We start from the raw sequence: 144,179 nt of genomic DNA, 5'->3' as shown, positions 1-144,179 counted from the left end.
TTCTGGAAAGAAGACCTGCAGTCGACTTTATTAGATGGACACAGAGCTGGCCGTCCAGAACTGGACCTTTCTGTAATTAATGGTATGTTTCAGGATTGTACCAATTCAATTCCAGCAGTGATATTTCCCTTTATCCATACTGCAAAATGAGACAAGACGATAAACACTTTGCTAAGAGACCGTATTTCTTACTTTTAGTGCTTGAGCATAGCTGCCCCCACCAGTGTTGTACCCACTTTGACCACCCTGCTTACTTTGGTCCGTTATGCCTATAGCCATGCCCATTAGATTTTAAACTTTGGAAAACCAGCACCCCCTATAAGTTCCAGCAATGTAAATTTGATTTCCTAAACTTCGCCTGTGGTGTTAGGATAATCAGAAAATGGTCCAACCAGTGTGACCTGAAACCATTAGTTATCTTATGGTATGGGTTTTGTCATATGCCTTGTTACAATGCTACCTCGGAATGTCATAAAAAAAGAGAAAACTCTGAGGCTTAAGTGTTTGTAAAATGCATACCCGAGTCAAGTTTCCTTCAACTCCAATGTTTTTTGGAGTGTTTTGCAGGCAAATTGTTCTTTTACTATTGGTGTCAGAAAACTAGATCTCTTACTGTCCCCCTCCCAGCTTTTGCTACTGAAAGTGAGATGGTTTTTACCAAAAGAGTATTGGTGGCAAAACATTAATATTAATAGCTTTGGGGGACTAGACTATGCATTTGATAATGTACTTGGTTATGTCAGGGCTCGACAAATCCCAGGTCGCCATGGCGACAGAGAATTTTGTCCTGGCGCCTAGGTTTTGTCAGCCTCTTACATCCAGAAAAAATTGTGGATGTAAGAGGCTGAGTCACCACACGGGGGCGCTGCTGCTGCTGTCTACCCAGGAGTCTGGGCAGACAGCACAGCCACTCCGAGCCCGCCCCCGAGCCTGAGATCACTCCCACGGAGTGAGCCTGTAGGCTGAAAACGCGGTTGCTGCAAAACCAGCAATCGCGTTTTCAGCTGCCACAGGCAACTTCAGGGAAGGGGGTTGTGTGTTGATGGGGCCCCCACACAAGTATGGGGACCTGACCCAACACCCCCCTGCTGCCTGATCGCTCCATGAGAGCGACAGTGCAGCGTTAACCCTTTCAATGCCGCGATCGCGGCATTTAGGTGTTAATTCCCGTTTTGTATTGTACGGGGCTCTGCTGCTGGTGGTCTGCCTGGTTCCAGGCAGACCAGCAACAGCAAAAACGAGCCCCCACAAGCCCTGTGATGACTCCTGTAGGCATGGAAGCCTACAGCAGTCACCAGAGACTCCCCCTGCAATGGCTGGTCTATAGACCAGCAATTTGAGTGCCAGCTGCCAGAGGCAGCTTCAGGGACAGGGGAGAGGGTTCTTAGGTCTCCCCGTGAGTCACCCCCTTGCTGCCTGATCGCTCCCTGAGAGCGACAGTGCAGCGTTAACCCCTTCAATGCCACAATTGTGTATGGCACATTCGTGGCATTGCAGGGGTTAGCATTTGTCCCCACAAGCTTTTGGGGACTAAATATCAGTCAATGTTGTGCTCCAATGGAACATCAGCATTGAAAGGGTTAAAAAAAAAACCAGCACTGACCTGAAAGTCCAGGGTGCTTCCAGGTCAAATGCTGTGAGTTTAGTAAGTGGGGTGATGATGATCAGATCACTCCTGACCAACTGTTAGTTTAAAAAAATCCTGGCTCCTAACTTTTTTACCTGGCGCCTAGATTCACAACAAATTTGTCAAGCCCTGGGTTATGTTGTGGATCAGTTTGTTTTTACTTTGTTTCTATAAAACAGGATTTGCAGATCCTGACCAAACCTTAGGGGTAAGCACCCCACCTACCACACAAGTGTCTCATTAATGGTGTCTATAGATGGATTTAAATTGAATAAGAGTCTCAGTGGGTTAAAATGCAGTGCAGTCCCAATAATTGAAGTCCTTGGTAAGCAATATAGCCAATAGCTCAAAATTGTGGTTTGTTGACGCAGCGACGGTCTAAGCAATATATGGCCTTATAGTGTGACGGATTCCCAAATATTTATGTCTCAGGTGCTTTTAACCCCCTTCAGTCCCCTAAAGACTACTGGCACGTCCATAAAACGCATCTAAAGAAACCCTGGACCCCCCTGTCAGCAGAATCCAGCATCGCTGGCTTTTTCGCTGCCCGATCTCCTGTAACAGCTTCCAGCGCAAGCGCCGGAAAACTGTTACACTTTTAAACTGCTGACGTCACCCGGTAGGCCATCGGAGGACAGGATATCCCCTGCAGGGTCTGTCCAGACCCTGCTGAGTTATCTGATCACTCCGATGAGGCACTGATCAGACACTGATCTCTATGCAAGTCTGTGGGGAATTGCATAGAGATCACAGTGTGATCGGTGCAGGGAGGAGAGTGAGAAACCTTCTCCCATGCTGGCAAAAATTGTTAGTGATAAAAAAAATAAAAAATCAGTGTCTGCTGATCTCTTGCTTTGTCGCGTATTCATTACTAGGAGGCCGACAATTCTATGTACGGCTGCCATGGACTTGTTCATGGGATATCTAAGCATATAATACTTTGCCAAGTGTAGAGATTTATATTACAACTTAACGGATATGAAATGTTTTAAATATAGTGAATAGTATGTTTTTGCCCCATTGCCTCAACAGTTTTACATATTTTCTGTTAGATAAAACCATGCAGAGATCAACTCCTAAGTCAGTGTCTGCTTCGGAACAGAAAAAAGCGAAAAAAGACACCTCTTCTGTAAGTTGATTTGCTCTAACCACACAGGGAGTTCAATCATCACTGTGTCTATTTTTTACGCACACACACTGTATATACACCCATACATACACACTAAAATTATTTTTTTAGGTTAAATTTAATGTTTTGTAACAAAAAACCTATCCAAAAAATAAACGCTCATAGGCTTTTTTTTTTCTTTTCTGCATGATGCTATTGCTTTATAGAAATTAGTAATACTATTCTCCACTGACAACAGCTATGTTATTTTTTTGTGGAATCTGATCTCCTTAGGACAGCCTATAGGACAGCTCAGAACAGGGAAGTAATATAAGGGCTTTAACACACATGCTACAAAACTCTATTTACTTTAGGGTAACCTGGTTCTTTTAACTGATTCATATTGACTAAAAACCACAAGTTATAGGCAACTTACAATTTTTAAATGGAAATATGGTAAGGGATCAGTAAAAAGTTATGTTTTCCTTACAACCAACAGAGTAGTACCTGACTGCCCTATAAGTAGCATAAACAGTGGTGGAAAAGGTCTATACAGCGTTCATATAAACATAGATTCAGTCTTCATTATTTTTTGTTCACAGGTAAACGCTTTTCCTGACGACATGGTAGAGATGTTGGAATCCCAAACCTTATTGTTAACATATCTTGCGATGAAGGTAAGTGTATTTTCCAGTAAACATTTGTTTGTTTATACCTACTGTCCTGGACCTTTTTACATTTTGTGGACCCGGTTTGCAAGACATTTTGAACATCTTGTTATATTTAATGCAAATATATCAACTGTTCTTCACATTATTAACACCTTAACAGCGTCAGAATAAAACCGCTTAGGAATCGCTTCCTAAGCATAACGGTGTTGGTGACGTGCCTTGATATTGAGGCATGTAGCAACACAACCCTCCTACCCCAATAGTCTTGTGATTGCTCTGAAGAGCAACCACAAGTGCCATCATGTAAATGATGTTGCCGCCATTCACAAGATGGCTTCGTGACAGAATGACCTGTCATACAGGGCCCCAAGGTACTCAGAGATGGCTCCAGCCTGGCTGTCCAACAAAGATAGCACAGACAGGAACTCCATTGTTTAATTAATCCCATCAATAGGATTGCTGCCTGGATTAAAGGTTGGGTTGTCTACATGCACCTATTTATCAATGTTAATTTATGTTAATGCAGTTCACTGGATATATGAGTCTATGTTTTACCTCAATAAACTGTTCATTCCTGCTGTACTCAGTTCATGGTAGTTGTCTACTTATTGGGTACACATAGCAGGGTGCGCGTGCTGGCTGGTGCTGGAAGTGATTCCGGGGACAACAGGAGGATACGTCTGGGTGATCTCTGGGAGTTACTACAGCTCTCTTGGTGAACCCGTTACATTGGTGGCAAGCGGTGGGATTGCTTCCTAGTCTGAGGGACACTTCCTTTGCACCGGGATCTGAATGGAAGTCACCTACGCAGAGCTGATCCAGAGGAATTGTACCTGCCTGAAGCTCTGGAGGGAGGTTCTCCACTTGTAAATTAAGTACAAGGGGAAAAGCCTCCCAACCTTTGAGGAAAGGTTTTGGCTCCAGCGGAAGTTGCGGATGCCGTTCTTGGGGAAGCAGCCCAAAGAGGAATGGGTGGCTGAGCTGGAGGTGCTGGTCCAGACAGAGCTGAGGTTGGACGATGGATATCGGGCTCTGTGGTTTTACGCAGCACAGCTGTGCCTGGGGCTGGAGGATAAAGGTCCCACAGAGGGCTATGGCTTCGGAGGCCCGGGATTATTATTGGCAATTATAGAAAAGGATCCCGACTTCGGTAGTGCATCGGAGTGTCGGGAGGAAGACGTCCAGGAGCGAAGGGCAGAGGATATTCCATACGTGCCTGAGCTGTGGGCTGACCTGGATTGTTTGGTCACACAAGAATGGGAACTGGAACAGGCATATCAAGAGTTGTTTGACCATGTGCGACAGTATGCCCCAGTGACCATGGATTTTACTGAGTGGTCACCTGAGGATGTTGACCCAGGAGGGGTGGATGGGACTGCGGTCTCTGCCCCTGAGTCACAGGGATACTGGACAGCTAACCCAGATCCGATAGCGGAACTATGTGACTGTACACCACAACCGGATCCAGAGATTGTGGATTTAATTGATTTTACATCTGAGGATGTTGGTCCAGGAGGGATTGCAATTGATTTCCCTTCCCAGAGAAGGGAAGAAAGTTTTCTGGGTGTAGTAGATGGCACTGCGGTCTCCACAAGCACCCACCAAACAGAAGAGCTGCCATCGGGGCAGAGTACCGCTGGCATCTGCCTGCTCCTTTCCCTGTTTCCCGAGCCTGACCACAGCAACCTTGTAGGGTCCAGTCAGGCAGCCCCAGAGACTATTATAGTTGATTGGACTGCGGTCTCCACACCTGGGTCCCCAGAATGTTGGGCAGTTGGCCCAGATCCACACTCCCCAGCAGAAGCACTGACAACAGGGCAGAGTGATGCGGGTCTCTGCCCACCCCTCCCCCTTGTTCCTGAGTCTAACCGTGACGCTCCCGCAGAGCTCGCTCAGACCACCCCAGCCGAAATACTGGCAACAGGAGAGAGGCAGGACGGCCCCTCTCTACCAGCACTGGAGGTGCCCGCAAACCCTATAGAAGAGCTTTCTCCAGGTCAGAGTGCAGCTGGCCTCTGCCCTCCCTCATCAGACGTTCCTCCACCAGAGGATGGTACAAAACCAGCACTGGGGGACGTGTATCCCATACAGGTGGATGAGACAGTGGTTGCCACCTGTGGTCCCCAGAATTGCTGGACAGCTGGCTCAGATCCCCAACCCTGGATTGAAGGGGCCCCCGCCCCCCTGTCATCTCCCCAGCGGCTGAGAAGACTCCAGAGAGAAGGTGCAATTGTCAATTCTCTCCAGCAGCAGTTATATTTTTCGGGAGAGGCAGAGGGCAGGCGGGTGAGCACTGCCCTTTTGTTAAATTGTTTTGGGGAGTACCAATTTGTGGCTGGCAGTGGTGGTCCAGATATACAGACTGATTTCGGAGTCAAACCGTGTGTGGTCTTATCAGACGTCAGTCTCCCCCAGAAAAAGGAGATATGTGATGGAGTGTGTGGCGGAACTGTCCATCATTGGGGCCCCTGGAGAGGACTGAAAGCAAGCCTGCTACCCACAGATTATGGACCCTGTCTCCCTGCTCTGGCGAGTGGGACTGTTGTCCTCGTCTGGGACCCGAACTACCCAGTCTCTAATTGCACCCCAGTACTGGTTAGTGGGACAGCTGCCTCTTGCCAGCCCCCTGCATCCACAACTCTAGGAGCGACGGAGCTGTGCTCTCCGACTGAACTGGATGCAGACCTGGTTGGGGTCTGGCCCCAGTTCAGTCTTCTTTTTAAAAGGGGAGATATGTGACAGAATGACCTGTCATACAGGGCCCCAAGGTACTCAGAGATGGCTCCAGCCTGGCTGTCCAACAAAGATAGCACAGACAGGAACTCCATTATTTAATTAATCCCATCAATAGGATTGCTGCCTGGGGATTAAAGGTTGGGTTGTCTACATGCACCTATTTATCAAAGTTAATTTATGAGGCACTTTCACTGCAGCTTCATAGAAGCCTCAGCGAAAGTGAAGGGCAGTAACGGAGGCTGTCTGTGGGCATCGCGCAGACCCCCACCGGCTGACAGAGAATCATCCTCTCTGTCAGCCGGTGGGGGTCTGCATCGCACAGACAGCCTCCGTTACTGCCCTTCACTTACGCTGAGGCTTCTATGAAGCTACAGTGAAAGTGTCTGTCAGTAACGGAGCCGGGTAGAGAGGCAGAGTGGTGTATGGGAGGGGGGAGGAGTCAGAGGGGTGTATGGGAGCCACCCTCCCATACACCACTCTGGCTCCTCCCCCTCCCATTCGCCACTCTGCCTCTCTACCCGGCTCCCTGGTGTCTTGTGAACCTCCGTTGCTGACAGGAGGCAGAGTGGAGTATGGGAGGGGGGAGGAGGCAGAGTGGAGTATGGGAGGGGGGAGGAGGCAGAGTGGAGTATGGGAGGGGGGAGGAGGCAGAGTGATGTATGGGAGGGGGGAGGAGGCAAAGTGATGTATGGGAGGGAGGGAGTCAGAGTGGAGTATGGGAGGGGCCAGAGTGAAGTATGGGAGGGGGAGGAGCCAGAGTGGTGTATGGGAGGGAGGAGGAGCCAGGGTGGTGTATGGGTGAGTTATAGTGGTGTATGGGGGGTATTATGAATTTCAGGGCATATAGGGGGTATAAGGCATATCGATATTAGGCATATCAGGAGGGCATGAAACATATCTGGGGGTAAAAGGTATATCAGGGTGCTCAGTTGCATATCACTGGCATATAAGGAGTATAAGGCATATCAGGGGGCACAGTGGAATCTGGCATATATGGGGGCAGAGTGGCAAGCTGGGGGTCAGATGTGCATAACTGGGGGGCAGTTTGGTAAATAAGAAAATATAAACAAGGCTTTTTTTCTCAGTTTTTATTAAATATGAAAAATAGTTAACATATGAATTAATATTTACTAATAACTTTGTATTAAAACCTAGTTTGAGAAACACCATGTGTGGGTTCTTGTAGCTTTTATTATTATGTCAGTAAAATAAGAAGGTGAATAGAGAGAGGCCATTGCAATAAAGAGATGAAAGTGTAAATTGTACGTTTTTTTATTACATTATTTTAAATTTTAAAAAATTGCATTTTTTTTATCCGATTAATCGAAAAAATAATCGGCCAACTAATCGATTATTAAAATAATCGTTAGTTGCAGCCCTAAATGCATATAATTTTGAATTTCTTAATGTATAATGATTATTGTTGGCAATATTTGCATGTGCCTACCCAAAAGAAAACAGAAGAGCAGGAAGTTAAACAAAGTCCCAATTTATTACATAAAAAACATCCATTGCTTCCGCGTAGTAAAAAAAAAAAAAAAAAAAAAAAACTTGCTCCATAAGGTGGGACCAGTACAGACCATTTTTTTGTGACGTAATGATACATGTGCGTTGAGCCTATTTATGAAACCAAGGTTGCTGCGGTTGCCATTGTTTTATTAGTAGTTTTGTAATTTTAGATGCAGAAGAATCTTGGTCGTCTCGAAGAGAAGGCTGAAAGGAGTCTGTTAATAGTTAGTGACGAGAAGGATCACTTGCAGGAAATGGTGCACAAACTCAGACGGGAGAAAATGCTTTTTCAGAGAGAAGAGGAACTCAAAGATTTGTTAGAGAAGCAGGTAAGCACCACAACCATGAACACACTACACTGTGCCATGGAGCTTGCTTTGTTTTTACTAGTTATAAAATCATTTATAGGGAGGGGGGTTTAAACATGCAAACAAATGTATTAATTGGATGCATGGTATTTAACAGTCCTAAAATACACAAATAATGCTAGACGGTTAGAAGCTGGGGAAGACTGTGGGCACCAAGACAATCTGTGATACCCTCACCTTGTCGGAAGACTTGAAACACTTAATTTTTTCTCATTAGTCCAACCTAAGTAATCTTGGTTTAGCTCTCTCTAAACAAATGTAGTTTTGTTTTTCTTCTATTGTGTGAAATGGAAAAACTTCTATTTTCCCATGCAGCTAGTGCTAGGGGACTGCAACAAAAATGTTTGCTGAGATCCAGACAGACAAGTGTAGCACTACATGTAGTGGCGTATTCAGATAGTGAATATTTGCTTACAACTACCTTTCCGACAACGTGTAAACTCCCCCATCTTGAAATAACAAAATATTTCTCAGCCACTGTCAGTTTACATTTTAGAAGTAGCCGTTAACGCACTATAACATTTCACCATTAGAGGGTGATATTGACTAATTTAGATACTGTGTTGAGCTCATAGCCCTGGAGATACATAGCATTCCTATATTTCACAAGCTAGGTGTAGTAAAGTCTAGATTTTATGAATGACACTGAGTCAAGTATTATGCATACATCTTACTCCACAGCAGCAAAGTTAAACATACAATGTATCTAACCTTTTCAGTCCCAATGGTTTTCATAACCAAAGTAGGGCTTCAACAACTTATCGATAACCAATTATGAAAATCGTTGTCAACGATTTTCATTCTTTGTTGAATTCGATTTTATCGAATATTAGAGGAGTGTGTTTTTTTTTTTTTTTTGAGCAAATTCTCTGAAGTGACTAACACTAACATCCAGATCCCCCGCAGTGCTGCAGGGGACCTTCATCCTCCTCTCTGGCAGCTGTTGGGCGCCTGTGCGATGCGCGCAGAAAACCTCCGCTACTATCCTCCACTTCCGCTGGGGCTTCTATGACAGAGCGCTGGCATTACATGACCTTCCGGTGCTCAGTCATAGAAGCTCCAGCGGAAGTGCCAGGCAGCAGTGAAGGTTGTCTATGCGCATAGCAAAGATGTTCACCGACTGCCCCACTAGACACCAAGGAGTCTGGAGCATGGGGGGCCAAGTCTTGGGGGGGGGAGTGGCGTATAGGGGGCTATAAGGCATATCGGGGGGGACAGTGGCATGTAGGGGTATAAGGCATATCTGGGAGTGGCAAGCCTGGGGTCAGATATGCATAACTGGGGGGGGCAGGTTGGCAAATAAAAAGATACAAAAACAATTAAATATGAAAAAATAGTTTTACATGTGAATTAATATTTACTAGCAACTTTTTGTAGGTATTAAAACCAAGTTTGAGAAATATTGTTTGGTTTCTTGTACCTTAAAATACCACTTTTATTATAATAAGAAGTAATAAATAAAAAGGCGATTAGAGAAATGCCATTGTTGTAAAGAGATAACATTTTGTTTTATTCTGCTGTTTGTTTTAAAACCCGGTTTGTTCATTAAATTATTTTAAACCAATGAAACATTTGCATATTGGTTTTTTAATCGATTAATCGAAAAAAATAATCGGCCAACTAATTGATTATGAAAACAATCGTTAGATGCAGCCCTAAACCAAATGACTGAAATCATTTTTGTCATATGTTTGTTGTTCATTCGATTTTTCCATATTTTACAAACCTGCAGAATTTCTTTTTTTTTTTTTTTCAGGAAAAGTATTAATGCCTTTTACAACGATAGAAATTCATAAGAATATTTATTGAGTTTAAATGTATTAAATTTGTATATTCCAGAGGCCCACATCCATGCTTTACATATTACTCTATATTACATTTTAAAAACTATTGACTTTGGCTTTGGGGGGTAGTGACTTTTTTATTTTTACGATCTTTTATTTATATAGCGCCAACAATTTACGCAGTGCTTTTTACATAGTGGAAGTACTACTGAAAGGGAATGCCCAATCACGTGTTCGGACATTCTTTGAATCACAGTGTATCGGTGTTCGCAGCAAGCAACGTTACACAGAATCGGTCATCGCAAAACCAGTTATGGTGGCTTCTGCCAACAGGAGAGAGTCCAGGCTGTCTGATATACTTGACTGTCCTAATGGGCTTCTTGCCACAAGTTGTAAGCATTTACAGGTACATCATAAGGGGACTGAAAGGGTTAAAATGATCAGGATAAAAATAACACCCATATGCATACACTGCCCCTCAGCCAATCAGGGTGCACTCAGTTCTATAAAGCCTGTGATCCAGTCACCATCTTCCTCTTTCTTTGGAACCGAGAACTTTCCAACTGCAACTTCCAACGAGAAAGGCAAACAACAATTGCAAGGTCTGACTCAGGTTGAAGCGAAGAGAACAAAAGCAATTCCTTTGGAACCGACTCTGGGCCTCAAGCTGAAAAGAGCAGGGAAACAATGATCACAAACACGACAGACGGTGAGCAGAAAGGATAATACTTGCTTCTGTGTCCTTCAGAAAATCTAACCTTTATTGCACCTAGCTTGTAAAATCTAGGGATTTTATATCTGCAATTGAGGATCAATGATTATGCAAGTTCAAAGCTAATGAATAACAACCTCTGACAGATCTTGAACAGATTTAAAGTAGGTAATAAAATTTAAAATACCTAGACCAATCTGTGGCGGGAAATTGAAATAGCGGTGGGGTTCGTCTACTTTAACAGATATTTAATAAGAGACAAAAACACAGTAACATACAATAAATGAGTGACAGCCCAACATACAATGCAACCCTTTCCAAGACTAACCTGCAACCTAAAGGGGTCCAACATAACCCAGCAAACCACCGGTTGCCCCATCCATGCAGAATGGTGGGCAGAGAGACTGAACTAAGATTTTGCATTCAACAGGCATATCGAATCACTGTAGGTGTGCCCTTGTTAACATATCAAGACTCGTGTGATACAGGAAGAGTTCAACTGGCAAAAACAATGTCACCGCACAGAGCTCTATGTAAAGCCGTTGTAGAGACAATGTCGTTATTCCGCCTGTATCTCAACATACAAAGGACCAGAGTGACATCCCACAAGGTTTCGTACTTGGGTTTTGGCGTCCTGGGCAGCCTGATACCCTTCAGTAGTTTGCAGATCAGAGGATGTTGTCCCAATTGACGTAACGCATTCTTTAGAGCTTACACTATTTGGACAAAGGTATTGGGGCACCCTCCGATTGAAATTTAGGCGTTTCCGCCATACCCATTGCTAACAAGTGTACAAAATCAAGCACATAGGTATGCCATCTCCATAGACAAACTTTGGCAGTGGAATGGATTGTACTGAAGAGCTCAGTGACTTTAAACATGACACTGTTAAATATGATGCCACCTTCGCCACAAGTCAGGTAATGCACCTGTTGGTATAGTGCCCAGGTGTCTCAATATTTTTGTCCATATAGTGTATCTTTACCATACAGTCATTGGTATTAATATATTAATAAATTAAAAACCCTTCTTTAGGGAAGTTAAAGTGGTAATGGACATCCCAAATTCTTTGATAAATTGATCCCCAAATAGCATGCCTTTTGGCTGCTGCCCCTCATTCTGGCAAGGCCATATCCAGTAATTTTGGGTCTTTTTTAAGGAGTATTGACCTGTGCCTCTACACCACTAAAGTGGCAATAGCATTGCAGAACAGGCACATATATAGCTTTCTGGATCTACAGGGGAACAAACGGGCACAATGCTACTCGAAAGTTACGCAACCAAGGTGAAACTTTAATGGTGGAGTATACAATATACACCAAAAATGAAAACCCCATGTCTAACGAGTTTCACACTAAATTAGTATATAAACCTCACAGCCACAGAGGTGCCTGTCCAAGCCCATTTTTGTGTCCTACCCATATTTTGTTAGCAGTTCAACTATTCTGGAGGTTTAATTCAGAGGTCTCACAAACCTGCATTGGTGATACATGGCCTGCAACATTTGGCCCAAGCTAACCTCAACCATGAAGCAGTGGAATCAGAGAAATCATTCAGGGGTGCCTAGTCAGCACACCTGGGATATGTCATCTGAGGGTCAGCACACACCCAGCAAATACTGTTAAAGTGCTTTGCTCCCAAAAGGCTTCCATAAGGATTTTCGCAAGGTACACAGTTTGCTAGGCTCTAGGCCGCTTCAGAACACTCCAGAATTGCGTTCTGCATCGTTGGGACAGAAGCTTTTTTTCCTTCGACTATCTCATTGCCCTTATTCCTCATGTCTGAGCCTCTCTTACCTGGTGGACTTAGACACTATATCAGTAGAAAGAAGGTGGTTCATTCCAGACAACGAGATTCTGACTACCGAAACAAGTATCTAGCGATGGGGAGACACTTTTCTAGAGAAGTTTGTGCAAGGCTGCCGGTCTTCTCTAAAAAATATCCGGAGCTTTTCGCTGTGGAGAGCGCTCCTCATCATTGGGGGACCAAAGAATCGTGCAAGAACGTATTGGTACACTCAGACAATGGATCCGCAGTAGCCTATGTCAACAAGCAGGGTGGCACCAGAAGTCCGCTCCTGCTCTGGATTTCTTTCAGGCTGTTCCTTTGGGCAGAAGCACATTACACCACATTGACCTCGGTCCATGTGAAATGTGCCTTGAACACTCCAAGCAGATTTTTGGAGCGTAGCTCTAGTCTTGGCAGGAGAACTGTCTCTGAATCTCCGGATTTATAGTCCAGAAGTGGGGACTTCCATAGATTGACTTAATTGCCTCCAGATGCAATGCTCAAGTCAGAACGTTTCTTCCCTCAACCTGGGAGATCAGCCTCTGGCGGTGGATGCCTTTTCCCAGACCTGGAATTTCCAGCTCACTTATGCGCTTCCACCATTTCCTGTAATCTCTAGGGTCTCAAGATTGTAAGCTTGCGAGCAGGGCCCTCTCTTCCTAATGTATCTGTTTGTCTTAGTCTGTCAATTTTCATCTTGTCATACCCCTTGAATATATGTATTAAGCGCTGCGTAAATTGTTGGCAGGATAAAAATAATAATAATAATAATAATAATGGTGGTTCTGCAAAATATCAAACAAGATCAAACTTCAGGTATCCTCATAGCTCCAGACTGGCGGATTTGACCTCCCTTAGTCCCAGACCACCTCTGTGCTTTCTGGTCATAAGGAACCTTCTTTAGCAAGGACCAATTTTACATCCGAAGCCAGAAATATTTCACCTGATGGGTTGGATGTTGAGCGGAAACTTTTAAGAACTGAAGGGTTGTTCGCTTCAATTACAGAGACCCTTTGGTTAAACCGCAAACGTGTCACATCTCTGAGGTATGTTAAAATCTGGAAGAGATTCCTTTCTTTGTGCAGCTACAAGTTTTTGCCAGTACTTCATGTCCTACTAATTTGATTTTAGACTCTTTAGGAAGGTTTCAATTCCCCATTACAACGTTCTACCATTAAAGATCCAGATTTCAGCCATCAGTGCCTTTTTGGGGGATGATCTAGTCGCCTTATCTGCAGTCAGATGGTTTTCTAGTTCGGATTAGGCCTTGTCCTATTTCCAAGATGATTCCCTGGGACCTTAATTGGGTGCTTCGCAGTTTCGTGTTCACACTGCTTGAGCCTCTTCAATCAGTGTTTCTACACCATCTGTCCCTGAAGAGAGCATTTCTGGTAGCCATCACCTCCCCTACAGGCCCTATTCATTCAGCTTTCCACAGGCATCAGAAAAATTTACCTACATTCTTTTCATCTCAGAGGAGACTGTTCTGCATTTCTTGGATTTGAAAAGCTGTCTTCCAATTTATCTAGAGCCAACCCAGTCCTTCAAATAGTGTTTGTAGCCTTTTCTGATAGGAACGTGGATGTGAAAAGGATAACCTTTCTAGAGGTGTGACTAAAGTGAAGGCCAATGTGAAAAGGAGCAGCAGAAGAAGTACCGTATTTGCTCGAATATAAGACAAGGTTTTTTCAAATGGTCTGAAAAATACCTCTCGTCTTATAATCAAGGTCGTCTTGTAATCAGACCTCAAATACAGCGCTGCAGGGGACCTGGATCCTCCTTTCTGGTAACCTCAGCTGCTGCCTGCACTTACACCGGGCGTCTATCACTGAGTGCCGGCAGAAGTGCCAATAGCAACGGAGGTTGTCTACGTGCATTGCGCATACCTTCCCCGGCTGTCAGAGGAGAATTCCCCGCGGCACTCGCACTAGCTGCCCCCACTAGACACCAGGGAGTCAGAAGCACTGGTAAGTCAGGGGGGAGTGTTAAATGGGGGGCATAAGGCATTTCTGTATTCAGAGTGCCCCATGATATGCCTTTTAACCCCCTTAATGCCACTCTACCTCCAGAAATGCCTTATACGCCCTATATGCCACTCTGCCTCCAGAATGCCTTTTAACCCTCTATATGCCACTCTGCCTCCTGAAATGCCTTATCCTCCCTATATGCCACCCTGCCCCATGATATGGGCATATGGGCTTAGTCCTATGTATGACACTGCATAAAGTATCATATAGGCAGCCAATAGGAATAAATTAACTAATTTGACTAATGACCTAGCTTGAGAAATAGGCCAACTATACAAAATGGCTAGTTGGGCCAAGCTGACAAAAATGCAATAACTACTGTGAAGTGCCCCTTTAGCATTTTCTTACAGAAAAAAAACTCTCCAGTGTTTCTTGCACACACAGTTCCGTTGCTGAGCAATTTCATGAAGCCTTAAAAAAAAATTAAATAAATAAATTGGTGAGAATTGTTGACTTCAATATGTGATAGACCTACAATTCGCTTGGACCATAGATCAAGGCTTAAGGAGAAAATGTCAGGCCAGGAAATGTATTAATTACTCTAGGTCTGCTGCACATTTATGGATCTTGTTGTGTTAGAGGTAAAATAATCCCATTCAAATGTATAACAATTACAGCTATGCATTTCACATGAATAGATTATAATTCTATAATTGTTTTAAAATGTTGTTCTGCTAGCTGCTGAAGATCATAGTAGCTCTTTCAAATTGCTTTGGTTAATGATTTTCGGTTACTTACATATTAACCCAGGGGACCAAATAATTATCTAGCTCTAGCTGAGCATGTTAATCAGGACATATAGAAAAAAACAAGCTCTTTGGGCCATTCTTACTGCTTTTACCGTTTCCATGTGTGCCATACTTCATCTTTACTTTCACTAACATGTAGCATGTTTCACTGTTTTGTGGTAATATTACACCAGGCTTGCTAGATGGCTGGCCAGCTCATCTTCAGTGTCCTCAACTTTCCCTTGATTTTAGATGAACAGATTGTAAAAAGCCTTGTGTGTGAGCCCCCTGATTCAACTGGTCCTATGGGTATTGTGCTACTTTTTTTGTGGCATTAGACTTTATATAAAAAGACTTTACAGCAACACACGAAATTGTACCCGTAGAATGTGAACCTAAATTAAGTGTTGTAAATTTGTGCCAGAAAAAATACAATATTGGTAATTTCCTTTACAATGAGTTACTGTATGTATATTATTCTTAATAGCAACCTTACAATAAATTGAAAAAATCTATATTGCATGTGTATTTCACATTAGGCAAAGCAGCAAGATATTGTTTGATTTCAAAACAAATCAAAAGACCTTTTTTTTTTTTTTTTTTTTTTTTTATTGGTCAAATTATCCGCTTTTTACTAACAGCTATTTACTTGTTTCAGACTGAAGCTTTGGCGCCCTCTGTCGAAGCCAAAGAAACTTTCAAGGACAATTACCGAACATTTGCCTTGGCTCTTGACTGTACCAGACACCAACTGCCCATAAAGGATATTCATATTGCTGGCACCCGGCAGAGATACCTTGGTATGCAAATTTCATACATTATTCCAGTTTCTGCCATATCTTTTTCCTTGCTGTTTGCCACCTCTTCCACAATGACTATCGGAGAGGCTAAAAATGTTGATCTAGCCGTGGCTTCTTTCAGGGCATAGTTTTTCTGGCTGAAAAATAAAGCAAGGATCTTTGCGTCTCTCGGTTGCAATTAGTCCCTTCACAATAAGATTTTCAAACCGTTTCTTGGACGGGAAACAAAAAGGCAGTGTGTACATTAATTTGTTGCCTTTCTGCCTGAACGGAGCTGTTAGAAGTTTTGAAATTCTGAGCATAACTCTGCACAGCCCTGTCTCCCACACTTTGTAGACAACTCAGAGAATTTCTGTTCATGCAGAAGTATTGCTCTGCCCCCACACACACACACACACACACACACACACACACACACACACACACACACACACACACACACACACACACACACACACACACACACACACACACACACACACACACACACACACACACACACACATACATACATACATACATACACACACTCCATATCCAGTGAAGTATTCACTTACACACTTGGAAGGAAAGTACAGATACTGTTCACTTATTATTGCGTATGGCTGTCCAACTTAAGGTCCAATTAAAAAAGTAGTGCATTGAGGGTAATTTTATTTTCTATATCACTGAATTGATTAGGAAGCTCTAGAGCCCACGTCCATGAAGAATTGTATTATCTAGGTTAAGCTTCTCGGCGTGCTTCGCATAACCAGAATTACAGTGAAGTTGATAGTTATCTGATCATTCCTACATACAAAACGAGCAGTCTGGGTTAACTCAGATTTTGTGTCTGCCTGGGGGCTGCACTGCATCAAGTTACGGTGGCAGGGATTTACCCTCCTGAAAGACCCTCCTGAAGGCAATGGACAAACAGAAGTCGGGCTGTATGCCAAACAATAATAACAACATTGTGGCCACGCAATGATGACTATTCCTTTTATTAGGTTTCGGAAGTTGACTTTTTGTACCTGGAACCCAATGTTTACAAATTGTAGTTTATTTAAACCGTCAAACTAGAATCAATTCTGAAACTCTGGCAAAAAGATGGAATTGTATAGACATGACCAAGGAACATTGCCATTTGACACATTACAGAGAGGGATATGTGAGCAATGAAATGCGTGGGGGTCACCACCCACTTAGCCACTTTCATTTTATTTCAAGTATGACTTAAACACACCCCACACTTAGCATTTGGAATGAGTAATCAGGGCTTTCCCATTTGGGATGTTTGGCACACCTATTTTAATTTATGGTATGACTTAATGAATAGCAGATGCTTTATACCATTTTTCTGCACTGCTGCTCAGCCCCGGCCATCTAGTAACTGTTAAATCGGTAAATATTGCTGTTATCTGCAGCCATATACAATGTAGTTTTATTTGCATTAATTTGAAAAAAACTTTTAAGAAATAGATTACTCCAAAGGATTTCTGTTTAGCCCCTGTACTGTACCTTATTGCTTTGAAAACACTTAAACACTGGAGCATATTAGGGTTGTGGCTTTGGCAGCAGGGGCTTATGTTACCTCTGTCAGATGTGCCTGCACTTTGACCTGGTGATCTGCATGGCTTACATACACAGATCTTTTTACAAGAACACGTCTTAAACCATGCATATAGTGCTTGAATCAACTAAAGCATTCGGCAGATCAATACCCTGGTGGAATAACTGTATGGCCTTATTACCAGACTATTCTTAAGCATTACTCTTTAAAACCCCTTAAGGCTTAATGTTCCATTCCTTCGTACAAATGAGTGCCAAAAATCCTATCATGACAAAACTGAATGTCGTGAATTTAGTAGCTGTTTGCCCATTTGTGCACACCACTACCCTGTCAAAGGTTGAGTGCATATGCATAAGGATCTGTGTTAGCGTGAGTGTATATAATATACATGTTTGTTAGAGGGTGTGTGTGGTGGTTTAATTGTTTGTAGCATGAGTATGTATGAGTCCGATGGGGCCACTAGGCTTTACTTGGTCCCCCTGGGCCAGAAGGTGCCAGCCCTGCCCCGGTTAGATCAGCTGACTGGCACTCTCACCCTTGCTGTCATGAGCCCCAATAAGAGGAAAAAATAATAAAATATATACTGCGTGGGTTATTTTGTGTGTGTGGGGGGGGGGTTACTGTCATGCCTTATTTTTAGAGAGAGTATAACGCTTTAATGTATACCTTCTTATGTGTGCCCTATAATTGCCGTAAAGATAATGTTATGGTTGATTGGTGTATAATTCCATTATGACCACTGACAGGTGAAGTGAATAACGCTGATAAACTTGGTTTTATGGCACCTGTCAGTGCTTGGGATATATTTGGCAGCAGGTGAACATTTTGTCTTTAAATGTGTTAAAAGCAGGAAAAATGGGCAGGCGTAAGGATCTGAGCGACTTTGAGAAGGGCTAAATTGTGATGTTAGACGACTGGGTCAGAGCATCTCCAAAACTGCAGCTCTTGTGGGTTGTTTCCAGTTTGCAGTGGTCAGAACCTATTAAAAGTGGTCCAAGGAAGGAAAAGCGATCAACCGCTCAGGGTCATGGGGACAGCCAAGGCTCATTGAAGCATGCTGGTGGGGGGGGGGTGAGGCTGGCCCGTGTGGTCAAATCCAACAGATGAGCGACTTTAGCTCAAATTGCTGAAAAAGTTAATGCTGGTTCTGATAGAAAGGTGTCAGAACACACAGTGCATCACAGTTTGTCGTGTATGGAGCTGGGTAGCAGTGGAGCAGTCAGGGGGCCCATGATAACCCCTGTCCACTGCCGACAGCGCCTACAATGGGCACATAAGCAAAAGAACTGCACCACGGAGCAATGGAAGAAGACAGCCTGTTCACTCATATTTTATTGGGGACACTTACTGGTCACATGATTAAATAGCAGTCCTAGAAACTGAAAAAAATTAACATTCGTTTTTCCAATGTTGCGTAAGTTATTCGCACGAATAGACAAAACTGTAAAATTCTGCTCTACTAAATAGAATTATATGTTTAAGTAGCCCCCTTAGCTCATGACAATGTAACCTTTTTGTTTTTGTTAGCATTCATTTGGTGGCAGTATTAAGAAATGTAGATCCAGTACTACTGGCAACACAAGGTGAAACATTGCATAAATATTGTCAGTAGCTCATTTTGCTCTTGTGTATGTGTTTAACAGAGGAGCTGCAGAAACACTTGGAAATCTCCAAATCACTCCTGGACGAGACTGTATCATCCTCATCTGGGGAAAATGCAGAATTATTTGGCACAATCAAGGACCTGGAAGATACTGTGCGCAAGACTGATGCAGAACTTTCACGGTACTGATTTTTTTTTTTTTTTTTTGCAGAGGTTCTACAGAGCGTCCGCAGCTCCAACCATCTCTAATCATTCTTGTTAAATTATTTGAATGACTTGTGTACCTCTAGACATTTTGTGTTTGGTTTGTGGGCCAACACAAATTTCAAGTACCGTATTTGCTCGATTATAAGACGAGGTTTTTTCCAGAGCAAATGCTCTGAAAAATACCCCTCGTCTTATAATCGGGGTCGTCTTCTCAGACCCCCCAAAAAATGTCTGCTGGGGCCATGCTGCTTACCGGTCGCGAGCAGCGTCTCTTCTGTTAGAAGCAGGAGGACAGGAAGCTTGCAGCGTCCTCACAGAGCTCTATCTCCCCCTCCCTCCTCTGGGGGCGGGGCCAGAGAAGTTGCTCTACAGCCGGTCCCCTGCAGAAGTCTTCGAGTGAGAGATCTGCAGTTCAGGTAAGGGGGTGGGGGAGGGTTTTTGGGTAAGTATGTGTGATTAATGTGTGTTTAATGTGTGAAGTATGTGTGATTAATGGAATGAATGAGTATTTAAATGTGTTTGTGTGTGATAGCATGGATGTGTAAGGGGGGTGGGGGTTGTAGCATGGCATAGGGAGGCTGTAATCCCACTACTATCATCCCCAGGTTCCAGCATGTACTGGCTGCCTTGGCTTGATAGGAGTGTGATTGCTGTTAGCAGTTTGATATATATATATCAAACTGCTAACAGCAATCACACTCCTATCAAGCCAAGGCAGCCAGTACATGCTGGGTTAAAAGGCATATCATGGGGCTGAGTGGCATATAGGGGGTTAAAATGCATTTCTGGACCTCCAGAAATGCATTTTAACCCCCTATATGCCACTCAGCCCCATGATATGCCTATATACCTCCAGAAATGCATTTTAACCCCCTATATGCCACTCAGCCCCATGATATGCCTTTTAACCCCCTATATGCCAGAGTGGCATATAGGGGTATAAGGCATATCATGGGGCAGAGTGGCAAATAGGGGGGTATAAAGCATTTCTGGGGGCAGAGTGGCATAACTGGGGGGGGCAGGTTGGCAAATAAAAGGAAATTTAAAAAAATATGTTTTTCTCAATCATAGCTTTTATTAAACATGAAAAAATAATTTACATGAATTAATATTTACTGGTAAAACTTTTTTCCTATAGGGTCGTCTTATATTCAGGCTTTTTGTTTTTTTCCTAAATTAATATTTTGATTTTGGGGGGTCGTCTTATAATCGGGGTCGTCTTATAATCGAGCAAATACGGTACTACTAAAATAAAATACAATGGACTGTTCTTACAGAAATTCTGACCTTCCTAAAAGCACTTGTTGACCAAACATTGCCTAGTTTTGTGCTGCATAAGGACCAGGATCTGCTGTAGACCAGAATCTAGATTTTGTTAGCTTCGACCTACAAACTGCCCCCCACAGCACCTCTCCTAAATGCAACTTACCCCCACTAATTTCCTGGAAAGAATGAAATACTGCCTTTTATAGCCTCCCCTAACACGTCACATTTTCTTTACTGTTATTCAGGCCTTATTTGGCCATCATTGCCTACCAGATGAGAGATAATTGCAACAGATAATTGCTCCCACAGAAAACCATCGGACACAGCACAATAAATTGGTTTGTAGTGGGAATCCTGACATGATGGGATGTAATAAGATTCATCAGCCATCCAACAGAGATCCTGGATAACTATGCTAATCCTGGACTGTTGGAATGAGTGGAATGCATGGCAGCTCACTCGGCATGGGGTGCTATGAGTTAAAGCAAAAGTAGCCTGTGGTTTACAGGTGACATGCCGCTGATTCATTAATTAGAAATCTTTCAACGTTGTAGAGACATACTTTGTAAAATATTTTCCTCTCTTTGCAGGACTTTCCACCAGGTTTTGGACTTATCATTCAAAGTCAACAAAGAAATCTCTTTACAGAACCAGAAGGCTGTGGAGGAAAGCTGTGAGCTGGATGTGGTGAAGCAGTGGTATTTTGACCAGGCCATTCCTTAACCCTACAAAAATCCCTCAAAATAGGTTGTTCATTGCAGTTGCGAACACGGTCTACACTATACAGAGCACTGGTTTTTTATATTTTTTTCTTTAAACTGTGGAAACAAGTTTTCCAAGCTTTCTGAATATATTTAGTAAATTATATTAAACATTGTGTAATTATTATATATCAATATTAAATGTTGCCCCCAAAATAAGATTTATGTTCATACCGACCTTAATTCATACTTTTACTAAATCAGGCTTGGGGGTTAACTGTTTTGTTTTCGCTATACATTACAAATATGTTGAATGGAACAATGTTTCTAATCATGAACAGCCCTGAATGAACATCTTAACATCCATCTAGTTTCTCCCATGCACAGAGAGGAAATTCTGCCCCTGCGGTATGTTCACACCACAAGCTGTTCTTCTACGATCCTGTATTGTTCTAGAGAAAGACTGACATTGAGGAAAGAGAAATCAAGGGCAGTTGTAATCTGGAGTTCATTAAAACCTTCATGACAAAAAGGGTATTTTGCCCCTGTAAACCCTAATGCATTAGGACAGTGATCTTGAATCAATTGTTTGCCTGTACATACCAGGTGAAGCTGTCCATGTTCCGTTCTGTGTCACTTGCCTTGTATATCAAATGTGGTTTTGTCTATGATTAAACTCATTCAAATCATTTTTTGTTGTGACTTCATTTTTCAGGTAATAACTGTACATCTGTTGGTGTATCAAGTGTTTAACCCCTTCGTGACAGGCTGATTTTATTTTTTGTACCCTTCGTGACAATGGCCGTTTTAACATTTCTGCGCTGCTCGTGTTTAGCTGTAATTTTCGTCTTTCCTGTTTACTGAATCCACACAAGTTATATATTGTTTTTTTTCCAGGACAAGAAGGGCTTTCTTTAGATGACGTTGTTTTGATTGTATCATATTATTTACTATTAAAAAAGTATAAAATATGGTGAAAGATTTAGAAAAAAAATTACTAACTTTTAGTTGAAAAAATCTTTTACTCATCTATAAAAGGTAATGAAAAAATCTGCTAAATAGATTCTACTATTCGTCCTGAGTTTAGAAATACCCAATGTTTTTATGTTTTTTTGCTTATTTACTACACGTTTATGGGGCAATAAGTACATTTTGCTATTTCAAAGCCATTTTTTCCAAATCTGGTAATTCTTCCCCCATGTGCCATTTCGGGTATCTTTGAAGCCGGCCAATGCAATTTACCCCATCAAATCGTATATTTTTGAAAACTAGACACCCCAGAGTATTTCAAATGCTAGTATTTTAAATATTTCCATGCACCATATCTACCACCAGTCAAACTTTGTGGTAGTCATTTTTTTGCCACACACATTTTACTTCAGGTATGAATAAACAGGTTCTGGTATACGTCTCTTAAAACACCCCAATATGTGTTCAGCGACATCTCCTGAGTACAGCGATACCTCACATGAATGATTTTGCCTGGCTGTTTGGGGAGAAAAAGAGCCACATTTGGGGCATGCACATTTTTCAATGTTGAACCTTGGCATTTGGGGAACCACTGCCCATGCCCTATTTGGTACATCTTTGAGCTGGGCCATTTCAGTGTGCCCAATAAAACCATATATTTTTGAAAACTAGACACCCCAGAGTATTTTAAATGCTGGTATTTTAACTCTTTGCATGCACACATTTTACCACCAGCATTTTTTCAAAGTTCGCAGTGGTATTTTTTGTGTGTATTTCCCCCCACACACCTACTTCATGTATGAATTTACAGCTCCTGGTATATGCCGCTGTCACAAGACACCCCAATATGTGTTCAGCAACATCTCCTGGGGACATTGTTGAACCCGGCCAATTCAATTTACCCCATCAAATCATAGATTTTTTAAAAGTAGACACCCCATGGGCATTTCATATACCAGTATTTTAACTCTTTCCATGCGAGAATTGTTTTAAGCTAATTTTAGGACTTGCTCACAAAATTTTTATATATATATTTTGATATTTTTTTTTGCCTTTTTTGAATTTTTTACATTTTTTTGGAACTTGAAGGTTCCCCTTATAGTGACATCAGTGGGAAATTATTTTTACATTTTACTGGGTTTTTTTTAAACTATTTTTTTCTAATTTATTTATTTTTTACTAATCACACTGTGATTAGAAAGCTGGGCTCCATTGACTTGCATGGTTGAATGCAGTACCTGTATTCAACCTGAAAGTGGAGCCGGAGATCTCTAGAGGGTCTGGAGACCGTCTATCGAACCTTTCAACTTTATTTTTTTTTTTTTTTTTTACAGGGCGGCCGCCATCTTGCGGCTGGCGAAGTCACACACGCAGTGGCAGTTGTGACCGCTCTCCGGTGTCCTGGGGTAAGTGTTTGGTGTCGCTGAATGCCTCCTGATCGACACCATTTTAAAACGGGCGTCCGGGGAGGGGCCAGACATGGCCCCTAGTGCCGGTCGTGGTGCTGCTGAATGCCTCGAGGTCGAGGCATTACAGCAACACTGTAGATCGCTTTCTGTACCCGTTTAAAGTCATGACGGTCCTGGCACGTCAATTGTCGTTAACCCTTCGCTTTCGGGTGACGTGCCTGGACCGTCAATTGTCATCAAGGGGTTATGGACCATATAAACTTTGATTCCTTAAACAGGGTTAATGTTGTGTTACCTGTGCAAAAGCATTTTTTCAGGGATCTACAAGGAGCTGATCATCAAATCAAAAGTTATTTTGTCTCCCATTGGTTAAATAAAATCTTACTGTTTTACCTGCTCAACACAATAAAAATGTAACAATCGCTTTGTTTTATTTCATGAAGTTATGGATGGATTCTAATCCTTGAAAAAGGTAACCTGGTTACTAAAATCTCCGTCACCTTCTTGCTAATATTCTTCATTAAATTTGAGAGCTGCGTACATTTTGTTTCCAAATTGAAAGGAAGCTAATATTTTGTGTGTTTTAATATTCCTTTTTTGGTACATGAATGTCTGCTAGACCCATGCTGCCGAACTTTGGTTCAACGAAGACACATAAGTGCAATGTTTTTTGTAATTTTTTTTTTATATCCTAACGTTTTTATCACATGCAAACTGTCCAAATGTTGAGGTAGGTACCTTAAATTCAGAGCTTTGCTGTATTTGTTTAGGGCCTGTTGCAGACAAAGCTAGATGATCAGAAATAATCACTGGTTTTATAACAGTCCAATGTCATCCTGCAGTTCAGTTTTCACTGTGTGGCCTCGTAGTATTCACTTATGTAATTCTTATTTGGTTAAATAGAAAAATATCAGGTTCGATAAAACTATTGGCTTGAGTTTGTTGCAGCATTATGCAGGACTGTTTGTCCATCATGTTATCGTGACAACACTGGGAATTCTATGATTTCCTCTTTGTGATCATGTGCCAGTCATGTGGTGCCTGCTCTACAGGGCACTCTTTTACCTATGAGGCTAATAAGAAGCAGTAGGATCAGCTGCCTCGCTACAGTATCCGGAAACTCTCAGCAAGTTGAGTGCACAATTCTAATCCATCGCTGTGCTCAAATCCTGCGTCCCTTTTCACTCATCGGCCATACTAATTAACAAATTGCTGCCAGTATCGTTTATTTTTAAAAGCTGTGCAAATTTTTAAGAGCCCCTTCATCTTACAGAGGCTTGCCTAATGAACAGACATTTTGTGCTCTAAACATGTACTGCTCTTTAGGGTAAATCAATGCTTATTAATCATTTTTCAGATAAATATCCAACAAAGGGGGGGGTACAGAAATAAAAAGAAGGGGGGGAGGGAACATGGATTAGGGTACAGTCCAAGGCCATCACGGCATATGTAGTATGGAGGGAGCGCAAGTGAGGAGGTATTCAGCATGGTGGGCATTCATTTGTGAATCAAACGTCTGGGACGACATAATGACAATGGAATCGCAATGGACCAAACAAAATAGTTAAACGACATTGTCGCGGCCCGTTACACAACAGGATGCGGTATGTGTGGAGGACTCTGAGTGGATCAGGACCGGCAAGTCCGGGAAACAGTGGAGGTGGGGACAGCAAGGGCCCACCTCAATATGGAAGGTGAAAATCGGAGCTTGGCCACATTGCAGCGGATGAGGCACCCCCAACAACATGTAAAGAGAATCAGGTAAGCGCCCACGAAGCGGTAGAACGCGGTACCGTGACGGACCAGGAAGGGGACGTTAATACAAAGGATCCACGGAGGGGAAAGGGAAACAAGAAGTAGAGGGTAGAAACGGATGAGAATGGGGAGAAAGAAAGAAAAAAAAGGAGGGGTAGGGGTGGGAGGTGGGAGGGATGGGGGAAACAAGGTGGGCTTACGGAGCGGGTGTAGCCGCCAGGTGAGGGCGGATCTCGGGGCCAGAGAGGCATTGCACCCAGTGAAACCAAAGACTAAGATGTTTGTCAGGCCTGTCGTCCACCGAGCACATCAGCTCCTCAAGGACACATCTCCGCTCCACCCACAGGATCCACTCCCGAATCGAGGGCGGGGCAGGATCACCCCAGTGTAGTGGGATTATAGATTTGGCTGCTACCAAGAGATGGCGGAGTATCGTAGATTTGTACCAGGAGACAGGATAGGGCATATGCAGCAACAGGAAGAACTCAGGGGTAAACGGTAGTCGTTTGTCAGTAAGAGCTTGAGCAGTGGAATGGACAGTAGTCCAAAAAGTGAGCATCCGAAGGCAAGACCACCATAAGTGAAGGATCGAGCACGGGGATGCCCCACATCTCCAGCATTCATCCCGCATTTCGGGATTGTATCGGGCTAATGTGGATGGAGAATGGAACCAACCGGCTAAGAGCTTATAGGACATCTCCTGGTTCCTGTTATTGATAGAGCAAGAGCAGGTGAGTTAGGATCGATATCTTACGCCATTGCTCCTCCATAAGGGTCAGATTCAATGAGCCCTCCCATCTCCCTACATGGGGTAGGGTAGTGGGGTAAATAGCGGGCAGAAGAAGTCCGTAAAGCAAGGACACACCGTGAGCCGGGATTTCGTCCCGGACGCAAAGATTCTCGAAGATGGTAAGGTCCCGAAAAATCTCGTGTTTACGGACCAAAGTCCGAAAGAAGTTGCCCAGTTGGGCATGGTGGAACCTATCAAGAGGGGCCGGCGGATCAGCAATCACCAGGTCCACCAATGGCTTCAAGCCACGGGAGGACAAGAAGGCTCGAATCCCGGTCACCCCCCCAGCTGCCACCTCCGGGGGGAAGTCAGGGTTATCGCGGACTGGCGTAAGGGGAGAAGGAACGGTGGAGATGGTGGTAGTGCGGAGCAAGAAGTGCCAGACTCCAAGCGTCGACTAAACAAAAGGGTGAGAAGCAGCTACGCGACGAGCACAGGCAATGGCGAGCCAAGGTAACGAACTCGTCGGAACAGTAAGTGTAGCACTCTCAGCTCCCACCCATAGTTTACGCCGCACCCCACATGACCATTCAAGCACACGCAGAAGGTGACAGGCCCGATAGTATCTGCGGGGGCAGGGCAGAGCCAGGCCACCCTTCGGCAGGACGAGCACACTATATTTAATCCGTGGGGAGCCACGGCCCCAAACGAACCAAAGGAAGAAAGTGCGAAGCGTAGAGAAAAAGGAAGGTGGTATGCGAATGGGAAGGGTCTGAAACAAGTAAAGGAGCCGAGGCATAGCATTCATTGTGATCGAGTTAATCCTTCCAACCCAGGAGAGAGTGAGCCAAGACCATCTAGTAAGGTCAGTGTGCAACGCAGAAAGAATAGGCAGGAAGTTTATAGGAAAGAGTTGGGAGAAGTCCGCTGATAACCAGACGCCGAGATTTCGCGTCACACCATCGGAATGGGAAAGCGGCCGCGAGTCAAGTGCTCTCTGCAGCGGGAATATCCACCCCCGGTATTTCAGATTTGGCCATATTAATTTTGAAATTAGATAGGGAACCATAGAGATCTAGTTCCCTCAAGATGGAGGGCAGAGACAACCGGGGCCGAGAGATGGAGAAAAGAAGATCGTCGACGTAGCCTAGGATCTTATGTTGAGTGTTGCCCACCGGTATGTCAGCAGTACTGCTCTTTAATCTTGTGGGCTCTAACCTTTCTTGTCTTACTGTTGAGGTGGTTCAGGATCTCTTGGCAAAAGATGAGTCCTTTGTCTGTTTCATAGTAGTCCTGGAGATGCTTGGGTATGCACCCTGACTCCAGCTCGGCCACTGCAAGCAACATCACCACAAGAACTAGCTTCATGAGTTGGTTTCTACAGGCCCAAAGGGCAATATGCCAGGCTTGGAGTGGTCTCTGGAACAGCGGAAATGTGTTCTATGTGATGAAGCATGCTTTGCTTTCTGGAAGCACAAGAAAACGCTCCCTACCTTAATGCATAGCGCCTACTGTAGAGTTTGGCGGAGGCATAATGGTCTGGGCTGTTGTTCAGGTTTTAGGCTAGATTCCTTAGTTCCAGCAAAAGGCATTTTAATACTACAGCATACAATTGTCTAAAATGTTTTTGTATGTTTCGAACGTTGTGGCACCTGTTTAGAGAAGGGCCTTTCCTGGTCCTGTTGAAAAAGAAAAGTAAAAGAGATATGAAAAAAGAGCGAAGCGAGAAAAGTAAGATGGATAGAGAAAAGAGGGATGGTTAGGAAAGGAAAAGGGGGGAAGAGAGATCAATAAAGAAAAAGCCACATTATTATCTGCGTCTGTTGTTTAAGATGTTATGAGGCAGAAACTCTGTTCTAAAGAGTGGGGGCCCCTATCACAGTCGGCATCCTTAATACATTAAAAGGTTTTTAGCATTCCGCAAAAGCCTCTTGAATTCCCCCAGCTAAAAGCCGAGTGTGTCTCCCTGCATGTGATATACTCACCTACAGTCAGATCCAGGCCTGACTCTCCTTAATGCTGCATGCAGGGGGCTGTTTAGACCACAGTTGCATGTGTAAAGTCTTCCTGTTGAGTTCAGGAGAGGAAAGGTGAGTTGGGGATAATAATTAAAAGTATGTAGGTAAGGAGATTATAAAGGGGTTTCAGGGATAGAGGAACAAGGCAAGGGGAGAGGAGAAAAGGGAAACAAAAAAAGAATGAGGAGGAAAACAGGAAAAAGAATTTTGGCAATGTCATTTCAATGAGGGGCTAGTATTATAGTAGCTGGATCCACTGCATTAAGGAAGCTCCAAATGTAAACTGCTCCACTCTAATACATTTTAATGATTTCTGTTCTGCTTAAAAGTTTGTTTTTGTTGGATGTTTTTTATTCTCCCTTTTTACTTTACCTAGTCAGTATTGTGTAGTCTTACACACTTACCATCGGGTTCAATTCCTGAACTTGTCCATCAAAGGAAATGTATGGGAAAGGGCGAGTACAATACACTCACATCCCCACGGCTGTTCTTTGACTCTGCTACATTAGAAGAGGTTGGGTGATAAGCCCTGTCACCTAGTTTCCTGTGAAAACCATGTCAAGTTAAAATGAATAAAAAGGGAAACTATCATTTTTTTTCATTTCTCAGTTCAGTATCCTAAATTCATATAGTGGAGGTCACATAAACTGTATATTAACTATGTATTTTAGGTGATTGTTTGGGATAATAAAAAAGAAATCGATCAGATTACATAAGCTCCTTTTGCAACAGACCTGCAGTCCCCTGGAATATCATAGTCCCTTTTTTTTCATAAAATAAGTAAATCACACACAATTACACTGCATGAGAAAACAGTATGTCATTTTTAAAATTAATTTAGTTGTCTTGTGAAGATGACATTAACATTTAAAAAGTAAATCTCTAGGACAGAAAATGCATTTAAATGCTCCATAGGATGTCCAGCACGTCGATTGAGTACACATGTTTGCTTTAATATTTTGTCATCTCCTGGTGAGTTTAAAAAAAATGACCAAGTTGATTATATTCACCCCCTCTCAATTATGCCTTTCATTGATGGAAAAAAAGGCCTTCCAGATAACTCATTTTGCTTAAAGGAGGGAAGGGAACTCTTAAGCTCTGAAAGTTTTACGTATTTTAATGAGCAGAGAACTGTATAATACTCTATGGGGTTAGGGAATGTGTTAATAGTTATTGATCTTTGAGATAAGACAAGTGATTTGCGTTAAGGATGATTATTGGGTGCATACATACTTTTCTGTCCGTGTAACAGACCTATTTCATATAACAGCTGCCTTTTATCTGTGTTGATTACATGTGTTTGCACAACTCTCTGATCCTCTTCTTTTTAATTATCTGTTAAAATACCTTTATGTTTTACTTGCAGGACCAGTCTTGTTTCCCTTGTCTACTTTGTTTTCCATGACTCTTGTTACTGCTTACTGGTTTTCATTTTGCAGTCTTCACAAAGTTTGAAATATTTCACTGTTGATCGTAAAAGTGCTGCTCCATTTACTCTGCAAAATGTAACACTTAAATCTAACTGCAGCATTACGTACATCAGTCGTAGTACTATTGAATGTTTCAGCCATTCCCAGAAAGGATTATTTATTCATGTAAACATTTGCCTTTTACAGAACTTTTAAAGAATGCTTAATTGTTATGTAACACTAAATCTCTCAATGATAGGCTGTTGCCTATATGTAATAGTAAGAGCACAAACAATATAGTGAAACTGAGCAATCATATAATAAAAGAATGGTTTTCTTTAGATCCTGAAATGGTAGATTCTGATATGCATGTCCTTCTGGACCTGCATAGAGGCTGCAGGGTTTATTCGCTAAAGGCAGTAAAGAGTAAAGAGTAAATAGAAAGACTTGTACTATCAACTCATCATTTATGACAGTCCAACCCTAGTGAGCTTTTACTGCAAGAAGAACTTGAGTGGCCTTGTATGATGTATAGTTAAACAAGTGAGATTTTGTCTTCTCACCCGTTGAACTATGCATCATGCAGTGCCAGCTTGGCAATTATAGCAAGAGAAACCTGCCAGTATTGGCCCTCCTTAATGAATAGTGAAGTAAGGGAGTTGACACCCAAACTCTCCTGCCTACTATCCCTCTGGCAAATAAACCACTGCACTTTTAGACTCTATAGGTTTAATGTATACCTAAATATTACACAGACTTTTTTGTGGGTTGAAAAAGAGCGGTTTTATTTGAGGATGATTTAGAATCTGCGTTCTTTGTAAAAATTGTAAGGATCATTTTTACCTAATGTTTTGATTAGTCTAAATCTGCCAGTTTTGGTTATGTCATACCCTTTAAATGTGTATATTGAAAGTAGTGCTGCATACTTTTTCAGCTCTATATAAATAAAAGATGATAATAAATAAAAACACATTGCATAGCTTGGGAGGCTCTGGGTTTGACCCAGAGTATCCGGGTGAAGCGCTACCTCCCAATGTCTCTGGGTTACTTTCCTCTTTCTCCAGACAGGGGGAGCAATGTTTATCCATGATCACTCTCCACCCTCTTTCATTCCAACTCAAGACGGCCTAGGGCTAACGCTACCTCCATCCATCTCCTGGCAACTGCAGGTTAAAGAGAAAATTCTAAATCGTTCTTAGAAAAGAATACACAAAAGTAAGGGAAAATATTGCTGGCTTGGCATATAGTAAAAAGATGAAAATATATAAATGTCCATTTAGAAATGTAAAGGGGAAAACAAGCATAAAGTATACAAGCATGGCCATACTAGGAAATAAAAAGCAGCCTTGACTGGTCAGCAGCTGCTAAATTCCATACATGATAAAAAAATGGTTTGCACTCAACTCCCAGGAAGCTGGGTGCTAGCAGCAAAAAGGGACAGCAAAAACCCTCTTGAAGCACACGAACAAAGAAAAGGAATCCCAGCACTCCAAACAGCTTCCTATCTTTAGGATTCTTTATTTAGAGAAAGCAAAAAAAAAGCAATGTTTCGGCCAAACAGGTTACCCCCACTGAAGGTCTGAATCTGCCGCATGAGCAACAGTAAAGGTATGCGTATGGTGCTGTTGGCCACCAGCCCACCTGGCATTTGCCCAGTGTGCCAAATGGCAAGTCTTAGAATCTCACACAAAATTGGAAATTAAAGAACTCTAGGAACTGTGAAATGTAAAGGATGATGTGTAAAAATAATAGTCGTCCTCAGGGAAATCTTTGAGGGTAATATACAGTAATCAAGCATGGGAAGCATTTTTTATAACTCTAGGGAAGTCAACGGTATTACTAGTTTTTAGCAATATGCGATTCAATTCCTTTAATTAGTGCCGTTATTGCCATATTACCACCGATTCTATGTACTTTGAATGTAGCCATCTTGCTTTTTTCCAGTTTCCAATTTGGTATAAGCTGCATTACCATTAGTTTGTCTATATGCAAGTCGGTCTGGGGACAATGAGGCAGTGCTGGCGGCCGCCAATTACGTAAGTACGTCTGATGACTAAATACATGAGGCTGCGCGCTACATTTTATTCTCACACAGCGTGCGGTTGAACACACCCAGTATGACGAGAACTTTTATTACAGTAGACCAGGGCTTGACAAATTTGTTGTGAATCTAGGCGCCAGGTAAAAAAGTTAGGAGCCAGGATTTTTTTAAACTAACAGTTGGTCAGGAGTGATCTGATCATCATCAGCCCACTTACTAAAATCACAGCGTTTGACCTGGAAGCACCCTGGACTTTCAGGTCAGTGCTGTTTTTTATTTTATTTTATTTTTTAACTCTTTCGATGCTGATGTTCCATTGGAGCATTGACTGATATTTAGTTCCCACGAGCTTGTGGGGACAAATGTTAACCCCTGCAATGCCACGAATGTGTCACACAATTGTGGCATTGAAGGGGTTAACGCTGCACTGTCGCTCCCATGGAGCGATCAGGCAGCAGGGGGGTGTTGTGTCAGGTCCCCACACTCATGGGGAGACCAAAGAACCCTCTCCCCCTCTCCCCTGTCCCTGAAGCTGCCTCTGGCAGCTGGGAAGCAATTGCTGCTCTATAGACCAGCCATTGCAGGGGGGAGTCTCTGATGACTGCTGTAGGCAGGGGCTTCCAGGCAGACCACCAGCAGCAGAGCCCCTTACAAAACGGGAATTAACCCCTAAATGCCGCGGCATTGAAGGGGTTAACGCTGCACTGTCGCTCTCATGGAGCGATCAGGCAGCAGGGGGGTGTTGGGTCAGGTCCCCACACTTGTGTGGGAGCCCAATCAACACACAACCCCCTTCCCTGAAGCTGCCTGTGGCAGCTGAAAACACGATTGCTGGTTTTCCAGCAACCGTGTTTTCAGCCTACAGGCTCACTCCGTTGGAGTGATCTCAGGCTCGGGAGCGGGCTCTGTGTGGCTGTGCTGTCTGCCCAGACTCCTGGGCAGACAGCAGCAGCGCCCCCGTGTGGTGACTCAGCCTCTTACATCCACAATTTTTTCTGGATGTAAGAGGCTGACAAAACCTAGGCGCCAGGACAAAATTCTCTGTCGCCATGGCGACCTGGTGCCTGGGATTTGTCGAGCCCTGCAGTAGACAAAGGCATTTTTCATTCTAGTGATTGGGCAAATGTGACTCTAGTGATTGGGCAAATGTGGACCTTCCATGTTGCTTTAGGAATATATATATATATATATTTAACAATTTGAGTTACGGAAACAAGAATTGTGGAGGGCCTTGCTCAAAGCAGCTACACAATCTAGAGGGAGTTAGGGTGTATTACACAAGAGGTAAAAGTGCCGCTGTTAGGGATAGACCAGCAAATATGGGAGGAAGGGTGTTAATGGGTAAGTTTGTAGGTGTCCTTAAAAAAGTGGGTTTTGAGAGATTTTTTTTTGAAAGACAGGCAGGCCAGGGAGAGCATTTTAGAGTATAGGGGCAGCCCCCAAAGCCTTGCAAGCATGCATGAGAAGACTAGAAATCAAAATAGAGGACTGTCGGCGATCACAGGAAGCCACTGAAGAGAATTACAGAGGAGAGAAGTGCTAGTAAACCGTGGGGAGAAAAAGATAAGTCTGGCAGCGTTCATGATGGATTGTAGAGGGGAGAGACGGGTATGAGGGAGACCAGATAAGAGAGTTACAATAGTCAAGGTAGGAGACATCCAGTTAGAGACAGGAGCAAGGCAGTTAAATACACATTCTAAGACAGAGGGAGAGAGATCAATTGAGCGTAAATATGGGTGTCATCTGCACACTGGTATTGAAAGCCAAAACTTGAGATTAGTAAGCTAAGTGAGGTAGAGTAAAGTGAGAACAGGAGGGGTCCCAGAACCTTGATGTTCCCCAACTGAGAGGGGAAGGGGGTGTTACTGAAGAGAGAGGCTGAATCAGAAATGTAGGATGTGAATTAGGAGAGAGCATATAGTCATGGAGACCAAGATTGTGAAGATTTTAAAAGAGAAAAGGTCCACAGTGTCAAAGGCAGCAGAAAGGTCCAGTAGGAGCAGTATGAAGTAGTGTACCTTGGATTTATCAGTGAGTGGGTTATTAGATTGTTAACTATGGAATCAAGGTTGAAGAGGGTCAAGTTTGGAGGCGAGAGGAAGTAGAGAGATGGAACAGTAGTTGGACAGATCAGGGTGGGCTTTTCAAGATAGAAGTTATGGTAACATGCTTGAAGGAGGATGGGGCAGATATGAAAATATGAGTTAGTGTAGGGACAAAAGCTCAGTGAGGGAGACTGAGGGATCACATAGTTTGAGTTTAGTCTTGAAAACGACATCAGATATGTGCAGCAGAGGGCGACATGCTACTTTTTTCTTAACAACATACAATCTAGGAAGGTATTCCTTGGTGGTCTGGTATAAGGGAGCAAACAGACATGCGAGGTGGTCTCTGTGCACCCCTTAGCTAGACCACCTGGAAATATCATGCAACAGTTATGACAAACATATTGTAAATAATGGGTGGATGAGATATTTTCCCTACACTATGTAGCCATTTGAAAAACAGAAGGGGATCTTAATTTGTGCCCTTAGTTTAATTTCTAAAAACAAAATAACTTGTAGAGCAAAAGGTTTTTTTTAGTGTGAATTTTGGTTTAAACTTATGCCCTTTTGGTTTGGGAGGAGGTGGAACAGCGTTCAAAATCAATTCACATTTCTGAAGGTTAAAATCTACCATTGCCGCTGCCCTAGGCCTGACCCACGGCTGTGTCTCCAGCCGCCCCCCTCCGCGGTCGGCATAGTCAGTGCATTAAAAGGCAATTGTTTTGCCAATTTCAAACATAAAGGTTTTAATGTTAACACAAATGGCTGAATCCCTCAAGATTAGTGCCTGTATAAAAGCATTAATGTAATGTATGTATGTATGTGTTAGCCAAACCATTAAATCTTTTTTCATGTTATTATTCACCCATTTTGCACCGCCCCCATCCAAAACTGCAAGAAAACAGTGCTTTTTCAGAAAAAGAGTTGCAATACCCCCAACACACTGGCCAGTGCAACAGTACAAATATCCTTTCAATTCTTGTGAGGACGCAAAAGTAACTCAGGTAACATGAGGAAACATTGCAATAATAATAAATTATAATATTTAATATTATAATAAATAAACAGGGTTTATCCTGTTTATGCTCTAAATAAACTCATAGATATTTATTTATTTATATAGCGCCATCATATTCAGCAGTGGAGTACAATGGGTAAAAGGGACATAATAAGTAGCGGACAACATAATAATTTCCACATTAGGAGGGCCCAGCTCAGATGAGCTTCCAATTTAGATATTGCTTTTTTATTTTTTTTGCTACTACATTTTATACTTAAATTTTACCTTTTTGTTTATTTAGGATTACATGATGGCAGGCAGTGGAAGTACAACTCCATTGTAACCATATGTAGAGTATTTTTTTCCATTTTTTTTTTTTACTAGACCTTAGCCTGAAGGATGCTTGGAGAATAGAGAGAAATACCAGGGGGGATGAAAGAGCAACATTCCCCTGGAGGGGCTGTTTAAGTATCCACCCCACCCTACCTCTTTCCAGCTTAAGGTCATTCATTGAGCACAGCAGTCAGGGAGGAGGGAGAGAAGCGAGCCTGCCAAATATCTGGTGTTAAAGGGTCTGTTACTATTGATTTATGGCGCGGAGCCCCCTCCTTCTCTCCCCACCTAGCACATTCAGCCCTCCCCTGGTAAATCCCACCCTCTCCTCTGTGTGCCCAAGCAGGGTCTTCACACATTTATAAGAAGCTTGTTGCGCTCTTCATACTAGCAGAGCTCGGTTAAAGAAGTCCGTCTCAGGCAAAGCTTAAGAATGGCAAACAGGAGAGGGGGGCTGAAGCGAGGTGGTGCATAGGTGGTTAAACAAAACAAAACAAAAGGTAGGGAACGCATTGAGGACAGGAAGGGGACATTTTCGGCACAGATACAGAGGAAGAAATGAAAAAGCAAAGCGCGCGTAGAAGCCGAAGGGTACAGGTACAGCGAAGCTGAGGGGAGGAGGCAAAGCCTGACAGAATATTTCAAGTTCTTAGCGCCACAGGACAAGTTGAAACAAGGGTTAAATCCCTTCACACCGAGGAAGGGGGGGGAGAGAGCAGAGCACACACTGCTCCTTCCACCCCCAGGGCGCACTCCCCCCTCCTGTGCTGTGTGCTTTGGAGAGGAAGACAGTTACCCCTGTAGGGGCACTGGGTGAAGCACTGTGTATTCAGTTGTGCTGGGTGAACATGCCTTTCCTTTGGCTTTTATGGATCCTTTGCAGTTACAGCTGTGCTCAGGACAGACCGTAAGTCCATTTTTCATTTTATCAATCATAGAAGAAAAAAAAACCCCTCCTTTTGTATAGTTTGTTAAATGTGATACTCCTTGTCTAAACAGTGTGTGTAGACAATAAACAGAGGGATAACACACTACATATAAGTGGAATGTAGAGATACAATGACCAGGATGTATACAGCAAGGTACTAAAAAGCATACGCTCGACACACCGGCGGCCAGAAGATCTATATCTCTGAGTGATGGAGCAACATGCAAGAAGACATGCTCACGGTTACAGTTACTGTGTAACAGGGCTATAGGAACAATTTAACACATACTTAAAAAACAAACATGAGCCGCAGATATCGAAAATATAATAACTATCAATTAACGTCACTAACCTCCCTCTGATTGTCTCCGCACTCCTAGACTGTAAGCTCTTTGAAAAACTATTACCTTTCCTAACCCTAGCTAAGCACCCCAATTAATAAGTTCTGTTTGACTACTGTACATATCATACGATGTACCTCCTCTTAATTATACTGTAAAGCGCTAAGTATATCTTTTAACGTAAAATAAAGATGTACCGGTAGTTGCATACATACAGCATGCAGTGGTGAGTGGAGTGTTACAGCTGACTATGCATTATGAAGGGTCAACCCTAGCGAGAAGTACCAAGTTCATAAATGCATAGTTCATGTGGGATGTTTTGCTTTATACAGGGCTGGCATGATTATTCATAATGCAGGGAAGTCTAGGAGGTAAAATGTTTAACTTTCAACTGCCAAATACATATTAATACTGAATATTCTGTGCGGATTTCATTCAGAAAAACAAAGACAACATTCAGTAGGCAACAGCATTTACATACAGGTAGAAAAGACATACATCTCATAATACTGATATTATTGCACGAATAAAGAGCACTGTAATAACACTGTAGCTACTGGAACAGCATCCAGGCCAACATGACAATGCAGAGATAAGGCCACAGGATAACTAATACCATCATCGTAACCCACTCTGTAATGTTTGACACGCAGCATCCCGGACAGGGTAATTGCACTCAGATAGATAACATCCTGTTAAAGGAAATGGCGATAACATCAATGTAGTAAAACACAACTTTCAGGACAATGTTATTACGCCAGTAACTTGCTGGATGCAGTAATGGCAAGCAGCTGGATTTAATAAGTCAAATGTACCACCACACAGAGCGGCGTAATAGCAAGGGCAGTTGGATTCATGTGGATCTCATGTGCCCCTAAGGCACAGGATTTTTGGCGCCATTTGCGTCCATGTACTCCAGTAATATATTCAGAGGTCCTGGCCAATTGTTATTTTGGATATAGAATACGTGAGGATAGACGTTTGCTATGAAATGTACCTATTAACAAAACTTTATCCCAGAACACACATGGATACGGCTCCAAGTCGTAGAATTACATTCAGTAAGATTAAAAGGAGAGTTTCCTCCTAGTGAACAAGATCATTATTCGTCTGCTGATTATTCCCACCACACTGGTATAAATCATTGTATTGAAACAGTTAATATTGCTGTACATACATGGCCAACAAGATGCCGGGATTTGACCGGCAGATTTTATTTTAGTCAAAATTTGTTCCAGTGGCCAGTTGGGTTTTCTAGGAAACCTGTGTGTAAAATCAGCATGTTATTATTATTAGTTATTGTTATTATGTGTGTCTCTATATCCTACCCATTTTCCAGGAAAAGCTCTGTGTTTTTGTCGACAGGTGTCTTATCTGCCAGCGACTAATGTAACTGATGTTATCCATCCTTGTTAAATGCCATCCAAGTTTTTGATTTGAAAGCATAACTCTGCAAGATCTTTATTCGGCTCGATGTAAAATTTACTTTCCCCAAATTTTAGTGGCCTATATAGCTTTTGGCAAATATAGATAGCAAGAAAGTCGTTGGTATTGAACCATGGATACAACTGCATGTCATTCTATGTTCCCTCCTACACTGTCCTATTTGAATGTAAAAATGTCCAACCTTTGCAGTATTTCTAATTAGCTCAGGTTACCCGTTGACTGTACTCATTTTATTACCCATCACCGTTCTTTTTCATGAAGAGAAGCTTTTTGTGCCTGCGCCATCAGGTCATGTGCCAATAAACATATAACTCTTCAAAAACAGATACCCCCAAAACCTGTAGAAAAAAAACATGTGGCTTTAACAACTAAACATTCATGTAAATAGTTCTTTACCCATTACACATTATAATTAGTATTAGCGTGCTATATAAAGAGAGCGACATGGAATGGCAAAGTTATGGGTAGCAGATATCTGACCGTGCACAAAGAAGATCATAGGAAGTCTATGTATGATAGACAAACTGAAATGATATCTGTGTAAATCTACTGTACATCATGTTTCCTTTCTCTGAGAATTCAAATGATTATTACAATCCAGGTCGTATAACACCTTGGCAACGTAATACAATTACATTGCATTATGTACATAATAAAGTAATGGGTTTAACTTTAATGCCCGCAATAATGCAGCTATGCATCTAATCCTTCTTCTCCAAATACATTTATTTATTTATTTATGCTACATTCAGAGTGTTACTGAGAGCTAATTTGTTTGTAGACGTTCATTTTTACGTACAATGTCTGTATTCCAGGATCGCAATCATTTTATTTGCACTGTCCTTGTAGTCTATAATATTTTTAACTTAAACTATGCACTCTTAAGAATCATTAATTCTAACTCGGAAAGAACACATTTATCGATATGTCAGTGGTGGTAATGTAACAAGAAATGCGAGGAATTCATATGAATATGAGATATTACACTCACATTATATGCGATAGTTTTTTTTTTATTATACTAGATGGAACACAGCCATTTACACCCTAGATTCTCTGAGTTTATTTTGCTCAGTTGTCATCATAAGCAATAGCAGCAATGATTTAAGCATATTTCTTCTAATACAGATTATTGTATTGTCATAAGATTGCAATCTCACTAGTTCTGGACCCTCGTCTCCTTTATGTATCAGTATGTCTCAATGTTGTGTTAATCTTATTGTCTAATTGTATATTTGTAATTTGCTGAGGCTTTATAAATAAATAGAATGTATCCCACCCAGGTGGAGGCTAGTTTTATTATTGTGTTGCTGCAGGCCACTGAGATGAGATTATGCACAATGGGTTCATTTGGAGATTGAAAAGTGCTAAATTAAGTCCACCCCCTAAGTAGTAGGCATCCTGAATGCATTAAAAGGCCTTGAGTGCCTTTAAGACACGGCACACCGGGATATGATGTCCATAAAGTAAGTAGGCCAGTTTACGAGATCAAAGATCTCCTCTCTAACTGGCCCATTGTGCAGCGGCACGTCGAGGGGTTTCATTGCCCAAAGGGGTGATCTTGCCCCCGCCAGTGCTCCAGGACATCATTTCCACATATTGCTGACCAGTACTGGTGAAATACTAATCTGCTCCTTGTGCGATGTAGAACAGAGTAAGTGATACCTTTCTATGAGTTTATACACAGTTAGGGAGTGAAGTTGGTTGGTATGGCCAAGTAGCACTACCCTGTCAAGTGAAAAAAGGTGACCTGTTGAAACAGGAGGCTGTGGGTCAAACCCAGAAAGTGTCCAGGAAAAAATGGCCAAAATGGCAACCCTAGTAGAGACCTAAGCAACCGTGATGCAAATCTAATATAGATTAACTACTGGGTGAAATAAAATATTGTTAGTCTATTAATTGCTTGTGGTTCCAATCAGAGATGAAATGGCCTAATAACATGGAGGCATTTTGTTAATTGTGTGTCCATACCTTAAATGCTTAAAAAAAAACATGAAAATGATGGTCTACCTTTAAGAAAACATAAATCCAAAAGTAACATGGATATTATGAGGTGGATACCTTGAATCACGTGGAAAGCTGCTGTCAACATGGAGATTATGGAAGGCACAAACATTTTGAAAGAATATCATTCAGAGAAAAATGTTTAATAATAACACAGAGTTGTTTTAATGAAAAAATAGTAGCACTGTCATGACCCGTTTTTGGAATTTTTGATTGATGTCAATGGCTCAGTAAAACCAGTACAGACAATACATTACACATGGCTTTTATAATCTATTTAAAGTCCAACCGCACACAGAAAATATGTATTTATGCAATTAAAGAAAATCGAATTAAAGTATACACAAAGAAAGATATACCCATACAAACTCTGGATTTTTTTAACCCCCTGACATCACTGTGCAACATGAAATGCCAACCCCATTGAGTCTCTTGCAAGTTAGACTGATGCTCACTGGGGTCAGTCCTTCACAATCCAAACAAAGTCAAGAAACTGAAATGTTCAAATGTCCTTAAAACCGTGTGGTTAGTGAATATACTCCATCAGCTTGACTTGTCTCCTAAATAGCAACATTAGAGAAATGGGATGCAGAAGAGGACTGAAAAGGCAAAAAACATAATGTGTAAGGCGACACAAGAAGGAACTTCTCCAAATAAAGGTGGTGTGTGGACAGTCGTTGCTTCAAATACGAATGCATGGAGCGTGGCTTTTCTGTGTGCCTTGTAGAGCTAGTACTAATTTGTGTTATACGTATGCTTTTTATTTGCTGTCTTGACAACCAAAAGTTTAACATTGTTTTCTTGGCTTTGAAAACAAGCCTGTCCCATTCACCCATGTGTATTCATGTAATTAGACACGTGCCAAACAAAATAGTCTCAAAATAGCACTAATGTTTTAATGATTTCTGGAAATTCTACTTAACACAAGTTGGCCATAATTATCCCATGAGGAAGTTATAATGCGTGTTTAATCAGATGGATGTGATTTCCAGGAGTGATGTCAGGAGTATTAACCTTAGTCATAGGCCTTTCTGGAGTTTGTTCCTGTCCCACGATTCCATTGTTCCCATATTTACCTCAGATTATGTGTTATGTTCATATCTTCTTATATTACATTCCAAAGGTGGCAACTATAGAACAATTTTAAGATGAAACTCTACAAAACAATTACATTTATTCCAATCTCTAATTTCAGCGGCTATTTGATAGTGGCCCCGTCAGTTTTCCGCTCTGGTGTGGAGGAAGCGGTCAGCATCACCATCTTTAATGCAGCTGCAGAGACCAAAGTGCAGTTGCAGCTGGTGGTCAAAGGAGAAACAGTGGCTCACAGTCATGGGTCTGTGTTTGGTGAGTACAACTTTCAGAGATATAATGCATTGCTGCATGGGGTGGTACAGAACAGCCACCTATGTGAATTGGGAGTAAATGAAATGATCTTAGGTCTCCTGGTTTCTGTGGGAATGCTAGTAAAATATCAGTGTCCAGATAGCCTACATGTGATTGTTGTTACTGAGCATGTGCAAGAAGTATACTGCAGTATGGTCCCTTGTTTCAGTAGTGGCAGCTGGAGATAAAAGAAATCTAATTTCATCACTCCTATACACATGCCAACTTCTATGTGGTGGAATGCACTGGGGTTCATGCAGAATTGGCTCCACGTGCACTCAACTTGACAACAGGGCTGAAGTGATCCATAAGTCAATGAGATGAGATTCAAGAAATCTCAATTACTTGACTGTGTATTATGCAGAGCAGGTTTGGTCTATCTTATAAAATAATATTATGTCTTTGTGTGCAGTCTTTGTGTGCAATTTTGCCATCTAGTGAATAAACACCATATCCTGACATAACAAAATGGAAGATGTATGTCAACTATTGCAGTTTTAGACTACTTGGCACCACCTTTTATTTAGTACTGTGGTTATTACTTAATTGTGATATAGTATATTAAATATTGTCTACTGTAAGTTGGCTGGCTTTCTGTACTTCATCTTTCATTGTAGTTAATAAGAAAACCCTGTTGTCTGCTTTGTCATAACACACTCGGTTATTAGTCCAAGTTGGTCTTTCAAAGTGTTTGAAAGTCTTTGGATTAAATTATTCCAAACCATATAATTTCAATTAATCTTTTTCTCTTTCCTTTCAGATAAAGGGACCATTAAGATTCAGGTGAGTCTATAAATCTATCCAAATCGACATGGTTTATGTGTATCACCTGCTTTAAGTGAACAGTTAAGTGAATAATTGAATAATTGGGTCATAGTCGGTAACTAGGAGGAAACCTAATATAAGTATGTGTAACTTTGTACCTTTATTTTCTTAGTTGGCCCAATAAAATGTATCAACTTTGACCAAAAACTAAATGGAAAGACCTGTGCAACTAATATGATATTTTATAGACTCTGTGTACTGAATATGTACATACCAAAATGATTTTCGCACCCACTCTGGAGTGCGGTCACTAATGCCGCTACGAGAGATTTTGCCTTTCGCAATATGGCGACACCCTTTAAAAACTAAACAGGTTCTCAAGAGGATCTCTCCAGACCCCAGACTCTCCAGATATATATATATAAGCAAGTCATGAAATTAGCGCTACATCTTCAAAAAAATTCTTGCAAATGTATGATTTGATGGTGTAAATCGAATTGTCTGGGTTCAAAGATGTCCCAAATATAAGTGATAGGGTACAAAAAATAAAATCAGCCATTGTCACGAAGTGGCTTAAGAAACTATACCATTTTTGTTAAAAGCTAAACATTTGTTTTACAGCAACTAGAATGATTTCTCTTTCTGACACATACAGCCATAGTTAGTAAGATCAAACTTTTTATTTGAAATGTGTATCTACAGTTTAATGTAGAATTTTCCTTTACTCCTACCCTTCACATAGCTCACGACAGTAGAAATTTCTTGGCTAAAATGTGCTCTTATCTTTTAGGGTTGGGTGGGGTATATACCTAGTAGTTGCTTACATGTGTAGTTGTACATCTTGTACAAGTAGTGAAACCACGAAAGCAAACAATAGAATGACTCTGCTCATTGCTACACTTTTACTACTTCACATCAGATTTGTTCTCTCTCTATATATATAACCCCCAATGGTATTTGCTCATTAATTATTTTCTTATGTCAAGCTGTCTCTCTTCATCTGTATCTAATGTGTGTGGTCATACTTTGCATGGTATGTTAACTTTATAAACAAACAATGTATGAAAACATATTGTCAGATTTTCCATTTCATTTTCATGGTGGAGTGTCCCCCAAGGAGAGAGGCACAGGGAGAGGCACTCTTTACATGTGACATGAGTGTATATATTTGGCAGGAAGTGAGCAATAGGGGACCAAATGTAAAAGGAGGACGCCTTTCACACATTAGTCATGTTAGGAGTGGGAGTGCGGTGTCAGCCTCATGAGATGGACTATGGATATCCATTCACAAATCACATTAGCTCATTAAAAACCCCAAAGAAAGTTTATTTGTCCATCAATTCAGTGTAATGAGTTCTAAAAATAAACAATGCTGTAATAACCATAAGAAATCAATAACATCACATCCAAGAAGATGACATACAGCACAGAGGGAGATGATATAAAGCTCTATAAAGTCAAGAGAGCCTGTTGCTGGGTGGAGCTGCATGAGTCTTTGTGCATTATGAGGAACTTACCCTATAACAAAGTATGCACATGGAGACTCAAAGGTATTAAGTAAAATAAAAGAAGACATTCCTCCAGTAGAATACCACATCCCAATCTCTTTCCCAGATGCACAGTGCCCTGTTTGGGCATAAACTGTAGCATATCATGGTTGCCAATGACAGCAATCAAGACACCCAGATAGCCCATGTTATTGGGACAATCCTGGCTGTGACATTCAGATTGAAAATTCCATTAGTTACTATGGTGATAACACTTCTTCTGAAACTGCGTGAGTTTTTTAATATACCTTACTTTTTCAGGGCTCTTTTGAAGCAGAAAAGTATGCTTCACTGTCCATGTCTCCTTGCAGACGGAATAGAGTTTCGTCTTCTGCCATTATATTTCACCTTTATTTCCTTCTAATACATGCAGGTTCCTCATGGAATTCGAGGTCAAGCTCATCTAAAAGTTTGGGGAAACCGGCATCTGACTGACAATGGATTTATATTCCATAACTCTACCACAGTTACTGTGGATAGCAAAGGATCATCTGTATTCATACAAACTGACAAACCTGTATATAAACCCAAGCAGAAAGGTAAGCTGCAAATGTGCAAACATGTGGAAATACCTACTATTTAAGCAATTTAAACCATAGGGTTTTCGAAAAGGGAAGTGTCATTGACCAAAGTTTCATGGCTTTATGAAAGCTGCTGTATTGAAATATGTAATCACGCAGCTAGAAGGTGATGGAAAATGTGGTGACCTCACTCTCCTCCATAAGAAGTAGTAAGGAGCCACATGGCCAAGGACAGAAAGACATGCAAATGAGATGAGAGAAACTATGAGCGTGAGGCAGAGGAGCAGATAAAATAAACAAAAAATAAAGTTTTAGGTGGGATTCACCTCCCAGCATTATCTGTATATTATGAAGGGCCAATGCAGGAGAGATTCTCCTGTGAAATGGGATGAGCTGGGTCTGTATAATTCATGGTTAATTTCACTGCAAGTAAGTAACAGTTCCACCCTTCCCAAAAGGCCAAGTGACCCTCCAGGGCTATTCTGGGTTTGGTAACTGATAATGTCGATTCAAGAAATAACTGTGTCTGAAATACTGTTGTGTTGAAGTAATGGTGTGTGAGCAAAAGAAATAAAGAGGAAAATAAGTGAGGATTTTGCCTCCCCCATCCTTGAGCGGGAAAAGTCTTCCAAAGTCGTCTCTTCAAAATAGGAATGTCCTAACTGGGTTAGTTAGGATCTATCTTTTTTTCCGGTCAATTGCTTTTTCTAAACCATTTTCTGGTACTGAGCACTGCCATCAAATAGCCACAGACATGTGTGGTTCAAGGAAGTAAAGACAACCATCTATTCAACAAACACGTTGAGGGTTATGTTAGGAGTCTAGGGGGAAAAAGGGTACCTTCACCACTGGAATGTCCTTGTTGGTGGCTTTACTTTATATTAGAATTATATGTTGTATATCACACCTCCCGATATATCAGATAAACAAAGAGAGGCACTTTTGTTTTAGGGAGACTAGTTAGGGGCTTGGGCCGGGGGAGTCTGTATATTTCTTCTTCGCAATATGGCATTTAGAAGAAGAATTTTGTTCACACAGGCAAATGTTTAATTACATTTTGTGCTATTTACATATACGTTACTGTGACTTTTTTAAAGAAATGAAATACTGTAAAACAATCATACCCACCAAACTGAGATCCAAAAATGGCCATCAGGGGAGGAAAGAGGAATTTGGGTTCCAAAAAGAGGCTGTCCTTCCTAAAGTGAGACACTTGGGCGATATGACACTTGGTCCCTCTTTTCTTTACAGAAAATGCCTCTCGACATAATGTTTGCTTTTAACAGGGTATTTATAAAATTTCTATCAAGTATGTTTTAATTGTGAGAATTCATCTTTTTCCTGTGATATAAATCTTTGCGCACCACATTGCTGACCCAGTTCTCAGCTCAGGATTTCCAGATATCAATGCCCAATCACAAGTGCATCTGTTAATAGCACAGGTGTTGTGGAAAAAGAATGAGCCAGTGAATAGTGCAGCACAGCAGAACACTGATACGGCCATCTTCAAAGGCAGTCTATTATCAGCATTTTATATGATCCTATTAATGATTCAAGTATACGAAAAGCCTAGCTTTTCAAATGTATTATAAAACTAGCATATAAAACTAGCTGATATAGTGTCTGTGACATAATACTAATAATAATTCATTTTACTTTACCTCTTGCAGTATTTTTGATTTAGAATGCATTATAATATGAATACAATGAATTAGAAAACAATATGGAAATATTTTTGTCCAGTGTGTTTTTAGAACAATTATACACTTGGCAATAATTGTATTTTCTCTAGTACATGTCAATAGAACGGTCATCATTATAGGTTTCCTGTGCAGCAGACCATGAAATGTATTCAGTCAAATAATACTTCAATTCAGTGACGGTCCAACATGGACGTGATAATTGTATTACACCTCCAGTAAACCTTAGCCAGCCAAACAAAGCATTTTATTCCTTTTGTTTTTTAGGCTATGATATTTTCAGGTATGCAAATTTAACCAATAAGTTTAGTTGCACAAAAACACTTGTGAACTTTGTTTAGAGACACAAACATGATTTTCAGATGGACAGTCTTTTAGAAGAAGATTTCACTTGAGCTTTATTTTCAGTGTATGACAGTACTGTTCAATTAAAGGCACCAAAAAGAAAAACATATTTTCCACGAGTCAGGCTATATTTACAATTATAATACAAAACAAATGAGACCAAAATAGACAAAGACACAAGATTTAAGGGATTGGAAGGCTTGGGGGTTCTTCTGCTTGTATAGTAAGAAATCACAAGTACAGATATCATAATACAAAGTAGTTGTCACCCCTCAACTCAGAAATGGGTGCCATAGGCCACCTTAACTCAGTCCGGGTTCTCATCCAAACCCCTCATGACTTCCAACTATCCTCTTCAAATCCAGTGAATGGCAGGTCCTGATCTCCAGAATTAAGTATGGTCAAGGTAAATATGGTGCTAGTATAGGCTGGGGGAGCTGAAGAGATAACATGCACTAAACTTAGTTTAGAACCCATTTAGAGTTGGTGGGAAAGTGATGTCCACTCCTCCAACCAACTGGCAAACCCTAAAAGTCTCCCTGTCAGGGGAGCATCCCCTTAAGGTTTTATATCACAAAGCGGTACTCACTCTACAAGTAAATAATATATAATGGCCATATTATAAAATAATTGAAATCTCTGTATAGTATACTAAGCGAAAAAAAAGTTATTGCCATACATCTAATGCATCTAATTTTGTTCCTTGTTATGAGTTGATGGCAACTAGAAAAGCAATTAAGTGGTCAGGTACCATGGTATCTTTGAACATTGTGAGAGCATATTAAACGCCTTACCACAAATTGGACGAAGAAGGTCACAGGCCTGCAGGGTGTGAGTCAGGTCTCTCTTTTGCCCACACCCTTGCCCACCTGGCCTGCAGAAAAATTCTAGCTAGTTGGGTGAGGGAGGAGGATACCACCTCATAAGTACTTTACTGTGTAAGTACTGTGTTCTGTTTCAGAGACAGGCTAAGGATGATCTTATGACTTACCTGTAAGATTCTAGAATGTGTATTAATTTAAACAAAATAAATGTTTCGTCCTTCTAGAAAGGAATTTTGTTTTTATTAAGTTTTGTCACATGTATTTTATCTCCACAGTTCTTATCAATATGTATACGGTGACTCCTGATCTTCGTCCAGCCAGGGAAAAGGTACAGTTCCCATTGCATTACTTCCAATTACCATTTATTTATATAGCACCAGCAGATTATATAGCGCTTTACAATCAGAGTTGATAGGATAAATTTAAAATCACAAACAATAACAAACTGGTAAAAAAGAGATGAGGACCCTGCTCTTGCAAGCTTACAGTCTAGACTGTTGAGGGGAAAGTGAAACAGTAGGAGAGGACTGCTTGGATGAAGATGAGTCAAGTCAGGATGAGCTGTCGATGATGTTGGTGGTTCAGGTGGCTAAGACAGGATGCTGGCTGTTATGAGCTGGCTGGCTGCTAGAGTGTTATGAGGAAAGGTTGTATGTGTCTCAAAAGAGGTGGGTTTTCAGAGAGCTTTTGAAATTTGCATACAAGGGAGAAAATTGGAACGGGGAAGGGAATTTCACAGATGGGGTGGAATCCTAGATGCGTGAGTGGGAAGAGGTAATGATGGTAGAAGAGAGAGACAAAGGTCAATAAAGGAATGAAGAGGTATATTTGGATAGCAGGGTAGATATATATACGGGGGTGCAGAGTTGTTAGGGCTCTGTAGGTCAATGGGCAGGAGTTTGATTTTGTAGTTAGTAGGGAGTTGCAATAATCCATGGGATATCACAAGGTAGTGGATTAGTATTTTGGTAATTTCTTGTGTGAGGAGTGGGCGGATTCAGGAGACGTTTTTTAGGCGAAGGTGGCAGGATTTGGTGAGTAACTGGATGTGAGGGATGAAGGAGAAAGCAGAGTCACATGAGAAACCAAGGGAGTGAACTTGGTCTGTTGGGAGAGGAACAAGTTCCATGAAGACACTAAAAGTACAGTCAGAGAGTTGGATTTGAACTAGGAAAGAACTGTGTCACAGATGTCATGAACATGAAGGGTTTGTAGAAGTCAACTGTGCCAAAGGCTGCACAGAGGTAGCGAGACATGGGCATCAGTGAGGAGGTTGTTGGTGATTTAAGTGAGTGTGGTCTCAGTGGAATACTGTAGGCAGGAACTAGATTGAAGACGGTCAAGCAGAGAGTTTGGAAAGAGAAATTTAGTTAGTTGTTTATAAGTTAATCATTACATTAGTTTTGATGCCAAGGGGAGAAGGGAAACTGGACGGATGGGGATATGGGATCAAGCAAGGTTTTTTTTAGGATAAGTGAGATGATAGCATGTTTAAATTAGGATGAGAATATACCAGAGGAAAGGGAGATTAAAGGTAATAGTTAGGGTTAGGACTTCAGAAAGGCGTTATAGGAGATCTGAAGGATCGAGGTAGGTGATGAGGTGGGAGAGAACCTCAGAAACTTCAGTAAGAGTGACTGGACTGAAGCAGTTGAAGGTGGCTTGAGGTGAAGAGGGGGGTCAGGGCGCTATATGATTGACACCATAGAGCACAGTGTTATTCCTGATGGTATCAATATTGTTTTTAAAATAGGTGGTGAGATCTTGGGCAGAGAATTTGGAACATGAGGGAGGTACTGAAGTACAGAGGAGAGTGTTGTGGAGAACAGACATTTAGGGTTATGGGAAAGGAAGGAGATTAATGAAATAAAATAGGTTTGTTTGGCAAGATGGAGGGCCTAAGGTTGTAATGTGGAAAGTCTTCAGGTGAGCGAGACCTCCTCCATAGGCGCTCAGAAGTACGTGAACACTTTTGGAGGAGACAGAGTGGGGTGGCGCACAGTTACATAACTAGGACTGAGCCTAGCATATGGTTATACTGAGCTGTGTCAACATTAGGACAGGAGGAGGTTGGGGAAGTGGCTGAAGTGTATTTGTGTATATGTATTTGTTAGCTGGTGTGTAAGGGCAATGTACATGTATGTGTGTGTGTAAGGGCAGTGTACGTGTATGTGTGTGTAAAGGCAGTGTACATGTATATGTGTGTAAGGACAGTGTACATGTATGTGTGTGTGTAAGGGCAGTGTAAGTGTATATGTGTGTGTGTAAGGGCAGTGAACATGTATATATGTGTGTGTAAGAGCAGTGTATGTGTGTGTGTAAGGGCAGTGTACGTGTATGTGTGTGTAAAGGCAGTGTACATGTATATGTGTGTGTAAGGGCAGTGTAAGTGTATATGTGTGTGTGTAAGGGCAGTGAACATGTATATATGTGTGTGTAAGAGCAGTGTATATGTGTGTGTTTATGGGCAGGTGTGTGTAAGGGTCCTCTCTGCTGCTGTGGACTACTCTTCCAATGATTATGGTGGACACCTGGATGGCTGCGAATCATGGGAATTTTTGTTCACAGCTAGCATCTGCAGTTTTACTGTTGCTGCACTTCCCATGATGCTCAGCCAGCATCATGGAAGCAGTATGTCTGGCTGAGCCTCATGGGAATTCAATTCAATGTTTTGGTTATTTTTAATATGCATGACTGCTGACAAAAAGGAAGTGTGTTTTAAGTGGCTATGCAAGCGCAACATTGTAAAGTACAAGTGCCTGTATCGGTGAGTTCCACGAGATTAAAAAAAAAAAAGTTGAAATCCATAGCGAAACATGTTTCAAAAGACAGCTTCTTTTAGAAAAAAGTGTCAAGATAATAAACTGGAAATAGTGCAGTTTCTAATAAACTCTCATCATTCTTTTTCATTATATTGCTCATTTACATAAAACAGAGCATATTGGCAGGGAGGGCATAAGCAAAAAATGGGTTAGGCTTTCTCTCACATAAGCATGTTCTTTCATTAATACTTACTTTGTTTTGTTTTCTTATAGATTAATGCTTATATCCTGGTAAGTTTGCTTTTTTTTTTTTTTTAAATTGATTAATAAACTATAGTTTGCAGATACTATACTTCAATTTCAGGTGTATCTATTAGAGAAAATTCACTATTCTAAGGCTAGTCTCTGAACCCAACTGAGCTGAGTCCCGAATTGATTTCCACAGGATCTGGACCCTGCAGCAAATCCTGCAGGGTCCCAGGAACAAATGATGCTGCTAGGTTAAACTGGCAAGTAATGCATGTACCTGAATTGATAATCTAAGAGTTATTTTACCCTTACCCTCAGTGAGTAGATCAAGACATAATATTTTACAAGAATGAAGGATTTCAGATTCAGGGATATTTAGGCATCTGATCTGAAAGAGACAATTAGCATTCTTAAACGTACAAATAACATTTATGTTTAATTGATCTTTTCGATAACAATTGTTTTCTGGTCAATTCTCAGCAGACAAGTAAAATTATGTGTCCTTTTGTGTAATAAGGGGACCTGAGAAACTGCAAAGGTGCAAAATGTACTAGCAGGTGGATCTGAGATACTGCTACGAAATAGCTGACTGTCTTTCTCATTACATATCATGCCTTTGAGCAAGTATAACATTTTAATATTTTATGTTGTTCTTTCCAGGACCCTCGAGGCTCTAGGATTATTCAGTGGAATGATTTGAAACCAATCTGTTGTGGTGAGTCGAATTAGTACAAATTATTTAGTCTGAGGTTTAACTTTGTGGAAAAATAAGACATAAAGTAAACTTAATTATAAAAAAAAAGTTAAAATCTCACTTTAAAGTTAAAATCTAATCTGGTATTTTAATCGGCAAACCTGGGCACAGTTTTAAATCATAGTCTACTCACATGGTAGGGAGAGCTCTCACCATTAATTACAGACAGTAATTCCAACCAAACATTCTCAATTTATATAGTGTCCTATCCAAAACATATTTCCGCAAAGAAAAAGGATAGAAAAAATCTGGGCTTTGTAGACTGGTATTGTAATTCTATAATTTTGCTTTGTTGATTTTGGTCCTACCAAGGGAACATTACTGATTCCAATACACATTGAGAACCACCAGTTCAAGTTATTAGTAGGAATAATACAAAGTGAGAGAAACATGCTTTTGTCTGACTTTCCACAGACTTTCATCCCAATAAGCATCTGTCACTATAACTCTCATCTTTGTCACCCAGGTGTTGTTAACATGAGTTTCCCTCTGTCCGACCAACCTGTCTATGGGGATTGGTTAATATTTGCAGAGACACAAGGTCACATCTACAACAAGTCATTTGCAGTGCAGAAATATGGTAAGTGAATTAAAACATATATTATTATATGCTTTCCGAAATTGCCAAAAAAAGAATGTCATGTGTATACAATAGGAAAAGGGATATTTCCTGAAATTCAGGTTAAAATAATTACTTATTACTTTATTTTCAGTGTTACCAAAATTTGAGCTGGTCATCTCCCCACCACCATACATTCGGGATATTGGCACCTGTGAGAAGGGTTTTGTTACAGCAAGGTGAATACATTCTGCCGACTGAATGCCTTTACTGCCTTCCTTTTGCTAAACACCATATCTTTCTTGTTTACATTTTACACTAATTATCGTTAAGCTGTATATCATTAAAGTAGCACAAATACTTCTATAGTCCACACGCCGTCTCTCATGTTCTATCATCCTCAGTCTGTCACTTCTTGTTCCAGGTACACATTTGGCAAGCCTGTGGGTGGCATGTTGATAATCAATATGACCGTTACCGGAGTTGGGTACTATAGACATGAGATTGGACACCAAGTTCTCAAGACATTGGAGGTAAGTTTGTTACATTTTATATTTGTCTCATGCACTGTGCATCAGAAAGCCTAAGTGGATGGTTGGAAAGGGTATGCTGGAAGGAGAGTATTCTGCTGTCACAATATTACATTTTGGAACGTATGTATTTATCATAATTGATATCACTTTACAGAACATTTAGGGCATGTTGCATTTAGCATGTTATTCCATAGATACATATTAATTTGCAAATATTTGTGTTACTTATTACATACACTGCTCTTTCTGTTGGAACCTGGAGAAAACATTTTGCTTGATAAAGAGGCAGAGGCTCAGTAAAATACAGCTGCTCCAATTTGTGTAATGCATACACTTTTTTTATCAAGGCATTTAACATTGTCCTTGATAAAAAAAAAATATATATATATTTTATCATACTCTTTAAAGAAGCTTCTGACCAAATGTATCTGACATTGCATTATTCCACCAATTTTAGATTTATGGCTCAGCTGAGTTTGATATCTGCGCCAAGGACATGATGCCAGTAGATTTTCCTGAACATTTTAGAGGGGCTGTGAATATTTGGGCTACAGTAACTTCAGTGGATGGCAGCAAACAAGTTACCTTTGATGACACCACCCTGGTTCAGAAGCAACTGATTGACATCAAATATACCAAGGACACGCGCAGACAATTCAAACCAGGCTTGCCCTACCAAGGGAAGGTAGGCATTGGGGTGTGAGCCTGATGGGAAATTGAGTATGTGTACTTCTCGGGGGGACTGAATTAGTGTCTCCTACTACTAAATTTATAATTGAGATTTTCTAGATTATGCGTATAACGTAATAAATCTTGTCACTGGGAGTTTTAAATTATAATTTAATCTCTTTCCTACCATAAGAAGCTTAAAGCAGATCTGTGACTTTATCCAAGTCATTGGTGGCTCAGGCAGCCACTGTATGGGTGGAGGGGTTGAGAACAGAAAGAGCTTAAGGGCAGGGAATTGATTTTGTAGTGCAGTCCCTTCTACAGGCTGCCACCTACACCTGCTTCCATGAAATTAACATTTGAATTTTTTCTATTATATAACTCTATAACAATGGCATTAATCGACAAACAAAAATCACAAGCAGTATATATAGTTTTGGTTGAGAAATTAAAAAAACACTGTAATGCTGGCTAGGGCTGCAACTAACGATTATTTTAATAATCGATTAATCGGCCGATTATTTTTTCGATTAATCGATTAATCGGATAAAAAAAAACAATATGCAAATTTTTCGTTTATTTAAAAGAATTTAATGAACTGGATGTTAAAAAACAACTTAAAATTTACATTAACATTCTTATTTTGTTATGATGTAATAAAAAACAATATTTTCAAAGTACAAGAACCCAAACACAATATTTATGAAACAAAATAACCCCAAACATTCTGAAAAGAGGTGGACTATTACTGTTCAAGAAACTTTGCCCCAGCACTTTGCACTTTGCACCCAGCACTTTGCACCCAGCACTTTGCACCCAGCACTTTGCACCCAGCACTTTGCACCCAGCCCTGGCACTTTGCACCCAGCACTTTGCACCCAGCACTTTGCCCCAGCCCTGGCACTTTGCACCCAGCACTGGCACTTTGCACCCAGCACTTTGCACCCAGCACTTTGCCCCAGCCCTGGCACTTTGCATCCAGCACTTTGCACCCAGCATTCAGCACTTTGCACCAGCACTTTGCACTTTGCACCCAGCCCTGGCACTTTGCACCCAGCACTTTGCACCCAGCCCTGGCACTTTGCACCCAGCACTGGCACTTTGCACCCAGCACTTTGCACTGTGCCCCTGCACCCAGTCTCTAACTCTGCCCTGCACCCAGCCCTGCCCCCACATTCTGCCCTGCCCCCACACTCACACTCTGCCCTGCACCCACTCTGCCCTGCACCCACACTCACACCCTGCCCTGCATCCCCACCCCCACTCTGCCCTGCACCCAGTCTCCCACTCTGCTCTGCACCCACACTCACACCCTGCATCCCCACCCCCACTCTGCCCTGCACCCAGTCTCCTGCCCTGCACCCCCCACCCCCACTCTGCCCTGCACCCCCACCCCCACTCTGCCCTGCACCCCCACCCCCACTCTGCCCTGCACCCACACTCACGAACCGCTCTGTGCGAATGGAGCCACTCGCACAGAGCGAACCGCTCTGTGCGAATGGAGCCACTCGCACAGAGCGAACCGCTCTGTGCGAATGGAGCCACTCGCACAGAGCGAACCGCTCTGTGCGAATGGAGCCACTCGCACAGAGCGAACCGCTCTGTGCGAGTGGAGCCACTCGCACAGAGCGAACCGCTCTGTGCGAGTGGAGCCACTCGCACAGAGCGAACCGCTCTGTGCGAGTGGCTCCATTCGCACAGAGCGATTCGCTCTGTGCGAGTGGCTCTGTGCGATCCGTGCACATAGACATGAAGAATACTTACCTCCGGAACGCGTCACATCCGTCACGTAGCTAAAAGAAGGCGGAGACTGCAGAGCGTGTAGCAGAAGCGGGGAACGCTCGCGGAGGTAAGTAAAAGGAGCCGAGTGCTCCAACAACGAATTGATCACTCGATTAATCGATAACGGAAATCGTTATCGATGATTTCCGTTATCGATTATTATCGATTTTATCGATTCGTTGTTTCAGCTCTAATGCTGGCAGTTCCCCTTAAAATCATGCTATTTAAATTGCCTAAATAAGCTCATTTCAATACACCAAGCTTAACTAATACTGGAATTGTCTGTGGTGATTCTTAGGTGGAAGTAATATATCCTGACGGTAGCCCTGCAGATGGTGTCAGTGTGCGTATCAAAGCTGAACTCACCCCAAAGGACAATGTCTACATCAGTGAGCTTGTGTCCAAAAATGGCTTAGTGGAGTTCCAGATTCCATCTATCCCCACGGGAGCCCACTATGTGTGGCTGGAGGTAGGTCAGTAGAGATTGTTTATCTGGTTTAAAGAGTAAAGCTTGTGCAAAGTCGTACAGTCAAAGTGACACAATCACCATAGTAACTAATGGAATAGTCCTGCTGACCTGGACACACTAGATCTTCTGGGAATTATGTCTAAAAAGAAAAGCATTCTTCTTACCATATCAGCCAACTAAATGTTGCTGCTGCTAGGACCATCCTATTGTTTACCAAAGCAAAAAGATCACTTTTCAAACTCTATGGTAGTGTTGGCAAATGACCAGTTTCTGTATTATAAATAAATGTGATTCAACTTTACATCTGAAATAGAGTTTTAAATCCCAGTTTCTGAACTGTACATAAACCACATGTCAGTAGAGATTCTGGAATGTTTTGAGGTTTTTGAAAGAAGAGACAAAATGGCTACTTATGTAAAAATTACCCTATGACTAAATTACCTATAGCCAGCAATAAAGTAGCCTCTTTTAAGAGTAAACATTGTCAATAGAAAGTTCTGATAAAAATGGGCAAAGATAAATGTTTGATTAAGATGTGAATTTTGTTGCCTTGTTCTTTGCAAGTCTAAAGTAACAGCCATCGATGGTAAACCAGTAGGTGACCAGTATCTGCCCAACTATTTGTCCATAAGCAGCTGGTACTCTCCAAGCAAATGCCACCTTCTACTACAGCCTCCAGAGAATCCATTGCTGGTGAGTACAGTGAGACAACATATGAAATCATTAATCTTGGTAAATATGTATAATGGACATTGGAGTTTTCTGGATACTCCTTATTATGTGTTATCGGTAAAAACATAAGTAGCCATCCCCGTGAACAAATATTGGCAGGAAACTGGATCATACTGAAGAGCTTGACTGTATACATGGGCAATATACTATAAACCAGACTTGTTAAAAAAATAAAACAAAAAAATGAAAATAAAAACTCTCTCCTTATAAAATAAAACTCTGCAAGGACTCCTCCAATCCCAAAGGCATAAATACAGTGTAACGACACAGAGATTGTGATCTTCTGCTCCCAGGATCTCCCCAGGAATCAGAATTAATATTTAGAAGGAAAGGAATAAAGAACAATAGCGCAGCACTGTATAATAAACCACTCAAAGAGTGGTGGAGGACAGGAGGGATAAACCACTTGGGCTGTTTTTCTGAATTTGGGCTAGGCCTTTAGTTCCAGATATGTTTGTCAAGTAAATAGTTTGATATGGTATGGATCTGCAAAGAGCCCTGATCTTAACCCAACTGAACACCTGTAGGAAGAATTGGAACAATTGCAAGCCAGGCCTTCTCGCCCAAAAGGGCATGACCTTACAAATGCAGTTTTGGCTGAATAGGCACAAATTCACACACGCATTATAAAATCATGTGGAAGGAGGCTTTTATAGCCACACTGTGAGGAAGACAGCTACATCTTAATATTCAAGGTTTTGTAATGGCCAGCAAGCTCATATTGGAATGATGGTCAGGTGTACACATACTTTTAATCATAGAGTGCATTCAGACTTACCAGGAATTATAGACTGCCCATTTATCGTCAGACTTGCAGAAGGCATTGTAGTACTGATACCAGGTCTTCTTCTCCCTCTGCTAGGTTGGAGATGAGGCTTGGATTGCTTTGAAATCCACCTGTCCGTGCAATTTCACTCTGCACTACGAGGTGGCATCTCGTGGAAACATTGTGCTCTCAGGGCATCAGCCTGGTAACCTCACTCAGCACAGGAGCAGGAGATCAATGCCGGTGACATTTAACAAGGATGTCCATGGAACAGCTGCATCAGGGTCAGGTGAGTTGTCAGTAAGAACTAGGAAGAGTCTATTGCTCCTTTCTAGTATGAGCCTCCACAAGCGTTTTTTCATTAGATGCAAGTGGGATTCTAGATAGCCTTTCAACACCAATGTGATCTTTTTTTTTTGTCTGGCTGAGTGGCAATGAATACAGTCTATTTTAGTATGTGGCAGTGACAAGGCTAACTGAACTTTTTTGGAAAATCAGATTATGCCTAATGCATTCCTAACTGCAATATTTTGGGGTAATTTGGTCAGGGTCCTAGAGGGATGATGCTGGTCTGCCCTTGTTGTAGGACATCATGTGACATGCCAAAGCAGGCATATTAAATCTATTTACATAAAACACATGGCTTCAATTAAACATGCTGTTTTCCCAATTACCTGATAGAAAAAGATTACAATTCAACCATTGTAGAGTTCTGTTGCACGCCCCTAGGTAATCAGCAATACCTGCGGCGTTGTACTACATGTTGGGTTTGGTGTAATTTTTGCTTTTTTTAATCCATTTACATGTTTCTTAGAGTAAAGTTATGTACCAGCAGACTTAACTGTATTGTTATTTTTCCAGCTTCCACACAGCCCGCGCCTGAAGACCCAGAGGCTTGGGTGACATATGTACACTTTCAAATTACTCACAATATGGCCCCTTTAAGCCGGCTTCTTATTTACTATGTGCGTGAGAATGGAGAGGGGGTAACTGACAGTGCTCAGATACTAGTTAAGCCAGCTTTTGAGAATCAGGTAACACTTTGGACAGTTTGCTTAATTATCACCCTCTTACTGCTACTAAACCCAATGGCCGAGCATGTTTATTTTTTAATTTTCACTTAAGTATCAATATAAATACATATCATATTTTCATATTATGGCATCACATAATATGAATTGCAGTTCTGCCCCCCCCCCAAAAAAAAATGAGCACAGCTTTACAGAACAGCTTTGAGTAATTTAAAAATGAAACCTAATAGAAAAGAAAAAAACAGTTGGTAGGGGAAATTATGATTAACATTTAATGGACACTCCAGCCATCATATGCACATTAATGCATTGAATCTTTATGGTTTTATTTTATTATATTATTATATTTACATCTGGAGAAGAGACCTTTTGAGGTCCTAAAAAATGTATCTTTATGTTGGCCAGCTAAAAGGTATCAACTTCAACTAGAGTCTCCATTGATTGCAATAAAATAACCTTTCATGCCAGTGGCTGCTTCATTTAAAAAAAAATAACTAGAACAGCAAAGGGAGCTGGAAGATACCCCCCCGAAAACATGTGCATATTTAAAGTACATTCTTCATTGATGATAAACTAGATGTTATACTGACCCTTTAAGATGCTTCATATTCAATATTATACCTTAATACAAAGCATTATAGAAATAGAATATGATAACCACAGATGGCTGTTTTTTATTGCTTCAAGGGAAAGTCAGTCTCATGTGTCAATTTCATAAATCTCATACATACATCTCAATGCTCCCAATAACTCCTCTTATTGCACCATATAACCCTTATGCTCAATAATAATTATTTCTTTAATGTGTATAATGTATTTATTGGATGATATTAGATTAGTATGCTTTTTGTATTCCCCAGGTATCACTGGCCCTCTCTCACAATGACTCCAAACCTGGTGATGTAGTGGATATTAAAGTGAAGGCTGCTAGGGGGAGTTGTGTGTGTGTTGCCACCGTGGATAAGAGTGTCTATCTTGTACGCAATGGTTTCCAGATCACACCTGAACAGGTTAGTTAATAATTGTTTCTAAAGACTTCTAAAAGGGTGCATTTGGGTCTCTGGGTCTCTGAGACAGGCTTTACAGGTAGAGGACTGAGGTCTGCTTGATTGCACTCAATTCCTGGTTCTCTTTTCCCTTGCCTGTGATGACAAAAATGGACAGTAACCTTGGTCCCAGGCTTAACTTAAAGGCCCACTGAAGCTGTCCATTGCAGCCTCTCAACAGCTGTCATGGTACATGGAGGTCTGTGCATCACCCAGCATCCTGTGCGCTTCCTGTTGTGAGAGAGCAGCACAGGTGACACACAGTACACAGAGGAAGCTTTAGTGTGCTGTAACTGCACAGATATCGATTTGGGTACATTTGGGAGGGCATCATAGGGAAGCTGACCCCAGGCCCCTTTATGTCCAAAAGCGGCCCTGTCACTTCGTGTTAACCTTCAGTTAGCCTTCAGTTTGGGTAACTGCACCTCCTCCCACCAATCATTACCCTTCACAAGGGAACTCCCAAAGTGTGACTCTAACATATTTTAGCTGTACCTTTGCCCTTCTTGTTTCTTTATTTTTATTTTTTTATCCATCCTCATTATCCCTTAAATGGGCTGCTGTCGTTTGGCAATGAAGAACTAGCTGCTAGCTGAAGCTTTTTTTGCATGCATTTTTGTTGCATTTATAAATAATGTTTCTAGAATGACAAAGACTATATGCATACAAACAAAGAAAAGGAATCGCCAGCACGCCAAACAGCTTCCGGTCACTAGGACGCTTCCAGTCTCAAAGGCCCTATTTGGCCGAAACGTTGCTTTTGTTCAAGAGCTTCAAGAGGGTTTATGCTGTCCCTTTTTTCCTGCTAGCACCCAGCTTCCTGGGAGTTGAGCGCAGAACCATTTTTTCTTTTTTACAAAGACTAAATGCATGTCTGTTTTTTTATCTATTAATTTAGTCTCTGTGGGTGCATATCTGTTTACAGGATAGTTTACATAGTGTGTGCTTTTCCTAAATAGTTTAGGATCACTAGACTAGTAGAATGTTTGACTGGGCGTGCACCTGGTCGTAAGCTTGTCGTATTCCTAAATGCCTCCTTAAAATGCCAGATCCAAATGATGGTGTATACAATTCAAAATTGTCTCATGCAGCTTGTTAAAACCATTAGAAGCTCACAATATATGTCTTATATTCTGGGTTTTGCAGATATTCCAGGAGCTGGGGGAGTTTGATGTTTCTGATGCATATGGGACTGGAAAGGATGAAGGACATTTCTGGTGGCCTGGACTGGGCTCACTGAGGAGAAGGCGTTCCTCGGTGTTTCCCTGGCACTGGGACATTACCAAGGATGCACGATTTGCTTTCACAGTGAGAGACAAGGGAGAATGATGAACTTGTGGGCATTAGACAAAACTCATGATGGGAATTGTGTAGCCGTTGTCATTTCCTCTTTGACAATATTATTTAAAAAATGATCTAAATTTGTAAATGGTTAGAATAAAAAACTTTTAGTATTTATCATTGTCTGAGATGGAGATCTATACAGCAACAATCATAACCTATACATACAAGTTCAGCTATCTTTCTTTATTTCCATATATTCTTGTAGGAGGCAGGACTAGTTGTAATGACAGATGTTGTGAGTCTCAATCATCGCCAAAGTGGGGGGATGTACACAGATGAAGCCGTGCCAGCCTTCCAGCCTCATACAGGAACAATAGTGGGTTCATCCTACTCTAGGATTGCTCCTAGGTGAGTGGGTCTTGTGGTGTTCTAATGGGGCTGCTTTGTGTTGGCTTTGATTTCTTCAGATATTGCAAGAAATAAAAAACTATATCTTACTGTAATACAATATAATTTATTATTAAATAGATAAACCACAAATCACTTGATTGTAAAAGATATATTAATGGACTGTTCAACACCAGTTTCTATTACTTAGTAGTGCCCCGCTTGACAGAATAGTCCTTTTGCTTTTCAGGAAGTATCAAATATGAATACTTATGCATACTTTATTAATATGATTGATTGGTTCATAGTGCTTTGACTAAAACCGTACTTTAAATACTTTGTTTTTATTACTGATCTACAAAGATTTGCTATAATAAAGCATACAGATGCTAGTCTCATGACTTCATTCTGCAGCCATCATGTTGATGACATGAGTACAGTTCAAGAAATGTGTGCAGAATCTTTTATGTCATTTCTCACTGCAGTTAATTCACTGAATTGGTAGTTTGCAAGTGAGTTGCAATGACAATATATGCAATTATAGAACGCCAGTGGATTCCATAGCGCTATAGTAGGGAGACTAGAGCATGAAAAATTACAGTATACAGAAACGACAATAACATTGACACATATTGAGAACTACTGATAGAGAAGGAGAATACTTTGCTCTTTCACACTTCCACGAACCTTTTGACATGCCAACCATATGATAGTGGAAATAAAAAGCCAAACCAGTTGTTCCAACTCTCAAGTCACATTTACAAAATGAACATCTAATCGGCAATACATGAAGTGAATGATTGAAAATAGTATATTGTACCCATAATAGGTAGGTCATTTACTAGGTTTGCAATGTAATAAAAAGGGAAATATATTCTTTCGCTATTATAATATTATCCAATGTATATGCATGAAGTTGTATTCATATAGTCTGTACTGTTTCTTTTTTCACAGAACTGAGAAACGAAAGAGGACTTTCTTCCCAGAAACCTGGGTATGGCATTGCTTCAATGTCAGGTAGTTAGAATCACCAGAAATATGATCATTGTAGATGTGTATTTAATTAATTCAGCATACAGTTAGGTGGTTATGTGCAATTTGTATTCGGTGAACAAGATTTACATGATCTATGCCTTAGTTTTTGGGGCATGCTACCTTATCTTTTTTTCTACAGTATCTCCAATCATTTTTTTACTGCAACTGTTCCATTCTATTAAGATTTTCAGGACAGGGATTGTAATTAGTTGTAGAACTGGGGTACAGCAGGTTTTATGAGCTCTAAGCTGGGTGATTGCATAAATATCAGCAGAAATTGTTTGATTCACTCATTTGAAGTAGTTAATGAATTCGTAACAAGAAGAACATCCAGTGAGTATTATTTCATGGAGTGTAGAAGACGAGTACATGAATATGGTCTACTCAATGGGAGATTTGGTAGATAGCTGAGGATGTTTTGACAGTGTTAATATGCAATTGACTCAACACTAGCACATTAATAAGTTGCCTTAGTGTGTGACATGTTGAGCTCAGCAGAAGCATGTCTGCACATTAACCCCCACTAAGCAAACTTAATTAAGAGTGTTAAATGGCCAGGACTGTATTATATGTCATAAAAACTTTTGTGGCACAGAAACATTCTGAAACCAAGACTTCATGTGCCATATTATTTTTTTTTTTTATTAAGTACCAACAAATTCTGCTTTTCTGTACAATTTAAATGGGGTGTTTAACACATACATAAAAATATACATTACTACATGTATATTAGACATACTTATAGACAAAATACATATTTGGTAAACATACAGACAATATGCATTATAAGACAAAATATTAAATAATAAACTTGCTTGTATTGTGGTATATACATTTAAAGCAGATTTAGCCTGACATTAGATAAAGAATGGTCATTCCCTAGAAAGATCTCCTTTCAGTGTTTTGTCAACTCTTTTCTTTACCAGCTAAAACCAGTCCAGACAGGACTATTTTTCGCAAACCTGGAGACCTTGATTGTTTCCCCACACAGCTTAATTTATGGTAAATTAATTGGCATTTACAGTCCCAGAGTTGAAATCTGCATACTTTTGTCCAAGAACTACTTGGAGATTCTAGATAAAGAACAGCCAATATTTCTTGAAAAACCCTGCTGAGGATTGTTTTTTCATATAAAGTCACAGGACAAAACAGGTCCAAGAATTTTGATGACACAAAAGCTGTGGGAAGCTGCCATTTGGAATGTTTAAACATAGAGCAGTAACCGAGTAAATTCACACTCTTTCTTTTGAAATATGAGCAGTGAGACATTTTCTGTCTAAAGTAAGAGAAGCTCATAAATGTACTGTGAAAACGCGCATAGTTCAGATAGTATAGTTTAGACAGAGTAGTAAAGGCAAAGACTAGTTTCACACAACAGGCTACTGTACAAATTGACAGAAATAGGCTTAGTGGCAAATGTATGTATTTGGATTCAAATTGGCTAAAGGATATAATGCAAAGAGTGGTTGTAAATGGAAAATGATCAAACTGGACCAAGGTATTAAGTGAGGTACCTCAGCTGTCTGTCCTGTCCTCTTCTTTTTAATTTGTTTGTTAATGATCTCCCATGTTGCATTGGGAGCCATGTTGGAGTGTTTGCTGATGGAACAAAATTGGGTAGGGTAATACATGCATTATAGGAAAATAATAACAATGCAACATTTACTTTAAATGGTATGTCCCTGGGAAAAACTAGGAATGAGAAGGATTTAGGAATATATGTAGACTTAGCAACAGTGTGCAGCAGCTGCAAAGGCCAACATAATGGCATGTATAAAAAAGGATATTGATTCACAAGATGAGGATATAATTTTGCCTCTTTATAAGTCAATGGTAAGACCTCACCTTGAAAATGCTGTGCAATTCTGGGCATTGCTCCTTAAAAAGGACATTATAGGACTGAAAAGGTGCAAAGGGTGGCTACATAAAAGGGTATTGGAAGGTCTTAGTTATGAAGAGAGAAGTTGCATTTTTTTATATGCTACAAAAATTGCATCTTAGATGGGATATAACATTGTATAGATATGTACAGGGTTAATATAAAGAACTCTCTTGGAAAAATTGCTACATTTTTTAAAACATTTTGTTGTTCACCGACTTGTCTTCACAGTGATGCCACTGGTGAAGGAGAGCTGCGTGTAGAAGTTCCTGACTCTATCACCACATGGATAAGTGAGGCAATTGGAATGTCTGAAGAGAAAGGCCTTGGTGTTGCCAAATCCACCCATCTGAAAACCTTCAAGCCCTTCTTTATTGACTTCACACTGCCCTACTATGTTATACGAGGGGAGCAAGTCAAAATACCTCTAACAGTCTACAATTATTTGCCCTTCAGTGCAGAGGTAAGATATAGCAATGACGTGATACATTAGTACTGAAAGGTAAATAACTGTGAAAAGAAACTATTGCAAAAAAAGAAATCATGCAGAGGACAAAAAAATAGATTTTTGCCATTTCTGCTGATATTTGCTACAACTTCTCTTATTGCTTCTAAAACGCTTCATATGACTTATTAAGTTCATCGGTATAGGCCTCCTTATAACGTCTCTTATTACTGTATGTAAACTCATCACAGCCCAAGAATGTCACATGGGATCCCAGGTTGACGATGCTAATGGGTGTCTGGCTGTCCATAATTAAGAAATAAATAAATAAACATATTTATATAATAAATAAAAAATATAAATTTTGCCCAGGGTCTGTGATGTGTGTGACTTTATTCTAGTGCTAATCAGTTGTCTCACAGTCATTTTTTCAATAATATCAATAATCAAAAGTACTCTTTTTGCTGCATGTAACCTTTTCATTTTTCCACAAGGTGCACATAAAAATCGCTGTCCCAAAAGGCATTAAGTTTGTGGGATATCCTGGGAAGCAATATCTGATCCGAAAGCTGTGTGTTGCTTCAGGGGAAACTAAACCAACATCAGCTGTCTTCTCTTTTACCGAACTGGGACAGGCAAACATTTCAGGTGATGATCTATTTCTCTTCAGTGTTTAACCCAGAGTTTTCTTGTGATTTGTTGAACCATGATGCCCTTTTCCATATCTGATTTACCCGCACAAATTATACATGGTTTTGTTCGGGACATGTAAGGACTTCTTTTACAATCATAGAAATTCATAAGACGTACAAATTACCGTATTTACCGTAAGATGACCCCCCAAAATCTGAATATTAATTTAGGAAAAAAAGAGCCTGAATATGAGACGACCCTATAGGAAAAAAGTTTTACCAGTAAATGTTAATTCATGTAAACTATCTAAACTATTTTTTTTTAATAAAAGCTATGATTGCGAAGAATATTTTGTTTTTAATTCCTTTTATTTTCCAACCTGCCTCCCAGTTATGCGCATCTGCCCCCTGGCTTGCCACTCTGCCCCAGAAATGCCTTAAACCCCCTATATGCCACTGTGCCCCATGATATGCCTTTTAACCCTCTAAATACCACTGTGCCCCCATGATATGCCTTTTAACCCTCTATGTGCCACTGTGCCCCATGATATGCCTTTTGACACCCTATGTGCCACTCTGCCTCCAGAAATGCCTTATAAGGTTAAAAGGCATATTATGGGGCACAGTGGCATGTAGGGAGGTATAAGGCATTTCAGGAGGCAGAGTGGCGTATAGAGGGTTAAAAAGGCATTTCTGGAGGCAGAGTGGCATTAAGGGGGTTAAAAGGCATATCATAGAGCACTCTGCCTACAGAAATACCTTATGCCCCCCATTTAACACTCCCTCCAAATAAAAACTTACCGGTGCTTCTGAGTCCCCGGTGTATTGTCCAGGCAGCGTGTAGACGTGTACGCGATTCGCATATGCAACTTCCGCTGCAGCCAGAAGGAGGTGCGGTTAGCAGCGGGGGTTGTCTGCGTCCATGCAAAATGTCTTAAACACCTTTTTTTTTAATTTCCCAGCCAGAGCTGTGGCATATGGGAGCTTTAGTTGCCCAGAGGGGTCAAATGGCATGAAAAACAGCAAATATACAGAAGACCCATACACAGAAAGGAAGGTTCCATCTGGCAGTGACTTTGTTCGAAGAAGCGTGATGGTTGAGGTGAGCTCTATGAAGCAGCTTCAGTTAGGGAGTACTGTAATTAGTTTTTTGAACTACACATTAACATGTAACAAAAAACTGTTGGATCAAAATTTGCACTCATAGTAACTCTCACTCTTCTCTTTTTTTCTTTTTGTAAATTTGTTTTGGGATTGCTTTACCATTGTTCATAATTTTATGAAGTCATCCCACTGAAATGCCATCAGCTCCCTAGGGACCGATCCTTTTACCCGAGATTGCGGGGGCAAAGGGATATATTCTTTAGGGATGTCAGAGATAAAATGACCTTTACTGATGAGAAGGGATGTGTGCTGGCCTTAAATGAGTCGGCACCCTAAGACCCATCAACCTTTGAAGACCACTACCCTATGAACCCATAGACATTCACCTTATCGAGGACAATTCAGCCCATTTACTCTGGGAACTCTTTGCTTAAAGTTATTGGCCAAAACCTTAGCCAAGCCAATCTAATGTTCTTCTCCTGTAAGTTTTTTGGGTAAACATTAATGTTTATAAATGGTTAATAAATTCATATTTGTTAAAACATTTTTCTCTTTGAGAAGACCTATTTTGGGTCAAAATCTAAATGGGCTTTCAATGAGCCATTGTACTTCCTAGTTTTAGTTCTTGTTTACAGTTATAGTAATCTTAACAAAAAAAAAAAATAAAATATATATATATATATATATATTTAAGATTACTTGTGCAGTGTTGTATTTTTCAATTTCTGCTCATATTATTTAATATATATTAAATAAGAATTATATTTTAGTGATGTTGTGTCAAAACCACAAATTTAGTTTTATTTCATGTTATGTTTCATGTTGTGTTTCTGTGTTTTGTTTCAGCCAGAGGGTTTAGCCCGTGAATACACATACAGTGTCTTCTTCTGTCCGAATGGTATGTTTCGTATATATTATTGAATACCATGTGACTGAATCATGTTTTTGTTTGTGCCACCAAGACTCCTGCATTTTCTTGATAGCTTAACAGTGGCATACATATAAATTAGGAAAAATGATTAATTTTGATTAAACATATTAAAATAACATTTCCAAACTAATGAGTTCTAATTAACCACGCTTGCATATATTAATCAGACTTCACACATTGACTGGTTTAAAGATGTACTATACATGAATATATTGATGTCTGTATTATTTTGCGATTAGATTCAGAATTTCAGTTAAAAAGTTCAGGTAGCCAGTAAGTTTGTTGGTTCAATGCAAACTGTAGCTTGCGTTCTGTACAGGAAAAAGTGCTGGAAATGTATTTGTTAAACGCATTGTGCATTCGTATTCAGGCGAACAGGAATAAGAACACGAAGGGTGCGTTTTCGTTGTTTAGCCCGAACCATGGTCTCCCCACTCCAAGAGTTAAAGGTCCGTATAAGCGACTATGGGTCGTTCGTACGGGCCTTTAACTCTTGGAGCAGGGAGACCAGTGGTCTCTCCCAGCCAAGTTTCGGCAATAGGTGTCTGTACGAGTGACTCTATTGGTCACTTCATTGGTTGATTGCAGAGGAGGCCCCTGCCGGCGACCAATAGAGTTGCTCGTACGGACATTTCAAATCCTGGAGCCAAAGCTGTTACCGCGTTAACCCTGTTTTAACCCCTTCTACAAAAAAATGAACACAAAGAATGTACACGAATATTCGCCCAAACCAAACATAGGAATGGGCGAATATTCGTGGAATACGAAGAGTTGGCCGCCCAAGTCTAGTAAAAACATGGTTTAAAATGTCTTATTTTTAGTCACATCTTTATAAACTGTTGTTATGTTGCATGGCTATACGTGTTACATTCTAGAAAATATTTGAAAGCTTGAATACCAGTACCAGATTTTATAGATTAAACTGTTTAGTCATTGCTTCTAGAGCATTGTAGAGAGCTTTAGTAATTATTTAATGATGGTCCACCTTGCTAAATACCTGTAAAATTATGGTCCTAAAATACAAAGTAAATTGCTGCATCAAATAATGGTTCTTGGTTGAAGGTTCTTTTGCCACATTCCTTGTGAATTTATTTGGTGTCTTTTTTGGCCTAGAGAAAATTCAGATTTCCACTCCCAACAAATTTGAATATCAGTATGTACAGAAGCCACAGCGAATGACTCATTTTGAACTGACTATAAAGGCTCACAACGATGCCCATGTGGCTCTGTCCTCTGGACCCCATGACATGGCAGAGATGATAGAGATTGTTATTGGGGGACAACATAACTCCAAAACATGGATCTCTACAAGCAAAATGGGAGACCCAGTGTCCAGCACAAACACTGCTTCCATTTTATCCTGGGATGAGTATCGAGCATTCTGGATAAGCTGGAGAAATGGCGTCATACAGGTAATATTTTACATAACGTTTTTTCACAATGCTGAGTTATTAAATCCCCTTATACAAACATAAATGTGCTCTAAATATGTGTTCCCTTGGGTTACCTAGCTGTGTTCATATATATAATGATGGCTTTTTATGTGATTCCTTGATGATTATGTTTATGAAGTTGTGTCCATCTAGATCAGAGTAGCCAGCGGGTTTTGAAGAGCAACAACACTTGGAGAAAAACTTGTTTGCTCCCTTTTTCTAGACATACAGTAAAGTTGATTTTGTTTGTTTTCACAACAAGGATATACTTTTATATTAGTTTAAATTAAAGACTTTTACCTGTACAATTGGCATGTTTTACTGTCATCAAGAAGCTTAAAGGGTGTAGACCTTCCACCTCCCCTTCTTCTCTGTCTCCACCTTCCCCAGGTAGGACACGGAACTCAGTGCTCCAATGACTCTGTTATCGTGGAGTGGACAGCGGCAAGGCAGCCGGACGTGAAGTTCATCGGTTTTTCCACCGGCTGGGGCTCCATGGGGGAATTTAAAATATGGCGGAAGGAAGAGACAGATGAGAACCACAATGAGGCTTTCACCCTGGGGGTCCCACACAATGTCATTCCAGGGTCCGAGAGAGCCACGGCATCCATTATAGGTCAATCTCATTATTTAAATTGATTTTGATTTCTAGATCATGTGTTGGCCTTTGTGAGATGAAAGTGGAAAGTGAGTTAAACTGATTTCGTGCCATGACAAAGGACATGTACAACCCATCCGAATATCAAGCACAATTCTGTATGCACGAAAGTTATTTTTATTTCAATTTAATAAGCATTCTCATGTCAAAATATAACAGCAGAGACAGAAAACAAAAGGTCTAGGGATAGGTTTATCATTTATATGGTGTCTTTAAAATGATCAGATAAACACAGTAGCAAGTAAAAGTGAAAAAGGGCCTATGGCACCATTGCTTATAACGTGTGGAAATGTGATAACTATAGGTGACACAAAGTTATATTTATACTCCGAACAGGATTCCGGGAATATTAGGATGCAATTAGGCAAACACGTCAGTTGGGTTTTAACATTAATAAGGCAGAGTTGTGCATTTGATGAGTAGAAGTATACAAGATTCTTTTGAAACTTCTGGGATTGTTAAATTACATTGATTCCATGCATCATGTATAGCTCTAATCTTAACTTTGTATGGTGGCAGCTACACAAATTAACAACTCATTTACAAATGAGTGGCCTGGCTATACATTGTGTACATAACGTGTGTGCATATATCACAATGTGTTGAAATTTAATTTCCTAACTGTTTTGCTAGCATCATCGTGTATAACATCCTAAACAGCAGTGCAATCCAGCTTCCCACGCCAAAACATCCCTTTTATTTACCACACTTAAAATTATTCTTCCATGATAGAAGTTTCCAGGTAGAATTTTATTAATTAATCTCTAGTAAAATAGTCAAAATAATCAAAATACCATCTATTGTTTAATTATAATGATGTACAATATGATCTTCACGCATGTTTTTCTGCCTATATTGTGGAACCCTTTAAGTAATAGTAGGGTATTGGTTTTGTACCCTATTACATTCCTAAAAAGCCAAAATAAAACTTCTGTTTTATAAAAACAGGAAATTGTTTTGAGTAAGCTATCCACTTTCAGGTTAGTAGTCAACTAAAAGTGCATGTGTATGAGTTACTAAAATTGGGCTCATGATGATGCACGACATTTGGAATGATCTGTTTATATACTGAAAAAAACATATTTCAAAGTCACACGTAAGCTTAAATCTATTGAGATGTAATATTTTAAGATGTAGCAAACTTATTTTTTCAAATGCAGAGGTGTTTCCTTTAAAAGAGCTGCAAAGAATCCAAAGGAGTGAAGAGTATATAAAATATTTCAGGATAATTAGGATCACTTTAAAAGTCATCAATAGTGGTTGGTTTCCATCTTAAAAAATCTTTTGATTTGATGTAGATCTCAAATGTTCTCAGTAAAGCTGTTATATATATATATATATATATATATATATATATATATATATATATATATTGTGCTATAAGTGAACATTATGAGCTTTTAATTTTACATCATATCTTAAAAATATGGAATGAGCCTTTCCATTCCAAGTTAAGGAATTTCTCTAAGAGATGGTGTTGTGATATAAATCTGCATTGTCTAGCTTTTTGATATTTAAGAGCCATATATACCATTTAGATAAATAAATGATCACAACGGAACTCCTGGTCTTCCCAAGTAGATATTAACATACAAAAACCTGCACAGGTATATTAAGCTGGCCTCCTGTTGGACAAGAGTGAAACAAAAGGACTATCAGTCACATAATACATTTATTGTATTTTCTCTATTCCCAGGAGACGTTATGGGACCTACAGTGAGTAACTTGGATAACCTCCTCCGGCTCCCATTTGGATGTGGGGAGCAGAATATGATTCATTTTGCCCCTAATGTTTTTGTTCTAAAGTACCTTCAGAAGACTAGACAGCTCTGCTCTGAAGTAGAAAGTGAAGCTGTGGATTACCTAGTACAAGGTGAGGCACCTGATATTTTCAAATCTACAACAGGGCTTTTGTGCTGTTAGCTTGGTGTTTTGGATTTCTAGAATCTTACGCTATGAAAAAATGTGGTAAAACAAAACAAAACACAACATGTAGTTATACTGCATCAGCAAGGTCTCTCCCAGGCAGAAATTTCAAGGCAGACAGGGGTTTCCAGATGTTGTGTCCAAGCTTTTTTTAAGAAACACAAAGGAACGGGCAATGTTGGGGACCGTAGACCCAGTGATCGGCCAAGAATGAAGACACATTATGCTTAGTTCTATTCGCAATTGGAAGACGGTCCTATCAGCTCATCATTGGCAGAAAACAGTGGGGACCCTGGTACACCTATCCACTGTCCAGAGAAATCTGGTCAGAAGTTGTCTTAATGGAAGACTCGTGGCCAAAAAGCCATACCTCCGACATGAAAACAAGGCCAAGCAACACGAAAACACAAGAACTGGGGTGCAGAAAAATGGCAGCAGGTGCTATGGACTGATGAGTCAGAATGTGAAATATTTGGCTGTATCAGGAGGCAGTTTGTTTGCAGATGGGGTGGGGAGTGGGACAAGAATGAGTGTTTGCAGGCAACAGTGAAGCATAGTGTATGTTCCTTGAGAGTTTGAGACTGCATTTCTGTAAATGGTGTTGGGGATTTAATCAGAATTAATGGTCTCCTCAATGCTAAGAAGTACAAATGCTTATCCATCATGCAATGCAATCAGGGAGGCATCTGAATTTATTAGGTAGCATGACAACGACCCCAAAGTTATTAAGAACTATCTTCAGTGTAAAGTACAAGGTGTCCTGGAAATGAGGGTATGGCACCTACAGAACCCCAATCTCAACATCATCGAGTCTGTCTGGGATTACATGAATAGATAGAACCAAATGAGGCTGCCTAAATCCACAGGACAATTGTGGTTAGTTTTCCAACAGGTTTGGAACAACCTACCTGCCAACTTCCTTAAAAAACAAGTCTACCTAGAAGGATTGAAGCTGTTTTGAAGGCAAAAAGTGAGCACACCAAATATTGACTTGATTAAGACGTTTCTTCTATTCACTAACGTTGCATTTTGTTAAATGATAAAAATAAACTTAAAAAAGTCAATTTTTTAAAGCATTCTTACTTCAGGTTCGGAAAAGGGAGCGTAAGGATGGGGGATACTCAACATATATACTTCACCAGCTATAATGCAAAGCTACTAAATTAACTAGCCTTGTGTGATATGTCAGAATGTGATCCTTGAAAAGTATCATTATTTGTGTTTTATTAATACACTTATGGTCATGAGGCAGGATTATCTCAGCAGGTACCACAGTATGCCAAGTCAAGTAGTAACCAATACTGGGCTTGGTACACTCAACAAGTAGTTGGACAAAGTCAAGGTCAGAGCAGGTAGTCGGGATAGCCCAGTTGGGTACACAGGTCAGGTCAGCAATGTACAAAATTGCAAGGCAAAGAGTAGTCATACAACCCAACACTGAAAACCCCCAAACTTTCAGGAACAGATTAGCCAGTTATGTAAACCAGGAACACACTAGGGTGCTTCTAAATAGCAGTTCCGGGTTTGTAAATTTGGCACCAAACTTGCTCCAGCCCTTGTTGCGCATTACAGGAACGACCCCTAGTGCACGTCACAGGTTCTCCAGCAGCCGAACGTGGCTGCGCTGAAGACAGCAGTCAGGTAGGCACAGGCAGAACAGAGACTTTGCTCCATCTATCTGCCTTTTGGCTACCTGTAACGTGTCTCTGCTTCGTGACACTCAGTAGTGTCTTCTGCCTAATTTCTTAAAATGTTGACTATATTCAGGTGTATGTACATGATCTAAGACAGTAAGTGGCTGCTGGTGATCTATTCTCTGGGAAATCCAAACATGGATGCTGCTGATACATCCGTGTTTGGATTTCCCAGAGAATATTACATTTTTAACAACTGAGTTAGACATATAGTTCTTGTCTTTAATCCTGTCTTCTATTTGTAATTGTTTAAAAATAAGTGCAGTAGTGTGAAATATTAGCCGCTGTTCCTTTTTATATCCCTCCTGCAGGATACCAACGCCAACTCACCTACAAAAGGCAAGATGGGTCATATAGTGCTTTTGGAGAGAGAGACTCATCTGGGAGTATGTGGTAAGGAGTAGGAGTAAGCTAGTATAAGTGGAGATTCCAATAAGGATCTGTGAAGACTTGTGTAACCTCTGTGTTTTTCTTTTCAGGCTCACTGCATTTGTTCTGAAATCATTTGCTCAGTCCCGAGGCTTCATCTTCATTGATCCAGAAGAACTCTCTGCTGCCAAAGACTGGATCATTCAGCACCAAAAGAAAGATGGCTCTTTCCCAGCCATGGGCCGAATCTTAAACAAGGACATCCAGGTATTTACTAAAAATCCTCTAATACTTGGAATTTCTGCCTTCCTTATGACAATAAAGTATTGTGTTCGTATACAAACATTATTGCTTGTTAACATTTCAGGTGCAGCTCAATTCATAGTTGTGAAGATGAAACATCAATCTGCAATTATGTTTGTTTTGTTAACAAAAACACCACTAGAATTTGTTTACAGTCTCCTAGCTAGATCTTTATACATTACTGCCACTCCTACCTTTATATATAAATAATGATTCATAAAACATATCTGGTCCTCTTATTTTCTAGGGTGGTAACCATGGGAAAATTGCCCTGACAGCTTATGTTGCAGCTGCTCTCCTGGAAACTGGAATCACATCTGAAGTAAGATCTATGATCCCCGCTCCTCTAATTTATGTGTTTTCACTTGACGTTCCTTTGGTATATTTCCTACTTATATAAACACACAATGCTTTGTTTATCCTTGTTGTAATGAATGACATGGTACACAAATTCTTGTTCTTTTTCAATTAGTTAGGAATTTTCTGAAGCAAATTTAGATATCTGCGTAAACATTATAATTTGTTTCTTTTACCAGGAAGAAAGAGTTGCAGTTTCCAAAGCCAAGTTATTTTTAGAGTCCCACTTGTTTTCAGCAGATGACCCTTACACTACAGCATTAACTGCATATGCCCTGACTCTCCTCCGCAGCACCTATGCTCCTATGGCCCTCCGTAAACTGAATGGGATGGCTATAACGCAAGGTACCATTGTTTGCCTTCCAGAGAATGAAATAGTGCAAAATGTATATGATATTTTATGAAACTAAACAATTCCTTTTTTTGTTTTGTTTTAATCAACAACATAGAGTTTCAGCTACATATCTCCTGTGTAATGGCACTCTACGCTATTGCTAACAATACTTCTTTAGTGTAATGCTACTGTCCGCCCGTTGCTAAGCTCCATGGCAGAAGTCCTGGGTGTTTAAGGGTACACAAATAGTGTAATGTCAGGTGACCTATTATGAGATCAGCTGTCGAGCGGAGCCGTAGCTAGCTCCTTTTGCGCCCAAGGCAAGAATGGAAAATTGTGCCTCCCAACTATTTTTTTACAGAGGTTATTTTATTTACACTACCCTTACACACACCTGTCTATAAACACACATATATACATACATTGCCCTTACACACGACTGCCCTTACACACATATATACACACACACCAGCTTACAAACATACAAATACCTACACTGCCCATACACAAACCAGCTTACAAACATACACATATATACACATACACTGCCCTTACACACACCTGCCCATACACACTGCCTTTACACACATGTGCCCATAAACACATGTATACACATACACTGACTTTACACAAGCCTGTCCATACACACATGTATACACATAAACTGCCCTCACACTCCCCTGCCTTTACACACATACATACACACACAACAGCTTACAAACACACAAATACCTACACTGCTCTTACACACACTGCCCATACACACACACTGCCCATACACACACACACCAGCTTACAAACACACACATATACACATATACACAGCCCGTTCTCCCCATCTCTTACTTTTCTCATCTTCCTTATCTTTAATCATCTTCCATCATCTTCTTCCATCCTGTCATGGGAGCATGAGGTCTGTCACTCCAGACCTCTGCTTTTGTGCTCCCTCATCACTATGCGCCAGCTATAGTGATATCATATCCCGGCGCTCTGCATAATTTGCCGGCGCGTAGTGATTAGAGAGCACGGAAGCCGAGGTCTGAAGTGACAGGCCTCCCTAATGTTGGTCCAGTTAGAGGGGGATTGTGACTCCCCCAACCAGACCTGCTCATTGGACACCTCCTTCCCAGACCAGCACTGATGGTGTCTGGGTGCTCGCTGCCCACGGGGCGCCCGATGAGCAGGGTTGGTTGGGGAGAGCACAATCGTGCAGCTGCCTCAAAACTCCAGCCTCTCCGCTCTCGCCTATAGATACGCTACTGCATTTTTGCTGGCAGCAATGTGATTCACAACGGGGCCCCTAGAGTGCTGGGCCCCTGGGCAACTGCCCAGTGTGCCCAATGCGTTTGGATGGCATCCTCAATGTTGGGCTGGTTAGATTAATCCGTGATCTCCCCAACCAGTCCTGGAGGCTGCAGCTGCTGATCGGGTGGCTGTGTGCCCCCTTGCAGCTCCGCTTTAGGCGAGTGCCTCTCCCGCCTCACCCTTCCACTCTACTCTAGAAATGTCATATTTGAATACATTTATTTATTTTTTAATAAAAATAGGCACAAACATTGTATGAATGTGTATTTTCTCCTTAGATAATGTTACCTCAAATATTTATGGAATTTAACCCTTATTTGTGCCTATCTTGCAATATGTTGTGAATTGTCACCTAAATGCTCTGTGTGTGCAATCCGCATATATGGACAACCACATCTATTGCATAAATTAACTAAGGATGGTGGTAGCGTTGTAAGAAAATTAAGTTTAGTATTTGGTATTATAGCATGTAACAGGATGGATGTTTTGCCTATATACGATTCAACTTGTACCTAGGTAAAGTGCAAGCTATGCGTAAATTTGTCTCCTAAATACATGCCCCCCCCAACTGTCTCGATTTGAGCTTTGTCCCTGCTGTCCTGTCTATCCCTACCTCTGTCCCGATTTGCAGGGGGCGGAGGAAGGGTAAGGCAAGAGCGGTACTCAACTTGGACGCACAGCTGCCAGGGGACGCACAGCCGCCTGGTCAGCAGCTGCAGCCTGCAGGACTAGTTGGGAGATCACAATCTCCCTCTAGTTAGCTCAACATTAGAGAATGAGAGGTCTGTCACTTCAGACCTCGCTTTACTGCTCCCTAATCACTCTGTATCAAAAGCCGGTGCGTAGTGACGAGGGAGCAGTAAAGCGAGGTCTCCTACCACAGGATGGAGGAAGAAGGAAGATGGATGAAGGAAGGAGAAAGAGGTAAGAGATGTGGAGAAAGGGGTGTAAGGGCAGTGTATGTGTATGTATGTGTGTGTGTGTGGGCAGGTGTGTGTAAGAGCAGTACAGGTATTTGTAAGCTGGTGTGTAAGGGCACTGTATGTGTATATGTGTGTAAAGGCAGTGTATGTGTATATGTGTGTAAAGGCTGTGTATGTGTGCATGTGTGTGTAAAGGCAGGTGTGTGTAAGGGCAGTGTATGTGTATATGTGTCCGCGTAAGAGCAGTATAGGTATTTGTAAGCTGGTGTGTAAGGGCACTGTATGTGTGTATATATATATATGTGTGTGTGTGTAAAGGCAGGTGTATGTGTAAGGGCAGTGTATGTGAATATGTGTGTAAGGGCAGTGTATGTGTATATTGCGTGTAAAGGCATCTGTGTGTAAGGGCAGTGTACGTGTATATGTGTGTGTAAAGGCAGGTGTGTGTAAGGGCAGTGCATGTATATATGTGTGTGTAAAGGCAGGTGTGTGTAAGGGCACTGTACGTGTATATGTGTGTGTGTAAGGGCAGTGTACGTGTATATATGTGTGTAAGGGCAGTGTATGTGTATATGTGTGTAAAGGCAGGTGTGTGTAAGGGCAGTGCTCGTGTATATGTGTGTGTGTGTGTAAGGGCAGTGTACGTGTATATGTGTGTGTAAGGGCAGTGTACGTGTATATGTGTGTGTAAGGGCAGTGTACGTGTATATATGTGTGAAAGGGCAGTGTACGTGTATATGTGTGTGTCTGTAAGGGCAGTGTACGTGTATATATGTGTGTAAGGGCAACATATGTGTTTATGGGCAGGTTTGTGTAAGGGCAGTGTACGTGTATATGTGTGTGTGTAAGGGCTGTGTATATATGTGTGTAAGGGCAGTGTATGTGTATATGTGTGTGTGTAAGGGCACTGTGTGTGTATATGTGTGTAGAGGCAGCTGTGTGTAAGGGCAGTGTACGTGTATATGTGTACATGTGTAAGGGCAGTGTACGTGTATATGTGTGTGTGTAAGGGCTGTGTATGTGTATATGTGTGTGTAAGGGCAGTGTATGTGTATATGTGTGTGTAAGGGCAGTGTATGTGTATATGTGTGTAGAGGCAGCTGTGTGTAAGGGCAGTGTACGTGTATATGTGTGCATGTGTAAGGGCAGTGTATATGTATATGTGTGCCTCATTGGAATTCAATGTGTTGGTTATTTTTAATATGCATGACTGTGCTGACAAAAATGAGGTGTGTTTTAAGTGTCGATTCAAGCGGGACATTGGAAAGTGCAATTGCTTGTATTGAGTTCCACGAGAGAGATCTAAAAAAAAGTGTCCCTCTTTCACATTTTGAAATGTTGGGAGGTATGTAAATATAGCTTAGCAAAACTATGAAAATTGTCACAGCCTCTTAGGAGGAAATCCAGCACTCAAAGTGTTACATTGCCCAGGTAATCAACCTCTTTAGTTGTTAAAGGAGACCCCATGATGCTCACCCACTTCATAAAGATCTACAGAAAAAAATGTATGGTCTGGTACATTATTGTGTATTTCCATAATTGATTCGTCTCCCGGTTCATTGCCTAGATAGAGCCTGTAGCCAGTTTGTAGTGTTCTCCAGTTGTAATATACCCTATCTGCACATTGGTGTCTGTTCGAAAATCATGTTATTAAAATTGGAGGGAAATTATTATCCCGTGTACAATTTGTAGACAGGACATAATAAGTAGTATATAACCTAACAATTTAAATTACAGAAACAGGTGAGGAGGCCCTGCTCAAAGAGCTTACAAACAAGAGTAGGAATACATAATTCTAAAGGCTCCTATTCTAAATAGTATGGTCCGGGCCTGGACTGGGACCAAAAATTGTTCCTGGGCTTTTTAAGACTGAGCAGCCCATTTTAATGAAAAAACATATATATACACAATTTAGTGTGACTAATCCTTGAAATAAATATTATAGAGTAAATAACACAAGACCTTATCTTTTCCACTAAATGATTTCAGGACCTTGAATGTTTTGTCCCCTGAAGTCCCTACAAATTCAGGAGGGCGTTTTATCTCTGGACAAGTAAAAATTAAGTGCCAGGAAAAAGATAACCAAACAAACACGCCAGGACAGACTTTTCCACACCGGCACCCAGACACACACCAGGACAGGGTCTGCCACACCGACCACACTTAGTGTTTTTGTCCCTTGTGTATTGATGCCTCCAGCCAGCACTATTTGTATTAATGCCCCCAGCAAGCCCCTCCCTTTATTATTGATTTATGTGATGGTCCCATCATATATACACATCAGACATGCATTTTTAACTTCATAACTACATAGGTAAGTATTTACCTCTTGAAATTGAAATATGATTTAAAAATAACAGCTGAACTGGCAGTTTCTTTAATATTAGACCCTGCTGGTGATATATAGACCCTGCCGCCGATATATATATATATATATATATATATATAAATATTAGACCCTAATGCCGATAGCAGCTATAGATCAACACATTAACACACCCAGCTTTGCATGTATAGTATGTATATGTATATCAATTGAAATTCACTTGAAGGTATAGATCAAATAAACGGAATCAGACATACAAATCCTGTATTTGCAGGTATACGATAATAATGTATGGAAACATAGCATAGCAGATATGGAGATACAGAATAACACAAAAACCCAGCTTTGCAGATATAGATCAATTGGAATTGACATAAAAACTCAGTATTAAAGGTATACATAAAACCCCTAAATTACAGGCATAGATCACAGGCTGCACACCCCAAAGCCAGCCCAAATTATACACATAGGACTTGTCCCAAGTCAACTTTGTCCCCAAACAGCCCGGCCTGTGCCATCTTTGTCCCATAAACACCCTGCCTGTGCTATCTTGGTCCCCATGGCTCCAACACCCTGCTTGTGCCATTTTTGCCTTTCCACAATTATACACCTGATACACACAAACACTTTTACAGTCACTCACTAATTCACACTTTCATTCACATAATTCATTCACACCATCATTTATTCTCTCACACATTCACACAAATTATTTACACATATTCATTAATACATTCTGACAATTTCATTAAATCTCTTCCTCATTCAGACAATTCATCCATACATTAATTCATACTCACTCATTCACACTTATTTCAATATTCTTACTACCCTCTTTCTCACTATCTACCCCCCTTTCTCACTATCTACCCCCCTTTCTCACTATCTACCCCCTCTCCCTCCCTTACACATTTTCTACCCTCTCCCCTACCCACTATCTACTCGACCCACCTCCCCTACCCACCATCTACCTTCTCCCCCCTTTGTAGTTCACTTACCTTGAAGTTCTGCGTTGGGAGTGCGAGGCCTCCGTCACCCTGCTCTGCCACAGTGCGCACTGCTGAGCGCCGGAATATGACTTCATATTCCGCCACGCAGCATGAAATGCCGGCGCCATGACAGAGATAGAGGCCTCAGAGGACACTGAGGGGCTCCGAGCAGTTGCTAGGCGCCCCTCTGTCTCCTCTGCGTCAAACAATTACAGCTAGACTGGCCTGGCCCACCGGGCAAATGCCGGGTGTGCCTGATTGCCAGTCCGGGCCTGAATATAGGTTATTTAAATAGAAAAATCCTAAAGTATAAAACCACATATGGCCATCAATGATAATCCTGTAATTTTATATTACCAATTACAGTATCAAAACACATAGGAATACATACAGTATCAAGAATACACACACATAGTATTATGGTGGCAACAGGGCCCCCTTGTAATATGTAAACAGCAAATGTAGTATATGAAAACAGCTGTTTTTTATTATTAAAATGTTCGAATTGTATTCGGTAATTGAACTGGTAATTCTCTTTCTTTTCGCCAATGATGGTGAACCTTTAGAACATTTATTCAAAGAAATATGAATAACTGGTTCTAAAGTCTCTGTCTGAGGACTAGAGTGTCCATTCCTCTTTCTTGCAGAGGGTTCGTTTGCAATGGTTGTTTAGTAGTGTAGGTTGAGAAAAGACTTGCGTCCTTCAAGCTCAATCCTATTCCTTGTTTACCTAAGTTGATCCAAAAGAAGGATAAAAAAAAATTTGAATTGTGCTTTCAATGGGGAAAAATTCCTTCTTCTTGGATCAACAAGCACTAAATAAATATTAATTCCTATACTATCATACATAGCCCTCTATGTTCTGCTTCCAGACCACTTTTAAAGGCATCTAATGTATTTGCTAGCACCAACTCTTCAGGCAGTGAATTTCATACTTTTATTGTCCTTACTGTAAAAAAATACCCTCCGCTGTCATAGATTAAATCTCCTTTCTTCAAGTCTTAGCAAGTGACCTCTTGTCCTTGTAATGTTCTATTAACAAACAGGTCTTTACAGAACCTTTTGTATGTGCCCTGTACATATTTATATAACATTATCATATCCCCTCTAAGACGGTGTTTCTCTAATGTGTACAAATTTTACTTTTCTAGCCTTTCTTCATAACTAAAACTTTCCGTTCCCCTTATTAGTTTTGTGGCCGTCCTCTGAACTTCTCTACTTCCGTAATGTCTTTTTTAAGAAAAAGGTGTCCAGAATTAAACTGCATATGCAAGGTGGGGTCTTACCATGGACCTTTAAAGAGGCAGAATAATAAGTTAAAATGAAAGTTGCTGTTTTTATATTTTCTATATGTGAACTTGAACCTTTTTTATCTTAATTCTTCCAGATGGCTTCACACACTGGAGTTTAACTGGGACCATGGCAGTAGAGGAGGATACATTCATGGGATTTAATGATGGTCTTTCTCAATCAGGTAACAGGGTGTGATGCAATTCTGTGATTTCCTTTTTAAAACAATGGCCTTCATTTAATGTTTTTGTTGTTTGCAAGGAAGTTATCCTTGGTCCTCTTTAATGTTCTAAATGTGCTAAATGTATTGGATAACTAATTTTGCACAAACTTCATCATTGCCCTACCTATGAAACCAATATTCTTTGCTGTGACCAGCAAGTCTGGTTGTCACCTGTCTTTAGGGGAAGCCTGGGACCGTTTGGCCCTTCTCTCACACTCACTCCACTCTTCCTCACAATTCCCACCTTCTAAATAACTGCTTGCGCACCGCGTTTCGTGACCCTGCTGCGATCCACGTCTCCAATTCGGAGCAGCCCTGCTTGAAGAACTTGGTCTGTTTTGTTACTTATAAAGATATCTCTTTTTCCTTATTCAGTGGTATCAGCAGAGGTTGAAATGACTGCTTATGCCCTATTGACATACGCCCTTCTTGGAGATGTGGCTTCTGCCCTACCTGTAGTTAAGTGGCTTTCACAACAACGCAATGCACTTGGAGGATTTTCATCCACACAGGTTAGTTAATTAATTTCATTTATGGCCGTTATATCTCCCTTGTTACATTGGCTGCTTCGCTGTTTATTAGTGAGGTGTGCGTGCAATGTTGTCTTTATGATCCACGGTCACTGTGATGCATACATACTTTTTTTCTTTCAATCATATTTTGAAAACTTTTTTTTTGAAATATGGAGAAGTTGTTGTAATGGTTTCCACTGTAAAAAAAATAGGTTTATTAAATAGAAAAATCATATAATTGTAAGTCTAAAGCCAATTACTCCTATTGAGGATATTGCTCTATCTGGATGACCCTGTCTCTCATACAGCCTCCTCCTCAACCACATGTTTGTTATTAATGTTTACGGTGTAGTGTAATGTAATGTTATACTGTAATTTAACAGCTTTAATCTATATCATGAACATTTTCACATTCATCTAATTCACAAGTTAATGTAAAATCAGGGGTGTTTGTGCAATATGTTTTAACATGGTTGTGCTAGCTGACTTATTTAGTTATTGCCATAAAGCCTATGTTCACTAGTTGGGAAGAGAAAGTTGGCAAGAGTGTTTGCAGGAGAGTTCCTGTGCTATGCTGACCTGTGGTGCAGGTGGTACTACACTGGCTTATAAATCACTTCCAGTATAATTTTCCCTTGTACTACTCTGACCAGTGTATCTACTAACCTGTGTATCTTGCCAAGCCCTCCATCACCAAATGAGCACTCATTGCAGAAGTTCTTAAGCCCTGAATCACCTAGCGAGGAGTTGAGCCCCAAGCTAAGAGGACTGGCACTAAGACAGTCCCAACAGTGAGGAGGCTCAGGTATAGACAGAGAAAGTTTGGTTCTGTGGGTAGTAGGCATAGCACAGATGGATGGTTCTTCCTTTTGTGTTCAAGTATGTGTCCCTACATCCTTCTTTCTTCTCTCCCCTACTTAACTTTTGCCTTTTTCTTGCTCCCATCTCCTTACCCCACTTTTTCATTTTTCTCACTGATTTTTGATTGTACAGGTGGAATGTACTTATCTCATAAGGGAATGGGGTAACTGGTAGCTCACATTTTGCTTTCTGATTTGAATTTTCCTTTGTATACCTATAATACCCAATAAAATCTGTCAACAAATTTTAGTAGTCTCTGCAGTACCTATACTATCTTTCATAATAATATAACAATATCAACAAATTCAAAATCAGTTTAGGGAAACCACTTTTTCTTCTAGATATTTCCATGCTATTGACTGACAGGAAAGTCCTGCTGGGCAGTTTGACTTATCTGACCAATCAGAGATTATCTTTTCACACTGTTTGGACTAAATAACAAAAATACACTTTTATATTGTTAATATAAAGTGTTAAGGTTTGTTAGAAGCTTTACAAAGCAAGGAGTGAAAAGGGTTATGATTACAGAACTTGGTGTGAAGCTCTGCTTTCAAAACCTTCTTACTCTTACCTACTTCTTACCAGTCCACTCTGTAAACAGGTAATGCAGGTCTTGTTAAATCCTATGGCTACTAAAACAGTGAACATATTTCATGTTGAAGTATTTTCTAGCTCCAAGGAATATGGGGTTAGTTCCTAAATAATACACAAATGTAACCATCCTCAAAGTGTGGCAACTGTTTTTGCACGGTAGAAACATCTGTATTATTCATTATAAAATACATCTCTTTAACCATCACCTCCTAAACACAAGGTTCGACTAGTTTCACCTAGTCCCACAATTTTTCTTAGTGGTTTCTCAGTAATTTATGTTTTGTGTGTTTAGCTATGAACACTATGTACTAATGTATCACAGATTGTGCACCACAGGTGATTTCTGAACCACATGTTGCCCATAAAGGAGGCAGCAGTCTGTCTCTGTGGTAGTTAATATTAATAATGCCTGCCACTTCAATTTTGGCTGTAAAACTACCATCTTAATAATGGGATTTACCAAAACAGTCAGGACAGCTATGGTTGCTGCAGTATATTAGGAGATATAGCCATATACTGGTTGACGTGAAAACTGTGTATGTTTAAAAAGTAGGCACAACCTCACACAAGAAGTTCCAAAACTAAACATAATAGCTTGGCTTATGGTGTTGTACCAGCTAAGGGTCATCTCTCACAAACTTGAGCTTACTTGAGACAAGCTCCATCATCTTACTCCATCCATCAGTCCAATTGATATTCCAATCTAAAATTCTAGTTTCTTCTGAGCAAAAAACTTCAGGCATGACGTATTGGTTGTGTCTTTGGGAACAATGAGCCAAGCATCATGTCTGGATAAATACATTGCTGTCAGAGAAAGACCCAGGGAGTATTCAAATGAGCACAGCAAGTGATTTTATAAATGTAAGTCTGTAGGGGACCTCAACAAAATCAATTGATCCCTCTATTAGGGCCCCATAAGAAGCACAAATAATAGATCTACTTATACAAATAAACTGAGGAACAGAATGATATGATCTAAGATCACCCTATTTGCATGTTTAATATACCTTTTTCAATGTAACATAAATAATACGTATATGTTTTGCTTTTCATAGGACACTTGTGTAGCTCTTCAAGCCCTTGCAGAGTATGCAATCCTTTCCTATGTTGGTGGTGTTAACCTCACAATATCTTTGGCATCAACCAACCTAGATTATCAGGAAACCTTTGAGCTTAACTATCTGAACAAGAAGATATTGCAGACGGCCATGGTGAGCAGAAGCTGGGGGGATCCGGAATGTACTGTAAAAGGGGATGCTGTCCACAGTCATTAATGCAATTTGTGGCCTACGTCTTTGAATTTGTTTTATGGTTTGTGAATTGGAAATGGGAATCTAATCCTTACCCAGAGGTGAGCCTAGGGTTAGTGGTACCTATGTGCAGCATTTATTCTGTGTCCCCCTGTGGCTAAAATACACAAACATACTAACATGAAAACTCACTCTAACACCCTTTCACTCTAGACACCCTATAACTCTATGACACCCTTTCACACTAGACACTTACATACACACACCAACCCTAGGTTTACCCCTAACAATATAGCACTTTACTCTGACACACACTCATGCTAACAATAACACCCTCCTGACACAAAATATACTCTAACACCATATGCTCATGCACACATGCTAACAACATACAGAAACAACACTCACTCTACCACCATACTCTTACATGTACAACTCTTACTCTGTTCCTGTCCCATCATCACTGCAGCCTGCCAGCTCTCACTCCCCTCCCTCCTTGTCTATTTTTATTATCTTTTTTTACATAGTGCCAATAATTTACACAGCACTTTACCTCAGACATGTATTATGTGCCCCTACTGGGTGTCTGGATTAGCGGGCATCTGGGTGCCATGTACCCGATTTAGCATGCCCCAGACTTTACCTCACAGCAGAAGCTGACATGCGTATTAGGCGTTTAACTGCTTCTAGGAAGGATGCATGTCTATGTGGAGGGAGCAGCTAAAGACACTGTGAATTTATCTTCTCTGCTCTGAAGCCATTGATCAATAGCTGTCCAACAGGGCCAGCTACCAATGAGGCCTGACAATTATGAAAACCTGCCAGTATGTACTGTATTTTATCAGCCAGAATAAACTGAGTATTACATAGTGATGATGAAAATATAAAGCTCAAAAAAATATATGGTGCTCGTCTGTAATCAAGGGCTAACAGTTGTGATTCTGTTATTCCTCAAGAGTATTTTCTTTCGTATTAACATTGATGTCATTATATTGTATGCAGATTCCCAGCATTCCAACTGGCTTGTTTGTCAGCGCAAAAGGTGAAGGCTGCTGCCTAATGCAGGTAAATTGGCAAGGACCCAGTCACTGGGCAGAAAGGTTAATGAAATACATTACATTTCCATTTTATCACCATAAAATAACTAGTTTTTTCCCCTGCATACCCCAGGTAGCAATATTTATGGCTCATGACTTTTTTCCTGAAGGTCTCAATAACCAGAAACCATTTAAACTTTTTGAAGCAATTCTGTTTCTTTGACATAAAGGATTTGCATGTTTGGTTAGTGGGAAATCACTTCCATTCACTCTAAAACCCATCATCTCAACTTTTTAACTTAATCTGCAAACCCTTCACACCTCAACTTTTTAACTTCTGCTAACCACAGTACTTTTGTTCAATTAACTTTACTCCTTGATTGGTTCATTTACCTACCATTTATCTAAAAAAATTATACTTGGAATAATCCAAACAAATTTCCCTTTTCTGTTTGACATTCTTTTTTTTAATGCTCTCTCTTCATGCAGTGAAGTGGAAACAATGTTTATGAATGGAAATAATGCATAACCTAGAGTTGACAGCCTTGTTGCTAGAAGAGTACGGTCTCTTTGTTATACGTCGTCTGAGTATTCTGACAATTCTTTCTTTTCTTTCCACCAGATTGACGTCCATTACAATGTTCCAGATCCTGTAACCAAACCTGCCTTCCAGCTCACAGTCCATCTAAAAGAGCCTAAACCTGCAAGAGAGAGGAGATATGCTGGACGCCCAGAAACTCTTCTAAGGGACCATGCACTCCCTGATGATGATGATCCAAGTTCTCACCAAGACCACCAGGAGTACAAAGTAACTCTGGAGGCCTGCACCAGGTGTGACTGACCTCTCTCTTTACAGATGAGAATCATTCCCCTCAATATAATTAGCTGTCAGCCTGCCACCTCGGCTTGAAGTATATTTCTATTCACCATGCTTTCTGTAAATGAAAACATATTTAGGTAATATATGAAAGGCCTTGGGTACCATTGCCTTAGAGCAGGCATGTCCAAAGTCCGGCCCGCGGGCCAATTGCGGCCCGCGTTCCGGACTGATGCGGCCCCCAAGTGAGCCACGGGACTTGGCGTCATCAGCCGGCGCAGGGAGAAGGAAAGCGCGAGATCTGGGCTTTCCTTCTCCCTGCGCCGGCACACACAGCCACACACAGCCACACAGCGGTGGGCGCGGCTTCAGTGTTGTGCGCCGGTTTCTGACAACAAACCCCGGCGCACAACAGCTGTTGCCGCGCGGATCGCAAGGGAGCAGTATCGGAGGTATTTACCGGACATCCGGCTTAAAATCACTCAAGGGAGCCGGATGTCCGGTAAAGACCTCCGATACTGCTCCCTTGCGATCCGCTCGGCAACAGCTGTTGTGCGCCGGGGTTTGTTGTCAGAAACCGGCGCACAACACTGAAGCCGCGCCCACCGCTATCCGTGCCCTCTGAACCCCGTGGCCTCGGAAGAAGAAGGAAGAACTGAAGAAGAAGAGGAGCGAAGAGCAGGAAAAGGAGCTGTAAGGAGAAAAGAGGAAAGGTAGGAAAGCATACAGTGAGAGTGGATTGGTGTATGTGTGTGGATTGGTGTATGTGTGTGGATTGGTGTATGTGTGTGGATTGGTATATGTGTGGATTGGTATATGTGTGGATTGGTATGTGTGTGTGGATTGGTGTATGTGTGTGGATTGGTGTATGTGTGTGGATTGGTGTATGTGTGTGGATTGGTGTATGTGTGTGGATTGGTGTATGTGTGTGGATTAGTGTATATGTGTGGATTGGTATGTGTGTGGATTGGTATGTGTGTGGATTGGTATATATGTGTGGATTGGTATATATGTGTGGATTAGTGTATGTGTGTGGATTGGTATGTGTGGATTGGAATGTGTGGATTGGTATGTGTGGATTGGTGTATGTGTGTGGATTGGTGTATGTGTGTGGATTAGTATATGTGTGGATTGGTGTGTGTGTGGATTGGTATGCGTGTGGATTGGTATGTGTGTGGATTGGTGTATGTGTGTGGATTGGTGTATGTGTGTGGATTGGTGTATGTGTGTGGATTGGTGTGTGTGTGGATTGGTGTGTGTGTGGATTGGTATGCGTGTGGATTGGTATATGTGTGGATTGGTATGTGTGTGGATTGGTGTATGTGTGTGGATTGGTGTATGTGTGTGGATTGGTGTATGTGTGTGGATTGGTGTATGTGTGTGGATTGGTGTATGTGTGTGGATTGGTGTGCGTGTGGATTGGTGTGCGTGTGGATTGGTGTATGCGTGTGGATTGGTGTATGTGTGTGTGGATTGGTGTATGCGTGTGGATTGGTGTATGTGTGTGTGGATTGGTGTATGTGTGTGTGGATTGGTGTATGTGTGTGTGGATTGGTGTATGTGTGTGTGGATTGGTGTATGTGTGTGTGGATTGGTGTATGTGTGTGTGGATTGGTGTGTGTGTGTGGATTGGTGTGTGTGTGTGGATTGGTGTGTGTGTGGATTGGTGTATGTGTGTGGATTGGTGTATGTGTGTGGATTGGTGTATGTGTGTGGATTGGTGTATGTGTGTGGATTGGTATGTGTGTGTGGATTGGTATATATGTGGATTGGTGTGTGTGTGGATTGGTATGCGTGTGGATTGGTATGCGTGTGGATTGGTATGCGTGTGGATTGGTAAATGTGTGAGAGTGATGGGTGTTATGCTGTACCATTTCCAATGTATTTTTCATTATATAATTATGCTCTAAAGTACATCATAACTCCCATCACTCTATACTGTTCTATACAGTGGCAGAGCTGGGAGACAGAGGCCTTGCACCCCCACGCAGGACTCCTGAAAGGTAAGTGAACTTCAAAGAGGGAGAGGGTAGATAGTTAGGAGGGGTAGATAGGGAGAAGGGAGTGAGAAGGGGTAGATAGGGCAGAAGGGAGCGAGAAGGGGTAGATAAGGCAATCATACTCCTATCATGCCAAGTCTGCGACTGCCTCCTGGAATCTGGGTATGCCTGGGCATGATAGGAATGTGATTGCTGTTAACAATTATATATATATATATATATATATATATATATATATATTGTTATTTAATTGTTTTGTCCTATTTTGGTGTGTTACTTACTTTAAATAAAAGTGTTAGATTTTTTTTATGGTGTGTGTGGGGGGTCATATTCAGTTTCGGCCAGGTAGTTTTAAAGTGTGTGTGGGGGGGGTGCCACATACAGGATCCGCCCTGGGTGCCAAATACTCTAGGTACGCCCCTGCCCTCCCCTACACAATTTCTTCATCAGATGCCCTTGTGGCTGTGTGTGCCGGCGCAGGGAGAAGGAAAGCCCAAATCTTGCGATCTCGGACGTCGCTAGATTTGGGCTTTCCTTCTCCCTGCGCCGGCACACACAGCCACAAGGGCATCTGATGAAGAAATTGTAGGCAGTGGCGGAACTACCGGGGTCGCGACTGCGACCGGGCCCTGGAGTTCTGCCAGTCAGGGGGGCCCAAGGGGTGCTGAGCGGTTGCTGAAAAAGGAGAGTGAGAAAGGGATAGATGTGGTATGCCGTTTTCAATAAACGTTGCATAAAATAGTTAATTTGCATTTCATTTTAATGGTTCAGAAAATGTCAGGCAAAATGGTCGGCCCTCGCACATGTTCACCTCATCAAATCTGGCACTCTTCGAAAAAAGTTTGGACATGCCTGCCTTAGAGAGTAGACAACTTTTATAATCTAAAGTTTATAGTTGGCATACACTACATGAATAATCCTGAACTATGTAACATTTTCTCCTGTGTACCACTGAGGTTGGCATATGTATAAAAAGCGCAGTAGATGTAGACCAGAAAAACCTTTGCATAGACATAGATCTGGCCATGGGTAACAATATTATTTTTGTTTTCCTAGGTGGCTTCACACAGGTGCTTCTAACATGGCCGTGCTTGAATTCTCCCTGTTATCAGGCTTCCGAGCAGATATTGTAAGCTTAGAGCAGGTAATGTTTCACGGTTCCTGTGATGAACTACTTAAATTGCCATTTTGGTGGTATGCACAATGCCATCCAACTGGATGAACAGCACCTCTTCCAACATAAGAAATTATGCAAACATAGTATTTCAGCGTCTTCTTGATATATAACAAACACCTCTGCCATTATGTTGAAAGAATATTGCTATATACCGTATTGGCTCAATTATAGGCTGCACCCGATTATAGGCGGCACCCTTAAAGTTTGGTGCTATTTTTAAAGACAAAATTCACATGTGGAATGGTAAAACAGTATTTTATCCAATGAACAGGAATACATGTATTTAAAAATTTTTGGTATCTATTATGTAGTTAGCATATGTTATATACAAACAGAAATTTGGAAAACCAATAGCCGTTTAAGGTCCCCCCGTTAATTCATAATGCACCTTACTTATGGATATGCCACTCTGCCCCCCAGATATGCCACTCTGCTCCCCTGATATGCCACTGCCCCCCCAACTTACCAATGCACCCCCAGACCCCCTGGTGCTCCACCATAGAAGCCCCAGCGGAAGTTCTCTCCAGCACGTAGACAACCTGTGCTGCTGCTCCCCACTTCCGCCAGAGCTTCTTGCGGCCTATAATCGGGCCAATACGGCATTCATATGATCTTTCCCTGAATGGTGGCTTTGCAATTTGCAACTTGCACAGTTGAAGCTAATATACAAATTGCAAGTTGTGAAAAAGTAGGACTTTTTAAAAAACCTAATAATTATAATGATTATATTATATCATTACTGTATGTTGGGGTAGACTGGAAAACAAAACCAAATGTGGTAATGTATGCGTTGTTTCAGTGGGTTTGGATTTGTCAGACACATTTTGTATTGTAGGTTTTATGTAGATTGCTAATATACCACCAATATATTTTCGTAATTGAGACAGGTATCTTCTATGTGACCGTGAAGTATAGCTTAGAGCAGAGAAGAGAGAGAGATGGGATGTGATATAAACATTTACATATATAATGGATTCAGCAGTAAAAGAAGGAAGTAAATGCCAATAGAGGACAGAGGACAGATGTTAGAACACGAAGAACAAACCTAAAGAACTTTAAAATGACAGTATGCAGCTGTAGATGTAATGCAAGGTGGTTTTACTTCGCTCAGGGGGTGGAACACCTTCCCAACAAAAAAAAAGTAGAGGTTAATACATTGAGGATATCCTTAAGGCTTTTCTAAATATAAAGCTTCAGATGAGAAACCATTTTAAAGCCTATGTTATATATAGTAGAGGGAGCCAGTGATCTCTCCTCACAGCCACCTGTGCAGTATTTTTAGCATAAGCAGTTTAATGTGCATTTTGGAAAGATTAGGGTGGCAAATTCGCAATACATAAGAGACAAGCAAGGCATGTATGGGATTAACTTTTAAATGGACAGTTTAATGACAACCCTACCATTGAAGAATGCACATTTACACAGACATGTAATTTCCAGCCATGGTGCAAAATCTTCTTTCTTGCCCCATGATACAAGATGACCTGCTTAAGCTGTCAATAAGCACCACTAAAGTACCGTATTTGTGTGAAGATAAGACAAAAAAATGTATCCTGATCACAGGCACTCAAAGGCCTAAGCTGAAATGAACCTCACGCTGTTTTAGGAGCTCTTCTATGTAGAGCTCAGAGACATATAGTTTGCTGCTTTGTACAAAGAGAATGTAGATGAAAACAATCCTTATTAAAAAAAAAATCCCAGTGGGATGTTGCCTTAGTGTTTTTAACATGTGGACATAATAATTGGATCTGGCACCAGAGAGCAGGCATACAGCCCGGTGAAGGTGGTGTGGTTAAGGAGCAGCTTGCTGTCTCCAGCTTCCTGTGGCACAAGGCGTCCTGGGCATTCCACAGCCCAGACGGAGCCCTCTCTGTCCGGTAGATATATCTGGGAAATGTGTGGGGTTCTCAGCGGGGAAAGGAATTCAGGTTTATTGACCTCATTAACAGTCTATGGGGCCTACTTCCATAGCCCTTTAAATTACTTACATGTTGTTTTCCTATGTGATTTGTTCCAAACCAGCCAGTCTGTTTGCTTACTATACAGACCCAATTAGCTGTGCAATAAACTGCATTGCAAAATATGTTATAAATGTAACGGTTCTGGAAATATTTCATAAGTCTTAGAAGTCTTTCCTGCTGTTTTTTGTCCTCTTTAGGAACAAATGAACACTAACAAAAATTGTATATAAACATGTTTATGTGTATTTGTCCTTTTCATCACCAGTATTTGAGATGGGGTCCTTCTAAATAATTTGACTTGTGACTAAAAGCCAAGAGCCAGTTTGTTGGACTTAAATGACATTGCACTGTAACATAACTGCCCCTTTGCTTGTGCGGCAGGGTGGAATGGAGTCTGGTTTGTTACATACCCCACTTTAACATACACATGGATGAGGCATGTATGTAAAATAAAAATGTTCTTAAAGTGAAGCACTTACTTGTGAGTGTCCTTAAAATGAAGGTCATTATAGCAGGGTATGCATATACACACCATTAAGCATTTTGTTGTCTTTCAGTTACTTATGAACAAGCAGATCGGATTAAAACGTTATGAAGTCGATGGAAGAAAAGTCTTGTTCTACTTTGATGAGGTGAGTTTTTTCTGAAAATGCCCCTACCTTGTTTACAGAAGTTGAATGTTTGCACTGCATATTTTCATATAATCACTTTATAATAATAATTTTCTTTTGGAGTGAATGAGTGTTTGTTCATCTTGGAGATGCAAAAGTTGCATCTAGTGAAACACCTTTCTTATTTTCTTTTCAATTTGTCCCGTACTAACAAGCTGTTATGTGCATACCTGGGAACTCTCCGTGTTTGACCCGGAGATTACCAGCTTGACATCCCCTGCTCCCCGCCCATTTTCACTTTAAATGGGGGTGTTTTCCGCTGCCGTCAGCGGTAACTCCCACTGACATCATCTGGAACTCCCATTGACACCATCGGGAACACCCCCGACTTAAGCGGGAACTTACACTGACATCAGCACGGAATCCCACTGACGTTGGTGGGACCGCCCCTGACGTCAGTGTGCAGTCCTGGCCCTGTCCAGCAAGGGAAGGCTCCGGGTAGCCGGAGCCCAGAAGTTCCCAGGTATGGTTATGTGACCATCAAGACTGTTTGTGAAATGCCCCCTAGTGTCATAAAAATTAGCTTAAATTGTTGTTAAAACTGGGCCATCTGGAACTAATTTGCTCTGTACCAACATTCCTGTACTTCAAGGAGTGTTTATGACCCTTAAGACCTGAGTATATTTATAGGGGTCCCTACCCAATAGGACCATTGATTCCTAGTAAAGCGACCCGGGGCTTTTAACCCCCAACCATGAATTCTAGGCCTAGGTAGCCTAGGCGAGAGCCTGACTATCGTCTTGTAGAAACCCAGGTTAACACACTGAGAAAAGAGACATATAGCTCCAAAAATGTTGTGCATTTTTTCCTTATGTTTACAATTCAAAATAAGATCTAAGGAATGCTTGGTACCTTTTTTTAAGTTTTTGAATTGTGTATGCCAATGCACTAGCAAACGGGATTCCTGTGAAGCTACAGCACCCAAAGAAGAAACTGTCACTGTTTGTACTTACCCCTCAGTTGTAAAGGGTAAACACTGGTTGAGCAATTATTTTAGGTTTTTCAGGATGTTTTCACTCCATAAGTGCCTGTACAGATTGAACATAGATGTATGCAATTATTCTTGCAGATACCCAGTCAGTGCATGACCTGTGTACGGTTTCATGCATTCAGGGAATATATTGTGGGAAAAACTGCACCAGTTCCCATCAAAATTTATGACTACTATGAACCAAGTAAGTATGCCCAAGAATAAAATATTTAACATGCAGCGGGACAATTATATGGCCACTGTGACCTGTAACTCAAAGTTTTGTTGATGCAGCCATAATGTGAGGCTGTTAATTTATGTTCCAAACTCATTCCATTTTTCCTTTGAACCACACGCAGCATTCGAAGCCACCAGATTCTATAATGCTAGTGAGAACAGCCCACTATCTCGGGAGCTATGCGATGGGACAATGTGTAATGAGGTGGAGAGCTCCATGAACCAATGGACAGGTAGGAATGACAAACCAATCCTGTCTCCACCTGTTTTTTACTCCTTTGTGGGCTAGAATGTGGACCATTCCTTTCTTTAACTTCACTGTGGTGATGATTCATAATGCAGGCGTTACAAGCAATATTCTTTGCCTTTCCAGGCTTTGCCCCCTCTGGTTCTTGCAGTGGAGGATTTTCCTGTCCGGACCAGGATCACTTTGAACGCTGCATGTGCTACAGAGATTGTGGATATGATGGAGATCCTGTGTGTGGGTCAGACGGCAATATTTATCAAAACCAGTGCCAGATGGAAGTGGCAGCCTGCAGAAATAATACAAGAATTGAGCGTGTGGCCATGTCTCAGTGTACCATGGGTAATAAATCAGCTGTTGTCATGTTTAAAATAAATTGTTATATATATTTTTCTAGTTATTTACTGTATATTTGCTTATGTGCAGAAGATGAATTAACTGAAGTTGAAACAGGCATTCCAGTGGTTAAAGAAGAGGAAGCACCGAAAACGGGTAAAATGCACTAAAAAAAATGCATCAATGCAAATCATCCTAGATTTAGATTTAATATAAATTACTTTCCACTGCAGTTTTAAGTATGTTCCCTGTAAACATCCCAAGGGTTTTGCAAAAAAGTGATTGCTCATGTTCACAAAATCTCCACTTCAGGGAATATCAACCATATTTATGGAAGGAAAATGCCTTCTAGGGCAAATACAAATTCAACAATATAGTAAAGTTATTCTTTACATGATGCATAGTTAAATCTCAGCAGATGAAATATCAGCAGGTTCATTAACTTACCACTCTACATGGGGGCATACTTGATGAAACAAGTGGTGCTATAGGAAAGAGTTATGAGGTAGTGAAATTTCAGATCGTCGGCTTTAGTGCTTGCTTAATCCTGCTTCTCTGTTGTAGAGGAAAAAGTCCCTGCTCACCAGTCAGATGTATCTTATTATTCTTATGAATATGATGTTGATCCATACACTGCTGAAAATGAGGATGGCATGGAGATGGCCATCGAATTCACAACAGCTGCAAGCTCAGCAGAAGAAGCCAAAAAAGGAAAAGCGTTGGAAACTCTCGAATGGTAACTATCCTTTTGCAACCAGGAATAGATGGTGGGCACATACTGTCTCTGAGATGTCTTTTTTATCCTTCATAAATGTGGCATTCAAAAACATGAAAAATATGCCATTTAGACTCTCAGCTTATAGGATGTACTTCAAACTATATAGGAAAGGCTTGTAGGTCGCCCTGTGACCAAATACAGCACACTATCCCATGGGCACATACCTTAATGGACTGACCACATTAGATATAGGTTCTGACTGATCAATTGTGATGTCTGTCTTTTTCATGAAAGCATGAGATGCGATCAGCCTTTTATGCAGTCTCACCATTCCTGTTTATTTCTTTATCCACAGATAATGAAGCCGTACAGATCATATATTTTTCTTGGCCAACCCAATAAAGACTTGGATCACAATAATATATCCCTTAATTACAAGATTCAGAACAGAAAATAGAACTGACTTGGCTGCTGTCTGTAGATTTTTTTTGCTATATTATTTCTTATGACCATTTTTGTAACTGTGAAAAAATTGCCAAAAAAGAGCTAAAATCATGGAATGATTCTCTGTTTTGGTCACCAAATGTGGTCTCTTAAAAACTGAAAGTTCCCAATCTAATGCTGATACATCCTAAAACCAATTAGTATATTGCTGCACCCCTCATATTTAAAGCTCCTCTTTCAAATAGTCTCGTTTTAGCTGGACGGAATTCTTATTTTGGTTCAGGTTAAAATCCAATAAAACATTTGAGCTGTTTTTCCAGCTTGGTGCAGAATATCATTACATTTACTCTTGTGTGCACTTTCCAAGAAGGAAGCTGTAATTATCCACAAAATAAGCTTTATATAGGAAAAATGTTACATTTTACCCATAGCTTACATTTTCTTGTAGATCAGAAAGCCAAATTTTGTGACACAGGGAAGCTATTAAACCAATGTAATGAATACCAATGTTTTCCTGTACACCACCATCCAGATTATTCTGAATTCTGAATGCCCCTGTTTTTTGTTTTTTAAACTTGTATTAATTGAAAATCCCTGTTTCAATGCATGTGATCAGGTATACAAAATTCCATAGGACATCTTACTTTAAACAGCAGCCTTTCTTGCTTGTTAATTATTTTTCCCTTTAAGTAATACATTTTTACCTTATGTCATATTTACCTTATATAGGGTTTATTTGCCACAAGGCATAAGACAGACATAAATGTGGTTAAAACCAATCATACTTCTTTATCAATGAGGAAAGGAATCCACTTTTGCAACAATGGTTAAAGAATGATATCCCAGAATTATATGCAGTAAAATATACTATGAAACAGTAACATACTTATGTTCCCCCACTTCCCCATTTTTATTCAGTGCAAAATGCCTCTTGACCAGTATTTAAATGTATAAAAGACACTTTGTCAAATATAATTATATATATTTTTTCTACTGTCCTTTCATGCACATGTATATAAATTAAATATTAAACTGAAGTGTGTTTCTGTTTTCTTGCCAAAGTTTTAACTGAAAGTAGGTGTGTTTTTTTCTAGATGTAGGGTATATTCTGGACCAGGGGAATGGGGTTTAAGAAAAGGCATTAATAAACATTTGATCATAATATGTTTAAAGCTTCTAATATACACTGAAAAAACAAGACACAATAGCCTTCTGCTACTGGTGTGTTTGATGGAGACCAGTTGTATCAATTATACGTTCCATTGTAAATGGTAGTCAATATTTTATTGTTTTTCTAAGTTTTATAAGCTTTTACTATGCTTTATGCTAGGTATGTATATTATATGGATGTAATTTTTGTATCTGGTAAGTGCAGATATACTTACTGAAACCTTTGTTAAAACTAAAATAAACAATGGTACAAATAATGATTTTTTTTGTCTTTTTTTATTTACCACCTCTTGGTTTCTTTGTGTTGTCTAAAGCTTGGTGCTGTGTAATATTCACCGATCTGCCGTAACATTATGTCCACCTGCCTAGTATTGTCGCCAAAACGTCCCTGACCCATCGTGGACTGGACTCCCCTAGACCTCTGAAGGTGTGCTTTGGTATCTGGCACCAAGATGTTAGCAGCAGATCCTTTAAGTCCTGTAAATTGCGAGGTGGGGGCTCCATGGATGCATCCTGGTGCCATGTGTTCTCCAAGTAAGAGATGCAGACATGTCCAGCCATCCATTTGATGTAAAAGAAAACGTGATCCATCACACCAGGCCACCTTCTTCCATTGCTCTGTGGGGTCCAGTTCTTATGTTCATGTGCCCATTGAAGACGCTTTCGGCAGTGGACAGGAGTCAGCATGGGCACCCTGAATAGCTCCATACGCAACAAACTACAATGTACTGTGTGTTCTGACACCTTTCTATCAGAACCAGCATTCACTTTTTTAGCCGTTTGGGCTACAGCAGCTCATCTGTTGGTTTGACTTAACAGGCCAGCCTTTGCCCCCCACATGCATCAATGAGCCATGGCTGCCCATGATACTGCAGCTTTTCCTTCCTTAGACAACTTTTGATAGGTACTGACCACTGCAGACCAGGAACACCCTACAAGAGCTGCAATTTTGAAGACGATCTGACCCAGTCGACTAGCCATCACAATTTAGTCCTTCTCAAAGTCGCTCAGATCCTTAAACTTGGCCATTTTTTCTGCTCCTAACACATCAACTTTGAGGACGAAATGTTAACTTGCTGCATAATATATCCCACCTACTGACGGGTGCCATGGTAACAAGATTATCAGTATTATTCACTTAACCTGTCAGTGGTCATAATGTTATGACTAATTGATATTATATATATATATATATATATATATATATACAGTTTCCCATACCTGTGCCTTTATAAATTGCAATTAGTGTCTGTGTATAAGTAGTCAACAAGTTTATTAGCTCTCACGTGGATGCACTGGGCAGGCTAGATACTGAAAAGAACTGTCAAATGACCTGCATAACAAGGTAATGGAACTTTTATAAAGATGGAAAAAGATATCCAAAGCCTTGAAATGCCTGTGAGTACTGTTCAATCACTTATTAAAAAGTTGAAAATTTGGGGATCTCTTGATACCAAGCCAAGGTCAGGTAGACCAAGAAAGATTTCAGCCACAACTGCCAGAAGAATTCTCGGGATACAAAGAAAAACCTACAGGTAACCTTAGGAGAAATACAGGTTGTTTCAAGGAGCACCATACGACAATACTTGAATGAGCTGCATGGTCGAGTTGCCAGAAATAACCCTTTACTGCGCCAATGCCACAAAAAGCCTGGTTACAATATGCCTGACAACACCTTGACACGCCTCACAGCTTCTGGCACACTGTAATTTGGAGTATACATGTGAAAAAAAGATCAAAATAAAATGGAGGTGATTGGTTAATTCTGAACACAGTTATAAGAGGGTGTGCACACTTATGCAACCAGGTTATTGTTAGTTTGTTTTAATTATCCCCCTTCCCTCAAAGGTTTCTGCTTGTTTTGCCATTGAATTGTTCACGTTATAGGTCACATTAAAGGTGGAAAATGTTCTGACATGATTTGTCTTGGTCTCATTCTTTAAACTCACAAGAACCTGGCATTTTAACAGGGATGTCACTCCCCATCCAGGCTGCGGAGCTGCATATCTCTGGTTTTCCCTGTCTCGCTACAGTTTCCCTGTCTCACTACAGTTCCCCTGTCTCGCTACAGTTCCCCCTTTGCTGTAATCCATTCCTGGATTTCCTTGTGCTCTGCCATTTCTGGTACTTTGTTCCTGTCCTGCTCTTAGCGTCAACATCTGTTTCCATTAAAAGGTGTGCCACACCCATTTGTTATGTTTGTTTCAGTCTGCAGTCTAAAGGTATGTCCTTCTCTGTTCTCTGTTTAAATGTAATGTTTAGTTTCAGCTTATTAGTAATTAAGTAGGCAGGGTTTAGTGCTAGGCCCCACCGAATATTGGAGTGCTTTGGCGTAGTGGTGGGCTAAAAATACTATGGCCATAAGATGTGACTAGATCACCAATTGTTATCATATAGTCCTAGGCTAGTCCAGTATTTGTGTTTCAGTCTTTTATGTGCCTTTGCCCTCTTTTCCTTAAATCATCTGAGGATTTCGGTTCCTCTCTCCTCTCCCCATGTCCCAGTTTAAGATATCCTATCCTTGCTTAAAGGAGAAGCAACTGAGGATCTCGGCTCATCACTCCATCAGTTGTGTTCCTTGTTCCCTGTCCTTTGTTGTGTCCTGTACCATGTATGTCTTGTCTTGCTATGCTTCTTGCTCGGTCTCCCTGTTGCTCACTCTGTCCCCCTTGAACACTCTGTCCCCCTTGCACACTCTGTCCCCCTTGCACACTCTGTCCCCCTTGCTTGCTTCTGTTTCTGCTATAACTATATTTTCCTGCCATACAGTGGCAGTACGACTGGGTAGTGTTCTCTCCTGTGGACAAGATGCTAAAAAGCATAGAAAGGGTTAAGTAATGGAGAACTCCTCCTACTTACCCATAAAAACCGGCTTCCCCTGAACAGCCCCAGTTTTCTTCTTGTCCTGTACGGGATGGACTTGATGCTGTGCTGGGGAATTTCCCCCGAAGATTTGAAGTCTGGTGAGGCACACGGGTTGTTGCCTGGGGGTTTGCAGCCTCCGATTGCTCCCTGGGTGGTGAGCAGAGCAGGGTCCCCTCCGTAACGATGGACGTTACGGAGGGTTGTGTCGGAGTTCTTTTCATCGTGGCTGACAGAGGAGCATGCGCTGTAGGTGGAGCGCACGCCCGGATGGCGTTGCGTTCCACCGAAGATCTGATCGCGCTACTCAAATCGGATCTTCTGGAGGGCGCCAAATTCAAACCTATAAAGGTGGTTTTTCGTTCCTGTCTGTCTGCATGGGCATTTCTCAGCACAGGATACTGTGTCACCAGCCCCCCCCCACGGTTCTGAGGATTTGGAGGTAAGATTATTTTATCTTTTCCTTCAATATTCTCTTCCTCCAGAAGATATATATATATATATATATATATACCGTATTGGCTCGAATATAGGCCGCACTTTTTTCCCCCACTTTAAGTCTTTAAAGTGGGGGAGCGGCCTAGATTCGGGGTCTAGCGCCCGACGCCCGGGACATGCAGTCCCGGGCGCCGGGCAGGCAGCGGGGTTAGGATACAGATCCCCCGCAGCGGTGCAGGGGACCTGTATCCTACTGTCTGATACTCTGACAGCCTCCCCTGCCAGCACTTCCCACGGGGAGGGGGTGCCGGCACGGGAGGTTGTCTAAGCGCATCGTGCGGATGCGTTTTACCTCTGCACCCCCCCCCGGACTTACCGGAGCAGACTCCCGGGTGACTTCCGGAAGTTGTATACGCGTATTGCGTAGATGTCCCCTGCCGGCCCCGCAAGACACACGGGAGTCTGCTCAGGTAAGTCGGGGGGGGCAGAGGAGGACAGTGGTAGCATATCTCGGGGAGGGAGGACAGTGGTAGCATATCTCGGGGAGGGAGGACAGTGGTAGCATAGCTCGGGGAGGGAGGACAGTGGCAGCATATCTCGGGGGGGGGCAGAGTGGCAGCATGTTTTTTTGGTGCTTTTTTAAAGAAAAAAACTTTTTCTTTAAAAAAGCACCAAACTTTTAGGGTGCGGCCTATATACGGGGGCGGCCTATATCCGAGCCAATACGGTATATATAAAAATATATATATATACATATTATAAAGTCCAAAAATAGTTACTGGCACTCCAGGGACTTTCCAAATAACCACACAAACAACTTCGGTTTTCAAGTCAACGTTTCAGTCTTGTTTATTACAGACTTTCATCAGGACATTTTGGACTTCCTCCAGATCAGATCTCTCATCAGGGGAAATTTCACAATCTTCTGACTCCTCTACCTCGTTCAGTTCTGAGGACGAAGCGGTTTTTCCTCCCCAGGAGCTTCGCAGATTCACTAAGGAGGTGACTCGCATGTTATCAGACAAAGAGCTGGATAAAATCAAGGGTTTTCCTATACTTCCCAAGTTGAAACAGCTAATGGAAAGAGAATGGAAATACCCAGGGAAGAGGGCTTTTCTCTCCAGGCATTTTAAGCATCTATTCCGGCTTCAAAGTGAAGAGCATTGGGATGAACCCCCCAAGGTGGACGTCCACATAGCCCAGCTGTCAAAAAAGACAACCATTCCCATTGGAGGTGTCTCAGGTCTGAAGGACTCAATGGATAGAAGAGTCGAGACTTCTTGTCGGCGCTTATTTCAGGCAGCAGGTGCGCAATGCAGAGCGGCAGTGGCTAGTACAGCAGTTGCTAGAGCACAGAGTTGTTAGATACAGGCCCTGGAAGACTGTTTACCGGATGATCAAGATTCCGAAATCTCCAGACTACTAAAAAATTTGCGATTATCCAACAGTTTTCTTACAGATTCCTCTCAAGAGTTGGTGAAGATATCCACTAAGAATATGGGGTTATCGTCTGTAGCTTGTAGAGCCTTATGGTTGAGATCCTGGACGGCGGATTCAGCCTCCAAAGCATCTCTATGTGACTTACCTTTTGAGGGGAGTAAATTGTTCGGAGCACCATTGGAAGATTTACTCAAACAAATGTCGGAGACCAAGAGGGCTCTTCCTCAGGATAGACGTCCGAGATGGAATAGGAGATATCCGTACAAAACAACCTGGCCTTTCCAGACGTCTTCCAAATCGCAGAATTTTCGGAATTTCTACGGAGAGAGAGTTCCAGGACCATCCCAAAAAACAAGAGAAAAGAAAGTTTTGACAAAGTGGGAGGAAGGCTGCAGCAGTTCAAGCATATTTGGGAACAGACTACACGCAACAGTTGGATTCGTAAAATCGTTTCAGAGGGGTACAGGATTGGTTTCTTCTCCCTTCCCAGAAGTCAATTCCTGATCTCTTCAAATCCTTCCTCGGTGAAAAATGTTGCTCTACATTCGACGAGCCTATCTCTCCTATCAAAAGGGGTTATAGAGAGAGTTCCGATTTCTCAACTCTTCCAAAGAGTCTATTCCAGACTCTTCTAGTCCCAAAGCCGGACGGATCCTTTCGACCCGTTTTGGATCTAAAAAGAGTCAACAGCTGCATCCAGTATCTCCACTTTCGTATGGAGAACATTTCTTCAGTCGCCCACCTTCTTCAGAAGGGAGACGTCATGGCTACTTTGGACCTGAAGGACGCTTACCTTCACGTCCCAATTGCGGAGATTTCCAGAAAGTTTCTCAGGTTTGCAATACGTATAAAGGGAAAGATTCATCATTTCCAGTTCAAGGCTCTTCCGTTCGGTCTGTCGTTGGCCTAAAGGATCTTCACAAAGATTTTGTGTCCCTTTATGGCTTCTCTAAGAGAAAAAGGGATTTCCATCGTTCCTTACCTGGAAGGGAGCTCCGGGCGGATCTAGTCACCACAATGCGATTGCTGGAAATGCACGGCTGGATTATCAACTGCATCAAATCCAACCTCAGACCTTCCACCAGGATCCAATTCCTAGGCCTAGAGGTGGATTCTATTTCCCAACGTATATTTCTTCCTTCCGAAAAAATCAGGAATATCATGAGAAAAGTCAGATCGCTTCAATTACATCCGACTTGCTCTATCAGGAAGGCCATGAGCGTCTTAGGTCTACTGACAGCTTCCATCCCAGCAGTCAGGTGGGCAAGATCTCAACTACGTCCCCTTCAGTGGGATATTCTTCGGGGTTGGTCCAGGCGAGAGGATGACCTAGACCGGGACATAACTATCTCAAGTCAGGTCTTATCCCAACTTTCTTGGTGGAGGACCTCTTCTCATCTTTCAGAAGGCCTTTCTTTTCGTCCTCGCAACTGGATAACTCTTACCACGTATGCTTCCGGGATCGGTTGGGGCGCCCATTTAAGTTATCACTTCAGGCAAGGAATCTGGTCTCCGGAAGATTCTCTTTGTTCATCCAACTACCGGGAACTAAAAGCGGTTCTTCAAGCACTAGTGTAAGGACTTACCTGCCTCTCCGGTCCCGCGCCGTGGCTGGTCCCGCGACGCTGCCTCCTCAGCCGGCTTCCCGGGCAGCTAGTACCACCGCTACCCGGTCGGCGTCTTCACCGCGTGGCCGACCACGCGGCAAACAGGTAGCACAGCGCCACCGTGTGGCCAAAAAGTAATATTACACGTTACATACATAACGTGTTCTTATAGCCTCGGGTGACCTCCTTAATGCAGGACACACCTCCACCTGTCCCTATTTAAACCTGGACTTCCTCTTCTGGTTCACCCTTGGTTGGTGTATTCTGTGGTTTTCCTGTACGAGTTGCTGTGACTATTTCTTCGTTTGACCCGGCTTGCTGACTTCGTTCCTGTCTCCTGATTTGGCTCCTGATTCCTGTTCGTCTGGTATTTGATTCGGCTTGTTTGACCTCGTCTCTGGATTCTGATTTGGCTTATCCTGATTACCTGTCTGACCCGGTTGGTTCTCTGACTTTCTGGTTCCTGTTTGGCCTGGCTAACGCTGCCATCTGGGGTCCTACCTCACCATAATCGTTACAACTAGTAGCCTTCAGGCCCCAATTGGAAGGATGTTCCGTGAAGATTCAGTCAGACAACACTACTACAGTCGCGTATGTAAACAAAAAAGGGGGTACACGAGTAAGGAACCTACAAGTTCTTTGTTCGACCATAATGAGTTGGGCCCAGCTTCATCTGGAAGACTTATCGGCTACCCACATAAGAGGCTGCGACAATTGCATTGCAGACGATCTAAGCAGGCTAAAATGGTCTCAAGCAGAGTGGCCCTTGACCGAAAGAACCTTCACCTCCCTGGTGTCAAGATTTGGCCTTCCAGATATAGATCTGATGGCCTCCAGGCGAAACAGGAAGGTACCAATTTTTGCCTCAATCAACAGGCAGGATTCGCCTGACTTCCTGGACGGCCTGTCCATCAAGTGGAACTTCCATCTGGCATACGTTTTTCCGCCTGTCGCGTTAATTCCCTGTGTCCTCCAGAAGATTCGTTCGGACAGGGCTCGGGTATTAGCCATTATCCCATACTGGCCGAACTGCAGTTGGTTCTCCCTCCTAAGTCAACTGAGTCTAATGTTTTGGGAACTACCTCCCTCAGATCAATTGTTGGATGGCGGCAATCTTCCTCCAGATCATCTTCAGATGTTCAAGTTGACGGCCTGGCTACTGCAAGGATGATTCTACGTGATCAGGGTGTTACGGAGGATCTTTCTAACTTGCTGTTACGATCTGTCAGGGGCTCTACTTCGGTTTATCCTCCTTCCGTCAGCTCCATTTTGATGTTTTTAAAAGATGGTTTTTCTACGGGCCTTAGTGTCTCGACTCTAAAGGGTCAGATATCGGCTCTAAGTCATTTTTCTCATGTACTGGTTAGACGTTTTTTTAAGGCCATTACAATTCAACGTCCTCCGAGAAGAACTTACTTCCCGTCCTGGGATCTTACCGTAGTTCTTAACGCCCTATGCTCTGCTCCATTTGAACCTGGAAGAAGTGTCGTTGAAACTCCTCTCATTAAAGACTGTGTTCTTAGTGGCGATTACTTCCGCCAAACGTGTAGGTGAAATCCAAGCCCTTTCATCCTCAAACAAGTTTACCATCTTCCATCAGGATAAAGTTGTGCTCCACCTACAGCCCTCCTTTCTTCCGAAGGTTTTGTCAAAGTCCACTATTAATCAGCCCTTGGTGCTTCCATCATTTTTTCCATCTCCTTCCTCTACAGATGAAGCTAAGTGGCATATGTTGGATGTTAAGAGAGCACTGGAGTTATATATTGCTAGGACTTCCTCCATCCGTTCCACCGACCAGCTTTTCGTTTCTTGGTATGGTCGTTCGGCGGGTAAGGCTGCCACTAAGGCTACCTTGTCAAGATGGATCACGGAGACGATTCACATGGGCTACCATGTCTCTGACCTACCTTTGTTATCTCCGATCACGGCCCACTCAACCAGGGCCATGTCTGCTTCTTGGGTTGAGAAGGCTTCCGCTTCACCAGAGGATATTTGCAGAGCAGCTACGTGGTCGTCTTTCCATACATTCGTTCGTTGAGTCTTCTCATCCTCAGCAGCGGATTTTGGGCGTAAGGTGCTCCAAGCTGTTGTTTCCTAAGGAATGTATTGCCCTCCCCTTTTTACGGGATATTGTTACATCCCAGTCGTACTGCTACTGTATGGCAGGAAAAATGGAAATTTTTTACTCACCGTATTTACTCCTTAATATAGTGGCAGTACAGATTTCCCTCCCTTTGTATCTAATAAATAATTTTTTGTAAGCAGTTTTGTGTTCTTATTACTTACTGGGGCTGTTCAGGGGAAGCTGGTTTTTATGGGTACGTAGGAGGAGTTCTCCATTACTTAACCCTTTCTATGCTTTTTAGCATCTTGTCCACAGGAGAGAACACTACCCAGTCGTACTGCCACTGTATTAAGGAAAAAGCAGGATATCACCAGGTTCTGTTTTGTTCTGCTATGCTATGTCAGGGCGCTGGTATGTGGTCGCACAACCCTAGGTGCTCACCCTAGTCACCCTTCACCATGTCCTGTCCAACTCCGCTACTGCGCAATAACTCGTGAACACCATCTGCGGGCACTCTGGGTCATTACAGTCGTCTGTATGGACCCAGTCCCTGACTTTTTTTTTACTTCTGCCTCTGCCACTTTTAAGGCTTTGTGGACCAGTTTAGAGAATGCATTGCTTGACTCCTGAAGGACTTTGGTAAAGGGAATTAATCATTACTTACAAAGAACAAAGCAAGGAACAAAGCAAACTACCAGGGGAACTCAAAGAGTATGGCATTGCTTTCAGATTTCACATGAAAGCCTTCAATGGTGAGCTTCAGTTCCTGAGAAGTGTGTGTGTAAAAAAGTGAGGCTGGCTGTAAAACAGGGGTGTCCAAGTTTTTTCCAAGTGGGCCTTATGCTTTATAATGCATATTAATACAGGGTTAATTTGGCGATAATGAAAAAAGCAGTGAAAAAGTTTTTTGATCAACTTTTATATGTTATTCTAGCAACACTAAATTACTTAAACAGTAAAACAAAGTCAGTCCACAAACCATTTAAAACAAGTTTAAAAACTGCACAAGGCTGGCGCACACTGTGGGTACAAGGTGGATCTAAGCTGGCTGACGCACACTGGAGGTAGGGCCGGATTAAGACACCCAAACACACACACACACCAGGACAGGCTCTGTCACACTGACACCCAAACACACACACACCAGGACAGGCTCTGCCACACCGACCCCCATACACACACACCTCGAAGTCCGGTGGGTCGCATTTGGCCCACGGGCCGCACGTTGGACGCCCCTGCTGTAAAAGATTATTCATTCTATGATGGCCAATAGTATAATGTAAAATCAGAGAACATCATATTCCTTGGCCTAAATTATTACACCATCCTATATCCAAAAGTTGGGCATAAAACGTGAACCACGGTGTAGGCTACATATACTGGCTACAAATAAGTAAGCATGTAATGAGGATTCAGATTGTATGTAACTGTATAGCCCACCTGTATTACTCTTTCCAGAAATATATACCATAGAACCTACCACCAGTTTGCTATTGGGGATACATTTTTTGAGGGGGTAACTGGACTGGGCCATAAGGACCCAATTCTGTTAATTATTGTTTTTTGTTATCATACAGGTTAGAATTTTTTCTAATTCTTTATTTATCTTGTGAGTAGATTCATTACATTTGAAACAGTATCTATGAACTTGGCTTTTTTGCCTCTCCCTTTGATTCCCCACTCTTCCTATATCTTATTGTACCAAGCAATTATTTTACAATTGGTTTAGATCTGTACACATCATTCACGCCATTTAATATTAACAATTAATATGTAAATCTATTCCAGGGTTACCAACCATTGAATCTTGTTTTCACTTTTAACATGTTAACATACTCCTGATAGTAAATTTTTGTTGGCTGAAGAGGATTTGGGGTAATAAAGTCTATTACGGTAATTAACACAACATATTCACATTTTATGTCAATGTTATAATGTAGTGCCATAAATATCCCTGGATATAAATCTCAAGTACATTTTTAGTACCAATGGGGCATAATTATAACCAACTATATGAATATATTATATCATACATAACAACCCACTAATAACCAATAACAAAACTGAGATATAACTGTTATAATCAGGACCATGTCCTGTTACATTAATCTGCAAGGCAAATGCCTAGGAATAGATTAGTTTTTTTCTGGAACATTTGACAGGACAGTAGTTTTATATTGGTGACATTTTGAACATGAATGTTTCTTTTATTTCTTTTTATTTCTTTTTATTTCTTTCTGGGTTGAGACATAAATGAGTTACTGTAATTATGGTATGATTGCAAAAAAAAAAAAAAAAAAAATCTTTCCACAGCAGTATGTTGTCCGCACTGCAATTAACACAACAGAATTCTATTCCCTTGCTTTATAATTTGAAATAACAGTTCTTGAAACAAGGGGTCTTCTTCAGAGGAATTAATCAACTTCAGCACATTTATAGTCACTTTGCTCTTCTCCACTTTAGTATGGCCTTGCAGTATGTGTTGTCTCCCATTCAATTTCTTAGATGTCATCTTGGTCTTTGAAGTGTCAAAGCACAGAGTGAGAGTGGGAATAGCTGACAGGGAGGACTTCTTTGGAAGTCTTGAGTGAAGTAACTGACATTTTGGAGCTTTTCCGAAACTGATGCATCACCTTTTCCCGAAACTCTTCAGAGACATAGTAATATACAAAGGGATCTACACAACTGTTTATAGAGCTGATGGCCAGACATATCATGTAAACCGAGTAGAGGTCCCCATACGTATGAAGACAGTACTCAGAGTAGTGTAAAAGTAGCACCACATTGCTGGGAGTCAATAAGACGACCACAATGATCAGAACAAGGGTGGTCAATTTGACAGCATAGGCATATTTATCCCCACTCAGCATCAGAGAGCGGATTACAGATGCATAACAAAACATGATAATGCCCAGGGGGAGAAGAAAACACATAACAATGAGGGACATGAAATAATAAAACAAATATTCAGCCTGCTCTTTTCTAGGCAGGACATCATGGCACACAGTAAGTTCAGTGTCTGCCAGAGGATAGGACTGTCGAATGGTTGCCAAAGGTAGAATGGACAAAATTGCAATTATCCAAGAGGTAAAACACATGCCAGTGGCAAAAACTTTGTTTCTAAATGTCCTGGAAAAGAAAGGATGGACCACTGCCAAATAACGATCCACACTAATGCTCATGAGAAGCAATACTGAGCAGTACATGTTGCCATAGTAGATGCTAGTAAAAGCCCTGCACATCACCTCCCCAAAGATCCAGTTGTTACCAAGAAAGTAGTATGATATCTTAAATGGCAGAAGAAGAATGATCAGTAGATCTGCAGCTGCCAGGTTCATCAGAAATATTGTGGAGGTCATCTTCTTGACCTTGGTTGCCAAAATCCACAGAGCAAGGGCATTAGAAGGCAATCCCACCAAGAACACTATAGTGTAGATTGAAGGTATCAGCACCACCGTGATATGGCTTTTCAGGTGTGCCCTGGAGGATGTGGAGATCACCAAGAAAGTCTTGTTCTCTTTCAAGATAAATTCACCTGGGAATGACCGTGGGCACAGAATGTTTTCAGAAGTTTCTGTCTCGTTTGAGTGGTCTTCATTGTCGTAATCTGGTAGGGGATATGAAATAAGAGAGATTAGCAAACAGATTTTATCACTTTCTAGATATGTGTTTTTACATTTGCAATTAAAAAAGGAATAGGGGTAGTAAGAAATGAAATTTATAGACATTCATAGGCATTATGGGGCTCGTACAAGGAATACAGAGCTCGTAGAGAGGCCCTTCATAGGCAACTATCACTCCTGTGTTCCAATGGCATGTTGTGTTAGCCGTTTAAACTTAAATTAGATAACTGATCATTAGAAAACCCTTTTGCAATTATGTTAGCACAGCTAGAAATGTCCTTGTTTGCCATGAAAACAGCTATATGACCCCAAACTTTTGAACAGTGTATATTATTATTTATTATTTTATATAGCGACATCATACTTTGTAGAGCTGTTCAATGGATGGACAGGGCATAACAAGTAGTATATCACATAACAATTTGACTTAAAGAACAACAGGGACACCTGACCGTTACACCAACTGGAACTTTGATGACATTGAATTCTAAATACATGGACATTAATATGTAGTTGGTCCCGCTATAACAGCTTCCACTCTGATTTTAGGTGGCCTTCCTCTTTGTGGCTGAGTGGCTGCTGTTCCTAAACGCTTCCACTTTCCAATATTATCACACATAGTTGACTGTGGAGGTAACAGGGGATGAAATTTCAGGAACTGAATTATTGCAACGTTTGCATCCAACGAAAGTACTATGCTTAAATTCACTGAGCTCTTCAGAAAGGCCCATTTTATTTTTATTTTTTTCAAATGTTTGTAAAAGCAGGGTGTGTGGCTAGGTGGTTGATTTTATACACATATGGCAATGGGTCTGATTGAAACACCAGAATACAATAATTATAATAATTATTCATAATATAATAGCTAAGAATTGTGTACTAATACTTTTGACCACACATACTCACAGAACAGGGCTCCTTAGTGCTAAAACGCAGAGTGTGTAAGCAATTGCCTGTCCTCCGTAGCATCGCTCTCTACAGACTTCTAAACTGCCTCTGGAAGCAACATCAAAACTATCACTGTACATTGGGAACTTAGGTTTCCATGGCTGAGCAGCTACACACAACCTGAAGATCACTATGTACAATGCAAAGGGTCGGCTAGAGCGGTGTAAAGCACACGGTCAATGGACTTGTGTTCTCTGCAGTAATGAATCATGCTTCCTTATCTGTAAGTCTCATGGATGAATCTGGATTTGGTAGATGCCAGGAGAACGCTGCCTACTGGAATGCATAGTGCCTAATGTAAAGTTTGGTGGAGAAGGAATAATGGTCTAGGGCTGTTTTTCTGGGTTTGGGATAGGCCCTTTAGTTCCAGTGAAGGGTAATGTTAATGCTACAGCATAAAAAAAAACATTTTAGACAATTTTATGCTTCCAACTTGTGGCACCCGTTTGGGGAAGGTCTTTTCCTGTTCCAACATGGCTGTTCGCCTGTGCACAAAGCACAGGTCCATAAAAATGGTTCGATGAGTTTGTTGTGGAGAAACTTGAGTGACCTGCACAGACCCCTGACTTTAACGCCACAGAACACATTTGAGATGAATTGGAATGCCAATGTGAGTTAGGCCTTTTCATTCAACATTATTACTTGATCTCACAAATGCTCGTTTGGCTGAATTAGCACAACTTCTCTCAGACATACTCCACAATCTTGTGAAAGTGTTCCCAGAAAAGTGAATGCTGTTATAGGCATGAAGGCAGGGGCCACCTTCATATTAATGCCCATGGTTTTGGAATGTGATGCCCAACAAGCTCAAAGAAGTGTGATGGTCAGATGACCACATACTTTTGGTCATAGTATATATATATTCGTATATATATATATAGTATATATACGAATACATACACAAGCATTCACAGTGCATTAGCAAATCATTTTATTACAATTCAGGAACTTTTTTATTCACCCATAAGTAGCCAGAGCTCAATTCAGTCTTTGATTGGAAAGCTCAAAACAGTATCTTATATAAGTATCTTATATATAAGAAACTACACACAAAGCAATCAGGCAAAGAAAGTTCCCACAAAACTACTGTAACGTTAGTCAGCTAAATCTAAACACATAACCCATCAGATAAGACAGCATTAAAATAAATCTTTACATTTGTCAGAGGAGCTGCTCATGTTGTTTTGTTGCTATACTTATATACACACAAAGGTATAATGCACATACATGCACAAATATGCTTCATAGGTACAATCACATGCATACACAATGTCTTTTCACCTGTATAGTGGTGTACTTGGGGGGGGGGTCTGCCTTGGGTGTTACTTATCAGGGGCGGTGCAACACTGACACACAGGGGTAGGATGCCCCTGTGCTGCTACAAAATTGTTTACAAAAGTCGGACCAGCCATTTGTAAACAATTTTGGACAAGACCAGGCAGGCAGGAACCTAGAAGGGTCACGTAACAAGAGCTTATGTGACCCCACAGTTAAACAATGCGGTTGAGGTAAGGGAGTGAGTGAAGGAGGTATGACTCTTTATATGTGAGAGTGTATACGTATTTGTGCATAAGCACGTATGCGTGTTTGTGTGAGCATGAATGTGTATGTGTTACTATATGTTAGAGGGAGTATGTCTTAGCATGAGTGTGTAGAGCATAATGACTACTATACTTGTCATATAAAACTGATGGCCAAATTACAAATATATTTGTCATTCTGGAAATCAAGTGCTGTCTCTGATCGCTTTGATTACTACTGTTTTGAACCAAATGACTGACTGCAAAGGCCCCAAGGGGTACTACTGCTCTGCTTCCTGATAGGTCAGAGCAGAATAGTTTTAAAAAGTAAAAGTTAAAAAAAAATCTAAGAAAAAAGCTAAAACAATAACATTAAAAAAAGGTTTTAAAAAATGTCTCCAAAAACATCCTAACCTTTCCTGTGGAGCAGAAATGTAACAAGTAACAAGTAGAACCCTTGTTTAACCCCTTAAGGACAATGGGCGGTCCCTAAACCCATTGAAAACAATGCATTTTGAGCCCGTACATGTACGGGCTTTGTCATTAAGGGGTTAAAGGACCCATTGTGAGGTATGCAATTCCACACCTTCCAACTAGATTTGTGTGAGTTCAAAAAGGTAGCTAACTAAGCTTGGCTGATAGGAGGAAGTAGCTAAACAGCTTTGTCCCTTCCAACATTGTGCTCTTCTGGTCACTCATTACAACCTATATCTATTAATGAGAACTTGGCATGTGTGAATTCTGCAAGGCAAGCATAAGGCAAGCATAAGATATGACTCAGCCTCTGCTAACTTCATTCCTCACCATGGCAGAATCACCCAGAGTTGCTTCCAACATTCCAAATGGCTTTTGTGTTTTGGGGATCAGCTTTATCTAAACTGTTACCTCATGACAAATCACAAACAAAGCAACTAATGCACACATGTATAATAATAAAACATTATTTTAGTTACTAAGGATGCCTATCCATTATAACCACCAATATTTAGAAATGTAACTATTTATTGCACAACTTTAAACAAATACTAATGGAATCCAGTGAGGTATCCTTTTGGATACATGTGGATTTGGGAAAAATCCCCTCATCTTCAAGTGCAAATAATTGAGTTTAAGAGTTGTTAGCACGTCTGTGGTTTCCATACTGATCTGTAGTGGTTTTACAGATGCATGTTGTTGCCACCCCCCCCAAAAAAAACAAAACAAAACAAAATTGAAACTCACCATCATAGTCCACATTGGACACAGATATCCCTAGGTGTGTCAAGAACAGCAGGAGAATGTAGAATGGCCGCAGGAGGTCTGATGATCCCATCATATGTATGTGCTTTTCAAAACCAGGATAACAGGGACATTGGATTTTCGCAGTTATAGAGTTCCTGCCACTGGCCTTTCACTAAAGGAAACGAAAGAGGAAATATAGAAGGGGGGGAGAGGGGTCTATGTTCAACAGATGTGCAGTCACTTTTGTGTAGTCACTAATGAAAGAGCTATGCAGTGGAATTTTAAGAATTGTCATTTCCTCTCTCCTGTGACTAAACAACCTTATTAATAGTTTATATATATATATATATATATATATATATAATGTTGATATTGACAGAAAATTTTATAAAGGGTGCTTGACATCTAAGCAGGGTTTACTTTACTATGAACATTATACAAAACAATCTACGCATTACTGTAGTAGAGCCAACCTGCTAATATGTACACTATATGACCAAAACGTATGTGGACATCTGACCACCTTACCTATATGAGCTTGTTGGACATCCCATTCCAAAACCATGGGCATTAATATTGAGTTAACCCACCCTACTGCAGCTAAAACAGGCTTCATTTCTCTGGCAATGTTTATGGAGTCTGCCAGAAGCTGATTTGTCCATCAGACTTATAGATATTGAAGGATGACTTATCACTTTAGAGAACGTTTCCACTAATTCAGAGTCCAGTGGCTCTACGCTTTAAACTCCTCCAGCCAATGCTTGGCATTGCACATAGTGATCTTCGGCGTGTGTGCAGCTGCTCAGCCATGGAAACTCATTTCATGAAGCTCCTGACGTACAGTGATTCTTCTGATGTTGCTTCCAGAGGCAGATTGGAACTCTGTAGCAAGTGATTTTTTCCACACACTGCGCTTCAGCACGCGGGAGCCCGACTGTGAGTGTGCATGGTCTACCGCTTTGTGGCTGAGCTGTTGTTCCTCATAGACATTTCCACTTTAGAATAATAACTTTAATTGGACTGAGGCATATGTAGCAGGATATACATCTTCATGAGCCGAGTTGTGGCAAAGGGGGCATCCTATGACAATTCCACATTTAAAGTCAAAGAGCTCTTCAGTACAACTCATTGTACTGCCAACCAGTGGCGGAACTACCGGGGTCGCGACTGCGACCGGGCCCTGGAGTTCTGCCAGTCAGGAGGGGCCCGAGGGGTGCCGAGCGGTTGCTGAAAACGACCGCTCGGCAACTATTGGGCCCCCCTGACTGACAGAAATCCAGTATGTCTCTGCTCACCTCTGCTCCCCGCCGCTGCTGCTGCTGCAGCCGGCGCGCTGCGCAGAGTGCAGTGTTGGAAGCGCCGGCACCCGAGACAAACGCCTCACGCTCCCAACACAGAGTTGACGGTAAGTGACCTACAAAGGGGGGGTAGGGAGGGAGTGGGTAGATTGTGAGAAGAGGGGTAGGGAGGGAGAGGGTGAGGGTAGATCGTGAGAATGGGGGGTAGGGAGGGAGAGGGTAGATCGTGAGAAGGGGGGTAGGGAGGGAGAAGGTAGATCGTGAGAAGGGGGGGTAGGGAGGGAGAGGGTAGATCTTGAGAAGGGGGAGGTAGGGAGGGAGAGGGTAGATCTTGAGAAGGGGGGGTAGGGAGGGAAGATCTTGAGAAGGGGGGGTAGGGAGGGAGAGGGTAGATCGTGAGAAGGGGGGGTAGGGAGGGAGAGGGGAGATAGTGAGAAAGGGATAGATGGGTTGGAGGTTGGGGGTTGGGGGGGCCCTTAACAGATTCTCGCACCGGGGCCCTGAGGTTTCTAGTTACGCCCCTGCTGCCAACGTTTGTCCATGGATGTGGCATGTGTGCTAAAAACATACATAGTAAAAGCATAATGCAGACATATTGTCCGGATATAAACAAGCAAAGTGCAATACTTTACCAGACAAGCTAACAGGCACAAGCTTGAGGCTGAGGTCAAGGGTATCAAGTCTCTAACATTATGCCCCTTGAAAAAGGCTCTACTAGCCAAAACATTCAAAGGGTATGATACAACTAGAACTGGCAAGCAAAGACAAACCTATACATTAAGTAAATAGGGCTCTGCTCACAAGGCAGATTTAGAATTGACAAATGTTTGTAGTGTCTACTACGGTTAGCAAACAGCAGTAATATGGTTCGGTGAATTACCAAAGATTGTCAAGTTCTCGAGTTATCAACATAAAGAAACAAATAAGGAAGATGAGTTTATTGGAGGTAACTTTGTGGAGCAATAAGTGCTAATGACATATAATTAGTATGCAATAACTTAAACCCTTCCCTCTTGATGTCAGTGTGAGGTCTTTTGTTAAGATGACGTTTTTGCTTACATAATTGATCCGTCACTAAACCGCTGAGCTGTAAATATACAAACAGTTCTAACAGTGTTAAAAATAACAGTGGGAATATGTAGGATGACATTTGGAAGATATTACGTGTCTCAGATGATTGCATCCATCGCCCTTATCTGTAATAAACATACATAAGTGGTTTCAGTCATTTCCTGTTTAACAGAACAATAACAATTAGGATCGAGGAGAGTGTAGAAGGTTTGAGAAACATACAGTGGGAGTTATGTTCATCTAACATTGCTGATATCGTTTCATCTTTTTTGTCTTTAACAATGAAAGAAGGACTTCTTTGAGCCGCACTATTGGCAGGACTAGATTTGTTCCAAGAAGGGTGTAACAGCAGACTATAGTGGGTCCCAGTCCCAGGAGGGCCCGAAAGGCTTATTGTGCAAAAGCAGACACTTTGATGCTGGCACTTATTATATTTGTTGCTAAATAATGTTGTTATTCTTTATTACAGGCATAAGCAAGGTGGTTGTTATCATGGTACTGACTTATGGATATGTTAAGCTGACTTGTAGGGTTGATTAACTCCACATTAAGACTGTGCATCATTGAGTTCTGATTTCACACATGAAATTACATGTTGAGAGACAAAGCCTTTCAGATACACAATAGGAAAGATTTGTATACCTTGTATAAAAAGAGTTCTACACAAGCCCTTATAAAAATATATTATTTTATTGTACAAAAGAATTTAAAAAATGAAGACATATATAGTATATAAGCAGATATTATATATATTTATAAATACCCTTACACGACAAGGCAGTAATAGTGACACCGAAACGGTGTAGGGGAAGTGGAGGTTAATATGGGTAAGCACTACAGCACTTTTAAGATGTCTTTTTGATTGTCTGGACTATTTATATATTAATTGAAATTATTAGTCCTTTACATGTCTACAGAATCAATAGGTGCACTCCATAGTGAGTAATAGGCAATAATATTTGAATTATTCAGCACTTTATGATTCACTTACTGTTTACATGCACCTGAGATACTTTATGTATATATAACCATAGTTCCTCCATATGCTCTGATTAGTTTCCTAGAAACCTCTGTTGTCTTTATTATGAAATACTATATATGTCTTCATTTTGTATATTCTTTTGTACAATAAAATAATATATTTTTATAAGGGCTTGTGTAGAACTCTTTTTATACAAGGAATACACGTTTATAGGAGTTTCCCTGGTTTGTAGGATGAGATCCACAATATTGGTAACATTACGCTATTTGTGGAAAGTGTTGTAGGATTCTTGTGTGTTACAATAGGAAAGATACCCTGCCCTGGGCCCAATCACCCTCAGGAGCCCATACCTGCTTTCTTTTCCCAACTGTCTTTAATTACACCCTGACACACAAGTCAGCCAGGTCGTAAGAAATACACAATCTGCAGGGAAGGATAAGTAAAACAAAGTAAAAAATGTTCACCCTTAGCTCAAGTGGTTTGTTCCTGGCTGTAGTGTGAGCGGGAAGCACTTCCTGTGCCAAAGTGTGTGACTCAGAGGCACCAGCGGTGCAAGGATAGTATGTCCACCTTTTTATTAATAGGCTTGAAAAATTCCTGGTATTATAATATCTGTCCCATATGGGACATTCACAAACAGAATTGTTTAGTAGGATTAATTTGTAATTAACTAAAATATCCCTTAATGCAAGGCTCAACCAACCCCAGGCAATGGGCAGCTGCTAGATGCTGGGTGTTGTGTAAGGCCCTTACATGGGCATGGAATTTGTCCATCCCTTGCAACAGTGAGTTACTTGCCTTTAACTGATTAAAAAAACGGCATGTATGATTCTAAAAAAATGTTATTGATTTTATATATATATATAATATATACATATACAGTACATTTATGTAACATCAACATTTACCGTCATTTCCCCATAGTGTCTGCTTAATAGTGTCTAATTAAGATAATTATATGGGCATATATATTTACCCCTAAAATATACTGAAATCCAGAATTTTGGACTCTTTTAAATGTGGTCCCTGGGGCTTTTATTACAAGGATATGGATAGACCTGTACTTCAGGATGAATGTTGCCAGATCTGGCCTGTGTATAATTGTGTTACTGATTTCCATATGTGTGTCCTAGATAAAAATACACATACCTTCGGCATCATCATGGCTTGGTAGTACTGGGAAGCATTTGAGGAGAGTGATGCGTTAACAGCAGTGCAGTGTTTACAATATGGCATTAACACGTTACCTAAGTGTTAATGCATATTTTTGGACATTTCCCAGGTTAGGCTACCTGGATCCCCCCCCTCTTTAAAGAGGGGCTTTGTATACGGATAGGGTTAGCCATGTTTAGGGGCAGGGTTCGCCATTTTAGGGGTGTTGACAGGGGTGCTGGAACCTTCTGGCCCAGGCAGAATCACGTGGATGGCCGTGTGTGTGCGTCGCTTACCTGGAGAACACATGGCACCAGGATGCTTCTATGGAGGCCCTACATCGCAACTTACAGGGCTTAAAGGATCTGCTGCTAATGTCTTGGTGCCAGATACTACAGCACAGCTTCAGAAATCTAGTAGAGTCCTTGTCTTGACGGGTCAGGGCTGTTTTGGCAGCAAAAGGGGAACCTACACAAAAATTAGGCAGGTGATCATAATATTATAGCTGATGTATATTCAGAGGAAGGACTAGTAGGGTATCTGAGGGATTAAAAAAAATGTTAACAATATTACAAAAGGTTTTAATGTTAAGGTATACCTTTTTGCAGATCATACAAAGGTCTTGTAGACGCCATGCTGCCTAATGCCTCAGTGAGGCTCTTCGTCCTGCCCCCTTAAATGGGATATATTTGGGTGTCGGTGTGGCAGAGCCTGTTCTGGTGCGTCTGGGTGTCGGCGTGGCAAAGCCTGTCCTGATGTGTGTTTGTTTTGGTGTCGGTGTGACAGAGCCTGTCTTGGTGTGTGTGTGTGTGTGGGTGTCGGTGTGGCAGAGCCTGTCCTGGTGTGCGTTTTTAGGTGTTGGTGTGGCAGAGCCTGTCCTGGTGTGCGTTTTTAGGTGTCAGTGTGGCAGAGCCTGTCCTGCTCTAAGTTTGAGTGTCAGTGTGGCACAGCCTGTCCTGGTGCGTGTGTTTAGATGTTGGTGTGGCAGAGCCTGTCCTGGTGCGTGTGTTTAGATGTTGGTGTGGCAGAGCCTGTCCTGGCGTGAGTGTTTGGTCATCTGTTTCCTGGCACTTTACTCACTGTAGGAATAAATGTATTTATTTAATTTTTACTTATTCAGAGATAAAACACCCTGCTGCATTTGTAGTCACTTCAGAGGGCAACACTTTCTAAGCTGAGAAATCAGTTTAGAGATTCTATCTCATCCTCTAGGCCTAGCACTAATGTCATCTTTATCCAGTACACATGGATGCTTAAGAGTTAAGATTCTGTCTATTTTGTCCTTTATTTATTTCCAAAATCCTCAGCAACAGGCCCATGATGCTCTTACTCTGGTCCTGGGCTGGGGCAGCTGCCCGACAGGTAAATACAGCACTGGATGTAAGGAAAGTTTAACTACACCAAGTACTTTGTAGAATTCTATTTTTATATGTGTAGGATGTTATAATATCCTTGCTGAGCCCAACCTGCATTATTTAGTGAACTGTGCATATGATCTAGATATTGTAGCTCCTCTGTCCTCTTATCTATGATACAAAGCTCTCATGTTTAGCACAAGAGAAAATAAGAGTTATTTTATGTGTATATACACATACAAACAGTCTCACCATATTAACCCCTTAAGGACAATGGGCGGTTCTTAAACCCATTGAAAACAATGCATTTTGAGCCCGTACATTTACGGGCTTTGTCATTAAGGGGTTAAAGAGACACTCAAGCCATCATACACACTGTAATTTTCATGTTGCCCCCCTTTGTGTCTTTCCCAGCCCCACCCAGCTAGTTGACTTTCAGGAGTTAATTTTGGCCATCACATCTCCTGCTGCCTTTACTCATGTGGTAATACTCACCTCCAGTGCTCCAAGAGATTTTATGAGACCTCCTGTGTGCATGTGTGTTTTAAAAAAAAACCACTCCCATGCTTTCCTGTCACCAATTGGCTGGATGACCTAGTGGTAGATAGTGTACCAACCAGCATATGGCATCACATTTTAACACATTGTCCTTCACACATCCTTCATACCAGGATGTAGAACAAGGCATAAATAGTGTGGGAAGAGACCAAAGGGAGCACAATGAGTGTGATGGTTCCACTAAGTGACATAATCCCAACACTGCAAACAGCAGAAAAAATATTGTTTTTGCCTACCTCTACCTTGCAACTACTCAGAGGTCTTCGAGTGGGCTTATCACATTTGTGCACAGGGGTCTCAGCAGACCCCTATTGATGGGCGTAACAAGAAACCACACGGCCCTGGGGTCCCCAACTTCAACAGCTGGTCTGTGCAATCATTGCCCCTTGCCCGCCCCTTCCAACATACACCCTGGCAAACATATGTAAACACACACAAATTACACACTCATGCTAATACAAATACACATTCATTCTAACACACACTCCATCTCACCCCCACACGATTCGACATTCATGCTCACATAAATATTAAAACATATATCCCACCTCCCAGCCACCCCGCAGCTTTTCTTTTTCCAGCTGCTCGCACACGTGACTCTGATACGTTCTTGACTCCCAGTGCCAATTTCTAAACTATTTGGAATCACTACCAGGAGACAAGAACAAGGGGTCGCAGGGGGCGCACCGGGATGGAACCTGGGAAGCAGGAACCTGGACGGGAAAGGATTTTCCTTGCGCGTTGTGCGAGCTCCATAGGGGAGGTTGTTCAGTTTCCCTGTAGATGGCATGCCCGGTGGATCGCATCCCTGCTCCCCTCTTTGGTACACTACTGGTCTTTACAGTAAGAAAAAACCCAGGCAGACTAGATTGACCAAAGCAAAGCATCTCATACCTAAATATTTCCAAGACTGGCGTACTTGCTTGATATTTACCCAAACTGTTTTGGGAGAACGTGCAAGTTGTTAACCTTTTAACTGAAAACTCAACCTTTTAGTTAAAAGACTCTCCATGGAGACAGATCCGAGTGCAAAAGAGACAAATGCGGCGACAGAGGCAACGCCTAAAAGAGATGCCAGTACAAAAGAGAAAGAAATTTCACAGCCAGCTTACTCGTGATCTGTCCGAAGTCATGTGTCTTTGAGGGTCTGTTATCAGCCTGTAACACACATCCTGATTTGATAAAGCACCTCCTCCACAAACCAAACACATATACATCATCCTCCTATTCAGCTATGTCTATGTGCACCACCAGGATCCTGTAAAGGGATATTCCACAACAGATTTCCAAAAGATTATGCATTTGACCCTTTACCATTTCACATCTACAGAGAACTGGCCCTTTAACTTTATTAAAGTTAGTAACTAGTAAAATTAAACCCTACATGTATGTTAGTTCACATTGAGATGACCTTTTAACCCATAAAATAGCTCCAAATAATTTGGGCTAAAGTCATAGGAGTTATCCATAAACCCATTAAAAACCGATTCATGTCACTTATCAAGTTACTTGGGTCCAGCTACAGTGACCATCAGCTATGGTACAAATGACTCACAACGGCAAGATAACTATAAGGAGACTTTAATCTAAACCAGAGCAGTGTGCAATAACCCCCCCCCCCTTGCAGACCCTAACAAAGACCTTTCTGTATGAGCTAAGTCTCCAAGGGGCCATTTTCTCCAGCACTCATTCTGTATACAAAATCTGCCTCTGTGTGTGTATGGAAACAGACTATACAAGTTACTTAACGATCCCTTGGTATCCCTTAAAATCTTATGGTTTATGGGGTGAGTCATGGCTCTGTAGGGCCGAGTTCAGAGAATAGCATCAATGCAGGCGGGATAATTTACAGAGAGGTCTGGTAAATTATAAGGACATATCTGCAGGCAAAAAACGAGCACATTTGGAAATGTAAATAGCTCCATGAACTAGCTTAGTAACGGTTACATATTTAATGAGTTAAAGGGTCTGTCCCATTTTGGAGCAGTGTGACATAATTAAAGTAACATGTTTTGAGGTAGTTGGCCCGTATAGGAGTAAAGTGATTTAGAACATACTTTACAAGGGACAGTCCAAACTTTGACAACTCTCTAAGTCTTGGACCTCAATGTTTATGTATCAGAGAGAAAAAATACTATGTAAAACAATAATCATGATATGCACATATTTCATTATAGCAGAGCATATCACTAAAGCCCCCCTCCCATTCTCCTTGTTTCTTTGATCTTATAATGTTTACTGGGCAGTGTTCTACAGTCACAAGCTATCATTAGGTCATGGTCACACTAACACATTTTGGTCATGTCCTGTGCCAACCACACTCCTATCAATACTCTCAAATGAAAGTATACTGGACATGTGGAGTGGCTTGGGGTATACTGTACTGTATTTTTAAACTCTATAATTTCATGCAAGCTACTTATATTCTGTTCTAAATTGCTTATTTTGGGGTCAGTGGGTCATGAGGTCACCAACAAAATTCACCCCTTTTCAGAGAGAGCGGAGCTCCTTTGTTTTCTTTTGCAAGAGAAGAAATATGCGACAGTAACATGTTCTAATCAGCTGCAAACTCAGTATTTTTTTTTAAAAATGGTGAGAATGTAACACATTTTCCGACTGATAAAAAGACAGCTTTAATATGAACCTTTTTTAATTATATAGATTAAAAATATAGCATTGTCCCTCCCCACAGAAAAGCATTCATACACCCACAGAACAGGACAGCCATCTTGTGGCCAGTCACAGTAATAACTCGAGCACATAAAGGATGTGACAGGAAGATTTACAGTAATTCCCCAACAGAATTATCTTCTATAGTGGATATAAAAAGTCTACACACCCCTGTTATGGTGCTCTTTGGGTGATGTGCAGTGTTGTTTTTGCGCCAAACGTACCTTTTGGAATTATGGCCAAAAAGTTCAGCCTTGGTTTCATCAGACCATAACACATTTTCCCACGTGCATTTTGGGGACTTGTTTGTTTTTGCAAATTTCAGCGGGGCTCGGATGTTTTTCTTTGTAAGAAAAGGCTTCCATCTTGCCACACTACCCCATTCATATAAAGAATACGGAAGATTGTTGTCACATGTAGCCCACAGCCAGTACTTGCCAGAAATTCCTGCAGTTCCTTTAATGTTGCAGTAGCCCTCTTGTAAGCCTCCCTGACCAGTTTTCTTCGCTGTCTTTTCTTTTTTTTTTTTTTTTTTTTTTTTCTTTTTATGAATTTTTAACAATAATCCACATCACAAAAACATATCGCCATATCAACATGACATCACAAAGAAAAAAAATATATACAAACATAAACAGAAAATTTCAATATCTGTATAAATATATTGGGAATCGCCATACAAGAAATATTACACGAATGGCCAAGAGCTATATGTTACTCTCATTCAAGAAAAAAAGTCCTCATGTGGCTACGTTTGTTCTAGCATATCATTAGGGAACAAAATGAGCCATTTATTCAAAGCCTGGCAGGCTATTATTTCATGTTTGCCTTCCAGGAGACCTTTTTCCATTTGTAGTTGGAAACTTATTTGGGTTTTCAATTTTTCCCAATGTGGAACCTCTTGACTTTTCCAATTACGTGCCAAAAGAATTTTAGCTGCCATTAGAGTGTGGAGGGCTAAATATTTTTGTATATTGTTTTCATTATTCCATGATAGATGGAAAAGAAAATTCTCAATTGAATGTTGAATTCCAGTAATCTCTAGCATCTCTAAAACTGAGACAACCATAAGCCAAAACTTATCAAGTTTTTGATAACTCCACCATATGTGGGCATAAGATCCCTCCTCCAGCTTACATCTCCACCATAAGTTGGAGACCCGTGGAAACATCTTTTTCAACCTTTCCGGAACCAAATGCCATCTGTTCATTATTTTCAATTGTAATTCATTCAGGTTTAAACAATGTATATTTTTTTTTTACTGAGAAAGCGTTCTACACCAGTCCTCCCAATTAATTTCTTGGCCTATGTTAATCTGCCATTTTATATATGCTCATGGTTTATTTGGAGGGCCCTCTTCATCACATATCCTACTTTTTAACACTGTCTTAATATTTATATCTTTTTCCATCAAAAATATTATTTTAGGTTTAATTTCATTATGTAATCTATTCTGGGACTCTATGTAACTCTTAATGCGTAAATAAGTGAACCCATCTTTCAAAGATAAATTAAACTCTTCTGCTAACTCCGCAAAAGGTCTAACATTATCGTTTTGGACCAACTGATAGTATTTCTTTAAACCCTTTGCACGCCAGTTACTTATATCTAAGTCCCTAATATTCATCCGAAGAAATTTTAGGGAGGCGGTTGGTATCATAACACATCCTACCTTTTCTAATTTTCTAAAAGCTCCCCAAAATTTTAACAAATTTAATAAAATTTGATTATTTTCAAAATTATTAATTTGTAAGTTAGATGACAATAAAAAGCTTAGGTCTTCCGTATTTAATATTAGGGACTCTATTTTATACCAAACCTCATCTTGATTTGAATCTATTAACCATCTTGAACAATGGTAAATCATAGCTGCATCGTGATATTTTTTAATATCCGGGAAAACTATTCCACCCTGATTTAGATTTTTATTCAGTGTCTTCATGGACATTTTTGGGGGTTTTACCCCCCAAATGAATTTAGTGAAAACTCTTTGTACCTCCATTAACCACGACTTAGAAAACGAAAGAGGAACCAATCTGAACAGGTAGGTCCATTTTGGAAGAATATAAGATTTAACACTATTTAACCTGCCCCACCAAGAAATCTCTAAATTTGACCAAGACCTCAAGATTTCTGAAGTATGGGCTAATAAGAATTTGAAATTAGTTTCTATCAATTTATTAGGGTTTACTGTTATTTTTATCCCTAAATACGTTATTTCCTTGGATACCCACGCAAATGTATAATCATTTCTTAAAATCTGGGTCATAGAATCTGATAGAATTCCCAGTATTGCACTTGTTTTTGATACATTTAATTTATAGTTATAGACCTTCTGCCTGATCTGGGATATTATATAGATCTTGATAGAATCTTCCAAAAGCCGCACCTATATCCTGCGGTTTGTAAAAGGATTTATCCTTTTCTGTTATTTTATAAATTCGTTGGGATGCTACTTTTTTCTTTAGTTTTGCTGTGAGGAGTCTGTCAGTCTTATTATTCTTATAATACCACAGCTGGTTTAACTTCTTAAGATTTTCTTTTATTTTGGACATATGATAGGCATTGATTAAATTTGTAATATTTGTAAACTTCTCTGTGGTTTCTCTAGTTGGGAATTGTTTATTTTCCCTTGAAAGTCAATTTAAATCTAAATAAAGGTCTCATAAAGAAGAGGAAGATTGTTTTTTCACCTTCCTTACCCTCGTTTAGACATCCCATAATAAAGGGATGGTTTCTTATATTTTGGGCGAGGGGTTCCAGAGAAAGAATATATAAAAGAGGAGATAACGGGCACCCTTGCCTGGTGCCATTCATAATCGGAAACCACTGGGACGATATTCCCTGACCAATAATCCTAGCAGTAGGTGAAACATATAATGCCATTATCTTATTTCTCCCTAGAACTCAACATTATTAGGTGACCTCGCATGACACACTTGTAAGTGCACCAAATATTTAATAACGAAATTTCTGGTGTATCATTCTCATTAAAGAACAGATCTGTCATATTTGCTAGATATTCCTGATTAGCCTCATTGTGTAAAATATTATTATTCAATCTCCAGTCTCTTCCAGGGATTTTAGAATTAATTCCATGAGTTGACATTACTACCGCATTATGGTCTGACCACGTTATATCAAAAATAAAGATTTTATCTATGTCTTTCATAAAATTCTGATCTCCCAAAAACATATCAATTCTTGAATACGACAGATGTACTTTTGAAAGATATGTATAATCTCGTTCTCCCGGTCTAAATGCCCTCCAAATATCATAAAGACCATATTCTTTTAATAACTGTTGAAATTTCTTTGCCTGCTTTATTAGATCCGCGGAACATTTAGCTCCCATAGGAAGCTGTTTGTCTAAATTTGTGTCCACTACCATATTAAAATCTCCTGCTAGTATCATTTGACCCTGTCTAATTTCTTCATTTTTATTTACTAATTTCTTTAACCCCTTAATGACAAAGCCCGTACATGTACGGGCTCAAAATGCATTGTTTTCAATGGGTTTAGGGACCGCCCATTGTCCTTAAGGGGTTAAAAAGGGAGCTGGAGTTCTATTAGGAGCATAAATATTAGCTATAGTATATAATTTCTCATTAAGTCGACAAATCAAAATCACATATCGTGCTTCTGGATCAATCTCTTGATAAATATTCTCAAACTTTACTACCTCTGAAATTAATATAACCACCCCCCTTTTCTTATTATTATCAAAGGAAGCATTTGCCACTACAGAGTAGCCTCCTATTTTCATTTTCTTACTATTAATTTCAAGCCAATGAGATTCTTGAATCAAGGCCACATCAATATGCTCTTTCTTTAGAGTTTTAGATAATATCTCTCTTTTGTAGTTTGTATTTAGCCCTTGGACATTAATGGTCATCCATTTAACCATAAGTTGACAACATTTCTTAGTACCTTTGTATGGCGAAACTCCCTATCATAAACATAAATATAAAAACACCACATTAATTGGACGACATGCAACATAAATACACGAGGAGAAGAACCTCTCAAACTCCTCTGTGTTTGCGCCTTCTCCCACATCATGGCGCGAAAATAAAGACTCTATCAAAGTCTAAAATGAGGGTTGGGCTCGTCGGGCCCGTTCATAAATAGAACAAAAACGGATTTCAAGATAAGCTTCATCCATAATTCGTTGTTCAAAAATATATAATTCAAATCGTCCAACATCTCTATCACTTATAACCAGAAAAAGAAAAACCATACAATTAACCCCTTGATGACAATTGCCGGTCCGGGCACGTCACTCAAAATCGTGACGATTATGACAATTGACGTGCCAGGACCGGCACGTCTTTAAACGGGTGAAAAAATCGATCCGTGATCGATTTTTTCACTCAAACGGTGTTGCTCTAATGCCTCGACATCGAGGCATTGAGCAACACCAAAAAAAACATTCACGGCCCCCCCCGATCGCTCCTAGGAGCAAAAAAAAAAAATGTTTGAAAGACTGCACGTCTTTCAAACATGGCGATCGCGAGTCGCTTCCTTTGCTTAGCTGGTGTTGCTAAGATGCCTCAGTATCGAGGCATCTTTGCAACACCTGTTTAGCAAAGGAAGCGACTCGCGATCGCTTCCTAAATGCTTAACTTACCTTCCCGGTGCCGGTGTCTTCGAAACACACGCGGTGTTTCAAGATGGCGGCGCCCATCAAGCCGGGGGGCGGAGCCTGCTGACATCATCGGGGGGGGGTTGCTGGATGTCATGGACATCCAGTGAATAGCACCCCTAGTGGTCAGATCACTCATAAGAGTGATCATTATTTGCTAAATCAAAGGCAATGTTTTCTAAACATTGCCTTTGATCAGTATTGGATCTGCCTCCCTCCCTCATTTGCTTCTAGTGAGGGAGAGAGACAGATCAGTGTGTATTCCCAATAAAATATATATATATATATATATATATATATATATATATTGATCCAAAGGCTCTTATAAGAGCCACCCATTTAATATTAACCCCTTCATTGCCATTGATCACTGCATAAACAGTGATCTTGCATAGTGGCAATTGTTTTGGGGGTTTTTTTTTTTTTTTTACTTTTTTTTTTTTTACTTTTTTTTTTACATTTTTGTAGGTTTTTTTTATTTTTATTAGGACCATTAACCCTTTCCTTCCCCACTATTTTTGCTGCAATTGTTACCATGCAGCGGTATACGGCTGAGGAGGCATGTTCCAAATGTGGCCCTTTTGCCCCCAAACAATCTGACAAACCCATGCATGTGGGGTATCAATGTACTCAGGAGATGTTGCTGGACACATATCGGGGTGTTGTGTGACAGCAACATATACCAGGAGCTGTAATTTCACACCTGAAGTACAAAGTATGTGAAAAAAACACCAAAAACAATTACTATCACAAACTTTGACAAGGGTTGGTGGTAGGATTAGTGCATGGAAAGGGTTAAACTATCAGCATCTAAAATACCCTGGGGTGTCTAGTTTTCAAAAATATATGGTTTGGTGGGGTAAATTTAATTTGCTGGCTTCAAAGATGCCCCAAATACCACATAGAGACAGAATTACCAGATTCAGAGAAAAATGGTTTTGAATTAGCAAAACGCTACTTGTACTTATTGCCCCATAACGTGTAGAAGAAAGCAAAAAAACATAAAAACATTGGGTATTTCTAAACTCGGGACAAATAGTAGAATCTATTTAGCAGGTTTCAGTAGTTTTTTATGATGAATAAAAGATTTTTCAAATAAAAGTGAGAAAATGTGGTATTTTTTTCAATTTTTCGTCATATTTTAATATTTTTATTATAGGAAATTACATCATATGAAAAAAAATTTGGTGTCTGAAGAAAGCCCTTCTTGTCCTGAAAAAAACAATATATAACTTGTGTGGGTTTAGTAAATGGGTTAAGAGAAAATTACAGCTAAACACAAACACCGCAGAAACGATAAAACAGCCATTGTCACGAAGGGTACAAAAAGGAAAATCAGCCTTTGTCACGAAGGGGTTAAAGGACGAAGATAATCACCATATATGAATTAATTAAATATAAATTAACTATTAAAAAAACTCTCCTATCCTCTTCACATATATTATCAAAATGTATATCCTAATTCATTCTCCCGTATAGTATTAGGTATGGTACTACTTAAATGAACACAAAGGAAAGAAAAAAGAAGATAAAGGAGGAGAGGAAGAAGAATAAAAAAATTAATAGTGTCTCTGTTCCTCAGGGATATATTAAATATATAAACTGTATCTATATATTCCATAGTGACATATTTCCTAAATAAATATCCTCAATGGTAATAATGTGAATAGGTGAAATTAATTCAATTCAAAATTTAAATAATTCAAAGTGTAAGTACATCATCCGAAGACAATGGATACGTGTACTAGCCTTATTGTGAGCCTTAATATGTGCTAATAATTCTAAAAAAAAACCTTCTAAATATATTTGGAAAATAAATAAATAAAATTAGTGTCTCCCTTCCTCAGGGATATATCTAAATGTGTGAACTATATTTATGTGTAATAAATAATATAATATATTAATAATATATTAATAATATCCTAATTACTAAATATATATCCTCAGTCATAATTATATAAAATAAGTGAAATTTAAATCAATTCAAAATTTAAATATTCCAATGTGTTAGTACATCATCCGAAGACAATGAATATGTGTACTAGCCTTAATGTGTACCTTAATATGTGCTAAAAATTCTAAAGAAATTCAAAAAAAAAAACAAAAAAAAAACACCTTGCATATCTTCTTCTTGCCTTCAAACCATAATCCTATTAAACAAATTATAAATTAATTTCCCATTTATAACCTCTATGATATACGAGCGAGAGTAATGTCTTTCTATTATTGGTAGGGCTGCAACTAACGATTATTTTAATAATCGATTAGTTGGCCGATTATTTTTTCGATTAATCGATTAATCGGATAAAAAAAATGAATGTAAATTTTTCATTTATTTGAAATAATTTACTAAACAAATGATGTTAAATACAAACAGCAGAATAAAAAAACTTTGATGATACATTTCTTGTCTTTATTTCCCAACCAGCCCCCCAATATATGCACATTTGAGCCCAGGCTTGCTACGCTGCCTCCCAGACACGCCATGCTGCCCCCCCACATATGCCACGCTGCCTACCACAGCACTCCACGCTGCCTCCCACATATACCACACCACGCTGCCTCCCACATACGCCACTCCACACTGCCTTCCACATCTGCCACGCCACGCTGCCTTCCACATCTGCCACGCCACGCTGCCTTCCACATCTGCCACGCCACGCTGCCTTCCACATCTGCCACGCCACGCTGCCTCCCACATCTGCCACTCCACTCTACCCCCCACATGCCACTGTGCCTGATACGCCTTATACCCCCTGAAACACCACTCCATCCTCCCCAGACATGCCACCCTGCCCTCCCCACATATGCCACTCCACGCTGCCTCCCACATCTGCCACTCCACAATGCCTCCCACATCTGCCACTGTGCCTGATACGCCTTATATCCCCTGATACCCCACTCCATCCTCCCCAGACATGCCACCCTGCCTCCCAGACATGCCACTTCTCTACCCCCAGATATGCCACTCTACCCCCAGATATGCCTTATACACCCTGATACACCACTCCGTCCTCCCCAGACATGCCACACTGCCCTCCCCACATATGCCTTATATACTGTATATGCCTTATACCCCCAGATATGTCACTTCACTGCCCCCAGGATTTAGATTCCCCTAAATTAACCCTAAACTCCCCATTAACCATAACTGCCCCTAAATTAACCCTTAACACCCCCTTAACCACAGCATCCCCTAAATTAACCCTAAAGACCCCATCAACCACAGCATCCCCTAAATTAACCCTAAACACACCATTAACCACAACTGCCTCAAATTAACCCCAAACACCCCATTAACCATAGCTGCTCCTAAATTAACCCTAAACACCCTATTAACATAACTGCCCCTAAATTAACCCTAAACACCCAATTAACCATAACTGCCCCTAAATTAACCCTAAACACCCCACTAACCATAACTGCCCCTAAATTAACCCCCACCTCCCCTAACTTTCAGTAGCCCAAATATATATATATATATATATATATTACATACATATATACACATATATACACATATATATATATATATATATACATATATACATATACACACACACATACACATTATATATATATATATATACATATATACATATACACACACACATACACATTATATATATATATATACACACACATTATATATATATATATATATACATATACATATATATATATATATACACATATACATATACTTACAGTTAGATGAGTGTCACAGCCATGTGGTTCTGGCCTGGAGAAGGAAGGGGCGGGGCCAGTTGTCACAGTGATTACAGGGAGGGGGAGTAAGTAGGAGCTGCTGCTGTGAGACGGTGAGTCAGACTAAACGGATTATATAATGAGGGGGATTTTTCAGAGCGTTTGCTCTGAAAAAACCCTCATTTTATAATCGATAATAATCGATTCAACTAATCGATAATGAAATTCGTTGCCAACGAATTTCATTATCGATTATTATCGATTTTATCGATTAGTTGTTGCAGCCCTAATTATTGGTATAGAGTTATTCTTGAATACCCGTCAATTATTACACTATACCATCTGCAGTTGTCTTTTAGCTTCACCAGGTGTTTTACATGTCCATCTAGAGTTGTCTTTATGAATTATAAGGCTCACCGGGAAGCCCCATCTGTAGGAGATATTATAGTCTCTCAGTTCTTGAGTAATTATAGAGAATTCCTTCCTCTTTCTTTGCGAGTATACACTGATAAGTCTGGAAATATCATCAATTTATTGAATTTTTCTATTCTCAGTTGATTAGAGAAAGACATTTTTAAAACCATATCTTTATTATTGAGAAACTGAAATATTACTATTACATCTCTTGGGACTGAGGATGAGAGAACTTTTGGTTTCGAAATACGGTATATTCTTTCAAAAATTTGATCCTTTCTTTCGAATTTTAAGCCCATGCTCTCAAAAAACTCAATTAGATATTCTTCTAAATTTCCCGATGGGATCTCTTCTGGTACATTCCTTATTCTAAGATCCTTGCGTCTTGTGTTATCTTCATATAATGATATTTTTTCTTCCAGATGGGCCATTCTGTGCTCTAAAATTCATATAGCCTCTTTGTTTTTATTTACCTGAGATAGAGTTGTATCGATTTTTTCCTCTAGTTTGGTCACTCTCTCTCCCAGAATATTAATGTCTTTCTTTATTTCTTTCGTATTATTCTGAATCTCTAATTTTAGTTGATCCAACAACTGAGCCAAGCTGTTATTCATTTGATCAGCTGTGATAGGTGGATGGCTTACGCCTCCTAAAGAATCCAACTGTGAGTCGTCGGTATTTAGTAGGTCTGATTTATTTAATTACTCCAAACACTGGGGCTTCCAGATTGGTTAGGAAAGTCTCTTGAGGCTACTGGGGGAAAAAAGGCTGATACATTATGATCTTTCTTTTTTTTTTTTTGTTCTTGTTCTTTATCGGCTCTCTTATCTTTCTTCATTTCTTGTAGTTTACGGCTTTTCATTTAATCCTTAATAAAGTACTCGGCAAATCCCCCCCCCCCATTCACAATCCAAACTTCACCTGTTCTGTATTAATTGGACACAATTATCCAGTTTAGATTATATTGAGATTCTTATATTGTTTCATGAAGAGCAAATTTCTCTAGAGGACTAAGCACTGTCTTCTTTATAAAGCCGTTATAAATCAACCAATTTCTTCTAATTGTTTCCAATATTCAAAACTTCAGCCATTCTGTATTAATTAGGCCCACTTATCAACTTCAAAAATCAGCTTCGTTATCAGTCACCATAAGAATCAGCGAAGACATATGTTAAAGCAAACACCAATGATTTCTGAAGAACAGGTCTCTGTAACAAAAAACAGGTGTAGACAGCCATTCAGCCATAATTAATTCTCATATCCTTAAACTTCAGCCACGCTGTCTTTTCATCAATTTTGGAGGGACGTCCAGTTCTTGGTAATGTGTCAGTTGTGTCATATTTTCTCCACTTGATGATGACTGTCTTCACAGTGTTCCATGGTATATCTAATGCTTTGGAAACAGGAAGTTCTACTTACCGAGAGCTTCTTTTCCCTGTCAATCCCTGGTGACACTAAGGATAGACTCCTCCTCCGTACCTGATAGGGCAGGACTCAAAACTTTAAAAGGGCCCTCCCTCCTACTAACACCAGTAAATACCAAAGACCACACAGGCAAAACAATCTGATGCAACAAAATTTATTGAAAAGAAGGGAGGGAACAAAACGTGTCACCAGGGATTGACAGGGAAAAGAAGCTCTCGGTAAGTAGAACTTCCTGTTTCCCTGCCATCCCAGGTGACACTAAGGATAGATTTACCAAAGAAGAAGGGTGGGAAACTAAGGAGACAAAACAGCCTCAAGGACCTTCCGACCGAAAAGAGAGTCCTCCTGAGTCATCTGGTGGAGACGGTAATGCCGCACAAAAGCGTGGAGAGTCCGCCAAGTAGCCGCCTTGCAGATCAGGTCGGGCGAAAGACAACATCTTTCGGCCCAGGAAGTGGAGACTGCCCTAGTAGAGTGGGCACGGATCCCCACAGGAGCAGGTAAGCCGGCTGCAGAATACGCCAAGTTGATGGTTGCAAAAATCCACTTCGCGATGGAAGACTTGGAGATGCTGATGCCCCTGTTGGGCCCTGACGAGGCCACTAACAAACGAGAGGACTTACGCAAGGGTAGAGTCCGTTCCAAATAGATGGTGAGGCATCTCTTCAAATCCAAAGTGTGAAGAACTTCCTCTTCAGCCGAGCCAGGAGCAGGGAAAAAAGGTAGGCAACACGATCTCCTGGCTTTTGTGGAAAGCCGACTGAACCTTGGGTGCGAACTCTGGCGGCAGAGAGAGAACCACCTTATCCGGGAAAAAAACGGAGAAACTGTTCCTTCATAGACAAAGCCTGGAGTTCACAAATCCGACGAGCGGAAGTAATGGCTACTAAGAAGGCCGTCTTCAGCGATAATAGATACAGAGAAACCGACTGAAGAGGCTCAAAAGGAGGTAATGTGAGTCTTCGAAGGACAAGATTCAGGTCCCACGGAACCATCCTGGTGACCGAACGAGGACGTATCCGGACGATGGCCTTGGCAAAACGTCTGATCACAGGCAGAGATATAAGCTCGAACCCGAGGAGAGCACTGATGGCAGAAATCTGCACCCGGATCATAGAAGGCTGCAGTCCATAGTCGAAACCTTCCTGGAGGAAGTCCAGAATAGAGGCAGAGGAACAGGAAGTTGGCAAAATCCCCTTGGAACAACACCAACTGTGAAATCTCTTCCAGATCTTAATATATCGCAGGGAGGTAACCTTTTTTTCTACTCTGCAGAAGAGTCTCAGCCACATGACAGGAAAAACCTTGCGCTCTCAACAGTCCGCGTTCAATCTCCAGGCCGTCAGGTGGAACACTGCAGGGTTTGGGTGTAGGAACGGACCTTGATGTAGAAGGTCTTTCCAAGCTGGGAGCTTCAGAGGGGGAGAGAGACCTAGAGCGATCAAGTCGGAATACCAGACTCGCTTCGGCCAGTCCGGTGCTATCAGGATCACGGAGGCGTGGTCCTTCTTGATCTTTTGTAGGACCCTGGAGATTAGGGCAAACGGAGGGAAAATGTATGCGAGATGGAAATTCCATTCCTGTGAGAAGGCATCTATTGCCAATGGACGATCCCGAGGCCTGAGGGAAAAGAAGACGGGAATCTGAGCATTGTCTCTGGATGCCATCAGGTAGATCTCGGGCAAGCCCCACCGCTGGACAATTAGATTGAAGGCCATCGGATGCAGAGCCCACTCGCCGCTCAGCACAGGAGTTCTGCTCAGGAAATCTGCTTGAGAATTCAAAGTTCCTCTGAGGTGAACGGCGGACAGAGTCATGTGATGGGACTCTGCCCAAAAAGAAATCCTGAGCGATATACGGAGAAGCCGAGGACTTCTTGTGCCCCCTTGTCTTGAACCGCTGGAAGGTGATGATAGGCAGGAACAGTCTGACGGAAAGCAGAGAAGGTAGACTGCATCTCTCTTTAAGCCAGGTCAAAAACTCCCTTCCCCCAGACGGCTCAGAATCCGCTACAAATCTCAGGCAAGCGGAGCAGAGTTTCTTTCTTGAATCCTGCAAAGCCTTGTGACACCCGGAGCATTGGGTATGCTTAGACTTCATAGCAGCTTTCTTAGGCTTGTCCTCAACAGAGGGTGGCTCAGAATTATCAGGGGCCGACATAATGAAAGATGCAACAGCACCTGACCAAAAGAAAACAGCAGGAACACACATAGCAGCCAAATCACTTACCTTCTATATATATATAGTGAAAAGGAGCTGAAATTAGGCTGTAATCTGCAACAGCAGAGAGTTTGGCGCCAAAAATTTGAATTTTGACCAAAACGAGGCTTGGAACGCACAACGGGAAGTGCAGAAGCCCGAACCGGAAGTCTAAGGACGCCATAATGGCTAAGTCAGTAAGCCGCAACAGCGGCGTCTAGCTGCTGAATCTTCAGACCGGCAGGCGTCCCCGGCCATAGGAGGTGACTGCAAACATGCTGGCAACTCCCCAACACGACCGGCCGAGACAATGGCGGTGCAGCCGCGAATACCGTCAGAACGGCGGTCACGATCACCGCCGGGACGACGGCACCACCGCGGCCACGATCACCGCCGGGACGACGGCACCGCAGCAGTGTCCAGGAACCGGGACAAGCGCTGGGCGACGCAGCACCAGCCATCCGGCTAAGGTGCAAGGTATCCCCCAGGAATGGGTGCTGTGCCCGGGGTTAAAACGTCTCAACCTAGAGCCTAAGAAAATAATAAAAGGTAGACGAGTCCTTCCTACCTGGGCAGGAAAAAATACTGGTGTTAGTAGGAGGGAGGGCCCTTTTAAAGTTTTGAGTCCTGCCCTATCAGGTACGGAGGAGGAGTCTATCCTTAGTGTCACCTGGGATGGCAGGGAAATTATTTTGTACCCTTCTCCTTACTGAGATCTTTCAACATTGAGATCTATCTGATGCTCTGGAAGCTCTCTGCAGACCATGGCTTTTGCTTTGAGATGCAAATAAGCAAATGTCAGGTAAATCCTACTAGGACAGCCCAACTTTATTTGTGATTAATCAGTCACTTTAAATGATGGCAGGTGTGTAAAGACTTCTATTTAACATGAGTTTCAATGTGATTGGTTAATTCTGAACACAGCCACAGTTATAAGAGCACACTTATGCAACCAGGTTATTGTTTCCCCCCCCCGTCAAAGATTTCAGCTTGTTTTGCAATTTAATTGTTCATGTTATAGGTCACATTAAAGGTGGAAAAAATTCATACATGATTTATCTTTGTCTCATTCTTTAACATCACAAGAACCTGGCATTTTAACAAGGGTGTGTAGACTTTTTGTATCCACTGTACCTATATTTGGCATGGAACACTGGGATTGAGGGGTTACATTTTGCTGCTGTATCAAAAAAATGTATTTTTTCAAAAAAACGTATTGCTGATAAGTACAAGAACCGTAGAAAAGTAAACTTCCACAATAACAGTGAATATAGTCCTACCCAACATTGCAATGCAGCTGCATGAGCATATTGAAAGCAGAACACTACTTTAATATCTCAAGGGTGACATTCAATAATAGCCCAGCCCATATGTTTATCAAAATAAAATGTAGGTATTATGAAGGGCCAATTTAAATATATAAAAGGACCAGCTACACTACGAATGCATTAGAAACTATTAAAGGTTGACCCATCAGAATGCACAATTAAGAATATGAACATTGATTCATCACAGATCAACACATTTTCATGGTATAAGCAAAAGCTAGAATCAGAAAATCACAAAAATCTATGATCAACTGAAAAATGTACATTAGTATTCACTGACCCATATGATCAATTTATTACTCAGACACCTAGGTCCCCACTGTGCCACATACATCTGCATTACCACACAGGGCTTTAAGGAACTGCATTAAGAGGCATACATCGTTCTAGATTTACAGCACTTGATTTATTCAATATAACCATTATGCAGGTCAGTATACACATATAAAAAAAAAACATGATGCGGCATTATTATTCAGAGTAATAAACAACTTTCCTTTTTTTCATTTTCCTATAATTACTAAGAGTTGAAATACTGTGTTCAGGTACCCAATACTATGGGTTACTGGAACAAGGCAGTTTAGAAACCAATTATATTTAAGGGCCTCCCAAGTGCTTCATTGTCAAGAATCAGAGTTAACCCTTTAATTACTGGCTTACACTGCCTGTCCCAAAACACGGAGGGATACAGGAAAGAGTTCGTTCTCTATCCTTATTAGTTCTTAAATAAAATTACACCCACCCCTCCATAAAATGTTGATTGTAAAACAAGCAGTTTTTACAAACAACTACAGAAAAGAACATTTTTTTTTATTTCTCTTTTCATATGTCAGGATAAAATCAATGCAAGTGTTGCTTAGGAATTAAAACGTCAACAGCAAAAACACTAATTTAATGTGTTTTTCTTTTTTATAAATATTTTTGGATATTTTCCCAGCAACAGAGTGGATCTTCAGCAATCCACACAGGGCACTGGATATAGACCAGGACCAATCATTTTCCCATAATTAGTGAATACTTATTTAACCATTTCATAATTATTTTTAGTTATAGTTCATCAACCAATTTTTTGCACAGAAAGGGTTCATAGATTGCCCTTGCACCACTTAACAGCCAGTGTTTAGATTAGGGAATAATCTGTTACTAGAGAGACTTTTGGCACTGATGTTAAATGTCCAGCATCACCAAGTTCAATAGCACCCCCCTTACAAAATAGCTAAATAAAAATAAACAGCCCTATAAAAAAAAAAAAAAAAAAAAAAAAAAAAAGATTGAGCAGCAAATATAGATAGGGGAGGGAAATAGTTGAATGTGTCACGGAGAAACAGCTTGGCGAGTGTACTGGACTCGATATCTGGTGACAGTCATGCCATGAACGTCTGAAAGTTCACACACAGTCTTGCAGGGGACCATATCTTCGTCTTCCTCACCAGTCAGCCAGTCTTGCACAAGTTCGGCTGCTCTGGAACTGACATTCTCCTGCAGCCAACGGTTGTGCCATGCTGAAAACTTCTCATGGTGCTTCTGGAAGACCACTGGCTGGAACTGGCATAAAGGAAATTAGGCAATGTGTCAGTATTGTTACAGTAAAATGAACGAGCCTCCAAAAAACAAATGTATTGTATAATTTTGTTATGTAAGTATATCACTACTTATAGGTTTGTTGGAAGAGTCCCACATATTTGTCATTAAACTGGATTTGTATTTAAATATTTTTCTATATAAGCATTAGATGACTCTCTTTGGTTTAACAACCAAATGAAAAGAAAGCCAGTCGATATCAAATTACAGAGAAACATGAAAATAATAGTAGATACAGCATTTCCAATGCAAAATCGGTATTTTTCAACTCTGAAGGCACTAAGGGGACAGTCAGACAAAAGAAGAGCGCCTATTGTGTTTTGTGCCTCATGTAGCTTAATCATAGACATAAATCACTACACTCACTCTACCCCTCCATAAAACAAGCACTAGTATGATAACAGGGGAACTCATCAATAGAGGATTCAAGAGATGCATATCTTTTTACTATCTATTAGTATGCTGGATATATATGATCAGTTAGTACCCCAATTGCGCAAATTTTACACAGCATTTATAAAGACAAAAACCCACCCTTAATGGATACAAAGGTTTTGTTCAGAAATTATCTTCAGGAAAAGAGTTACAGCATCACTAAGTCAGATGAACTGTTGATTTATTATTTTTTTTACTCTAATTTGGAGATACCATTTTTTTTAATGATGTTTGGAATAAGTGAGTGCTTTGCTATCTGTTGGATAAAGTTTATATTCATATCCTACTCATGGTTGATGCCACTGAATATTTGTGTACAGCGTGTTAAGTCCAGAAGACGTCTCCGTTTAGAAAAGAAAAAAAAAAAATAGAAAGACTTCCACCTCTAAGAGGCAATTCACATAACTGAACCTCTTACTAATTATATATGTATTTATAGAAACACATTAATATTAATATGGACTGTATACATTTGTACTATGAAGACAGTTTTTTCTTTTGTCCATTAAAAATGTTAATATTTCTATTTTTAAGTATATGGCTTTAAGTGTGGAGCCACTAGTAACCATCACAGCATCTGAAAATGATGCTATGGAAATGGAAACCGTATCAGTGAATAAACAGGGAAAATGGGTACTGCAAACAGCCCTTATATATGTACGCATTTTAACTACTGGGTCATTTTCTATTTAACAACAGTACTTTCACAAGCTGAATCCTGCGGTCTCTCTGTACAATGCAAAAGAACAACGTTCCGAGTGCAATCACCACGATTGTCCTTTATCAGCCAGGTTGTTTTCCTAGTGTTGCGGTTATGAGCTGCAGCCTCACAAACTTAATTGGTTTATAGTTAAGTGGCACCATGCACTCTGATAACAGTGATATAATCAAAAGAAATGCGTGCATGACTGGATTTATGCTACAATAAAAATGTTTTTGTGATTATATCACTGTTATCAGATAGCGTGGTTCCGCTTTACTATACATGGCATATTTTAATAATCGATTAGTTGGGTGATTATTTTGCACATTTTTTTTCATTTAAAATAATGTAATAAAAAACTTACAATTTACACTTTATCACAATGGCATTTCTCTATTCACCTTCTTATTTTACTGCTACAGTAAGCTACAAGAACCCAAACACAGTGTTTCTCAAACTAGGTTTTAATATAACGTTATTAGTAAATATTAATTCATATTTTCATATTTAATAAAAACTAAAAAAATATTTAATAAAAACTGAGAAAAAAAGCCTTGTTTATATTTTCTTTTATTTACCAAACTGCCCCCAGTTATGCACATCTGTCCCCCAGCTTGCCACTCTGCCCCCCAGATATGCCTTATACCTCTTATATGCCAGAGATTCCACTGTGCCCCATGATATGCCACTGTGCCCCCGATATGCCTTATACTCCTTATATGCCAGTGATATGCAACTGAGCCCCCTGACATACCTTTTACCCCCAGATATGTCTTATGCCCCCCTGATATGCCTAATATCGATATGCCCTATACCCCCTATATGCCACCGTGCCCCCAGATATGCCTTATACCTCCCTATATGCCACTCCGCCCCCCGATATGCCACTCCGCCCCCCATAAATGCCCTGCACCACCCTGAAATTCATTATACTCCCTGATTCACCACTCTACCTTCCCCTATACACCACTCTAACTTCCCCAGATATGCCACTGTCTCCCTGAAATTCATTACACCCCCATACCCCACTATAACTCACCCATACACCACTCTGCCTCCTCCCCCTCCCATACATCACTCTGCCTCCTCCCCCAGATATGCCACTTTAAAATTCATTATACCCCCCATACACCACTCTACCTTCCCCTATACACCACTCTAACTTCCCCAGATATGCCACTGTCTCCCTGAAATTCATTACACCCCCATACACCACTATAACTCACCCATACACCACTCTGCCTCCTCCCCCTCCCATACATCACTCTGCCTCCTCCCCCCTCGCATACACCACTCTGCCTCTCTCCCCCTCCCATTCACCACTCTGCCTCTCTCTCTCCCTCCCATTCACCACTCTGCCTCCTCCCCCCTCACCGCTCTGCCTCCTCCCCCTTCCCATTCACCGCTCTGCCTCCTCCCCCTTCCCATTCACCACTCTGCCTCCTCCCCATACACCGCTCTGCCTCCTCCCCCTTCCCCATACACCGCTCTGCCTCCTCCCCCCGGGAGAGACGGAAGTTGTCTGTGCGCATCGCACGGACACCCACCGGCTGACAGTGAGGGGAATCCAGGTCCCCTGCAGCGTTGCGGGGGATGTGGATTCTAGTGTTATAATCCGATCTCTGTTTGAGGTCGGATAATATAAAAGAGAGGAGTTTTTCAGAGCATTTGCTCGTTGTCAACGATTTTCATTATCGATTATTAGCGATTTTATCGATTAGTTGTTGCAGCCCTACATATTTGGAAACGGCACATCAGCATTTTTGACACTTAATTGATGGTTAAAACCTCAACATCCCTTTATGCCTTTGGATGCCAGTAAGTGCAACGGTCCCCCAGTCTAGTACCTAAGAACTGAAGCACCTCTGTTTTTAAACTCAGTTCCTTACATTACACACACAACATTGCAAAAAGCAAGTAGTTCTTAGTGGATATGAATTACCCTGTGTTTCAGACACATTTACAACTTCTGTTTTTATGTAACCTTGTACTCGGTTTTGTACCTCTTTGGCTCTGGTCAGTGTTCCCCAGCGGTACATGTAATCTTCAGAGTTCACAATAAACATCATTTTGTGACTGTTGATTCTGAAACGGCAATCCATATTGCTGGCACTTTCTACTCCCATGAGCCTCTTCCAAGAAGACTTCATCTCATCCTTCATCACTCGCATTGTCCTGCACTGCCAGTCATGGAAATTCCGAATGTTCCTGATGAGATAAAGAAGCATTGTCAAGGAAAAATAATCAGTAGAAAGAACATGCATACTATAAATGTAACATCTGATAATGGGTTTTAGTTGTTTAAGGGGAGGAGATAAACAAGAGTGATCTTTACAATCACACTATACGGACAGAAGTATTGGAACATCTGACCATTACACCAGCAGGGACTTTGATGACACTGCACTCTAAATAGATAGGACATTAATACATAGTTGGTCCCCAACTATAACAGGTTCAACACTTCTGGGAAGTCCTTCCACAAGATTTTGGAGTGTTTCTGTGGGAATTGTTGCTCATTCATCCAGTAGAGCATTTGTGAGGCCAGGCACAGATGTTGGACGAGATGGCTCTCAATCTCCGTCCCAGCGCATCCTAAAGTACGGGGTTGAGGTCAGGGCTCTGTTAATTTTGTTCCACACCAAGCTCATCCAAACAAATCTTAATGGACCTTGCTTTGTGCACTGGGGCACAGTCATGCTGGAATAGAAAAGGGCCTTCCTACAAAGCTGGAAGCATACCATTGTCCAGAATGCTTGGTATGCTGAAGGTAACATAAAAATACTGCTGAACTAGACCACCAGATACAGGTGCAGAAACATGGCAGTCTTTCAGGTGCCCTATGTGGAATCCTGTATTATATTACACGTTATTTATTCAGAAACAGCAGATTCTGTAGTGCCGCTACAATATGGGAGAGCAAAAATTAACGACATTAACACACATTCAAGCATACTGTAACATAAGAGGGCGGCCCTCATCTTGTCATCTTACAATCAATTGTAATTCAAAGAAACGTGGAACCCATCACAGAAATGTTAAGGTAAGAGGATTGTAAACGGCCGAATGGGGAGTTGTTAAGGTAAAATGTCACGCAAAGGAACACTGTAAAATACCCAGAGAAGAGAGCAAAAAAGGACAGCTATGTCAATAGAAAAATTATGACCTATCCACCAATATACTGTTATAAAAAACAATTTCTAAACTTTATACACTCACCTCTGCAATAAAACAGGTTTTAATAAAAAGCCTTCACTCTGATTGTTCTGAACTCCCTCCACATTAATGTATTGCTCCACATAATTAGACAGATGCTGTAAAAGGAGAAAATATGGTCGTCTGAGCATAATACGTTCATTAAAAACAATAGGTATGTAAAATAAATACTTGAATTAATTTATATAATATATAAATACACACAAAGACGTTAGGAAATAATTCTGCATACTTCAACCGCAAGCCTACAGTCCTCCTTTCCTAATGTAGCCTGCTTGACTACTGTACTTATTATACAACTGCACTTATTGTACCCCAAGCTATAAAGTGCTAAACAAATCTGTTGGCGCACAATTATACATAAATGATCACTGTCTGCATGAAGCTGCGGGAAGGACAGCCCCTTACCTGTACTTCTGTAGGATCTTCTGTCTGTACATCCTCGGTGTCCAGCAGCTCTATTGTCATTATTACCTGGCCTTGTCTCTGCAGGAACATTATCTAACAGCAAAAAACACTGCATTATTAACCGATACCCATTAACATTCTTAATTCAAATTGTAGAAAAGAAATAAAAAAAATAACCATTATTTGCGTTAGTATGCAGTCATCAGGAAAGAACATTTAAACCCTGTTCACATCATAGCAGTTGCCCATTGCATTCATAACTCTTAGCGAAAGCATTGGGAGGGGGGGGATCTTGATTGCAGTGAACAGGAGAACAAAAAAGTTGTACTAAACATGCATGTATTAGAAGTTCTAACTGAAGTACCTTAAAGCAATTTTCATCTGTCATGCAGTGCTCTGCTTTCCATTGGTAGCTGGTTTCCTTTGCAGCACGTACACACTGAGAGACTAGACTTCCTCCGGCTGCTCCACGCTTCTTCTCACTCAGGTACAGTTCCACTACTTTCAGACAGATTTCATCACTCACTAGATGGTGTAGCTAGGAATAGAAAGAAAGAAAACACTCACTAACACAATCATTTACAAGTTTTAAAAAGACAGATTAACTTGTTATGCAATATCACACTGAGACAGAGCCTCTACTTCCATGCCAATGATTTTCAGCTCTGCATAAACGGATAATGTAGTGCTGGAGGTGATGTTAGTGCAGCAAACTTGATATAATCTTACCTGACGTGTAATGTTTTGTATTAACTTGTCCATGGTGAAGCCAATATAAGCATGTATGGTGAACATCTCTCGAAGGGTATCCTCATAATGCGTTGGGTCCAAATTCCCAACAAGTAAATTCCTTACCATGTCCAGGAATGCAGGATAATACTCTTCTAATTCAACTTCACCTGCAAAAGCAAACCCATACAGCACATAAGTTACAAAGGCTGCACTAGGATCAACATCAAACCTAAGGGATGATTTTGCAAGTTGTAGTGTTTTGCCTTTACAGTTTTTAGCAGCATTTGACATAACTAAAAGGACACTGGACTGCAAAGCATCATATTCAATTTTCAAACATTTAAAGTCAAACAAAACCTATGGTAGCAATGGAAGTTTCAGTTAAAGAATTTAAGAAGTGAATTTGTTTTAAAGATGTTACAAGAAACATTAACTGCACTCTCAAATCTGTTGCACAAATACAACTCAGCTTCCTTCCACTAAGTACTTAATTACATAAAAACAGACATTTCTGAAGCAGACGAATCATCCAAAAAAGTGGGGATGACAGAGTCCACTGGACAAGGTTACTCAACCAGGAAGTGAATGGAATTGTGTATATTATCTTCTGGATGGTCACAAGCAAGTAACACACCTTGGGAAGCCCTACACAAACTTGTCAGTAGTGGGTGAAATGAATTGTGTGAGGAGTTTGAAGGCAGCTTTTTTGGCACATTTCGGTTGCCAGTGCCATTGACAGTCTTGGCAGCTCTTCTACAGAGACAGGGCACCACTGTATCACACTGAGGACCTTGGAGGCTGAATGTTCCTTATTTTAACGCAAGATGTTTTTACTAGTTATTTAATTTTTACATTTTGTTGATGCTCTCTCTACTCTCCTACTTGCTTGTTCCACGAGGATATCATTGGGTGTTTGGGGAAGCTACATTCATGTGACAATGTTTTACCACAGGTGTTTACAGCTTGCACATCTAGAGAACAGTACACTGCTCTAGAAAATGAGTGAACATACGTTTTCATTGGATATACTATAAATATATATATTGTTTTTATTTAATTTTTTTGCTTTATATGTTCCTGGATCATATAGTGTAATAAGCCAATTATTGTTGGTGTGTGTATATATAAGCGCACTTTCCTTGTTGATTTAAATTGGCTAGTAGTGAGACACTAGCAGGTTGTTTGTGCTGCTTTTGTCACAATTTGGAGCTGACTGTGTTCACCATACACTTGTTTACGACATTAAATATAAAATTGTGCCTGACTGTGAAATCCCTATCAAAGTATATATAAGCAGTAATTACTCAATGCTGGCGCCAGTTCCTTGGGCCTTCCAAAATGGCTGCCTGGGTCATGAATGGTCACCCCTTACATCCTTCTGTTCAATCCCAGAATGATGCACACACAACATCCTGTGACATAGAAAGGGGTTGTAGGAAAGGGAATTTTGGCCTAGGCCATTAGGGCCAGAACTCCCCTGCCACAAAACCAGTGAGTGGATCGCTCTCTTGGTCAACCAGGCCTCCCTGCTGTGCCTCTGCTCAATAGGCAGAATACAAGAGGACTCTTTCATCTCCCCATTCGGCCTGTTAACGCTATGGAACTCTATGTGCCAAGTGGAAACATTAAAAGGTGCCTCTTAGGCACAGAGCTACAGGATTTGATGTTATTTCCCAATATCCCACAATCAGGACAGTGGCTGCATAAGATGCATTAAGGTCAGGTCTAGGAAAACACCTGAGGTAAATACACATCTGGTTGTGTGTGCTTGCCCATCTCACCCTGGTACCCATATTTGTAGTTTTTATCTCTATGTGGGCATAGAGGAGGGGGGTAGGATTAAACATGACTTTTCACCAATAAAGGTCAATTGGTGAGCGCAGTTTATAGGTGAAAATTTACTATCTACAAAGCTCTAAGTTCTTACGCCAATGATCTCAGTTATTAGCGCTTGCATTTTCTGCAACATGCCAAGATTTCCTACATGATTAAAGAAGAGGTAGATTTTCTTTAAGTGGTTTGGACCTTCAACAGTACTATAGATGAAGCTTCTAATATATTAAATTCAGCAGAATAGGTGGGACAGCACCTTTGACATCGACAACAAGCATATTTTGAAGATTATGGTAAACACAAATTATAGAAGCCAGTGTAAAAAGAAAAGGGAAAACACATTAAATGCGGCTTTCATAATAAATACTAGTAATAAATAATAATGGTTGTGCATGCAAAAATAAAAAACGAATGTAAAAATCTCACTGGGCTGCTTGAGTCGGAGCTCCATGGCTGGCCCATTAGACTTTTCTTTTCTGCCCTCACACAGCAGTTTCTCCCTTTCTTTCTCTGTCCTGTATTCTAGAAGTTGAATCTGCGCCTGTCGATAAATCCTTAGAAGTCTGGCACACAGTGTGTGGTGCAACCGCAAGAAAAAGTACCAATTGTTGTTTGTGAAGAAAAGGCTGTACATTTCCTCTGTGTTTTTGGAAGGTGGTTCAGAGGGGGTCCATGTTGGAGTGCTTGGTTCCTGAGTCCCACTTGGGGTCACACTTCTCCTCCTACGCTCAGGGAGTTCAGGTACAGAAGTAGTGTCTGTATTGCTTTCTGTTGGAGTCTCTTCACTGGATCCAGTGAACAGCGACTGGCAGGAAGCTGATGCAGAGAAAAACAGCTCAGGGATAAACTGGTGCAATATCTGCCAAATGGTGTCCTTGTCTTCCTTCTGAATGGCTGGCTGCCTTTTCACATAGTAGCTGATCAGTGATGCAGCATCCTCCAGAATTTGCCAATCCTCATAGGTGTAGATTAAGTGAGGGCCACTGGATGTAGTTGTCCTGGCCTCCGGGTGCTGCTCCTGATGCTGTGGATCAAGGATGCAAAATGGACAAAAATAAATGTTTGCTCTGTATGTAAGTGCCCATAAAGAAGAAGGTTTCTTCAAAAAGCTTATTCAATTAACAAATAACAGAAATCTTGAAAGATGCAGAATACGTTTTTTGTCATATCTTTTTAAATATATTTACTAGTAGTTTCCTGCCTCCTAATCAAATACACAGTTTTCTGACTGATAATGTTGGGTGGGGTAAATAGTAAATAAGAAATTGTGGATATTTGAATAACAACATTTGGGAGATAATTAGCATAAACTGTCACACACAGGATAATCTATATTTCAATATATCATTTTCTATGCTGGACTAGTAAATTGTTGAGACGTTGCAGGACACCTCACCTCATCATAGACACTTTCAATTTCGTTAAGTAAGCTCTTGGAGCGCAAGGCCTTGGTGTCGTTCTGTTTGAAGTTGACAGCCTGGTGGTCTAGAGACTTTAGGTACGCCCTTTCGTACTGCTCCCGCCAGGTCTTGTTGAACCCCTGCTGAGCCTCGCGCCATTCCTCCTCTTTTGCTTTCAACCTGGAAAGACAAACCATAATAAAATAAGCAATAGGAAAACATCTGGTTTAAAGATAAATTATTTTAATAGCTTATTGTATATTAGTGTATCTAATTGATGTATAATCAAGTCTTACATTATGGTGGTTTACTAGAATATACAACTAGTTCTACCTATCTAATGATATTTCAACACTTTAATGTTTAAATACGAAAGTGCTATGACAGCTACGTAGCTCCAAAGGCAATATTACCACTAGGGAGCAATGTTATGGTATCCTGGGTGTTTGAACTAGCTAACGCAA

At 40.9% G+C, this 144,179-nt stretch overlaps 4 protein-coding genes and 1 long non-coding RNA gene across 6 annotated transcripts in view; 3 read left to right on the top strand and 2 right to left on the bottom strand.

Moving 5' to 3' along the window:
• Window positions 1–21,217, top strand: part of HAUS8 (HAUS augmin like complex subunit 8) — a 35,793-nt gene extending 14,576 nt beyond the window's left edge. The window contains exons 5-11 of the mRNA XM_053464292.1: window positions 1–82; window positions 2,680–2,756; window positions 3,338–3,412; window positions 7,822–7,980; window positions 15,717–15,858; window positions 19,051–19,192; window positions 21,074–21,217. The exon at window positions 1–82 is cut by the window's left edge and continues 32 nt beyond it. Of these exons, the coding sequence (XP_053320267.1) occupies window positions 1–82; window positions 2,680–2,756; window positions 3,338–3,412; window positions 7,822–7,980; window positions 15,717–15,858; window positions 19,051–19,192; window positions 21,074–21,206 (810 nt within the window). The 3' untranslated portion in view covers window positions 21,207–21,217. The remainder of the gene's footprint in view (window positions 83–2,679; window positions 2,757–3,337; window positions 3,413–7,821; window positions 7,981–15,716; window positions 15,859–19,050; window positions 19,193–21,073) is intronic.
• Window positions 21,218–35,071: 13,854 nt separating this feature from the next.
• Window positions 35,072–92,725, top strand: CPAMD8 (C3 and PZP like alpha-2-macroglobulin domain containing 8). Of its 2 annotated transcripts, none has more exons than XM_053464231.1 (41): window positions 35,072–35,800; window positions 40,808–40,959; window positions 41,759–41,781; window positions 43,684–43,849; window positions 46,976–47,028; window positions 49,736–49,753; window positions 50,372–50,426; window positions 50,932–51,045; window positions 51,179–51,263; window positions 51,449–51,557; window positions 52,015–52,242; window positions 54,307–54,477; window positions 55,042–55,170; window positions 56,072–56,264; window positions 56,837–57,009; window positions 57,867–58,016; window positions 59,199–59,360; window positions 59,602–59,744; window positions 60,678–60,740; window positions 62,869–63,100; window positions 63,577–63,730; window positions 64,677–64,816; window positions 65,665–65,716; window positions 66,863–67,161; window positions 67,573–67,798; window positions 69,537–69,713; window positions 71,772–71,853; window positions 71,940–72,096; window positions 72,380–72,454; window positions 72,669–72,834; window positions 79,754–79,840; window positions 80,255–80,391; window positions 82,902–83,057; window positions 84,099–84,161; window positions 84,756–84,964; window positions 88,007–88,094; window positions 90,646–90,720; window positions 91,829–91,934; window positions 92,089–92,199; window positions 92,340–92,552; window positions 92,640–92,725. In XM_053464231.1, exons 1-41 carry the CDS (start codon window positions 35,742–35,744, stop codon window positions 92,714–92,716), a joined length of 5,328 nt encoding a protein of 1,775 aa, XP_053320206.1. In that variant the 5' UTR covers window positions 35,072–35,741; the 3' UTR covers window positions 92,717–92,725. The 2 variants fall into 2 exon arrangements, with proteins under 2 accessions (XP_053320206.1, XP_053320198.1); XM_053464223.1 differs by having other exon boundaries at window positions 92,637–92,725.
• A 99-nt stretch (window positions 92,726–92,824) lies between these two features.
• LOC128491872 (uncharacterized) lies at window positions 92,825–93,702 on the top strand. Its single transcript, XR_008354044.1, has 2 exons — window positions 92,825–93,282; window positions 93,620–93,702. It is a non-coding gene; the product is annotated as an uncharacterized LOC128491872 (long non-coding RNA).
• Window positions 93,703–105,460: 11,758 nt separating this feature from the next.
• On the bottom strand, window positions 105,461–110,767 carry F2RL3 (F2R like thrombin or trypsin receptor 3). The gene is made up of 2 exons (XM_053456038.1): window positions 110,603–110,767; window positions 105,461–106,897 (listed from the first exon to the last, which is right to left on the bottom strand). Exons 1-2 carry the CDS (start codon window positions 110,694–110,696, stop codon window positions 105,819–105,821), a joined length of 1,173 nt encoding a protein of 390 aa, XP_053312013.1. The 5' UTR covers window positions 110,697–110,767; the 3' UTR covers window positions 105,461–105,818.
• Window positions 110,768–133,791: 23,024 nt separating this feature from the next.
• Window positions 133,792–144,179, bottom strand: part of SIN3B (SIN3 transcription regulator family member B) — a 19,389-nt gene continuing 9,001 nt past the window's right edge. The window contains exons 13-20 of the mRNA XM_053464211.1: window positions 143,712–143,895; window positions 142,742–143,339; window positions 140,480–140,649; window positions 140,115–140,288; window positions 139,751–139,843; window positions 139,346–139,440; window positions 138,130–138,334; window positions 133,792–134,952 (exon numbers count right to left, since the gene is read on the bottom strand). Of these exons, the coding sequence (XP_053320186.1) occupies window positions 134,722–134,952; window positions 138,130–138,334; window positions 139,346–139,440; window positions 139,751–139,843; window positions 140,115–140,288; window positions 140,480–140,649; window positions 142,742–143,339; window positions 143,712–143,895 (1,750 nt within the window). The 3' untranslated portion in view covers window positions 133,792–134,721. The remainder of the gene's footprint in view (window positions 134,953–138,129; window positions 138,335–139,345; window positions 139,441–139,750; window positions 139,844–140,114; window positions 140,289–140,479; window positions 140,650–142,741; window positions 143,340–143,711; window positions 143,896–144,179) is intronic.

Source organism: Spea bombifrons, chromosome 1 (genome assembly GCF_027358695.1).
Source record: "Spea bombifrons isolate aSpeBom1 chromosome 1, aSpeBom1.2.pri, whole genome shotgun sequence".
Taxonomy (NCBI): Eukaryota; Metazoa; Chordata; class Amphibia; order Anura; family Pelobatidae; genus Spea; species Spea bombifrons.
Note: the sequence above shows the minus strand (reverse complement) of the source record. Positions and strands in the feature narration are given on the sequence as shown.

Coding starts and splice junctions, on each gene's coding strand:
- F2RL3 (XM_053456038.1), bottom strand. CDS start 110,696: ATGATGGGATCATCAGACCTCCTGCGGCCATTCTACATTCTCCTGCTG. Junction 106,898..110,602: donor GTCCAATGTGGACTATGATG/GTGAGTTTCAAT, acceptor ATCCCCTACCAG/ATTACGACAATGAAGACCAC.
- CPAMD8 (XM_053464223.1), top strand. CDS start 35,742: ATGCCTTTCCTTTGGCTTTTATGGATCCTTTGCAGTTACAGCTGTGCT. Junction 69,714..71,771: donor TGTGGATTACCTAGTACAAG/GTGAGGCACCTG, acceptor TCCCTCCTGCAG/GATACCAACGCCAACTCACC. Junction 84,162..84,755: donor AAGGCTGCTGCCTAATGCAG/GTAAATTGGCAA, acceptor TCTTTCCACCAG/ATTGACGTCCATTACAATGT.